Raw genomic sequence first — 144179 nt, 5'->3', positions numbered from 1 at the left:
GATATTTTATTATACAATAAAATAATAATAATTTCTCCTGAAGGAGACAGTTACGAACATTTTCTGGAATTTATCTCAGGCAAAGTTATTTTTCATCATCACATTCCAATTTTTTCTGAAGGTATATTGAAGCTATTGATTTGCCTTTGATTTTACAAGGAACATTTTTAGTCATTACAGTTAAATATGATAGCATGGAGTTATTTTAACAAAAAGGTATATAAACAACTGTTTACCATTGAAAATACAAATTTAGCAAAGACTAAATAAAAAAATAGGTTAAGATGTTTCAACAAGTGTTTGGAATTTATAAGGATAAAGTTACAATAAGTAATCAAATACATTTATTTGCATAAAACAATAATTGTTATTTAAAAACTCAACCGATTTCGTTCTTAAACGTTTTCAGATTATATTCTGACAGGTCTAATTAATCATTAAAAACCTTAAAAGAGTCTATATAAAAAAATACATTTTCTAAAGGTAAAAAACTGCTTTAAATAGAAACATATCTTGGGGCGTTCAAGAAATAACCGAATCCAACAACTCTCAGCTATCAATTTTTTTTTCAAGCAAAAGAATACCTTTTTCGTTAGTTTTTAACCGGAAATGAAGATTCTTAGACTTTTCCGGGGCGCTCATTTTTCTGATCAAATAATATTAGGTTGAATTGTTATAAATTTCTGTTTTATTACACACTATATTACATTTTAATTTAAAATAATTTTATTATGCAATATATTTGTTGCAGTATATACAGTTTTTAGTGAGAGTTTGTAAATAATATGTTTTAACTCTGTGTCCCATTAAATTAAAATGTTCTTTCCTTAACAATTATCACTAAGTCCAATTTCAAATAAGTTAATTATTATTTTCTAGGATGTAATATTTTTATATAGTTTTTATTAGAAAACTGTCATAAAATAATTTAAATCTGTCATATTATACACAATCAATACTTAAGCGTCAACTTTTTTTACAATTCTAAAGGGAGTTTACACTCTAAAGATACAGACAGGTTCAAAGAGTTGAACTGTTTTAGTCGACTGAACTTTGTCTTTGATGTTCAGTTTGTTCAAGTCAACAATTCCCTAACACTTTTATACTAACATTTTCTGGCTTTATTGGATTTGTTGGATTTGCATGGCTTAACTTATTTTTCTTTAGAGAGTATATAATTCAATGAATACAGGGTGCCAAAAAGTCTGGAAACGGCTTAATATCTTTTTAACTAAATCTGTTAGACAATTCAAACCTTTCACATCAACTTACATATATGAAAACTACTTTTTCCAAGCATTATCATTTTTTTACCTCTAGCAGGGGACGGCCTATGAGGAGTAGGTGTATAATCTTTAAAGTAAGCATAGGTTGATATGCACATCATTTTAAAGGGTTAGTCAAGTGGAGTTCATTGCCGGAAACCGCGTTTCAAAAGGTGCATCCGTTACAAAATGGCGGCTGCCCAAAGTTCTTGTGGAATATGCACAGGCCTTAGTATTGGTAAATACTCGTATTAAACATTAGCTTGAGAGCTGAAACTGTAATTTAAAGTCAACTAGCTCTTAGACTAATTCAATCTTCAAAACAAATTTAACCGGGTTTCAGATTTCCCGGCTAATGTTGACTATGAGTATTTTACCAATACTAAGGCCTGTGCAGGTATATTCCACAAGAACTTTGGACTGCCGCCATTTTAAAACGGATGAACCTTTTTTGAAGAGGTTTCCGGCAATGAACTCCACTTGACCAGACCTTTAAAATGACGTGCATATCAATCTATCCTTACATTAAAGATTATGTACCTACACCTTATGCGCCGTCCCCTGGTGAAGGTCAAAAATGATAATGCTTGCAAACAGTAGTTTTCATACATGTATGTTGATGTAAAAAGTTTGAATTTTCTAACAAATTTAGTTAAAAAAATATCAAGCCGTTTCCAGACTTTTTTGTCACCCTGTATAGTCATGCAAGAATCCTTTTCAATTACAAAATATAACTCACCATTGGTATGAAAAAATAAAATGGAATACAAATATACTCAATGAATTTATGTTATGATTTCTTTAAAACAATATAACATAAAGAGCATCAAAAGTGAGGATCAAATTGGAAAAATGTCACTCTGAAGTAGCTAATACTTATTATTAATTTATACATTGACTCTGGATACTGTAACTACTAGGAAAGAGTATAATACAGTATTCATATCCTTTCACAAACATTACATTAAGTTCAAAAATACCAAATTAGGCACACACATATAAAACACAAACAATGTGTTTATGTTCTGGTCTAACAAAACTATTAGACACACATATACTGTATTGAACATTTCAACATTGATATTTGCTGGCAAGTTATACACGTGTGTTTCCTTGTGCTTTTGAGCTTAATGTAAAGTGTCTTCTTGTGTAAAAAGCCTTCCCTTCGATTTTTTGTATCCCGTCCTGACGAAGTTAACAAATCCTAAAATTTTATAGGTTTAAGCTACGACTAATTAATAGACTATGCATACAGAAATCTTAGTAACCTGGATTATTATGTAGTAACTCAAAATACTTCACTTTTAAAATTAATATTACGATTGCCATTTTTTATATTTGTTGTTTAAGCTTAGGTAAAAAAAATAAGTTGCTTCACCAACAAAATAACACGAGTTTTGAAGTGTAAATTTGTTTATCTTAGATAACTAAGCTTGAAGTCAGTACTTAAACACTTTTCACTGAAGTCAAAGTGACAGCTAAATTCTTACAGAGGGTCAACGCATTTACTTTGGAGCTAAAATATCTGCAGAATTCATTAAGCTGTTATTGACATTGCTTTGCGTTTGACAGATTTTAATTCAAAATGAACGTCACTGGTCCTCGATCTGTTTTAATGTTTATAGATGATTTTGTTGTAACAAATAAATCAAATATACTAATCTTGCTACTACTTTTACAATTAAAAATAATATAAAGAAAAAAACTACTTTTTTGAGTGCTCTAATTGCCATGAATAAATTACACGCCAAGACCTTGATTTATAATGGCTATTTATTTAAATATAAAAATGCTATTTTTTCTAAAATTGCAACTCAATATTGTGAAGAAGGTTTTATGTTGCTTGGACTAAGGATTTTCAGTACATTTAACCATAAAAGGGAAACTTAATAAATTTTAACTTTGTACGCAATGGTCCTTGTAAGGTTATAAGATTAAAAAAACAATATAACCTATGTTATTACATAAAAATTGAAATGTGTACTACAAAATATACGTACCATATTACATCTTATTAATGATTATTACGTATATATAGATTAACTGCGGGAAATCTTAAATTTATTTTACTTATCACAAAAAAATGAATGTGCAAGTGGAAAACATAGTAATTATTTATGACATAGTTCAATGGATCAAATATGTACTGGTTCCACTAGAAGTGTGTTTGGTTCCATTACGTTCTCAATAAATCAAATTTTATGCAATTATTAGGAATTGAATTAATAACTGGGTCTGCGAATTCATGTTGTAAAAACATGTTAACAGCAATATTTGTCCAATTGACAATGGTGGTTTTCTGTAAATTTTCGTTTTTATGTATAATAAGCTGTTGAAGATTTGTTAAGTCAAGTCAAGCTCATGACAAACAAAATGTTAACAGGGATGGTGGTCAGTTGTTGCCAAGCAACATAACTTAGTTAACATGTATTTCCCTTCTCATAACCTACATATGGTGTACACCATTGTCAAGCTGGAGGAAAAGCTCGTATACGAGAATTCGTATTAGTGAGGTAGAGTCGAGTATTATATAAACATAAACAAAAGCACTATAGACGGTGGTCGGATTTAGATTAGTGGTGTAATTTACTTAACTTGTGTTTGAATGTGATAACCTACACATAGTGGGCATTTTTTTGTAGGAAATAACATTTATAGGAACGTATTCTATGGCAATTATACAATTAGCTTAGGCTAGCCTCCTTTATATATATTACTTTAAGAATATACTTTAGCTATTAATAAATTTAGCCACTGAAAAGTAAACCATGAGCTTATAGTTGAAAGAATTTACGAAGCATACTGCACTTTAGATAATAAATTATCTAATTTAGCTACATACACATGAGAAGTCAACGGCATTCATAAACAACTCTGGTCATATTTACATTCTCATTTGCGTAACTATTGCCGGTGGATTCTAATTATTTGTCGTTTGTTTGTTTTAATTTGCCTATGACAAACTGCTTTTACGCTTTAGGTTCAATTGGAACTGATTTACATGTAAATGGTGGAATTAAGCAAAAGATTTGTGTTACTAATATCCATCCCTACAAAATTAGTCCCATTGTTTCATAATTTTCAGCAATATTATTTAGTGACCCCTATTAACTTGTTCGGACTCGGAATTGGTTGATTCCGGAACTCGCTAACCCGTTCTAAAGCGTGGTTACTGAGCTCCCAATACGAAAATGGCTAACTCGGCCCCTTGGTGGAACTCCCTAACTAGAGACACCTCACGTGCTGCTCAATGAGAGATGACTACGAAATAATTGGCCAGTGTTGCCAATAGTTTCTCTGTTGGTGTCAATCACAATGTCATATTTCACGAACTAAACGCTGAAGGAACCACTAAGGCTTTAAATTTATCATCATGTGTTTTAAAGTCCATTTAACACACTCTTTAACAGGCAGTAGTAGACCATACACAGTGCACACAGAAGGGGGTGACATCTGGGAGAAAGTGTACTAACACGCTCTCAACCAGGTGGTGGTATTTGTCGGGAGAGCGATATGGTCCAGTGGTAGAGTGCGGGATATTGGTCCCCGAGGTGTCGGGTTCAAATCCCGCGAAATACTATTTTTTCTCCTAGGACGCTAGGCTCAAACCCGAGATTGTTTTCATATCTTCATGCTAGACCAATCTTCAGATTATGCTAGATAGGGCAGCACTATCACATAGATAAAATCAATTGGTAATTCAGCGGGATTTGAACCCGGGGCTTCAGGGACAGAAGTCATACTTCCTACCTCTAGACCAGCTCGCTCCACCACCTAGTTGATTTTATTTTAGTGATACTTCCGCGACCCTCTCTACACCTATCCTGAAGGATTTTTCTATACAATTTCGGGTGAGAACCTAGAAGAACGAAAAAGTGGTGGTAGACCATCTATACTAAGGAGTGTTACATCTGGAGGGAACGTGTTAAACAATGTTATGTTAAGTTTAGCCACCTTTAAAAAACTATATCCCTCCTTTTTTGTGCAATTAGATTTAATAAAATATCCAGGAAATGATATCTGCATTATACATTATTTTAAAACTATATAAATGAATATAATTCTGCTTGACAATCGTATACAATAAGACATGTAGAGAGCCATTTCAAACTTTAGGAGCTAGAAGCGCTGGAGTGAAAAGTTGGGATGGACCTGCTCACACTCCAGAGTTACTTAATTAGATCTACATATGACAAAGACTATTGTTCAATCCAAACCTGCATATTGTTATCCCTAATACCCTAGGGAAAAGATTTATTGTATTCTGTATTACGGAAAATACTTGCAAAATATAACCAACAAATATAATATCGTTAAATTTATTTACTAGTATAATCTTTATTTTACCAAAAAATATTCTGAAACTCATAAGAATGTTACAGTCAGGAATCTTGTCCAATATTTGATGCTTTGATTGAGGATAAGGGAAATAACTTAGCGCCGACGTTATAGGAGTTATTCAAGAAACATACTTTTAGAAAATTATATTGGTATTTGTACCCTACAGGTTATGTTATCTAAAGACTGAAAACACCGTTTAACACTTGGTGTAAAACGAGTAGGTAATAAAATGATTTGCAAATGGATATTTAAGTTTATTAATTAATGCTTTTTCGCTTAACAATAATATTCCGATAAATCTTTTTTTATTAAAACATACTATACACGTGGTTTAAAATATAAATAAAATAATTAACCAAATCCGAATAATACTTCATAATAATAAGGCAATAAAGACAATCCTAAAATATAAGTAACACACTTACCAGTTATCACAACAATAGATTTATTAAAATAATATATTTAATGGATGCCCATATATTTTTTATTTCACATATACCAATATTTTTTAGAATAAAATGGTTTCATATTAAACTACGAATACGATAATTAATGCATTATGTTTTTGTTGAAATTACACATAAAGTTAAGAATTTGTAGAGATTTGAATTTGAATAAATAAACATATAACGTAGCCTTAATACAACTACACCTCTATTATGGTGTGAACCCTACATCATATATCTCAAAGAATTATTGTTTTAAATTAATAATTTTTTTTTAATTTCGATGAAGTTTATTCAACAAAAGGAATGGAATATTTTAAAGTACATGCTTTAAAAGAGGTGATAACAATTACTGTTTAAAACGTCCTAGATGATGAGCAAGTTACAATTAATACTTCTTATTTAGATTTATCTTAATAAGACAGTATATATTCACCTGACTTCATACGAATGCACCAACTTGAATCATTCTGTTGTCTAACCTTCAATAGTGATATCCACGAGTTTTAAACTTTTACCCACAGAAGCGTTTTAAGGGAAGTTTTTATCACAAACCCACACACCAAAGTTGTTTCATTATGTTTGACAATTCGAGATACGTTGCAGGTGACAAACTTTGACGGGTAAAGTTAGTCATCTGGGGGGTATTTGCACAGTAAAATCCTCAGTTGTGCATATAATTGTTTTTATTATTTAAAAAAATAAGTTGGGGACTTGTTTTAACCTAGCATTTGTCCGTTCACATAGACTACGGATATGTACGTGGAACGTATCCAGCAAAGCAAGGGGTTAGTCGGTACAGTACAAGGGTGAACTGTACTAAACAAATGTAGTTGCAGGTACCAGGATTCAAACCCACGACATCACTGTCTTGGGCCGTGGGTTAACAACTGAGCCTTGGACTGACCGAATTATAGCTAATTACAAACCTAAAAATGTAAATTAAATAACATACATAAACATGTAACTTTATGGAATAAAGTATTAGTTTCTAAGGGGGGGGGGGCTATTTCTAAGATACGACCTTTTCTACACAAAAGCATTATAATGGCCTGCACTTTAGTTTACGTCCTACACTCATTTGAATGTAAACTATCGATGTATAGAATATTCGATATATCGATTATTACATTCGATTAGTTAGGTTGGTTTTAACCTAACTAACCAAACTTGATATATCGAATGAAATAATTGATACATCGATCGATATATTCATTCGAATGAGTGTAGGACGTACACTAGTGCAGCCCAATAATATTTACGGGACTAAAAAATTTAGTTATAACCTTAAAAACTCATATATCAATACAAAACTTCCTACATTTTCTAATTTTCAGCCATATGTATTACTATTTATTTTCTTTTACAGATGCCTGAGATTTTTCAATCAAATTATGAAAGTACTGAACAAAACTGCAGAATGACGTACTAACCATTCCATTTACGAGATGTTACGCTCATCAAAAACGATTAACACAATGCAAGCAAATTATCGCATGTGGTTTTCCTATTCAACATTTCCGTAGCTCAAACAGTGGTCTGACTGGACAATTCGTTGAACTGCTGTTCTAGGCGAGTAAACTTATTAGTATTTTGTGTTGGTATCCAGTCAATGTTTACGTTCCCTGGTGCTGGATTCTATGATGAAAATTATCATTAATAAAATATTTTTTCAGTAATGGGTTTATCGAATCCACCACGGGTAATCGCTGTCAACCAGTCGATAAAACTGGCGATTAAAGTCCTTTTTAACCCCACCCTTTTTTGGCTCTTTGCCCTTTTTATCCCCTTGCCCTTTTCGGTCCTTCACCCTTTTTTACCCTTCGCCCTTTTTAGCCCTTCATCCTTTGTTTAGCCCTTTACCCTATTTTTACACCTTTTTTGTTCTTAAGTTTTTAGGCCCTTACCCTTTTTTGACCCTTCGTCCTTTTTGGCCCCTCGCTATTTTTAGCCTTTAGCACTTTTTAGCCCTTTGTCTTTTGCCCTTTTTGGCCCTTCACCCTATTTGGTCCTTCAAACATTTTTCCGACCTACCCGTTATTTTTAAATAATTCTTTTTAATTCTTAATTTCTCAATTTTTAATTCTTTTTTGGACAATTTTAGTTTTTCCTTTTACTATATTTTATTTTATATTTTAATTTATCTTATGATTTATATAGCTTTTATATAGCTTATAACTATAATTGTTGAGCTTATTTTGTAGTCTTTTACATTTACTTTTAAAATATCTTTTGCATATTTAATGGTATTTTTTAAACATAATTACAAACCAAATGTTTGGTTTCTTTTGTGAAATAATTATTTTTGAGTTTCTCCACTCTTAAAAAAATATAGTATAATTCAGACAGAAAAAATCATGCAAGCTAAAATTTTCCTAAAACTAAATTTTAAATGTTTATCTATGGTTTAAACGGATTATTATGGGGTTTAAACGGATGATGTAGTAATAGGTATACAGTAATCATAATAGAGATTCTATGAGATGGGAAATGCTCTTAGCAGGTGTTACATAGGTTAAATGGATGTGCTTTTTCCCAACCTTACACATCCCTTAATACAGAAGAACCCTTTCAAACAATTTTGAACTTAACTGAGATAACAATGGCATGATAATTAGATGAAAATATCGTACAAAACAAATTTAATATATCATTTTAGTAGTAGATAACAAGCAATTTAGACCCCTAACAATAATAATCTACAATCATTATACCTAACATACTTTAAGTATTTCAATTGTAAATCCTATTGTAAATTAAGTAACGTCAAAAAGAATATTCTTATTCGAATATTACATTTAGATTTGTCACTTGATTTGTCAATGTCAAAAGTTACTTTCATTTATCAAGTCTGCAACCAGGTGCAGAGTTTCTGCTGAGAAAGATTTTGCTTCACAAATATTTTTGATTTTGTCAGTATTGGATTGTTAAATATTTTTCATCTTCTGTATTTGTAAGTGTCTCATATATCATTAGTATCGTTAGCTTATTGTTGTGTGTTTTATTTATTATTTAAATTAGACATTATGCAGTTGAGGATAAAATTCATGCACAGTTTTCCAACTAAATAAAAATTTTAACTGTAAAACATAAGGTACAAATAATATAGTTATCAAATAAACCAGGTTGTTTCTTATCATAATCTTTAACTTTACAAACATGTTTTACCTGATCATTTTGTATTTTTAAGTGAAAATACATGCAAAATTATGTAAGTTGTAGTTAGGAATTGCTGTTATAGATTTGTTTAAAGAGTTGTTTTTATTTTTTATTTATAATTTTCAACATACTCGTAAAAAAGTTATGTAAATTGTGTACATAAGAATATATGCTGGTTATTTTTATTGCATTAGTAATTATGTTGAATGCCTAGACACTAAATTTATTTGGGGCAATAATCTTAAATCAGTTGAATACCTTGGTAATATTTTTGTTGAGATGAGTGTAAGCCGCAAAGAAAATATGAGAAATAATATTCAAAAGAAAAAAGAAGACGGATGTATAATAGAGGTTCAGTGTAAAGAAGTATACTATCACATGGGTGAAGCTCGGGACAACTTTCCTAGAGTATTAGAGCCAACATAAAACTCTTTACTCTTTTACTTTTACGATACAAATGCATTTGAGTTTAGTATTAAGTTTTTTCTCGCACTTTTAACTTTTTGTATGAAAAATATAAAAAACTACCAAATGTTTAGTAAATATAACCTAATTAGTATGCCGTTAATGTAAAAGGAGTTAATTTAAAGGTTTATTTACTTAGTGTTTGAGTACATTTAAAACTAATGAAAATGTCTCATGTTATTATTTTAGAGCCGTGGTCACGATTAGAAAGCGAACTATGTATTATCAACCAACCGTATGGTAATAGTGAGTCGTTTTATATGATTGCTCAGTGATAAATCATTGCACCATAAATAACATGAACATTAGTTTATTGTTTGCTTCAAGAAGTAGACAGATAAAACCCCCAACCCCAGAAGATCATTCGTTTTTCACCTTTTACAAAAGAGATTTGGATTTCCACAGGAAGCTGTTAACATATTTCAACGAATTGCTTTAAGCCGGGTGTACATCGTAGTTTGTAACATATTTATTAAGAATTGGTCAACAGTTTGTATTTTAAGTAGTATAAATATCAATAAAAGTGTATCTACAGTAGTAAGATGTACATCAAACAATTAACTTAAACATATTTTTAATGCCTGTATACTTTTTTACAAGGAGGACAAATTTAGATGCATTATATTTGTATCACCCCCTCCCTTGCTAGACAAAAACAGACTAAATAATGAATAATACTTTATGGATGAATATCTGGCAAGAACTATGCAGCAAAAAACAACATAAAGGTAAAGTTTAGTCAGGAAATTAAACTTTATTCCTTTACAGTACTTTTACAATGGCAGATTCAATATAAAGTGAAAATAGCACATGTTTTATTCATGTCTCTGAGGATGATGATCAATATTATAAAACCCTCACATTGTGAGACTAAAGTTCTTTTGAGAGTCCGAAAAAATTACTTGTGACCCACAATATCCTCAGTTTTTTTTTTTTTTTTTTTTTTACCAAGAGACCACTAATATATTCTATTTTCTTTGTAAAGAGATATATCTGACAGTGGGTAGCTTTTAATATGTAATTAAAACACACCATACGCAATGAGGGCAAACGTGATAAGAAAATAATTAAACTTGTTTTTAAAAATAGTTAAGTAAACATCTCTTCGAATAAACTACTAATAAATATGGTACTTATAACTGGGGTGTGCTGATTAATTTATTAAGTATGTATATTTAATCTATTAAACTTGGAATTATATTTGATATATCCTTGTGTAATTCTATGAAATGAAAAAATATGTACATAATAAAAATTTATACAAAAACTATAACTATACTCAATAACAAAGTATTACATTAAGTTAAACTCATAACATATTTCATCTCTTTAACCTTGTGAAATGCACTGTTCAGAAACAAATGGTGAAAAGATTGATATATCGTTTGAATAACAAATTGACATAGTCTCGTGTTTCAAGACATTTCCTCAGAAGACGGTGAAGCTAACGACATTGGTTCAATCGTCTGTGATATATGATCGGAGTCTGGTTTGTTTAAACATTTATGTGTTCAAAAGAATCATCCGATGTATAGTTATTTTGTATCTAAATATTTGTTGAAGACTATATGGACCAAATTTAAACGCAATTTTAAATCATTATGTAAATAAACTAAATGAATAAAACAACTTGAATGTGTTATAGTTATAGTTTTATCACTAAAACTCTGTAATTTTATGATGACAATAATGTGTGTAAAACTTAAAACTATACTCAACAAACACAATTAATTTAGAAATTTTCAGATCTTATCACCTACAAAATTGATTTTATTAATATATCAAAACTTGAATTGTGAATAAATGTACACCGTGCCAAAGTATTCTGCTTATAGAAAAGTATATGATCTTATAACTATATGTACTAAAAATAAAGTATTTATATTCTTTTCTTGACCTTATGTTTTACAAGAGTTCTATCTAGTTTCACATACAAATGGCGACACTGAAAACACATATCGTAATTTCCTACAGAAAAATAAGAGATTTAATTATCAATTTACTATTTTTATACGTCTTAAATTTTCGAAAATTATTTAGTTACATTGAAGTGTTAATTTAAAAATATGTTTGTTATTTCACTTTTTCCATTGACCAGACATTTGCAAGGACATTTTATACGCTGACATCATCACAATGTATATTAGTAAATGCTCGTAGCATCTGATAATATAATTATTCACATGACATTGAAGTGCAGACAAGACAACAATGGTCTAATTTTCGGTTGACATGTCTACCATTAGTGTGCTGAGTTGTAAGCAATTACATACCACCATCTGACAATGATTGGAACTCTCATAAGTCTTTTGGTCTATTTATCAAGACCAACGTATGTGTTATTTAGTTCCTGATGATTCCAAAAACTGTTTTTACAGGATTTAAATAACTTAGAATTTTAAAAATGATATACTTTTCCGGGGAAAAGTAAAAACTGTACCGGCAGTAGGTGTACAGAAAGTTATAAAAATTTTCATCAAGTTGAACTAGTGCATTAGTTGAGTTTATGGTACAGCTGGCTATTTGGTATTCATGCCCTTTTATGGCTATGGAAATAATTTAAATGCATCGAGTCATTTCAAACTAAACAAAGCTCTTTTCGTGGTATATTTTTTTCTGAAACCTCAAATATATAATAATGTTTGAATGATAGGACTCAAGGACACTTTTATTTTTTAGAAGATGGGCTAGTTTACCTGTATCGTTAAAATTCCCGTCTGACCTATAGTTTTCTACATGCGAATACATGACTCAAAAAGAGATGGTTACATTTAAACTATAGCTCATACAATGCTGTACTGTGAGGCTACATGGTGAAATATGCATGCCTAACTTGCTTTGAAGCAGTAACTAGGTTGATGTCCAACCACTCAGTACACCACAACCAGACTTACAGGGAGTGAAGTAAGGAATTATTTCTTTTAGAATACCCTTAAAAAAGGTTATTAATAAAGTATGATTAAGTATGTAATAGATTTACCATACAAATTTTATTTATTACTATAGGACTATTGTCAAACAATAAACTATCTTGAAGACAAATAAGATTTACATAATTATAAAAAAAGGAGATCGAATTTAGTTCCTAAAAAACAATCATTTAACAAATAAATTGTCTATCTTTAAAATTAAGTGACCACCTTATCCAGTAGTTGTGAGCTGTAGAGAAAAACGTATTATTATTATCATGAACGTAAAGTTCAGAATTATCGGTCCGTTACTTAACTTGTCACTCCTGCTGCTACCTATAGCGTAACATAAATTAATATGGGTTAAAAAATATAAACTTAATTATTTGACAGCTTTTAAAGTTCAATAGTACTAGCACTAATAGCTCATAACAGCTGCAAATGTAAAACGCGATAATACAATTCACTATGATGCACTAGCTAAATCATAAGGATTATAACTGTTTGTCATTTCAAAAATACCAAGGTTAACTGTATTACTGGAATCTCCGTATTTTTACGCACGAATAACGAAACAATCAAATAAAAAGAAGTAATAAAGAACCCTCATTAATAGATCATACGTATCGAGCTCAACTCAATGGCACTCAAACAAATTAACAATCTATTAATTTGTCATTAGATTTTATAAACAAAGTCATATACTTTTTTTTTTAAGGGAGAGGAGGGAAAATGCTTTTACGCACACAGGTAGCCAGCCTGTAGTGTGAGACTCCTGAATCTATCGCAGACTACTCACTAAAAAACCCCCTCTACTCTGTTGGACACAGACCTGGAATTGTTTGTCACATTACTTCAAGTCAGGCCAACATGTTACCTAAGCCCTCAGGGCTCTCACCGTTTATGGCATTTGGATACTTTAAGACCTACACCGCATCCCGGTCAAGGTCGAGCTTCTTGGCGCGGAGAATACCCTGGATGTAATGTGACACACAGGTCCAATTGTCCTCACCCTCCGTCATCATCGGTATGACCGTGTCCACCGACAGCAGTCCTACTAACTGTTGAGCCTCCAGGCGGGGCCTTTCCCAACGCTGGCAGTGGAAAAATGTATGTTCCACGTCATCGGGAATGCCTGGGCAGTATATGCAATCGGGTGACACGGCTTTGCCCATCCTGAACAGGTACGACCGGAAAAAGCCGTGACCCGTCAGAAATTGGGTGAGGTAGAAGTCCACCTCTCCGCACCGCCGATTAACCCAAGGTTGGACTTGCTTTATCAGTCGCCTGGTCCAGCGTCCCCGAGTCTCCTGTTCCCAGCTCTCTTGCCACAGCTGGTAGGTGCGGGTGCGTTCCTCTGTTCGTGCCTGGTCCTCCCCACGGCGCTGATAAATTGCTTTTCTCTCCGCCGCCAAAAGTTTGACGGGGATGACTCCAGCAACCACCAGGACGGCGGGTTCGGACACTGTTCGGTAGGCGGATGCAACTCTTAGTGCTGCCTGACGCTGCACTCGGGCAAGCCGCATCCTATATACCTCCTTATTTAGAGCGTCTGCCCACACCTCAGCACCGTACAAGAGTACGGACTGGACAGAAGACATTAACAGCCTTCTACGGCTGGACCGAGGCCCTCCGACATTGGCCATCAACCGGCTAAGAGAGGAGACCACCCTAGCGGCCTTGTCCGCCGTACGGAAAATCTGATCCCGCCAGCTAAGCTTGCTGTCCACCATAATCCCAAGGTACTTGGCAGAACGAACGGTCTGGACTTCAACGGCCCCTACCCTCAACGGCACGATGGTGTCAATCCGTTTTTTTGTTAATATCACGATCTCAGTTTTGCTCAAAGCAAGCGAGAGACCGTGGTCTGTCATCCATGCGTTTATAGTACGCATAACTCGGTTCAGCTTTAGCTGAGCCAGCTCAACGCTACGTGCAGCTATCAAAACTGCAACGTCGTCCGCGTACCCAACCAAAACAGTTTCCTCAGGCATTTCAGACCTCAGGAGGCTGTCATACGCGACATTCCAGAGGTCCGGGCCGAGTATGGAACCTTGGGCAGCACCGGAAGTGACACTCATCGTCCGTGGGCCCTCTGTAGTGTCATACAAGAGGAGGCGGAACCGGAGATAATCCTCTATGATACGCATGAGGTATGCCGGGACGTGAAAGGTGTTCTCCAGAGCATCCAGCATATCGCACCACCTCGCCGAATTAAATGCGTTTCGCACATCGAGAGTGACGAGCAGCACAACCCTTGGTTAAAATCCCTTGGTTAAATGGTAGTGGTTAAAATCCTCAGCTCTCATCACGGCTTGCTTCACCTCTTCAACAGCGTCAACCGTAGATCGCCCCATCCTAAATCCATACTGCCGAGGGGACAGGTCCCCCGCAGCGACTACGGCTGAATTCAGTCGGGAACGTATCAACTTCTCGAGGACTTTTCCAGCCGTATCCAACATACACAGAGGTCTGTAAGAGGATGGCAGGTCTGGATCTCCCTTCCCCTTCCCAACAAGCACAAGCCTAGCTGTTTTCCAGCACGAAGGGAAAACTCCTTCGACTAGGCAGGCATTGTACATGCGTAAAAGGATCAAGGGGTTAATAGTCAAAACCTTTTTGAGAACTTCGCCGGGTACCCCATCGGGTCCAGGAGCCTTATTGTTCTTCAGGGATAGGACGGCCGCCTCCACCTCTCCAAGACTGAAAAGTGGTACGTCATCCACCCTTCCGAAATCCCGCAGTGGGCGCAACGTGTGAGCCGGGAAAAGGGACTCGACTATCCTCTCCATAGTGGCCCCATCCATGACGGAAGGTGGAGAGCGGGTGCCAAGTTTCTTGGTTACCAGTTTGTAACCCAAGCCCCACGGATTGGAATCGATATCGTCCCTTAATGTCTCCCAGCAACTACGTTTACTCCGGTTGATGGCTCGACGAAGAGACCTCCTAGCCACTCTGTAAGCATCCGACTTACGACGTCTGTCTACAGGTTCTCTGGCCCTGGTAGCAAGTCTTCTGGCTCTCAATGCTGACCGACGCAATTCCGCAATCTCGGCAGTCCACCAGTACACAGGTCGCTTATTGCACCGGGATCTTCCGCGAGGCATAGACTCATCGCAAGCGGAGACGATTAGTCCCATCATGGATGTAACTAACACCTCTGCATGAGCCACACTAGTTGCGGGGGGAACCACCGGTGTTCCTCGTAAGATGGCTTCATTGAATTTTGCCACGTCCAATTTTTTAATATTCCATCGAACGGGCACTTGACGAAACGCGGCTACTTGTCTCTGATGACCATCCAGGACATCAAAAATAATGTACTGGTGGTCACTGCCCGTGTAATCCTCCAGAACTCTCCAGGCTCTGATCCTTGGCAAAAGGGACTCAGATGCAAGGGTTATGTCTGGGATCGTTCCCCGCATCCCAGGGCGCCGGAAAGTTGGCGTGTTTCCCTCGTTGACGACAACGAGTCCGGCTCTGGCAGCAAAGTCCAGAATGTACTTGCCCCGGGAATTGGTGAGGGTCATTCCCCACTCGACAGCCCTAGCATTAAAATCCCCACCCACGACGACGTGTCCTGTGGTATTGCGCACGCTCTCTTCCAGGCGGTCTATCTTCTCACGAAATTCACGGATGGCCTCGTTGGGAGTGAGGTAGACACTAAAGTAAGTGACATCCCGGCACCGAACCCAAACGAAACCTCGGCCCTTCGCGTGACCCCGTACTTGTACTTTCGCTGCATTACGCGCCCAGAATGCAGCAGTACCAAGACTATCAGGGAACCAAAAAGATGGGTCCCTATCACGGTACTGGTACTGTTCGCTGACTAAGAGCGCGTCGACATCGTGTTCTAGGGCAAGCTGACATAGAAGTGCGTCAGCCGACCTGGATCGCTCAAGATTGCACTGAAGGATTCTTATCTTCTATAGTCATATACTATGACTTAAGTATTTAATTGATAAAGGAAATGTCAATATTTTTACCAAATATTATTATCCAACAAAAACAATTAAAATCGATCAAAGTAATCCCCCAATATGTGGGAATATGATTGGCTGGACTAACCAAAATCAATCATATCCATTCACAGCAAGCTGTATTCACGTAGATGATAATCCTTCTTACATGTAACTATCTACTATTGAATAGGTAAATATGTTTCACACTTGTGTAACACTAACAGTGTTTAACATGGTTGGAAGGTACATAAAACGATTGCCAGCTCGGAAAATGTTTTATTGACTGGCCTATAACTCTTTACAATAGAATGAAACATAAGTAGAAAATATTCTTATGGCAACAGCTATTAGAGTAAAACAGACACTAACCACTCACCCTTTTTATTACATAAATTACATGTAATGTAGAGGAAAATTTTGATACACGATGATCATGTAAACCAGGAAATTTACATGTTTTATGAAGTGTATTTTCATCATTAAACTCATATTCTTACAGCTGAGATTCAGAAAAATCTTCGTTTTCCATTCAGCAAAAACATAAGATTTTGCATTTACTAAAAATTACTTTTCCTGTTCCAAACAAACTTTTTCCCTGCCAAAGTGAACGAAGTTGTAGTTCAGCTCAACAGGAACTGTAGTCTGTGAATTCTTCTATTTAAGAAAACATCTGACGCTGACTTGTAATAAATTGTAAAACTTGAAAAACAAGAAGAAAACTTTAATCAAAATCACTATACAATGTAAAGTTATAAAGTAAAACCATTTTAAAACCGTTTTATAAAGTAAAACCAAGAAGCTTTGAGTGATTACTTGCATCCTCATCTCGATGTAAAATGGAATATTGTTATGGTTTTACCTTTCATCAAAGGTATCGTTTACTACTCGTCACAAAAGTACCATTGGGGTACGAGAGTTTTTTTTTTTTTGTGCTCGTCTTCAGCGTTAACTATCTTGCCCATTATGTCACTTTCGAGACTAATAATGAGATATACTATTCATGCATATGCTTCACAGGTAGCAAATACCCAAATACTAATTTTTGATACTAGTCTTCCCTTAGAGGAAGTAAACCATCATAAAATTAATTTTAGACCTATAATAATATTATTTACTCGCTTGATTTCCAAAGTGGCTATATTCAAATACAAAGTTTCATGAACAAATCATTTATATAAATATTTGTGAAATAATATTGTCCTTATATCTAACAGTTTTCTTAAGCTACATTTTGATGTTAATTCATTGAAATATTTAAACCATGTATATTTTTTGACAAGGTCAACGCACAGCTCAATCTATGTTTCTCCATTGCTTTGTTCCAGTCACAACATGTTGTATGTCAGTGTTCATTGTTGTCGCCTCAAGCTGTCTCGAGACTTCTATTACTGTATCGCTCATATACACTGTCCAAGTATTGTTGATGAAATCTCCAAGTAATAAACTCTTTTTCACTACTGTTATTTTTACAACTAAAATTCGGTCAATTATTGTATTTTTTGTAAATTGTATTTTGGTAAACTTTAGTGATGTTTAAGTAGATTTTTTCATTAAAAAGTTGTTTGGGTGAAGTTTAAGTAATAAAACAGTGTAGTTAAAATAATTAAAAACAGCAAAATATTAAACGAAATAAGAGTTACATTATAGATTATTTTTATTACCACAACTACAGAGCTACAAAAGAGTGTGATTTAATAAGAGTCCTAATCTAAACTTTTTAATTTCCATTGGTTTTGTCCTATGACGCGAAGCTATAGCCTGGGATAGCCTTGGCACATTAATACAGGATAGACCTAGAGGAGTCACTTAGCTAAAATCCATTGGCGATTCGGCAGGATTTGAACCCTGAACCTCATGTACATCTTTCACAGGAACTGGATGTAGTTGAACTCACGCTGGTCATCATCAGCTAAAAACGAATTATTTCAACATAGTTTAAGGGTTTAGCCCACTGAAATTTAAAATATATTAAATCATATATCGAAAAATAAAAAAAGTTTAGAAATTTTAAATAATTGCTGGAAGCATATGTTTTCTCAAAATAATAAAATATAAAGTTTCTCGAAATTCCTAAACATAACAAACAAAAATGCAACTTTCAATAAAACCACACAGGAGCTGAAAGCAATTTTAAACTTTGGCAGGTTGAGGTGTTGAAGTGTAAAGTTGGTATCAGCTAACTCGCACACTAAAGTTACTTAATTAGATCTACATGTGTCAAAGACTATTGTTAAGGTGTGTGGGTATTAATATTTATAATACCACGTGGAGGAATTATAATGAGAATGAGAAAATCTCAAGGAATATTAAAATATATATGAAGGTATGTATTAAGGAATATTAAGGTATATTGGTATTAATTAATTTTTTTTTCATCAGTGAAGCGTCATTATAACAAGCGTCATCCTAAAATTTATGAGAAATTTTACAGTAATTATGTATATATGTTTTATACATACACCCACACACACATATGTTATGTACATAGGTATTAATAAATTTTGTTTTAATTATTGAAGCACATTTACTACTCATTCTTATTGTATTAAGTAGTATCCCAAAGTTAGTTAGGAATTTTGCAGTAAATATTTTACAAAATATTCAAAGCTTCAAGGGAAATACCAGATAACTGACGTTCCTGAAGTTATCTTATACACTTTATTATTTAGAGTAGGGCGAAACTTTGGCATTTGTCAGTCTTGGTACAGACAATGAATTAGATAAACAAATCCTTAATACTTTTATTTATTATGATCGTTTCTTAGTTTTGCACTAATTAAACTGATTAATTCATTAATTAATGTGGTTCGTATTCCACTATCAACTGTGGGTCCCTAGTATAGTTGCCAATAGCTGTATGGGCTATTAATTAACAGCTGTGTCTAAGGAATAAGTCGGCCTCAGTCACTAACAAGACCACAAGATCGCGCCACTCACCATACACTGATATTTTACTTATATTTGGGTTAAAATACACACAAAGTGGCGTCCCCGTCTTAAATAATTGATATAAACTTACAGAACAAAAACCAACTGTTTGATTTTTTATATAGACACCAATTAACCAGAGATTAATTACAAAATTAGGATGGGATCATAATATAGGACTGGTAGTTGAAAATAGAAGGGCCACTTTACCTTATATATTCCTAAAAGTATATAAGTTGTGGAGTATTGATTGATTTTTATGAAAATACGTATAAATAACAACATTATTTTATTCAGTTAGTTATAATATTTTTAATTACATAATGTTTTGGATGTTTTCAACTGTTTACTATATTTAACACTATCCTATACATATTTATACCTGTTACAATATACAATTTAATATAAACTAAAATTTCACTAGGTACAATATCAATACTTCATTATTTAATTGGTAGATTGTCTAAAATTGTATATGTTAGGAGTGTTAAGCTTTTAACATTGGAATTGTCACTATAATTAGATACACTTTATTGTTTGAAGTGCCTCTAATTGGACAATTAGCCACTAATTGGCCACATTTAAAGTTGGCTGCTTCTCACTGCCACTACTGTTGTTTGATGTCACCTAAATAGTCTGTTGCTACTCATATAGAGCGACTGACTCCAGATTTATACATATTGTCTTAAAAGTGGTGAGTTGAAAAAAACATAAAATTACATGGTTTGTAAAACAAAATTACGTTTAAATGCTAGTGACATACAAGAAACAAAAACTAAGTGTTGTGTCATATGATTTCCATTCTTGTTTAAACACCTACGAATATGTAATAATAAAAATATATTATTCATATATCCAACTTGATTCAAACTTGTACACACTAGTATAACAATCATTTCATCGTAAACTAGTTTGGATTTCATTAGTGCAACACTTTCTTGGTCATAAAACTTTTCTCTTTTTAATTTTACTAGTTATTAACGGTTATGCAAAATTCCTACTATACTTACTTTATTCCCTAATTTTTAATGTATATTTTCTAATATTCCAAAATATTTAAAACACTATCTCAAATGTATGCTTTTAAATAACTTGATGTGTTGTAGTATTATGAAATTAGTTGTAAAGAAAGGCAATGAGAATAGTTGTTATTCAAATACTCCTTTTAAAATTGTCACTTGATTTGTCAATGTTAATGGTTTGTCTAATTTATCAGGTTTGTTACTTAGTACTGGATTTTTTCACAGAAAAAATGTTTCAGGAATACTTTTGTAATATTTTGAATGAAAGCAGTTATTGTAGTGAATTTTGTAATGTTGTTTAAAATGTATGTAAATAATATATTTGAAAACTATTTCTTTACTGTTTTAATCTTCATTTGACTTTGAAACACAAAACTAACTTCATGAGTTTATGAACAAAGAAACCAGGTTAAATCAGTTTCCTTTTACTTTTAGGATTGGTTTGTTACTTACGGTATCCTAAGGATTTGTTTTTGTTTGACCTGACCATTTAACATCAAAGTCCCTTTCATAACAAATAAAAAATTAGTAGTAATCTGATTGTAATACAAATATTTTTTTGTGTTTTAAAATGTGTATTGCTTCTATTTCAGTAATGAAATATAAATGTACACTTATTCATTACTAATACATATTTAATGTATCGAAAAGTAATGTTGTTTATTTATTCAACTAATAATTATAAGGGTGTTAATAGGGTTTACATCTGTATAATATACTACTATAACTTGAAAAGCTTCACGGAGTGTAGTTAGGACAACAGTATAAAAGATTATTTTAAAAATATAGAGGAAAGTATGTAATGGAGGTTTACTGTAAAAAAGTATAATATCACATGGGTGAAGCTCGGGAGCCTACGAAAAACACTTTACTTATATTCAATTACATACATACTGTGAGGGTTTCTTTCATCCCCTTATCTTTTTTTTTTTTTTTTGCGGCCTCTTTTAACCTTGCATTTGCCCGTCCACATAGACTACAGATCTGTGCGTGGAACGTATCCAGCAAAGCAAGGAGTGAGCCGGTACAGTACAAAGGTGAACTGTACTGATAAAAGTTAGTGGCAGTGACCAGGATCCAAACCCACGACACTGCTGCCTTGAGCCCGAAGTCCGCGACGCTACCGACTGAGCCACCGACTCGCCACCCCGAATCTTTACTTGAAAAGAGAATTACGTTAAGTATAATACAAGTAACTTGCTTACATTTATCAATCAATAATCTAAGTGCATCTAATTTTATATTTTAATGAGCAAAACGGTATTGTTTGGTTTATTTTATTACTACTAGTGTACATGTTGCTCGAATTCGAGCAATTGTAAAGTATTACAGGATTTTCAAACCAATAACAATCATACTTAGCTATCAACATTTCAACATAATTTAATGTTATTTAAAATTGGAAAAAAATGACCATTTTTAGGGAATATCTTTGTATAAATTAAGCCAGGTAAATGGAAATTCGCTTAGTCTGAAGGTTTGCTGCGGATACACAATTTTAATAACAGCAAAGATTGAAGAATCTGAATTATTACTTATATCCATGAATTTATCTAACAATTATTTCCTGTAAAATATTATTACAGCAGTTCAAAAATATTGAAACAAACTCGATCAACAAATGATGTAACTGAATGAATTCCATACTAATTACATTAACATATAGTTTGACAGTTCCATTTAATCAATGTTAAATGTTTACATTCGGGCATAGACAAAAATGATTCGGGCGAGTGACATATTTTATTAATGTTTATGATCCCTACCGTTCCTGTTCTAATAATCATGCAGTATTTAATATGTTTGAACCAGCTGTGTGGAATTGTGAAATTAAAATTAATTTGACAGTTAGTTCTGCTTGTTTACATTTTTAAATTTTGGGGGTTTGTTCTTTGTTACCATGGATACCATCAATAAATATTTCACTCTTAATTTCTGACAACAGCTGGAGTTCCATAACAAATTTTGTTTCCCATGTTAATCTTATGGATAAATACGAAACTTTAAAGGGCCCCAGGGCCTCACTCTCTAATTATTTCCTTAAAAAGAAAATTACCTGCACAACTTCACGCTACGTTCTTTCCAATGACACCAAAAACATGTCAATTGGTTCAGTAGTTTCGGAGGAGTAATTGTCACAAAAAACCTGCTTGCGTATTAAATAAGTATAGATTTATCACACAAAAAATATTTTAATGAAACACATTTTGACGAAACAACTTTTGCTGTTTAAAGAGTTTCTCACCTGTAGGGTTTTTTTATTTTTCATCCTTCTCCGTATTAATGTATATGGTTTCGTATTTGTATTGTTGATATAATTTAAATGGATATATTAGTAGTATTTATAATATGCTAATTATGATGTATTTTCCAGGGCGATACAGTACAACTAAATAAAGAAACACATAGGTAGAATTCAGTGAGGAAATCAAACTTTATTCTTGTATGACAGATTCAATATGAAGTGCAAATGAAGCATCTTTTATTCATGTCCCTGAGGATGACATTCAATATTATTAAACTCTTTACTTTCTGAAGTGAAATATTTTTGGGAGTCATCTCAAATGAATATTTACCTCTACTCTGAACACATGTTTGGTTTTAAGAAGAAAAAGTATTCCAATTTTGTTTGATTTTTTCCCTGATAAAGCAATTTTTGAATCTGAAATTGGAACACACCATATACAACAGGATTAACAAATTTTCTTGTAAACATTTTTTTTCTACAGTACAATACTACAAAACTAAATAAGTACTATTGAGTAAATGAAGCATGAATTAATGTGATTCGTTGATTTAACTTATTTTTATGTATACGAAACTAATTTAATTTGGTACAAAATAGTCTACTCTTTAAATACTACTTGATATAATAAAATAATAATAGATTGATAGCATGGATGTTTATTCTCAAACAGGTCATTTCAAAATAGTCCAATTTCTATTATGTGAAGACAACAAGTTTATTTGCGATATAAGTATACGTAGCAGCAAGAAGTATTGTAAAAAGATGAATATTGAAGAATAACAAGTCGACGCAGTCACCGGTCACAAGATATATGTTTTCAGAATAACGACATTGGTTCAATCTCTTGTGATGCATGATCGTGTGTCTTGCAGATTTAAGCAGTTATCCTTCTACACGGAAATTTATGTTTGTAAAGTCACATTTTTTTATATAAACTACTAGCTGGCCCGACAGACGTCGTCCTGTCCTATTGTGGTTTTATGTCACATTCTCGTTCATTTTCAAGATGAGTTCGTTCGCATGGCTCAATCACGTCCTGGTTGAAGTTCGTTCGCTACGCTCACTCACCTTTAGGTTGGAGCTCGTTCGCTGCGCTCACTTGCCTTCAGGTTAGCTCGTTCGCTACGCTAACTCGCCTCCAGATTGAAGTTCGTTCGCTACGCTCACTCACCTTTTGGTTGCAAATTAGCTGTTCTCATAAATTAAAAATAAATATAGTGCTGCACCCTGTTGGTAAACCTATTAACTTTAATGCTATTGAACATCACAGAATCAAATTGTTTAGTTGCACCAGCTGTTAAGATTCTTTAATTCCATTTAAATATGAGTACTCTTACTCATAAGGTTAACATGGGAAAATCCAGAGCCACTGGGGCGGAGCCCTATTGACGGATCTGCACCAAACTTCACACAAACCATCCTTGAATAATGCTTAATAATGCCTGAAAGTTTCATTACAATCTGTCGAGCGGTTTTGGAGTCCATAAAGGACAAACATACAAATATACAAACATACAAACATACATTGGATTTTATATATATAGAAGATTATTGTTGTCGACAAAAAAATTACTTAAACTGTAGGTGATAATTTAGATTATAGTCATAAAACAGCATAGTGTAAGCATAATATTTATTTTCATATGTTATGTCTAATAACACTTATTTACGTTTATATAGTTGACTCACGGGATGGTAAATATAAATACAAGATTTAATTAATTTCCATACATTTCCATACTCCAAAGCCACTTGTAATTTGTTAATTGGGTCTGATTATGACTGGAGTGTCCAATCGAAATTGATCACCACTACTTTTTTATATGTATTTTATTTACCGTGCATTAGTGTAAATATTACACGTTTTATTGGACCTAATTTTATTTAATTACTGTAAACGTAATAATATGTATATTGCTAATCAAGGGGCTTCAATATTGATTACATAGTTTGTAAATGATGATTTATAGCTATCCAACATGGGTTTTGCAACTAATTTTCTTGAAACTGGAGCATTCTTGAATATAAATAAAATTGTAATTGAGGAACTACATATGGCTTCTGCGACTGTAGATATTTTAGGAGAAAAAACTAAAATGGCATATCAATCTCAAAAACAATAAACAATTGGAATTAATCATCACTTTAACCTTTAGTCTCATGATGATATCGGGTTATCTGGTAAGTAACTCATTGCATAATTTATATCGCATTTCCGTGAGCTCTAATCGAAAGGTCATATTTTATTAATTAATTTATAGTGTAGATCTTTAATTAGACTACACCTCTTGAAAAAGTCTTCTTTGCTTAAGGTCAATCTAATGATTGTTACCTAAAACGTACGTTTACTGACAGGTTATTAATAAAAAAAATAATAGTAGTTGTACATTCAAATTTAATTAGTTTAAAAAAGTTGGTACCTACACAATATTATTTAAACAAAAAATATTACCAAACAAGTTATAGAATTTTGAAAATACACTTAATTGATAAAGGTAAATTAAACATGTGATATATCATGCAAAAATATCTGTAGGAAACAAATTAATTTAATAACAGATATTTTAATGCTCATCAATAATTCCCGTTGTTTTTTAAGACTTTCCTGTATAGATTTACCAACTTAAATTCCTATTATCCATAATAAGACTTATTTTATAATGAACAATAATAATAATCAGTAACATCTAATGTATATTCATATGACATTGCAGTGTAAACATGACAACGTTGGCCTAATTTTCGGTTGACATGTCCACCATTAATGGGCTGAGTTGTTTGTAGGCAACAACATACCATCATCTGACAATGATTAGAGTGCATACTCCTTCTTATCGTACTATTAAGTACATATTGCATACAGCTGTTTATTAAAGACTAGCTGTAACCCGCAGGCTTCGCCCCGTTTAACTTCTTAATTTTCAAGATGATCTCGTTTGCATGGCTCAATCACGTCCTGGTTGAAGTTCGTTCGCTACGCTCACTCACCTTTAGGTTGGAGCTCGTTCGCTGCGCTCACTTGCCTTCAGGTTAGCTCGTTCGCTACGCTCACTTGCCTTCAGGTTGAAGTTCGTTCGCTACGCTCACTCACCTTTTAGTTGCAAATTAGCTATTGTCATAAATTAAAAAAAAGAATAGTGCTGCACCCTGTTGGTAATCCTTGTAACTTTAATGCTATTGAACATCATAGAACAGAACCAACTTGTATAATTGAAACAGCTGTTAAGATTCATTAATCCCATTTAAATATGAGTACTCAAAAGGTTAATATGGGAAACTCCAGAGCCACTGGGGTGGAGCCCGAGAGTCCGATCAAAATAAAAACAGCTTAGTTTTCCTATTTAATGCCTCAAGAATCGGTGTACCAAATTTCAGCCTCCTAGGTAGATGGGAAGTGGGAGAATTAGTGATGAGTGAGTGAGTGAGTGAGTGAGTGAGTGAGTGTGTCAGTGAGGGCTTTGCCTTTTATATATTTAGATTGTGAAAAGGTATTACAGAATACACTCAAATGCAATGAATATTTCAGAAAGAATAAAGTTGTAATATTTCAAAAAAACTGTCATACACTATATTTCTCTGATAGATTTTTGAACAAACACTATTTTGAATAAATCTTCGCTAAACAGTACAATTTTCTAAAACTCCGTGATATGTAGGTTCAGAATATTTAGCTATATGTTGAAATAAATACAGAATAAGGTGTCAGGGCCGGAAGAAAATATTTGCGTTTGCATATTCTGCCTATTACAAAATAGTCATATAGTAGTAAGAAAAACTCATAAAACGAACCCAAAACTGTAAAGTAATTTTTGTATAACAAACTTATTCATCAAATCACAAGGTATTTTTTAGCTTACTGCAATGCATGTTTGAAACTTTTATAAAATATAGTTGAATATGTAAGAATCATTGAATTTAGAATTAGTAGGAATAATTAAAGATAGATAAAAATTTATTATATTAAAGATGTTCACCTCCTATGCGTGGATTCACTATCAATTAATTTCAAAAATATTCTCACACAAATGGGACTGTAAATGAACACCATATTTAGGAAAGGTCAATCAATTTGGTATGTATACTCTTACCGTAGCCAAAACCAATTTAAAGCAATTGAAGTAATCTCCTGTTTTGTGTGTCTATGTGTGGATTAGGTTGGCCGACCAAAATAAATCATATCTAGTCACCGTAGACGACGATAATTTTTGTACTATTTTAGTTGTGGGTTAGTAGAGATATTTCGAATTTGCACTTGAATACATAAAACTATTTAACTACTTTGTAAGGTATCTCTAAAATTGTTGTTTTAGCGAATTTCATATATAGGGAATAAGCTATTACCGTAGGTCTCATGGTAAGACCTGGACCCGGGACCGATTTAGTTTTTCGTTTTGAGGTCCCCAGAGGCCAAAAACACCATCCGTTCAAATTCATATATATATATATATATATATATATATATATATATATGTGTGTGTGTTTGTGTGTGTGTGTGTGTGTCCATTAGCGCGATAACTCGAGCAAAAATGATCAGATTTTGATGAAATTTGGTATTAAAGTGTAAACCTAAATTTTGTCGAACGAGTTCGCGAACCAGCATGATCGGACTATGGGAACAGGGGTTTATGGGGGGTTTTATGGGGTAAAAATGGGTTTTTCTAACTTTTCACCCTGAAAACATAAAATTTAGCAATTTCTTTCTAAACCATTTTGTAGAGCTCAAAAGAACAAACAATTTAGTATATTGAAGCATTGTTGCATGCCTAGCGGTTACGGAAAAATCGCAAAATAATGTAAATTTAAAATTACCATGTTATTCTTATGGAGAATAAATACAGTGTTGTAGCTTGCTTGTGTATGTACATGATGAATGAAAATTTGAAATTTTGTTTACTTCATACTGAGCTATTAATATTTCAATAAAACCCCCCTATTTTCTTCCCTGTAGCAGCAAACCTAAGTACTCATTAATTGAGCGAAGCTCTTTGAGATCGGACCTTGTGTAAACTATGCAATCAATTAACTCAATAACGGCTGAACATATTGAATCCAAACTTACCAGGGGTATTTCGACAAATATTTTTGATGTTTCGAAACAAACCAATTTCAATTTGATGATACCTGTACAATTAAAGACTGACATAAAATTTGCAATGTTTAACATGAGTCTTATGAGTTGCCATGAAGCTTTCGGGGATTACTTTTCCAATGTATTCAAGCCAAATGTAGGTGTGGTCAATAATGAAGAAGAAATAATAGAATTCTTGGACTCTCCACTTCAACTTGACTTTCCTCTGGAAAAATTCAGACCTACAGAAATTAAGGCAACCATTGACAAATCGCTAAATCCGAAAAAATCTCCTGGTTACGATTCTATCACTGGGAAAATGTTAAAAGAACTGCCAAGGAAAGGAATTATTTTTATTGCATTTCTCTTTAATTCTATATTGAGACTAGACCACATACCAACTCAATTTAAGAAAGCCCAATTAATTGTTATACCAAAACCAGGAAACCCTCCTCATGAAATCACTTCCTACAGACCTATAAGTCTCTTGCCTATAGTGTCCAAGTTGTTTGATAAATTGTTCCTCAAAAGACTACAAGCTCTTTTTGAAGAAGACGACGTCATTCCAGGACACCAATTCGGGTTTATACGGAGACATGGCACCGTGGAACAGGTCCATAGGGTTGTTCAATGTTCATACAATTCGAAACTGTTTGGAAAACAAACAATTTTGTTCTGCTGCTTTCCTTGATGTCAGTCAGGCATTTGACAAAGTATGGCACTCTGGCTTACTATTCAAAATTAAGAAGTTACTACCCCATTCAGTTTTTCCTATTTTAAAATCATATCTTACCAACAGAACTTTCCAAATTAAACACCAAAATTACTTAACTGACCTTTACCCTATAAAATCAGGAATCCCCCAAGGAAGCGTGCTTGGACCATACTTGTATATTCTCTATACATCGGACCTACCAGAAAGTGTAAACACTATGGTTGCTACATTTGCGGATGACACGGCGATTTTATCTGTCCACAACAATCCAGCTCAAGCTACAGCAAATTTACAGCTAAACTTGGTTCAAAATTAATGAAAATAAATCAGCACACATTACTTTTACCTTAAATCAGGCTACATGTCCTCCAGTATCCATGAACAATATTCACCTCCCTCAAGTAACGGAAATAAAATACTTGGGCATGCACTTAGATGCAAAGCTTAATTGGAAGGCACATATCTGGACTAAAAGACAACATCTAAATTTAAAAACAACTAAACTTAATTGGCTTCTTGGATCTAAATCAAAACTCAGTACACAAAATAAATTGTTACTGTACAAAACAGTTTTAAAACCAATTTGGACTTATGGTATTCAGCTTTGGGGATCAGCAAGTACCTCAAACATTGAAATTATCCAACGTTACCAATCAAAATTATTACGTAAAATTGTCAACGCTGCATGGTTTGTTACCAACAGAACACTTCACAATGATCTTCAAATTCGAACAATAAAAGAAGAAATTACAAAATCTAGCAAAAAATACATTATAAAATTGGAAAATCATTCAAATCATCTTGCACTTAACTTATTGGACAATCACAACACCATTTACAGACTGAAGCGACATACGATATTGGACCTACCATTCAGATTCGGCTAAGTGTTATCAAAATTCTCTTTGTTTGCTAGTGTTGACGGTGGTCAATCACTAGCTCATGTTCTTCAAGTTATTTTTTTATTACTATTTATATCATTTGCTTATTTTTCAACTTGAACAGATTGTAAATTAAATAAAGTTAAAAAAAATGGTTACGAGATAACAACGTAGATGTAAACAAAGAATCGTAGCGTATGCGACTCGACATTCTGTACCCTCTGGCACCTCAGCTTGCACATGCACATATGGCCTATTTACAAAAGACAGTACAAAAGAAAAGGAGTCCGATGAATACCATGAAGCGTTGATTAACAATACGCCGATTCGCATAATTTCTGGCGGCCTTACTGAGCAGATTATTTCTTTTAAATGTTGTTATTGCTATTAGTTTTGTGGAAAATATTAGTCCGGAGTGTAGTATGTGTTTATGACGATTAGATTAAGGTATCTGTTAACCTAAAATGCTATGGGAAGGGAGGGAAACAGGTCCGCGACGTAGGAAATGGTGAAGGAAGTAGTAAAGGTGAGTAGTCCGGAGTGTGGGAACTAATAATGACGATTAGATTAAGGTATCTGTTTTCCTAAAAAGCTATGGGAAGGGAGGGAAACAGGTCCGCGTCGTTGAAAGTCGTGAAGGAAGCAGTAAAGGTGAGCGGTCCGGAGTGTGGGAGCTGTTTATGACGATTATATTAAGGTATCTACAATCTTAAAATGCTATGGGAAGGGAGGGAAACAGGTCCGCGACGTAGGAAGTGATGAAGGAAGTAGTAGAGATGAGTAGTCCGCAGTGTGGGAACTGTTTATGACGATTAGATTAAGCTATCTACAATTATAAAATGCTATGGGAAGGGAGGGAAATATGGTCCGCGACGAAGGAAGTGGTGAAGGAAGTAGTAAAGGTACGTAGTCCGGAGTGTGGGAACTGTTTATGGCGATTAGATTAAGGGATATACAATTCTAAAATTCTATGGGAAGGGAGGGAAACAGGTCCACGGCGTAGGAAGTGGTGAAGGAAGTAGTAAAGGCGAGTACTCCGGATTGTGGAAACTGTTAACAACGATTAGATTAAGGTATTTACAATCTTAAAATGCTATGGGAAGGGAGGAAAACAGGTCCGAAACGTAGGAAGTGGTAAAGGAAGTAGTCAAGGCGAGCAGTCCGGAGTGTGGGAACTGTTTATAAGGATTAGATAAGGTATCTGAAATCTTAAAATGCAATGGGAAGGGAGGGAAACAGGTCCGCGACGTAGGAAGAGGTGAAGGAAGTAGTAAAGGCGTGCACTGTGGAGTCCGGGAACTGGAAACCAATTGTAACAGTTCGATTTCTGTATCTGAAATTGAAATAATGAAATGCTATGAGATGGGATGGAAAGATGGCCAAGACATAGGAAATGGTTAAAGAATTAGTAAATGCTAGCAGTGCGGAGTGTGGGAAATGTTGTTGGCAATTAGATTAATGTATTTAAAATACTAATATGCAATGGAAAGAGATGACAACATGTCCACGACGTAGGAAGTAGTAAAGGTTAGCATCGCAGAGTGTGGGAACCGTTTGTGGCAGTTAGATTAATGTATCTGTAATACTTAAATCACAGACAATGGAATAAACCATTAAATATAATATAAAATATCATAATATAATATCATAATATTAAATATAAATATATATAATATAAAATAAATATCAATATAAAACCATTAAAGTATTATATTGTCTGAGCTTAAATGCTATGAGAAGGGAAGGAAATAATGACGTAGGAAATGGTGAAGGAAGTAGTAAAGGCTGGCATTGCAGAGTAGTCCGGAGTGTGGGAACTGTTAAAGACTGGGACGGGTGGCGTCGTCCTGTAATCCAGCTACTTGGAGGTCACGGATTGTGGATATTTATAGGCATGCACTGTGGATGGGATACTCCCTGGTGTGGATTAACGTCCGCACTAGTGAGTACTACTACTATCCGCAGTACTATCCTGATGATTAGACCAATTCGTATATACCAAGGAAAAAATGTTGTTCGGATTCCACTATAAACTGTAGGTCCCTTAATTGCCATTAGCTGTTTGGGCTATTAATTAACAGCTGTGTCTAAGGAATGTCGGCCTTAGTCACTAACAAGACTACAAGATCGCGCTACTCATCCTACACTCATCCCCATTCATACTTGGCTTAAAATACCTACATAGTATGGTCGCCATTTCATAAGAAAGTATAAAAAAAGTAAAAAAAGAGTGGGGGAATGATTTTCCCCGAGCAAAGCTCGGTCTCCAGGTACTTAGTTTATAAACAGTAAAAGAGAGTATTCAATTTGAAAACTATAGAAACTGTATTTCCGAAGCAGGAATTCAATGTTTTCAACTATTATTAACGGTAGCCTATCCTAAATAAATACAGTGATTTGCTGGGCTTGCTCACTAAAGTCCAGTTGCGACTACAATAAATAAACTATGGTTGCTTTCAGAGAGGTGAAAGCCAGTTGAGCGGAACAAACGTGATTTGATATTTGTATAAGTAACTAAATGTAAAAAAGTCAATATATATACTAATGCTTGTTTTATTGATACAAATTATAATAATTCAAATTTGTTTTAACTACATCTTATTATTCAGATACCTCTTCCAGAAGTGCATTATGGTAGTTTTGACCAGAAAAATATTACAGTAGTTGGAATCTGATATTTACATCCAAAAAGGACATTCAAGTATAAAAAAGAGAAAGGAAATTTAACATTCAAATTCAACTGTAGTCTTCAACAAAAACATTGGACTTCATTTTTCACCCTTACAATCGGTTAAAGTATTTAAGTGTAAAAAAAACAGTAACTATTTAAAAAATAAGTATTAAAGTATAACATCAGGAGGGGAAATTTGACATTTAAATTCAACTGTGCAACATAAACATTGGTCTTCATTTCAACCATTGCAATCGGTTAAATTCAGCTTTCTTTGCTGGAAATAGTTTATGATTGTTAATACCAAGTATTCTTGATGGAGGATATGATTGTAATGGAACTGGAATGTAGGTCTTCTACCATTATTGGGGCGATTTAGAGACGGCATTTTAATACTGGCCTTAATAAAACCATTGGACAGCCCTAGACAATTATCCATAACGTGGTTAAAAGTATACTTCTATAAGCCCAGGTAATTATTTATTTACTTATTATTACGGCTGTAACTGGACGTATGTATAGTCCGTGGCCTGGCAATCAAATAACAGTTTTTATATAGGATATGCTACTGTTATCAACATTTGAAATTACTGAATTGTTACCAAATTACTGTTTCACAAAATGCAGATTCCATTTTTAGCCGAGCCATTAAAATGAGGATTTGCCAAACAATTATTAATTGGCTATTACAGAATAGTATTTAATGATATACAACTTTTCACATTAATTTCATAAATTATATGTTAGTTTTGCTTTGATCAAAGGTCCAAATCAAAATGTTCTTTTCTTTTGGTCTGTATGTAGTAATTTGCTAGTATTTTATATAAAGTCAATGCTAGAATACTGTAGATGGTTTGTTAAGACCATAATATGCAAGCATTTTTGAAATCGTTTCCCCGTTTAACCAACTATTCCAAAAAATAAAAATAAAATAATATGGTGCAACACAAATAAATAAACCGATCACCTACAGTACCTATAACCTACACTTTACCTTCCCAGTCTAAACTTACTTCAAAACACTTAATGTAGTCACGAAAACTCATAAACCCCGACCTACCTTCCCCACATGCCTAAATAATATCAGTGTTCAATCTGCGTTTTATTAATAAGTGTAATAACTTACTGTATCGTCGATGTAATTCAACAAAATATAACCTGTGAGGTATTATCGGAAAATATCGATTTCGATGCGGTTTGATATATCGCTTATTAAATCCTTATTTCTAACATTGACTGTTTCTAATCAGTTGGCAACACAAATAGGTGCCCAAGAGTAAGTAGTCACTGTGATATGCTCCGCGCATTGAGAAAGTAGTTCCGTCTATTTTCACAATTTGTAGTGAATTCCGCGCCTTAAAAAATATTTTAACGGTATTTTCTTGTTTATTAAGATCATAGGACTGATTTAAAAACGTTTAAAAGAAAAGTCTAGAAAGTTCAGAAATACCTTATGATCCTCTTGTTTACATTTTTTTTGTAAACAAAAAACTGTCATATGGCTACTTTAGTCCCATAAGCCTAATGTTAAAAATTGGAAATTTTAAGTTCGTTTTAAATTGCATTAGCATTATCTAATTGAAATTTGTTTGTTTAAAAACCATCTCACTATTAGTCTAAGTAATTTTTTTAAGTTTGGCTGAAATGCGTTCAGCCGTTATTGAGTGATGTTTCTCTATTTGTTGCATTGAAGTTGATCCCAAAGAGCTTCGCTCGCTCCGCTCAATAATTACCTAGGATTTTATAGAAGTCCACTTTAACTAAGGCGTGTAAATAATTGGTTAGGCTTGTACAGTTACGATTACGATGCGTAGGCCTAATGCCTAGACTGCTAGGCCTATACAGAAGTTCAGTTATAGCTATTTATTATAATTAAATATTTAACTAAACTTGTTAACTTGTGTTGTCCAATTTATAACTTATAAGTGTGGAAATAATTTTCTCTGTGCAGATATACAGACACAGTTACATTTACACATGCCAATGCTGTAAATTGTGTTCAGTAATTTATGTCTGTTTGTTTAAATGTATATATTTTTTTATTTGAAAGTCTGACGCCATCAATCCCTTTTGGGTAAGAAATGAAGATAATAAGGTAATTAGGTAATAATTACAAAAAGTAGAGCCTAGACTGCTTGGCCTGTACGGGAGTCCAGTTATAAAATAAGCGTGATATAATATTCCTATTTTTTCCGTAATACTATAAGATGAATTATTACAGCTAACAGAACAGCATGTTGGCATTTTTATGTCAGGTTGAAAATTGAGTACAACCATTGACTATATAACCAATGTTGTGGTTATATAGTCAATGGTACAACCCAATAAATAGGCTTTACATCAACACAGTGCAGGTTCTCAAATTAAATTATTGCCATAGCCTAATATAAAAACGTCTTTTATATTTGATTTTAATAATTTTGTTGTACAGTAGTTTACTATGCATATACAGTATTTTAGTTAATCATGCTGTAATTTAGCATGAGGAATAAATATATTCTTGTTTAATTCATCAATTCTCTATCCAGTGCCGTCTTTAAAATCATATCTATTTATTGAGTACAGTAGGCCTATTTTGGCAATGGTTCGGAGCAAGCGTAAACGTAACCAATCCAATGCCACTAGCGACGCGGCAACCACCATCTTTTTCAGGGTATCATCAGCTCGTGAAATTAGCCACGCCTTATTTCCTGTGGTGACCATTGACTATGGTATTGCTATATATAGTAACCTTCTTCTGTCATTCTGTTCGCTGAGCAAAGTTTACTAATTGGCTAAATGTTTCAGTTGGAGAAAATGAGAAGGAAGCCTATAGGCCTATTACATAAATGTGAGCTAAACAAACATTAGGATATTGACAAAATAATACTTATCTTTATGCTATTACAAACACACAGTTTTACTATCTTACTAATATTATAAATCTGAAAGTTTGTGAGTTTGTGTGTGTGTTTGTGTGTGTGTGTGTGTTGCTCAATCACGCATAAACTACTGGACGGATTGGGCTGAAATTTGGCATGATGATAGCTCACATTCCCGATTAACATTAAAGCATATTATTATCCCAAAAATCCTTTTGGGCTCCGCCCCAGTGGCTCTGTAGTTCCCCATGTTAACCTTATGGTTTTTCATATTTAAAAGGAATTAATGAATCTTAACAGCTGTTTCAATTAAACAAGTTGGTTCTGTTCTATGATGTTCAATAGCATAAAAGTTACAAGGATTACCAACAGGGTGCAGCACTATTATTATGTTTTTAATTTATGACAACAGCTAATTTCCAACCAAAAGGTGAGTGAGCGTAGCGAATGAACTTCAACCTGTAGGCGAGTTAGCGTAGCGAACGAGCTAACCTGAAGGCAAGTGAGCGTAGCGAACGAACTTCAACCAGGACGTGAATGAGCCATGCGAATACTTATGAAGTTAAACGGGGCAAAGCCCGCGGGTACAGCTAGTTACTCATATATACAAGTAAAAATCAATGACCTAATAGAAACAGCTAACTGGATTCATATTTCCTTCAACTCTTCTAACCAACCACGAGAATTGAATTGGATTGTTGCTATGGTGACGTCATCATGTATTCAATTTGAATCATGAAAGCAAATTAAAGTTATTTGTTTATATCAAAGCTTGCTTACTCCGCTCAATTGGCGGACATGAGGCCGCATGCCTAGTATTAATGATGTTTAAATAGGAAATAAATCTGACAATTTTGTTAAAGTCCATAAATCTCTAAAAACGACTACTCAGGTCCAAAACATGGCATATTTTCAATCTATATATACAATTGCTGTTGTCCAACAAATTCAAAGCAAGGTAGTTGGGATGGTACTCTAATTACTTTAAGTATTTTGCACTTAACCTTGAAATTTCTTCTTTGACCGTTGGAGTTCGACTGTCTCTATGGAGCACTTCGTTGTTAACGAACCATGGTGCCTGGAGAATGTGCCTTAGAACCTTGAATTGGAATCTTTGTATGACGTTCAGATTTGATTCACTGGATGTCCCCCACAGTTGGATACCATACGTCCATACTGGTTTTAAATCTATATTTTTGTTTCCGATCAGATCTATTACAAATTGACAACAACAACTAACTGATCTTGTTTAGGCTAAAATAGTCTATATGGATTAAGAAATGAAACTGTTCTAAGCTAACCTTACATAACCAACCAAACTTGCTGTACCATTTAAAACGGCAAACAAACGGCAAACCCAAGCAGAAGTTTGGGTTTGATAATAGAAAAAGCAAGTTAAACACGGAATTTTTAAATGTTACAGCAAGTTTGGTTAGTTATGTTAGGTTATTTTTTTAGAACAGTTTCATATAGGCTACTGAACAATATTTATCGTAGTTGTCAGCTGATATGTTTCAATTTGTTAATATCGATATATCGAGAAAAAAATCATCGATAATAATGAATGTTCCCTTTAACAGGAAAGTACCATAGTTTTATATAAAAGTAATTTATTATCTGTTGTTAATTTAGAAATTTGATTTAATAGCCCAGAAAGATTTTTAAATTTTAAATTTAACGAAATTCTCTAGCTCCAGATGTGGCTTTTCCAAGTGAATCTTCTATCAAGGGTCAAGCCCAAGTATTTAACCTCATTGCACTGTGGGATTTGAACGTTGTTTAGGGTAACTGGAGGACACGTGTCTAATCATGTTTTAAAGGTCGTATGGAAAAATTTACACTAATTTAATTTGATCCCCCATTTTTTCAGCCAATCGGAGATATCATCGAGTCCAGTCTGCAACATTTCTGAAGCTATAACAGGGTTTTCATGAGAGGCTATAATAGCAGTATCATCAGCGAAGGTTGCAATTTCGACATTAGGATTTTCAGGGTGGCCCGCCGTGAACAATGTGTAGATAATAGGGCCCAATACAGTTCCTTGGGGAACTCCTGCTTGAATTCCGTGAAGTGGGGTAACAATATCACCAAATTTTACTCTAAAGTGTCGGTTGGAAAGGTAAGACATCATGAGATTGAAAAATGTGTGGGGAAGATGAAGTTTTAGTTTGTAGAGTAAACCAGTATGCCAAACTTTGTCAAACGCTTGACTCCCGTCAATGAATACAGCAGAACAAAACTTCTTGGTCTCGATATCCTCTTTGATAATATCCATCACCCGATGAACCTGCTCAATGGCAGAATGTTGCAAAATATTGATTAAAAGTAACTCAACTTTTCAACATGGTTTGTATGTCGAAATTCCCCAAAAATCCTTATTAACATAATCAAAAAGTGACAACTTTTTTTATGTAGTTGTTCAAATTTCATAATAAATAGCCAGGATGAGACAGTTAGCCCTATTTATAAAAACATTACTAATTGAAAATATTTAAAAAATGTCTATTGTAGATCCATAACGCAAGGAGTTTAATATGAGAACTTCAATCCATATATCTACTGTATATATAATATGCAAACCAACTGATGTTCTTAATATAAGACGGGTTTAAATTACTGCGATAAGATCCCCGTGCGTAGAACCGGCACACAGCTAGTTATCAATAAAAGTAGCCTATTTAACTTATTTTCACCATCTCTTATGTCTCTTGTTTACAATCTGACTGTTGTTAAACAATTAACTAACGTAACCAGCTCTTAATCTAATCCACTTGAAAAACCGTTATAAAGAAAGTTACCTAATCATTAAAACTGGACCTTTGAAAGCATTCTTCAGACATAAAACAAAGCTAAATGGCGAAAGCAAACATGTGTCTTTTTAATTACCATTCATCACTTCGCCAGATCATTAAGCTTTCAAATAACACCTCATTCGTAAAAATCAGTATACACCATCACGGCCTGTATATCAAGTGCAGCCTTGCCTCACCATCAAAATTTTTATTTAGTTTTTCTCAAAACTAATAAATTTTAACTAATATTCATTTTTACCTTTTTAATAATACTGTGCGGGAAACTTAAAAGATGTCAAATAAGGTAAATTATAATGCAGCTCAAGAAATAATTGTTAAATGCTGCTCAAAAAATAATTGTTGAATGCTGCAATAAGCAATTAATCAGGAATATAATTATTTTTAATGGCTATTGTAATAACCTAAGAACTCGTGTTACAAAATAAAACAGATTTAATCACGAACTTAATATAAGCCAGTAAACATTTCAATATGCTTGGGATTGCATTTGAGATTGAATTTCACTGATCAATTTTTGTTTTCTCGCTTCATGTCTGGCCACCATCGTATCTGTGAGTTTGTGCGTCACCCGAATCACTGGGAGGGACAGTATCCTCTTGATCTCTTGATATAAAGTGTAAAAATGATTGTCAACATGCAACGTCAATAACTCATACCTGACTGACTTGTAATGGTGCACAAAAACACAAACAAACATCGCCATAGCAACAACACTGCTGCGACTCAACATGTAACATAACACGTACAATCCGTTCACTTCGGTACTGCAGGGGAAGTATGGATAGTTGTATATTATGTAGAACATGTTTGAGGTGGAATACACATTGATGATGTTAGTCGAGATGTACTTCACAGGGAATGTTAGCAGTTGAAACAACATGAATGTTACAAATATCCAGTATATGTGCATAAAGGAACGAAGACCAGTTAAGAAGAATCTGAACACTGTTCGTCCGAATCTCCAAAATGAGTAGAAACGAAGCAAAATCAAAATATACAAGGTGCAAAGTAACGCTCTTGTAGTAAAATAATAATGCGTGATCTTGTAGAAGTCGAAGGAGTTGAGTTCGTCAGCGTGCAGTTGATACTCGGTGACGTAATGAAGAGCGGTAAGTTGATGAAGCAACAAATAGACAAGCACAGCCAAACCGTTGACTGTCATCAGCATCTCGTGCACGCGATGCCAGTTCTTAAACAGAGCCAACACTCCGACAAAGTTTGTCAGCACGACGATTCTGACGCAGAGCATAAACACCATGAAGATGAACACTGTGAGCCACCAGTCCAGTTGCAGATTAGGGTCAACCGAGTGGACCACTGTTTTAGGCAGGATCTGCCCTGTGACTGTGTGTTCTGCAATCAATGTAACCTCCGAGAACAGACGTGTGTTGGTGTTGTACACCTTGATCTGAGCAAGGACCGCTCTGGTGTAATGTCCCAGCCATCCCTTCCGCAACAATTTGTTCAAAGACGCGCTAAATTCTTCTCTAGACGCCTTAAGATCCCGTTTGTACCCTCCACTCGTGTAAGTCAATCCTGTTTCACCGTTGAAACTGAAGTTTGGATCGTCTATAGGCCTGGTGTAGGACCAGTTACCCACTAGTTCGATCCCAAGCCATTCGTCTGTTTCATTTAGATCTCCACGTCTCAGCCAGTACGGGATATAATCATTTGTGTCTTCAGATCCTCTACCGAATGGAGCTGCACAGTCCTTTGACGAATTCAAGTACGTTTTGCAATAATCCGGTTTCACTCTAAACTGTCTCAGTCGAAACTTCTCAATCATCCTACTGACACTGTCATGCAACCAGTCTTGTCTAAAGTACTTCAGTTCAGATTCTCGACTAAGAGGTATGTAGTTGTACCAAGAGTACCTAAAAAGAGAAGGCTCGCAGTGTTCCTGCAAGTAGGAGTAGTAGTCCGATGTGTTGTGAACTTTGTCAAAATCACCTATCAAAGTGCGCAGATGTGCATTGGTTTGGTAAACAATGGACATATTTGACGTTAGTATCGCACCGAGCACTATGAGGAACAACAACTGTACTAATAGTTGGTACAACCTTTGAAGCCTACCAGTCCTTAGCATCTTCTGTCTGTGTTCTTCATGGAAGACTTCATTCGGTGATCGATAAGTGGGTTGAGATCGTAGGTGTATGAGATTAGACAAGTATTTAACATTTCCAAATAAATTTGTCTGTTTGCCTTCTGAAGGGTCAAAGGTGTAAACGTCCTTGTAAATTATGCGTTTGAAGAAGACTGCTAACAGAGCTGAAATACATACAATTTTTAAAGGTAACAAAATAAACACATGGAATATTATTGAAAGAGCCACAACTGTTAACCACTTTTCAGTCTTTACAGGGGGAAGGTTTTGTGATAAAAGAATACTCATTGTTAAGCAACCCAGTGTGATTAAGGAAACTGTAATCCAAGATGTGTATAACCAAATCTTATCAATAACAACGTTAGGATCATCTCTTTCCAGCCGGACAGGAACTAATGGCTTCGGCATCAACATCAAATTAACAGATTCACACAATGTCCTCTTCTTCAGAACCCCATTCTCTAGTTGATGTCTCCGGCCGTAGTGAATATAAGTCTTGTCTTCAGTCAGCGACAAAGTCGAGGGCGAACACAAATAATCCTCATGTATACTTATTCTAGTGACTCTTTTCGTATGTGCTTTACCTTCCCCGTGTGTTTCTATGTAAAATATTATCTTGTATATCTTTCTAAACAAATGCATCAAAACAAATGCTACAATAGCTGCAATGATACAGGTATAAGTGCCCATTTCCACCATCAACCATGTCAAAGAATAAGAGAAGTCGTCTATTTCCAAAGCCTCGTCGTACATGTTGATAAGTGTTATGCTAGCAGCCATTGATACAACTGTGTAAGACACGATGATAGCTAGTCTGTCTACCCGAGTAACTGGGTCTCTTGCATGTCTTGTGACTGTGGCGAGCCAAACATGGGAGAGATGAAACTCCAACTTTAAGTAGTCCAGGAATACTCTCGGTGGACTCTTTATCGCAGAACATGTTGATGGTAATAAACTCGCCTGAGGGAACCTCTTTGAACTTAAAGTGATCCAGTCATTTACTAGGAAATAGTAGCAGTTCTTGTGGTGTAAATCATAAATAATTATAGAATCACAAAACCAGTGAGGTCTGGCTCCTTCATTGTCATGCCAGATGTCCAAACAAGATATTTCTCCAAGAGATTCAGCTTCGTAGATCAAAAACCAGTCCTCTCCTCTTGTACCCATGACCTCGTGTGTTTTACTTGTCAAAACGTGTCTTCGACTATCATTTGATGTCCCATTGATTTGGACACCCACAGCTGCGTCCGTGCCAGCTCCGAACCGTGCTCCAGTCATAACGCAGACTAGATATCCATGACGCTCACCTGGTAAGTTATCCGGTAATATTGATACTAGTCCTGCGGTTCTTTCATAACGGTCGGCCTTCCAGCAGATTAGTGCAAACAGAAGTAGTGAGAGCATGAGAATTAACAGAGTTTGATGTAAAGTTGTATTAACTCCTCTTAAGGTAAGGAACAGTGATACGTCACTCACAACATCCAGAGATAGTGAAACCTCTTTTACTAGTCCACCAATCAAAGACAGTCTGCTACACCTACATGCAAGATTGTCTGTTAGGTTATCATGCGTTGCTAAACATCCTCTAGTTTCCCACACGTCATTAAAGGTGTAACAATTCTTTGAATAAATTTTTACACCAAAGCTTATTGTACGAGTTTCATTTATGTGTATCTCGTCGCTGGGTTGAATCGCCATGTAATAAAGATGCTGGACATGCGATGGTTCAGTAACAATATGGAGCTTTGGACTAGCAGCCGAAATATTCTTTCCCTCCGTCATAAGCATTTCGTAAGTCGGTCTGATGCCTTTCCTTATAAGGACTACTATATCCACGTTGTCGTCCAATTTGAATTCAGCCTCTACAATCGCTGAAGGCATTGGATCAAATCTGTAAACAGGCAAGTTCTCGTCCAATACATATTCCCCTAATGACGGATTCAGCCTTGTGAGTGAAACGTTTTGGAAAGGTATATTTGAAATCAAATTAGACACATTAAATTTTATCATTATTTCATCTCGTAGAAAAAATGGTTCACGACAAGTGTGATAGTTCTGGATCCTATAACAAACCGACACATCGATTGTGTATTCCGTGTTTGTTTTTATCACCCAAGTTGGATTCTGTTGAAAAGTTGTTATAATCAAAGTCAGTGTGTTTTCTATTTCTAGTCTTGATTCTAACTGAATTAATTTTCTCAGTAGTTCTGGGTAGTCTGCTTTAACCCACAAATCAATTTCCCCCACACTTGTTTTTATCACTTCATGCAACTGTGAAGGAAGTTGTCTGTACATTAGAGATGATTTTATGAAAGACAAGGTTTTCTGAACGTGTTGACAGATATTCTTTATTTTCATGTATACATTTAGTATATTTTCATGAATGTGTAGGTCAAACTCGAGTGGTGTTGTTTCGCTTCCATCGTAGAATTCTTTAACTTCCAATTCAATAAAAATACAATCCAAAACATGTCTTATGAGTTTGTAATGGACCTGAAATGTGCACAAGCGACCCTCTAATATTGCGCCAAACAAAGTCTCTGATAAAGTGTGTAGGGTTTTAGCCGCGTACCAAGCACTGTCGAGGTTCAGAAATCCTCGACCTGTTATCAGTATATCGTGCAAAGTATTAATACCAATCTTTGCATCATCAAACCTGGTAATTGCCTGTAAACTCATGAAATGGAGTAGACTGTTGTACATGTCACTTTTCCTCACATGGTCCTCACTTGCTGCATATAATAGATCCGATATGATAGAGGCTGTTTCGAGGGAATCGCTAACACTTTGTCCACTAGAGTATTTGATTAGGTCGTCTAACATAGTTTTGACATCCGCAGTTTTGTAACGCCTATTTGAAATGTCGACATCGAGAATAAACATGGAATCCATTCCGTAGTCATCAAATGATATTATTTCTAGCCTTCCTCTTGTAAGAACTAATTCTTCAATGTCACTAGTCTCTTGCGACTTAAACATTCTAGTCCTGGAGCCTGGACTAGAATCATATTCATATGTGTCATAAAATTCATATAGTTTAGCCGAAGAGGATGATGAGCAAGATAGTCTGAACTTCGTTAGTCCTGTTTCACCTCTCTTCGGTTCAATCTCGCACTTAAGAGAAGTGTCAGTCGCCGTCGTAGTTATTGGATACATAGCGAACTGAGAAGTGTTGTCGGGACGAACTTTGAATTGGTACGTTGAGTTTTCCTTTAGTTTTCCACTATCTATTATAAGTATGAACGATGGTGAGTCGCTTGGCTGCCTTAGAGATTCCGCAGAACTTTCCACTACTTTGTTTTCAACGAACTTATAATCTGTCCATTCAAATTTCATTCTTAATAAAAGTCTCCATGGACCATCAACTCGCAAGTAAACTATATCATTAGGGTTGGTTTTGCTTCCACAGTTGTATATGCAGCTAATGATGATGTTCTTTAAAACTGTTCCGTTCTTTCCTAGTTCTCCAACAAATATAATTTGATTCGCGAAGGCTGGATTGACCTTTGTACTGTCCCTAAACGTCATCATCAATGTAAAGTTGTATACTCTATCATTTTGCAGAACCATAGGGTCGATTTTGTAAGCTGTGTTGGACTTAAAGTCCGTCGTGTAAGGTTGGCAGACAGCTTCATCAGTCCAGTTGCATGTGAATGTAAATTGACATTTAGATTCGCCCGGAGCTGAGTTAAAATCTTTGGACTCGGAGGCGTCCAGCTCCAAACCGTATTCTCTATAGACGAACCTGGATATACCCCCTGAGATCACAGCCACCAGGGGGGAATATTCGACATTCAACAAACAAATGTTGAAGTTGGTCTCCCTCCTCTGTCCATTGTTGATGATACTAATCGCTGACAGATTAACAAGGTAAAGTCCTCCCCATCGAAAAGGTCCTACGTTCCACGATAGTGATCCTATGTAAGAATCTGCAACCTTTCGCTCTAAGGAGGTGTCACCTTCTAATTCATAAGCTTCCCATTTGAAAAAAAGGTTCTGATTCAACTGTTTCTCTGGATATTTTGTTCTAATGTGGTCTTTCACGTAGTAAATATTAGCTTTCAATCTAATGTCGTCCCGGGGCTTATACTTTTTAGTAGTTTTCAAATTATAACCACAATCTGTGAATCTAATGATGGGTATGTCCTCGTAGTTGTTTGGATAGTTTAAATGGTAGTTACGGACGTGCTCTGTCACTTTGTTACCACTGGAGTACGTGTCCAGTTGGATCTGTCGAGTGAAAGACATAATCTTTTCACCTGGTGGCGTGGTCCAATCAAACGGGATCGTGAAACTAGCCTCGTACAACTGATGTTCTCTGATTTTTTCCTCATATACGTTATGAAATGTATGTGATAGGTTTTCACATTTAGTGATAATAGCACACACTTCCGGCATAAAGTGTACTTCATTTGCCAAATAAGATTTACACAAGTCTGTTGAAGTCTGTTTGTACTTGTTCACCTTGTTTTGTATCGACGCTACGTATCCTCCGATAGGGTCGTGCACTATCAACGTAGGGTTTTCGGAAGTCTTCATCATGATTACTAGGAGTTTGGCCGGTCGGTTGAAATACGCATGTATCTGGGGAATGAACTGATACCCGGTCGGGTAGGTTGCTCCTTTGTATTGACATCTGCGCCCGTACCGACTTGTTGGCAGTTCCCAGTTGTTCAAACAGTAACAAACACAGTCCCCGTAACCATCTAATTCCACGAAGGCAAAATAATAAGGACGTTCGCCTACCCAAGGCGATACACATTGTTTCCCGCAGTGATGATTCTTTAACGTGCAAGGTAAGTTAGGTTCAAAGACATCCTGGTCAATAATCTTACAAATCCCTCTATCACAGTAGGCACATCTTATGTCATGCAACCATCCGTTGCACATCAAGTCATTCCCGCAAGTGCCATTTATTTCACTAATGAAACTAGTTACAAACCGGAGAGAAAACAGAAATAGAAAGACATTCGTCAACTTTAAAACCATAACAAATTAAAATTTAAAAAATACTTAAAGAACTTAATAAAGAGAATAATATTGTTGACCACTTTGTAAGTAAAGAAGTGCGTATGTTTTGTTTTCCAAAACTGACAGTATTTTTTTACAAATATTGAACATATGTTTTTAGTAATAAACTGAATAAATCCCCTCTTCTTGCCATAGAAGAGCAATGAATATTTTTGTTTGAGCTAGGAGTTGTGAAGAGTCTATAGTCATGATCATAAAGTTCTTTTAACATTGGTTTATGAGGTGACGGACCTAAATAATGGCTTAATGAGTTCAAAAACTCTAATATATACAACAGAGCGTTCTACGTCCCTTGGTATCAAAAGTGGTATAAACCGTTTCCCGTCGGTAATACATTTGACACAACAGAACCATTCATTGAAATCTGTAATAAAGAAAAGATAAGAGGTGATGTTTGATGATGAAATTTTTAAATACATTATAATGGTTGGCAGGGGTGTCTAATGGTATGTAAAATCTAAAGAATCCATGCAGTTCTTACTTTTAAGCTGTTCTTGTTTAAAATTCTTTAAAGTGAATAATAATATTTCATATCCTGGGTTATTTATCGTAGAAAGCACAGACTAAGTATGTTGGTCGTCATGGATGAGGTAAAAACAAATCAATTGGATTTGAAAAGTAAATATTCGTTTGTTTTGATTAATTATTTTCTTACCTAATCGTGTGAAGTAAACATGTCCAGTCTAAGTTACTTACAGAATGATATAAAAGATCATTTTTACTGAAAACTACAAAAAAGGGTTTTGTATTAAAGTTTTCTGGTTTAGTGGGTAGAAAAGCTTTAAAATGTCACCTAGTTTATTGAAATTTGCGAAGAACGAAGGACGTTATGGCATACAGATAAAAAAGTACTGAAGAAATTACAATAAAGTAACCACTATAACCCGTCCCATGCAACAGGGTCAATATTCAAAAGATACTATTTTGGTACATTGAAAATGCGACATCCAACATCTATATAAATAAAATTACAGTTTTGTCTGTACATTGCTTAGAATCTTGCGGTTTTTGGATATTTTTACGTTTCATAGCCTAAGAAAGCCTAAACGAGTCTTATCTCAATTTCTGTCTGTATGACTGTTTGTCTGTTTGTTTGTCCATTCTGTGACTCCGTCTGTAACGCCAAAATGTCATTTTACGCTGCCTACTCCTAGAAAACTAGAGTACCGGTCAAGGTTTTAATCATTTTTCTGTATTTACTGGATTGGTGAGAGTGTCTTTGGCTATAAAAACATGGCCTTGCTTCTTCGAAACAAAATAACGAACCACCAAAAACCCTATTTTGTTCGATTTTTGTCAAATTGTATCCCAATGTTTACTATTACATAACATTTTATGAAATGACGATCAGCTGTTTGGATTAGTTCTCACTTCTAGCTGTCACCGATATGTTTACATTAAAAGATGTTTACAACCATTTTCGATCAAGTTTTGTCAGCACATCCAAACCAAGTGAGACTAAAAACGTTGTGCCTTACTTAACCGGTTTAATTAATCGCAAGTGCAACGATTGTTGTTGAGTTTTGATAACCGGGGAAAATACCGTGATTCAGTGTTGTATTAGTGCAAGGAAACTTACATTTCTTTTTAATCATCGTCACCAATACCGTAGCTTACAAAGGTTTCCACTCATTGACGGTGCTTCAAGGACAGTTGTGTAAAGTGCAAAGTAAAAAATCACAACTGCAGTGGGTGATCGTGGATGTTGCTACGATCTTGGAAGATCTTTCTGATTTCGCTGTGATCGTACCGTAACAGAGGTTTAACTTAACAGATGTAGCTAAACTCGCTTATCCAATGTGTCACTTATGGTTTCTACTTGCTTACATTTCGACAACGATATCGGTACTTTTCCTACTTAGGAAATTAAACTACAAACGTACAAAACCCCAGATTTGTGCGTTTTTTTGTCACATTTCCTCCGAATGTTTGGTAGATATATGTACCGATTATCGTTTGATTACGTAATCTTTTAAGTAAGAAACCTTTGTTTGGATAAAGGTGGTTTCTTCAAACTGTCATTAATATGTTACCTAGCATTAAAAGCTGCTTACAAATAATGCTATTAATAGGTAATAACTTGGATTTTCGAAAACTAAAAAAATTTAAACCAAAGGAGATTTTATCGTTAATAACATCTTCAATCGTTAACAACTTCGCTACCGGTACTGCACCACATCAAGTGAAAGTTTTTTTTTTAGCAAACAATAGTAAGTTTTTAAAGCTTTACGTTGTATACGTTATATGTTACATGTTTTGTGGCCTGTGTAGCTATTTATTTATTTATTTATATATTTGCCAACTGATTAACACCTATAATACAGTTTGATTAGAAGGACAGTTTGAATTAGTCGTAAGTACTACAGTTCTTTTCTCAAATATAAACGTTGGTTTTTGGTACCGGTACTGCTACTTTCCCTTAGAACCGGTGGTAGCAGTAAGAATAATTTTTACATACAAACACATCGCTATTATCACTATTTATTTATAAAAACTGTACCTTATTGCTTATTAAATTTAATTGATGTCTTACTGTATAATTTCTAGCGTTTTCTGTCTGGCCTCCAAAATGTTGTGTGGACTCAATTCTGTATTTGTGTGTGTGTATGTCTATTGGTAAGGACTAGTTTCAACATAAAAACATTAATGTCCTTATTTTTCGTGCAAAAGACAAGAGCACCATTGTTATAAAAATTTCAACCCGAAGAAAGTGTGCAGTAGTGAGGTTGAGGTAGTGTTTTAACTACTTTTAACCAGTGTGAAAAGTAACTTTCCATTAGAGGCCTACCTTAGGGCTATGCCTCATAGATCTATACTGTAAAGCAAGTCCTTTCATCGTTAGATATAAAATATGGACTAACACGATCGGGTGACATTTAATTGCGAAGCATTTGTTTTGGCTTTGAAACTGTCAGATATTGTATTTGAGAAGGTTTAAATGTATTCATAAACAGTTATAGTTTTGCCATCATATCTGAGAAAATGCACACTAAATATGCAAACCAACTCCTGTTCTGAATATAAGGTTTTAACTTACTACAAGATTGCCGTACGTAGAACGGGCAAACAGATAGTCTATAATATTAAAACGAAACAGTGTTTTTATTTCACGATTCTGAATCAAGCACTCGACGGATTTTCATGATTTTTGTGTCGAAAGAAAGATAATTTTGAGAACTAGGGAATGTCGAAGCCCTAATTTTAGTTTACGGTCCCGGTTTTTTTAGAAATTAATTTTTAGTTTTTAAAAAGTCTAGCAGCCGACGCTAAGATTCTAAACTAGCTTTTGGCATAGAAAAATTTGCTTAACATAACAGCTGTAAACATTCAGCGTTTGTAGCACAAATTCAACATTTGGAACAAATTAAAAGACATACTAAGGGTTGACTTATTTATAATATGTGTAGTGCTAATCATTGATACGTTCAATCCTTCGGTAAGAGGATGACGGATTATTGAAATATTCATAGTAAAATACTAGGATATTCAAATTCTTTTTTTAAGTAATCTTTGTAATCTTTGGTTTGTTTTAGTGCAATATAATTAGTTTTAACTAACAGCTGGTTAATTATAAAAATTCCCTATAGTACTATGAGGTTATTTACTCTGATTTTGTCATTGATTATAGGAAATAAGTAAAATTAGTAGACCACGGAGATAAGTAACACCATCGATGTGTACAAGTCGAGTATGTGTACATACCTTTAATTTAAGACGTCTCCAACTTTTCTGGTAAAAATTTGGTCTTACAGAATTATATATATACTAGCTGCCCGACAGACGTCGTCCTGTCCTAATGCGGTTTTATCTCAAACTAGTTGCTCTGCCCGTGCTTCGCTGCGGGGTGAGAATGCAGAAAAGAATAGTTCGGTTTTACTTTAAGATACTATAATATACTATGAGAAACAGTTACAACACACTTACCAGGAAACATATAGGGAAAAACTCAATCCTGCTTATAGATTATTTAAATTAAGATCTCTTAATGTATTACAGTACTATCATTTTATATAGTGTATAGAATTTAAAATATATGCAAAAGTATAATCATAAATAAAACATACTCCCGTATAATTCATTGACCACATGGCACCAAGAAAAAATTCTCCTTGTAAACAAATTAAATTAAATAGCAGAACAGCATTTCTGACAACAGCTGTAGTTTCATAACAATGTTTGTTTCCCATGTTAATCTTATGGAGAAATACGAAAATTTAAAGGGCCCCAATGCCTCACTTTCTAATTATTTCCCTAAAAAGAAAGTTTCCTGCACAACTTCACGCTACGCTCTTTCCAATGACACCAAAAATATGTCAATCGGTTCAGTAGTTTCGGAGGAGTAATTGTCACAAAAAACCTGCTTGCGTATTAAATAAGTACTAGCGTCCCTGTTGCTCGAAATCGAGCAATTTCTAAGTATTACAGGCGTTATTTTAAAACGAATGGCAGTCATAATTTTTGATGACTTAAAAAGATTCGACTCAAAGATTATGGAATACTCAAGATGCACATAACAGATCGATATAATCAACATTTCTTATAAATATCTTATCATTTTTCAAAAGCTGATCTGTTTTTTCGTGTTTTCTACGAATAGCCTTACTCAAAGCCGCATCAGGTTGTCCATAATAACGATTATAAAAAAAAAACACATTATTTCTATTTCTTCTCATTGGTGGTGTTCTATGACTTTCCTATTTTTATAATTTGCAAATCGGCTCTTTCAATGATTACTAAAAAAATGCAGCACAGTGCTAATTCAGTTTTCTTTTTAGTATATCAGTTTATCCAGGCTCTCTAGTTTTTTCCCATTGTAATATTTACGCCAACCCAAATTCAAATAGTAGCCTAACTAATTTCATTTCAACCAAGTAAGTAAATTGTTTGTAGCAAACTTATTGACTGTTTACAATTAACACATGTTCTTCTTCTCACTTTTAATTTATGACAACAGCTAGAGTTTCATAGCACTATTTGTTTCCCATGTTAATCTTAAGGAGAAATACGGAAATTTAAAGGGCTCCAGGGCCTTACCCTCTAATTATTTCCCTAAAAAGAAAGTTTCCTGCACAACTTCACGTTACGCTCTTTCCAATAACACCAAGAACATGTAAATCGGTTGAGTAGTTTTGGAGGAGTGATTGTCACAAAAAACCTGCTTGCGTATTAAATAAGTAATAGATAGAGAGATGCTCGTTCATTTTCAAGATGAGCTCGTTCGCATGGCTCAATCACGTCCTGGTTAAAGTTCGTTCGCTACGCTCACTCACCTTAAGGTTGAAGCTCGTTCGCTGCGCTCACTTGCCTTCAGGTTAGCTCGTTCACTACGCTCACTCACCCTTTGGTTGCAAATTAGCTGCTGTCATACATTTCAAAAAATAATAGTGCTGCAACCCTGTTGGTTAACCTATTAAATTTTTTATGCTACTGAACATCACAGAATCAAATTATTTAGTTGAACCAGCGGCACGATAAGATTCTTAAGATCCTTAAGATCTTAAGATTCTTTAATTACATTTAAATATTAATACTCATAAGGTTAACATGGGAAACTCCAGAGCCACTGGGGTGGAGCTCTTTTGACAGATCTGCACCAAACTTCACACAAACCATCCTTGAATAATGCTTAATAATCCCTGAAAGTTTCATTAAAATCTGTCGAGCGGTTTCGGAGTCCATAAAGGACAAACAAACATACATTCAATTTTTATATACATGGTGTTTTTTTGTTTTTTTTTTAACTTGAATCTTTATTTATGTAAAAACCGCAATAGATAGAAATATGCAGTTTGCGGGAATCATCTACTGACGTAGGGGGCCCAATTGTTTTGAATTCTACGTTACATACAACTTTTTCTTTTTTCATGCTCTTTTATTTGATATGTCACAAGGGGTACCTTGCTTTAAAAAAAAGTTAAGTTGTTGGTAGGGGGGGAAGGGGGGAATGTGAATGTAACGTTGAATAAAAAAAAAAATGTGCCCGCTACGTCAATAGATGATTCCCGCCAACTGCATATTTCTATCTATTGCGGGTTTTACATGAATAAAGATGCAAGTAAAAAAAAAAACAACCTGTATAGATATAGATTCGTACATATTACGACGTAAAAAATCGAGAAAGCCTAGACAATTTGATATATTTTACCAAATAAGAAAAATGAATCGACATAGTACTGTATTTCTTGAGAAATCATTGAAAGAACCGATTTGTTAACCATGGAAACATAGCAAAGTCAAAGAACGCTACCAAGTAGAAGAAATAGAGATAAAAAATAACTACCATCGTTATCAACCTTAATTATGTACACCTACAGCTACAATATGAAGATTACCACAAACAATGAACAAGGATGTTGCCAAAGTGCTACTATTTTGTAAGAAACATGGCCTAACTTTATGATGGCGTATGGCCCGTCCTACGTACGGGAATCGAGTAGTCCATTAAAACTGTATATAGTGAGTCTATTACTAATTCAAGCATAGTTTAAGCAGTTCAAAATTTATTGTAAAGAAAAAGCTGCCAAGTTCAGTTAAAACATGTGATCATTGTTATTTCCCAACCTGTCCCTAAAAAGTCTGGTAGTAGAATAATTTGCATAGCTTTCCTTTTGTAAGCTTCGATTCGTATACAGCGATGGTTATATAATCAAATTACTTATTTCCTATAATCAATGACAAATCACAGAGTAAAGAAACTAACCTCATAGTTCTATAGAATATTTTTATATTCAACCAGCTGTTAGTTATAACAAATTATATTGCACTAAAACAAACGTAAGGTTTTAAAGACTGCTCAAAAAATAAATTGGAACATCTAGGATTTTACTATGTATATTTCCTGTCCTCTTAGCGAAAAAAATAGCGTATCAATGATTATAGCATTACACATAGTATAAATAAGTCGACCCTATGTCATTTCATTTTCATCCAATTGCTGAATTTGTGTCGAATACACTGAATGTTTACAGCTGTGATAAGCGAATTGTATGATACCAAAAGCTAGAGTAGAATGTTAGCGTCAGCTGCTAGACTTTTTAAAATTTTAAACTCAATGTCTAAAAATATGAAACCCTAAACTAAAATTATGGCTTTGACATTCCCTAGTTCTCAAAATTATCTTTCTTTCAACACAAAAATCATGAAAATCCGTCGAGTGGTTGATTCAGAATCGTGAAATAAAAAAACCCTGTCACGTTTTAATATAAGTACCTGGGGACCTAGCTTTGCTCGGGAGAAATCGATAGTTTACTCTGAATGCAGTCTTAGTATTGCAGATACATTAATCAATTCCCACACTACGGACAGCTCGCCTTGACTACTTCCATCACCACTTCCTACGTAGCGGGCCTGTTTCCCTTCCTTCCCATAGCATTTTAGGATTGCAGATACCTTAACCTAATTGTCATAAACAGTTCACAAACTCTGGATTACACTCAGATTTACTATTTCCTTCAACACTTCCTACGTCGCGGACCTGTTTCCCTCCCTACCCATAGCATTTCAGGATTGTAGATACCTTAATCTAATCATCATAAACAGTTCCCACACTCCAGACTGCTCACCTTTACTACTTCCTTCACCACTTCCATGTCTCGGACCTGTTACTTTCCACAATAATGCTTACCGTTACTACAATATATCGAGTAATCTTCAGTATAATCTTTGCTCAATAGTAACAACTGATGTTTCTCCTTTTGTACTGTTTGTAATTTCCTAGTACACTGTGGGTAGATCAAAACGGCACACGGAAGATTTATCAGGTGCCGTTTGACGTCACTAACTGCTGACGTCACTTTGAGGGAACACCATTACCGCAACGATACGGTCTTGACCCATCGGCTCTGGTGGTGTAGTGGATAGCGTGTCGGGCTGATAATTCGAGTGAACTGGGAACAAATCCCGCTCGTAGAACTAAGTTTTTGTCAACATTGTTTTTCATATCAGCAAGTTTGGTTAGGTTAGTTAGGTTAGGTTAGGTTATGACAGTTTAAAATAATTATTAAAAATTGAATTTTTGGCATTTATAATTTTATTTCATGAACAAAACTATTTTTAGATTAGTAAACCTTCATTAGATTTTTTTATCATCAGTTTGGTTAGTTTGGTTAGGTTATGACAGTTTAATTTAAAAACAGAAAAATTATAGAATTGTCTGTTTCTTCAGACGCAGCAGTTAGTGACGTCTACAGTTAGTGACGTCAAACGGCAAGTGAGAAATCTTCCGTGTGCCCCACCGGTGGGTAGTGGTAGAACCTTTTTATGAACACATGTTACAACTTAAAAGTCTTTTGTTTACTCTCTCCTTGTTATTCAATTCAACCAACATGGTTACTTAGCAACCATGAGACTAATGTTAAAAAAATGTTACTTTCAGTTTCATTTTTCTACGTAATTAGATTTTTGTTGGCAGTTCTAACACTAAACTAAACACAGTAAACTCGTTTTTAGGCCAAAAATAAACTATTCACAAGATTTGAAGAAAAACGTCGGAGCCGTTTTCGAGATCTTTCTGCAATCAAGCAACCATACATACATACAAGCAAACATTGCTCATATTAAAATATAGGATAGGATTTTGTTGGCAGTTCTAAATGCACTAAACTCGTTTTTAGGCCAAAAAAACTATTCACAAGATTTGAAGAAAAATCGTCGGAGCCGTTTTCGAGATCTTTCTGCAAGCAAGCAAGCAAGCAACCATACATACATACAAGCAAACATTCCTCATCTATATAAATAAAATTACAGTTTTGTCTGTACATTGCTAAGAATCATGCAGTTTTTGGTTATTTTTACGTTTCATAGCCTAAGAAAGCCGAAACGAGTCTTATCTCAATTTCTGTCTGTATGTCTGTTTGTCTGTTTGTCTGTTTGTCCATTCTGTGACTTCGTCTGTAACGCCAAAATGTCATTTTACGCGGCCTACTCCTTGAAAACTAGAGTACAGATCAAGATTCCAATAATTTTTCTGTATTCACTGGATTGGCGAGAGTGTCTTTGGCTATTAAAATATGGCCAAACTACTTTTGAAAAAATATAACAAACCATCAAAAACCCAATTTTGTTCGATTTTTGTCAAATTTTCTCCCAATGTTTACTATTACATTTTATGAAATAACGATCAGCTGTTTGGATTAGTTCTCATTTCTAGCTGTCACTGATATGTTTACATTAAATACTGTTTACAAATACCGCAACCATTTCCGATCAAGTTTTGTTAGCACATCCAAACCAAGTTAGATTAAAACCGTTGTGCCTTACTTAACCGGTTCAATTAATCGCAAGTGCAACGATTGTTCTTGAGTTTTTATAACCGGGGAAAATACTGAGAATCAGTGTTGTGAATCAGTGCTGGGAAACTTACCTTTTTTTATCATCGTCACCAATAGTTTACAAAAAAGGTTTCCACTCATTGACGGCGTTTCAAAGACAGTTGTGTAAAGTGCAAAGTAAAAAATCAACTGCAGTGGGTGATCGTGGGTGTTGCTGTGATCTTGGAAGATCTTTCTAATGTCACTGTGATCGTAACATATGTTTAACTTACAAATGTAGCTAAAATCGCAACTCGCTTTTTCCAATGTGTCACTTTCGGTTTCTACTTACTTCCATTTCGACAACGACATCGGTACTTTTTCTACTTAGGAAGTAAAACTACAAACGTCCAAAACCCCAGATTTGTGAGTTATTTGTCACATTTCCTCCGAATGTTTGCTAGATATGTGTACCGATTATAGTTTAGAGATTACGTAATCTTTTAAAAAAGAAACCTTTGTTTGGATAAAGGTGGTTTCTTCAAACTGTCATTAATATGTTAACATTAAAAGTTGCTTACAAATAAATGGGAAATAACTATAATTTTCGAAAACATAAACAATTTAAAACCAAGGGAGATTAATAGCTTCGGTACTGCACCACATCAAGTGAACGTTTTTTTGAGCAAACCATAGTGAGTTTTTAAAGCTTTACGTTGTTAACGTTACATGTTTTGTGGCCTGTATGTTTATTTATTTATATATTTTCCAACGGATTAACACCTACAGTTTGATAATACAGTTTGATTAGAAGGACAGTTTTAATTGGTCGTAATCGTAAGTAATATAGTTCTTTTCTTAAATGTAAACGTTGGTTTTTGGTACTGCTACTCTTCCTTAGAACTGGTGGTAGCAGCAAGAATCATGTTTACGTACAAACACATCACTATTTACAACTATAGTTATCGTTAGTGCTGTACCTTATTTCTTATTAGGCTAAATTTAATTGATGTCTTACTGTATAATTTTATTGCGTTTTCTGTCTGGACTCCAAAATGTTATTTTATGCTATGAAAATGATAATACATTAGTGAACGATTTATTTAGCAAACCATGATGAATTTTTAAAGCTTGGCATTGTTAACGTATAAATGTTTTGTGGGCTGTGTATTTATTTAATTATTTATATATTTGCCAACGGATTTACACCAATTTTACAGTTTGATTAGGCCTAAAAACGATTATTATAAAATTTGATGACACTATCAAAACTTTAAAATAATTGTAATTTGCTTTGGTTAAAGCGTAGTAAATCCCCTAATTCATTTCTGTATTTGTGTGTGTAAGCCTGTTGGTAACGCATTAATGTCCTTATTTCTCAGTGTTTCGTGAAAAAAGAGCACCTTTGTTAATGCAAATTTCAACCCGAATAAAGTGTGCAGTAGTGAGGTTGAGGTAGTATTTTTACTACTTTTAACCAGTGTGAAAAGTAACTTTCAATTACAGGCCTCCGTAAGGGCTATGCCTCATCTATCTATATATATAAAAGGCAAAGCCCTCACTGACTGACTGACTGACTGACTCACTCACTCACTCATCACTAATTCTCCCACTTCCCATTTACCTAGGAGGCTGAAATTTGGGACACTGATTCTTTAGGCATTAAATAGGAAAACTAAGTTGTTTTTATTTTGATCGGACTCTCGGGCTCCGCCCCAGTGGCTCTAGAGTTTCCCATGTTAATCTTATGAGTACTCATATTTAAATGGAATTAATGAATCATAACAGCTGTTTCAATTAAACAAGTTGGTTCTGTTCTATGATGTGCAATAGCATTAAAGTTACAAGGATTACCAACAGGGTGCAGCACTATTATTTTTTTTTAACTTATGACAACAGCTAATTGAAACCAAAAGGTGTGAGCGTAGCGAACGAACTTCAACCTGGAGGCGAGTTAGCTTAGCAAATGAGCTTACTTGAAGGCAAGTGAGCGCAGCGAACGAGCTCCAACCTAAAGGTGAGTGAGCGTAGCGAACGAACTTCAACCAGGACGTGATTGAGCCATGCGAACGAGCTCACTTATGAAGTAAAATGGGGCAAAGCCCGCGGGTACAGCTAGTATATATATATATATAGAAGGCAAAGCCCTCACTGACTGACTGACTGACTGACTGACTGACTCACTTACTCACTCATCACTGATTCTCCCACTTCCCACTTACCTAGGAGGCTGAAATTTGGACACCGATTCTTTAGGCATTAAATAGGAAAACTAAGTGGTTTTTATTCTGATCGGACTCTCGGGCTCCGCCCCAGTGGCTCTGGTGTTTACCATGTTAACCTAATGAGTACTCATATTTAAATGGAATTAATGAATCATAACAGCTGTTTCAATTAAACAAGTTGGTTCTGTTCTATGATGTTCAATAGCATTAAAGTTACAAGGATTACCAACAGGGTGCAGCACTATTATTTCTTTTACATTTATGACAACAGCTAATTTGCAACCAAAAGGTGAGTGAGCGTAGCGAACGAACTTCAACCTGGAGGCGAGTTAGCATAGCGAACGAGCTAACCTGAAGGCAAGTGAGCGCAGCGAACGAGCTCTAACCTAAAAGTGAGTGAGCGTAGCGAACGAACTTCAACCAGGACGTGTGAGCGCAGCGAACGAGCTCCAACCTAAAGGTGAGTGAGCGTAGCGAACGAACTTCAACCAGGACGTGATTGAGCCATGCGAACGAGCTCACGTATGAAGTTAAACGGGGCAAAGCCCGCGGGTACAGCTAGTATTAGAATATAGGATAGATTGGCAAAGGAAACCCCTCTAAGTCTGAATTAAACTGGTACGGCAAGGACATAATTATTAAATATGTTTTAATAAAAGTCAAGTGATTTTAAAAGAGTGTGACTGCATCCAAGAATCCTTAAAACTTTCACGAAAGATTCACATTATTCACATTATTATTCACATTTAAGGGAAACATAACTATCTGAACGACATTAGGCCTTTCAATTCTGCATTTTTCCTCATCGATATAATAGTAATTAGCCAAATGAATGTCTTTGATGTAAATAGAATTGCGACAGAGGTTATGCAGAAAATCATGTAGTTCTTAGTCACGTAAACAAAATGTTATCGCTATAAAAAGTGACTGAAATTTGTAAACGTACTGGCGACAATGGGTGGTACCATGCAGACTACATTATCATTGACGAAGATCAACATGGACACCCTAATACGGCTATAAGTGGGAAACATTTAAAAAACCAGATCAACTTTTGAAAAATGATAAAATATTTATAAGAAATGTTGATTATATGGAACTGTTAGGTACGTATCTATGGGTTGAGTCTTTTAAACTCATCGGAAATTATGATGACTTCTATTTGTTTTTAAATAACTAATTATTTACTTCTTTGCAATTGCTCTATTTCAAGCAACGTAAGTAAAAATAAGATTAGCTATTTTCAACAAGCAATGAAATACATTTTTTAAAGCATGCATGAAACGCAAGTAAAAAAGCTTAAGATAACAATAGGATGCAGAATATAAACTTCTGCTTTTTGCAGTATCCAAAATAAATTGCACATTTTAAGGTATGATCAAATTTTTAAAGCAATTTCAATAAGCCTGCTTATAATGACATATAAATCATGAAACATATGACATTATTTACAATGTGTAATTGTTCAGTTTGTATTGGTGTTGTGTTCTGTTCTGTCTATTAAAAGTTAAATTTAATTTCCAAACAAATATTAAGGTTTCTTATTTATTATAGTTATATAGCTGTTCTTAAAGGACCTCAAACTAACATGTTATGGGCCCAGGGCAGGCTATGGTAATTGTACTAAATTGAGATTAAGGTAGATTTGTGTTGGTCAGAAATGGGAACACCAGTATTGTTTGTGCTGAGACCTTTTGATGGTAAGAACTTTAGTAATTGGCTATTTAGGCTGGAGTTGATACTGGAACAGCATAAGGTTTTGAATGCCGTAACTAATAACATTCCAGAAGAAGAAAACTCTAGGCTGGCATTAATGGAACAGGACGTAAAAGCCAGAGGTTTAATTGTACAACACATCACAGATGAAATCATGTCGACTGTGAAGAATCAAAGAACGGCAAAGGGAATGATGGAAGTTCTCAAAAAGACGTATGGAATGACGGGGCTAGGGGAACAGGTACGAATCAAGCAGGAACTGAGTAACCTGAAGTATCGTGGTGAGTTACCTCTTTTGTCATTCTTTACAAAATTTGAGATGTTGGTGAATGACCTGAAATCTGCAGGTGGTAGTATGGATAGCAAAGAGATCATTACAACTCTTTTGTCGTCCATGCCTGCACAGTAACAATCGGTCACTCGTACTGTTGATATTCTCTTTCATCAGAATCCTGAATCTATAACATTTGATTTTTTGAAAAATCAACTACTGTCTGAAGAAACTCGTATTAAGGGCGAGTGTAAAACTGAAATTCTTGATTCTTCTGCCTTTGCTGGTCACAGAAAATCAAACTTCTCTAACACGAAGTAAAATTTCCGGAATAAAGACAGTAAACGTCGTTACTTTAAAGATCAAAATCAAACATTTAAATTCCGTTGTTATGAATGTAATGAGAAGGTCATCGTAAAGCAGACTGACCTAAACTGAAACATAAAGTAAAGTCTCATGTAGCAAAAGATGACACTTAATTTTTATCTGAAGGTAAGGAAGCTCTCATTGGTACTAATGATAGGCTATTGTAGATTTTGTGGTAGATTCTGGTTCTACACATCATCTGGTTGATTCTATCACTGGAGCATTTCTTGAAAATGTAAAAGATGTTGATTTTAATATTCAAGTGGCCAAGCATGGTCAACAACTAAAGGCTATTAGATGTGGTGATTTTAAGGTTACTACTACCAAGCGGGAAAAGTGTCACAATCGAAAATGTCATTGAATGTCCGAACCTTACAAGAAATTTACTATCTGTGCGTAGAATTGAGCAAAAGGGACATTCTGTAATATTTTCAGAAAATATGGTTTCTATTGAAAAACCTCTTGGGAATGTACTTCTGAAAGGTCAGATATATGGTAACTTATACATGGTTAAACTAGGTTTACCCTTCAACTCTGAAGCTAATGTTGTTAAAGGTAGTGACAATCAACTTTTATTACATAGACAGATGGGGCATTCATCAACATTTCCATGTAAACAACCTTGTGAGACTTGTTTTAAGGGTAAGCAAACAAGAAACAGTTTTTCTTCTTTACCAATTGAAAGGAAACCAAAGAGAATTCTTGAGGTCGTTTCTAGTGACGTTTGTGGTCCGTTTGAAACTAAGACATATGATGATATGAAGTACTTTGTCCCATTTCTAGACCATTATTCACATTTTACTTATGTTTATTTTATGAGAACCAAGAATGAAGTATTAGAACATTTAAAATCATTTGAAGCCTCTGTTTCTGCACGTTTTGGAAGTAAAATTGGCCACCTTCGGTATGATAACGGTGGGGAATATGCATCTAAAGAATTTCAAAAATTTTTTCGTGAAAAGGGTATAACCTTAGAGTATACTGTACCACGGAATCCCCAACAGAATGGAAGTAGTGACAATAGAAGAATATGACGTCACTTGGGGCGTTTTTCCCCATAAGAATAACATGGGGATCATTTTTTAGCCACCAAATCCAAAAATCCTGATCTTCGCCTGTACACCCCAATATAAATGTTCAATACCATTGTATAACTTCATTACTATTTCAAATCCACATCCATTCACAAGTATATTCTCAAAATCATCAACTTGACAGTGCGAGGTTTGTATGTAAACCATCGATATATAACTACTGCGTAAACTTGGGCATGCTGCTGGCCTTGAGTGCGACCGGTCTTCTCACTTTCAACAGCGACACTAACAACACATCAAGGCTACTTCGGGTACCTCCGCCAAGGTTCGGTGAACCCCACACGAGCAAGCGACGAAGCGTCCATACCACTGCAATTAATTATGCAGACAGACCAATCTCAGGTGTTCTATTCAATGTCGAGAGGGGGGAAAGAGAGAGAGAGAGAACGCGGTGTGGGAGAGAGTGGCGACACATGTCTATACAGGTCCCTGGCGCCAGACACATTGACCTGATTGATGTGATGACAGGTGACAGGTGTCAAATTAAATTTGTACTTTCATATTTTAATTTTCTCCAGAAATTGTTAAAATAAATTTTACAAATACACTGCAATTGTTAAAAATTATTTTATGAATTCACTCGCTGGGAATTATATAAAAAGGCGGGGAAAACCGGTTCCTTCAGTCAGTCTCCTTCCGTCGCAGCGCAGCCATCTTGGTCTCTCTCCTCTGGTAAGTTTTTTTGCACATGCGGGGCTGGGCTAGTGGAAGGCGTCGGCGCCAAGGACCTGTCTAGACATCCTACGCCGCCACACCCCTGTCTTGGTAGCGAATAGAATGTCTGGGAGTGAGCTGTCTGCATAATTAGTTCCAGTGGTATGGACGCTTCCTCGCTTGGTCGTGTGGAAATGACTTAGTTAGGTGACTGCCTGTTTTGTGTATTTATTATTTGTCACTTAGAGTATTTCTCAATACAATTGTGATAGTGAAACTTAAACATTAAAGTCCCAATTTTTGAACTTAGAAAAAATGTATAAAGTTTTTTCTTTAACACTTAGATTATTATTCTCCAATTACACTTTGTCGTTTTTTATGTGACTTTTACTATACAAAAATTTACTAAGTCCCGATTTTTAAAACTTAGCTAAAATTTCACTCACTGAGATAACATAGATAGTCCTTCCTATAGCACACACATTGTATAAATGTAGACTCAACATTCTGAATTGCTATAAAGTATTTTTTATTTACAAATTTATCTTTTAAGATTTAGTTTTGATTTTGAAAATTGCAATTGTTAAATCTTATTGTATAAAATTGTTTTGAATATTTAAATTTAGAATTCTGATTTAAATTATTATTCCTCATTAATTGAAATTTTAAAAATGTAATTTCTACTAAAGAGTTTTTTTCAATATAATTGTGACAGTCAAACTTAAACATTAAAGACCCAATTTTTGAACTTTGAAAAAATTTACAAAGTTTTTTCTTTAACACTTAGATTATTATTCTCCAATTACACTTAGTCGTTTTTCATGTGATTTCTACTATACAAAAATTTACAAAGTCCTGATTTTTTAACACTTAGCCAAATTTCACTCACAGAGTTAACATAGATAGTTTTCTCTATAGCACACATTGTATAAATGTAGACTCAACATTCTGAATTGCTAAAAAGTATTTTTTATTTAACAAATTTAATTTTTGATCTAGTTTTGATTTTGAAAATTGCAATTATAAAATCTTATTGTATAAAATTGTTTTGAATATTAACATTTAAAATTCAGATTTAAATTATTATTTCTCACTAATTGAAATTGTTAAAATTTAATTTCAACTATATAGAAGATGCCAACCTAGTTTTTTGTTACATATATAAAATGAAGGCTACATGTCAACACTGCTCTGTGTCATTCTCCACCAAAAGTAACCTGATTCGCCACTACAATTTGATACATCAAATCAAGGTAAAACTGTGTAAAGTTTGTAATTTAATCTGTGATAGTAACATAGCTCTAAAATCTCATATATTAATAACTCATAAGACTTGTAGTTTCTGTAAAAGAAATGTTGTTGGTCATTTTAAAAGACATGTACATTCTTGCAACAAATGTCCATATACAATGATTAAATTTGTTGGTGAATCAATTAAAACTAAACTTAAAAATACTCTTCACTCTTGTCCTCTGCCGATAAAATGGACTTTAGTAAGGAGAATCAAATTTATAAAATATTCTGTGGATCAAAATGGAAAATTAGTTAATGAGAAAGAATGTATTGCAGATTTTAGAAGCATTACCACCTTAACTATTGAGAAGAGAGATTTAAAGCCTCAAATTGACAATGCTCTTTTAAAGATTGATGCATCTATACACAAATATCAAGCCCAAGGCAGTGGATGGATTTATGACCATACTAAATATTGGCAGTTACATGTTTACAAGTATAAGCCCTTAACTCCAAAATCATACATTCCCACACCAGAGAGTATTAAATTGACAAAAGCAGTTTTAAATATAAGAAATTTTGACAATAAATGCTTCCTTTGGTCAATTTTAGCAGCTTTATATCCAAGGAATGCTAAAAATGAAAATGCTAAAAGAGTCTCTAACTATACACCCTATGAAACACAGTTAAATATGACAAATATAAAATATCCCGTAAAAATATCTGATATAGATAAATTCGAAAGACAGAATAATATAAGTGTCAATGTATTTGGAGTTGAAGACCTTAAATGTGTATATCCATTAAGAACAACCAAACTAAATAGAAATACTCACATAGATTTATTATTATTACAAGAAGGTCGTAAATCACATTACTGTTTAATTCGTGATTTTAATATGTTAATGCTCCACTCTACAAAAAATAACAATAAGAAGCATTTTTGCAAATTTTGTTTACAACATTTTTATACTAATGATAAATTGGAGCGTCATGCAACATATTGTAAAAACTTTGATTCTCAACGAGTGGAAATGTCTAAACAAGATACATTACAATTTAAAAATTTTAAATATCAACTTAAAGCCCCATTTGTGATTTATGCAGATTTTGAATGTTTTATAAACTCAAACAACCATACTCCATCTGGATTTGCATTCGTAGTAGTGAAAGAGTCTAAGATTATTTCTGAAGAGTTATATAGTGGCGAAAATGTTATGGATGTGTTTTTCAAAAGGTTGTTTGAGACTTATGACTTCATTAAAAGTCAAATGGTGATATATATTCCCCTTGTAATGACTCCAGAGCAAGAGGCATCTTTTCAAAACTCAACACACTGTCACATTTGTGAAAAGCCCTTATATTTTGATAGGGTGAGAGATCATTGTCATTCAAATGGCCAATACCGTGGAGCTGCCCATAATGATTGTAATTTAAACTATAAATTAACAAAGAAAATACCAGTATTCTTCCATAACTTGAAAAATTATGATGGCCATTTAATAATGCAACACTTGGGAAATTTTAATCGTAAATTAAATTGCATAGCTAAAGATATGGAAAAATATATATCATTCTCTATTGATGATTTAGTATTTTTAGATTCATACAACTTTCTGTCCCTTCCATTATACAAATTAGCTTCCAATTTAAATACATTTAGATTCATAGACGATCCACTACTACAACGTAAAGGCGTATTTCCCTATGAATATATGACGGGACCAGATAAGTTTGCAGAGTATCTCCCTCCTATAGAAGCATTTTACAGTACTCTAACTAAAGAACATATCTCTCCCATTGAATATGAACATGCTAAAAATGTCTGGACCCATTTTAATATAAATAATTTACAAGAATATCATGATTTATATCTTAAAACAGATGTATTGCTACTGGCTGATGTGTTTGAGACATTTAGAGACCTGTGTTTAAAAGATTACAAACTTGACCCCGTACATATGTATTCACTTCCTGGATTAACATGGGAGGCCTGTCTTAGAATGACTGGTATAAAATTACAATTATTTCAAGATATTGACATGCATTTGTTCATAGAAAGTGCGATTAGAGGAGGAGTCAGTATGATTTCTACACGTTACGCTAAAGCCAATAATAGATATATGGGCGAACACTATGATCCCAATCAAGAGAGTGTGTATTTAATATATTTAGATTGTAACTCGCTATACTCCACAGCAATGTGTGAGCCACTACCTGTGGATGGATTTCGTTGGACTAATGAGATAGACTACAAAATATACAAAAATAATCAAAATGATGAGTTTGGATACATTTTAGAAGTTGATTTAAAATATGATAAAAGCTTACATGATTTACATAATGACTATCCATTAGCACCAGAGAAAATGAATGGCAAATTAATACCTAATTTACATGACAAAACTAAATATATTTTACATTACAAAGCAATACAAAAATATGAGGAATTGGGTTTGATTGTTACAAAATACCACAGAATTTTAAAATTTAGACAATCAAAATGGCTTGCACCCTATATTAATTTTAATATTGAAAAAAGAAAATGGGCTAAAAATGATTTCGAAAAAGACTTTTACAAATTGTTAAATAATAGTCTCTTTGGTCGGACAATTATGAATCAACGAAAGTTTCGTGATATATATCTCAAGGATGAGTCACTATTAACAAAATATGTCACTAATCCAAGGTTTGATTGTAGCAAAAAGTTTGATAACAATTTACATGCTATACATTTAAATAAATTAGTTGTAAAGTTTAATAAACCAATATATTTGGGAATGACCATTTTGGATATTAGTAAAGTAATAATGTATGATTTCCACTATAACTATATGTCAAAATTTAAGAATAAAAGATTTCTAATGACAGATACAGATTCTTTAATGTATGCTATAGTTACAGAGGACTTTTACAAGGAAATAGAATGTGACTTGCACTATTTTGATACCTCTGGATATAGTAAAGACCATTTCTTATACTCTGATAAAAATAAAAAAGTCACTGGGAAGTTTAAAGACGAATTGGATGGTCATATTATGTATGAATATTGTGGTTTAAGACCAAAGTTATACTCTTACATTCCTCTAAAATGGTTATATGAAGAAGACAAGCAAGCTTTAGAGGTCAAAAAAGCTAAAGGAGCTGATGGTGCTACAGTTAAACATCTCCTTAGACATCAACATTATTTGAACTGTCTTGCAACTGGTCAAGACTACTATGAGAATGTGACAAGAATTAAATCTACAAATCATCATCTTCAAACCTTGACCATGAACAAGAAAGTACTATCCTTTGACGATGACAAGAGGTTTATTCTAGAAGATGGCATCAACACCCTTGCTCTTGGTCATTATAAAATTGATCAAACATAAATCTATATTTGCCATTATTCTTTGACCTTTCTTTGTCTATTACAAAAAAGCCATATTTAGTTTTATCCCAACATTGGTGGCAGAGATTTCTAAATTGGTTAAATGAAAAGTCATTACCAACATGATTGTTATATACATGTTTTAAATTTAAATCATCTTGTTTGAATAATATTAGGAAATTTACATTATCACGTAAATGTTTGTGTACTTTGCTGTAAGATTGACACAAGTAAAAACAGTTAATATTTTTATGTCGACCCATTGAGAAAAATTGTGTAATATTTTGACTATTTATGTCATCAAATACAACAACTGACTGTGATTTTACATCATTTGGTGTGATTTCACAGTCAGTAAACGTGTGTAATTTCACTTCATCACACAAACTAAATATTTCAATTATTTTTTTATATTTTTCTTGTTCTAAAGATTTAGATATTAAATATAAGTTTGTAAATTTTAATCCTTCCTTTCTTACAATTAAATTGTAAATTACAACCGTCTTCCCACTTCCACTTGGACCACAAATAACACATCGAATATTGGTAGGAAATAGACCCAACTTCTTTGGTATATACTCCTTAGTATGTGATATTTTAAATTTATGTTTTTGTTGAATAAAAGACATTTTTTATATAATAAAAATGGTAAAAAATGATAATAAGAAAACATGTAAAAAGGGCAAAGGTTTATTCCTAAAGCCTTACAGGGGTCGAGGGTTATTGAATACTCTTATAAATAACCTTCCATTTCCACTTCACATACCATCATATCAATACTGTGGACCTGGGACGAATGTACGTGAGAATTTAGCTAAAAATGTACCTCCAAAAAATAAACTAGACTCTTATTGTAAAGAGCATGACATATTCTACATGAATAATCCTGATACTGCTGCTCGGAACAAAGCAGACATGAGATTAGCAGACTTAGCTTGGACTAGAGTAACGGCCAAGGACGCAAGTCTTGCTGAAAAAGCCGCTGCTTATGCAGTGACAAATTTGATGAAGGCTAAAGCAAAAATGGGAATGGTACTAAAATTTAATAAAAAAGATGGACAACTACCAGCTGTTAGAGGCCGCAAAAGACGTGCCTCACTTCAGGGGAGTGTACCTAAAAAGCGAGCTAAAAAATCTAACACCAAGAGTAAAAGAGTGCGGAATAGTTAATTTAGATAGTTCATCTGGCACACATTGGACAGCATATCGTAAAAATAAAGATATTGTAATTTATTTTGACCCATTTGGAATCCAACCTCCAAAAGAAGTAATTAAATATTTTGAGGGACATAAAATATTCTATACAACTGATCAAATACAAGATTTAAATAGTTCTATTTGTGGAATTTTATGTTTATCATTCATAAAAAATTTTTGTTTATAAAAATGGATTCATTTACTATAACATTTTCGGGTACAGAGTCAGAGCTAAAGTCAGTGTTCTTTCCTCCCATAGAATTAAATGATGATTATGTAATTGGATTAGTAGATTTTCAAAGTTATAATTCTATATTTAATGTTAAAAAACCTCTAAATACTTTAACATATTACAAAGTAGAGAAAATGACATTACCAAAAGGAGAGATCTCTGTCGATGATTTAAACCAGTTATTAAATGGTAAACTTAAAGTTATAGTAGATAAAAATGGAGAAGCATTAATTAATACTAAATCCAAACTTTTATTCAAAGGGCTTATTCCAAAATTAAATCAACTTAAAGGCAACAAATTAACCATTGGAGAAGGTGATGATGTTTTCTATTATGATCACAATGCTCCAGTTACAATAGAAATTTCTGAAGGAACATATGAGGTGGTTGAGCTTGCAAAGGAAATTCAAAAGCAAATCCCAGACTTTTTCCTTACAGCTAATAATAAAACTATGAAAGCTACACTACTTTCTAGCCACGTGTTTGATTTTACAAAACCATGTTTAGGGTCTGTTTTATTGGGATTTAAAGGTGTTTCTACTCCTGGTGTTCAGTTTGAATCTACAAATAAAATAAACATTAATAATGTAAATGTGATTAGAGTAAAATGTAATATTGCAAACGGGTCCTATTTAAATGGCAACAAATCACACACCATACATAGCTTTTATCCAGAAGCTCCTCCTGGCTACAAAATTATTGAAGTTCCAAGAAATATTATATATTTTCCTGTAAATAAGAGAAGTTTAGATGTTGTCAGTATTACATTTGCCGATCAGCACGACAAGGCAATTGACTTTAACGGAGAAGAAACTACAATTACTTGTCATATAAAAAAGATATGAGAATTTATAAGAGTGGGCAGCTATCTATAAGTGTACAAAATGCTAGGTTCCTAAAGTCAATAGGACTAAAGTTAAAAATTTATATTAATAAAAATGGAAGATTTTCTAGATGTTACAGGGAAATCCCAATTCGACGATAGTGTGGTTAAAATTACAAATCACTCCTATGTTCCCCACAACACTTTGGCAATAAATAATTCTGATGAAATTCGAATATGTATTAATAATCAAGATTTGCTAACTCTCCCATGTAGGAGTTATCTGTATATTAAGGGAGAAATTGAAAATCATGATAAAGGTCATTTTATAAATAATGCATTTGCGTTCTTATTTGATGAAATTAGATACGAAGTTGCAGGTAAAGAAATAGACATTGTAAGAAACCCAGGAATTTCTAGTCTTATGAAAATATTGAGCTCTTACAATAAAACTACTAAATTGTCAAATGTGGCATTTGATTCTGACACAAATTTAAAAGATTTCCATAAAGGTGGTAAGTTTAGTACATGTTTGCCATTAGAGCTGTTAATGGGTGTATTTGAGGATTTTAATAAGGTATTAGTAAATGTCAAACAAGAATTGGTGTTGAAAAGATCCAAAAATGATTTGAATTGTATATTAACAACTGCTAGTGCTCCAGCCAGTGGCACTGCTGATATGATTCCCAAAATTACACTTAACTCAATTCAATGGGTGATGCCACATGTGACACCATCAGATGGGGAGAAGTTACAATTACAAAAGATGTTATTGCAAAATAAAAATTTGCAAATTGCATTTAGAAGTTTAGAGTTGCATGAACTTCCATCATATCCCAATACTACAAGACATACATGGTCAGTAAAGACATCTTCAAGTTTGGAGAAGCCTAGGTATATTATATTTGGTTTTCAAACAGCAAGGGATAATAGTGCACGAAAAAGAACTGATGAATTTGATCACTGTAAGTTAAAAAATCTCAAAGTATTTCTAAACTCTGAATATTATCCTTATAGTGATTTAAATCTCGATTTTGAAAATGGAGATGTCTCTAAAGCTTATGAGATGTTTATGAGGTTTAGAGAGACTTACTACAATACTATCCCAGATCCTATGATTAGTAGGGCTGAGTTTATGAAGAAATATCCACTAATTGTAATAGATTGTTCTAGACAGAACGAAACAGTGAAGGAAGGAATTGTTGATATTAAATTAGAGATTGAAACTGCAGAAAATGTACCAGCAAATACATCTGCATATTGTTTGATAATACATGATAAAGTGTTTGAGTACAATCCTTTGTCAAATGAGATAAATAAAATTTAAATAAAAGATGAAAAACATTCAACAAGAATTGGTTGACTCTGCAAATCAAATACGAGAGAAATATAGAGCTTTAAAACGTGGCAAATTTCTAGAGGCTGAAGAGAGGTTCCAAACATTCCAACCTTTAATAGAGCCATTACAAGAATTAAAAAAAATCGCCAAAACAGAGAGGCCTCGAATGGAGATACTCCCAATGACTCCATCTAGAATATCAATGATACCAAGATTACAACAATCCACCCCACAGAAATTAGATTTTGGTCTTTTAGCATCAGACTATTTAGGAAATTACCTCAGTAAAAGTAGTATGACAGACACTATATATGGTATTAGACGAGAAGCAAATAAATTTTTTATTGGAAATAAGGAAGTTGATATTGCCAATGATGATGTTACAGTTGCAAATAAAACTTACAAGGGGACAAAAGGCTTGTGGCAGTTGTTAACTTTAAAAGAACCTGAGGATTATACTCCGGCTGATTTGCAAAATTATAAAGAAATTTTGGAAGCTACAAATGGGCATTTAAAGAGTTACAAAGATGGAGCACCAATTTCAAGTAATAGACATACTAAATATCTTAATATAATTAAACCTCTATTTAAATCTGTTGGTGAAGGTTTGAGACAAGTGACTGGTAATAAAATAGACTATATTTATTGGGATGATCCTAATGAGCTTGTAGATAGGTTAAGACTTCTTTGGCTAAGTCGCCAAGCCGGTAACTCAGGAGTGGATAATGAAATAGATTCCATTATTGAGGAATTGAGAGAAAGTGGTATTATTTATTAAATAAAAATATGTTTATAGATAAATTTTATCGTTTATATAATCCATATAATAAGCCTGCAGAACCCAGGGCTAGTCATGAACCTACTTTAAATTTACAAGACGATAGTTGGAATGGTTTAAACCGTAAAATTGGTAATGTTAAAGATGGGGAGATTGTAGATGATGTATCAACTTTGGGACAGACATTAACTAGAAAAGGTGATGTCTTTTTACAAGGTAAAACTAAATATGAGTTTTTAGAATCTAAGAATACAAATTGGAATGCTAAAAAACAGAAAATTACTAATGTGAAAAAAGGTGAAAGTTTAGATGATGTGCCCACTTTACAACAGACTTTAATACGTAAAGACGGTGGTACATTTGTACAAGACAATAATAATTATGAATTTTTAGAATCAGAGAATGGTGTTTGGAATGCTAAGAAACGGAAAATTACTAATGTGGAAAAGGGTGAAAGTTTAAATGATGTGCCCACTTTACAACAGACTTTAATACGAAAAGAAGATGGTAAATTTGTACAAGACGATAATAATTATGAATTTTTAGAATCTGAGAATGGTGTTTGGAATGCTAAGAAACAGAAACTTAGCAATTTGATGGAAGGTACAGATAGTAAAGATGCTGTGAATGTTTCACAAGTTCCAAAAATGGAAGCAGGCTATTGGGATTTTAATAATAAAAGGTTAGTACGTGTAAAACCCGCCGTTGATGACACTGACTGTGTTACAAAAGAACAGACTATAACTTTTGATAAAAAAGAAAAATGTTGGGATGCCAAAAAACAATTTATAAGGAATCTGCCAAAGGGGGAATATTTAGATGATATTTGTTTAATGTCACAAGCTATGTATTATGATGGATCAAAATTTGTATATGCAGGAAGAAAATTTAATTTGATGGAATACAATCCTGATTTATTAGTTGCCGACCCTACATCTTTGAGTGGATTTAAGTATATAGATAATAGACCTTATATACCAGAAAACTATGTATTTAAAAGAATGGAAGATAATCTATTGATTGGGGCTAATGGTAATATATTTACAGTACAAGGAAAGAGTGATGTTATAAAAAATGAATGAAATTGCATACGAACTTCATAAGCCTGCAAGAAAGAATTTCATTAGAAGATCTTTTAAAGTATTAGGTATAAACGAAACCTTACAAATAGATTTAATTGATATGCAAAACTATGCTAGAGAAAATTCTGGCAATAAATATATTTTAACTTTAATAGATACATTTTCTAAAAAAGCTTATGCTGCTCCGCTAAAGAATAAGACAGGGTTGGTGGTTACAGAAGCCATTAAAACCATTCTACCAAAGGGGGTTAAAAACATTCAATCTGACAATGGAAAAGAATTTTTTAATCAATATTTTAGCAAACTAATGAAAAACTTAAATATTAATCACTATCACACATTTTCTACAACTAAGGCTGCAATTGTGGAGAGGTTTCAGAGAACTTTAAAGAATTGGTTATATAGGGAATTTAGTGCTCAGGGGAGTTATAAATGGTTGGATTTACTTCCAAAGTTAATTCGAAAATATAATAATAAGGTGCATAGATCTATAGGAATGAAGCCTAACCAAGTGAATATTAAGAATAGTAAATATGTGCATGAGAGGTTGACTTCTAAAGTAGTGCAAGTTAAGAAGCCAAGATATAAGGTGGGTGATAGCGTGAGAATTTCCAAGTATAAACATGTTTTTAGTAAAGGTTATACCCCAAATTGGACAGGTGAGCTATTTACAATAGCAGAAGTTAAGAATACAAAGCCTGTGACTTATATCTTGAAAGATGAAAATGGCAATATAATCAGGGGAGGCTTCTATACAGAGGAGTTGTTAAAGACCAAATATAAAGACATGTATTTAATAGAAAAGGTAATTAGAAGGAAGGGTGATTTATTGTATGTCAAATGGCTTGGGTTCCCAAGTAGTCAGAATTCATGGATTTCCACTAAGGATGTCCAAGGGAGCGCGCCGTGAGCTGGGAGCACGTGCAAACCTCGCACTGTCAAGTTGATGATTTTGAGAATATACTTGTGAATGCATGTGGATTTGAAATAGTAATGAAGTTATACAATGGTATTGAACATTTATATTGAGGTGTACAGGCGAAGATCAGGATTTTTGGATTTGGTGGCTAAAAAATGATCCCCATGTTATTCTTATGGGGAAAAACGCCCCAAGTGACGTCATATTCTTCTATTGTCACTACTAATGGATGCAGTGAACGGCTTAATAGGACTATTTGTGAGTGTTTGCGTTGCATTTTAATTGACTCGAAAATGCCACAACACTTCTGGGGTGATGCTTTGCGATCAGCTGTGTATTTAATAAATCGAAGACCTACTGCAACTCTAGACGAAACTGTTACACCTGCTGAAATATGGTATGGATATAAACCTGATCTGGCAAAAATCAAACTCTTTGGTTGTGTAGCGTATTGTCATGTCGGTAAGGAACTTCGGAAGAAGCTGGGTGACCGCAGTTCAAAAATGATCATGGTTGGTTATGCAAACAATGGTTATCGTTTATGGGACCCTGTGAAAGAAAAAGTCATCATAGCTAAACATGTCAAGTTCTTTGAAAATGAGCTGTACTATGATGTGAAAGACATACAAGACATTCTACAGTTTGAATCTTCAATCTACATTCCGGCAAAAGGCCTTTGCTGCACTCGAGATCATCCCACATTGCTCTCGTGTGCAGCAAAGTGCTACTTTACCCACTAGTTACACAAATAACTATTTCAGTATTGGTTCTTTTCCTTGGTAGCAGCAAGAATCATTTTTACGTACCAACACATCACAATTTACAAATTAGTTATCTTCGGTGTTGCACCTCATTTATTACAGTCGTATTCATTTTAACTGATGTACCAAATAAAACATATTTTCCTGAAGATGTGCAGAATCCCTTTATAATTTAAAAAATGCACAAAAATAGGAAACAAATGGACTTGAAATAAAAAAATATAACAATGTTGGTGACGAAATAACAACAAAATATAAACATAAAATCAACAATAAATGGAAGTCATTCCAATCGCATGTATTATTTACAGCGAGGGGTGACAATACATACTTTTGTTCGAGTTTTCGACCATGGGGCGAGGTCTCGTAAAAATCGAATAACATTTCCAATGTATAAAATAAATACAAATAACTTTAACTAAAACATCATTGACGGATTAGTAACAATTTATTCTTTATGTGTTGTTAACCCGAAATGTTGGTTGTATGGCAACACCACACAGTCCATTGGTCATATTTACAACCTCATTCGCATTACCGGTCGCTTCTAATTGTATTTGTCGTTCGATTGTTTGGTTTGCCTATTAACGGCTCTTAATGGTTCATGTATAACCACAACACAACATACTAATGTACATGTAAATTAAATTATGCAGCAAAAATTGTGATATAAGTATTTCCGTAATTTGAATAATATTTTCACCATATCTTATAATTGTCGACAATATCATTTATTTGCATTTCAGGATATTGAATACTTTATAAGTTGTTTGATAGTTAATACTACTTTCTCTAGGGCACCTATTTGTGTTGCCAGCTGAACCTAAAAACGTGTTGTATAGTGTTTGAAAGACTAATTATTTATATGCTTTATAGTGACTGTAGGAAAAATATAATGTGTAACACGAGTGCAAAAGGCCTTCGCTGCACTCGAGATCATTCCACACTCGCCTGCGGCTCGTGCGTAATTTAATAATATTTATTGAAATATCACAATGGTTTGCCTAACATTAAAAAAGTTTGTAAAAAAATTCGAATCGTCAGCAGACAACTGTAAGTCACGTGTAATTACTTTTATTTATAGAAATGAATTTGCTCTAAAATTCAGGCACACCAACCACCAACCCTAACAATTGGCGAGTATTATTAATTATGCCTCGTATGAGTAGTATTTCATAAATTTCAAACCACACTTTTAATCAATCGTGATCTTTGTGTCTGAGTATAAATTTTATAAAAAATAATGTTTAATTCTATAATAATGAAGTTGTAGGTAATGCTACAAAATGAAAGTTCTATGAAAAATTTCAAATGTTTTCAATCATTATACCAAACTTACTCTGGGGTAGTGAATATATACATAAGTTCATGCATATGCTAACATTTTTCACACCAAAATGTTTCTGCCAAATTATACAAATAGAGATAAACATTTGTAAGAGGTACACCTCTGAATTACTGCACAGTTTACTGCACTGGCCTGAAATGGTTTTTTTCACTACTAGTGCTGAAAGTGACACATTTCAGGTCAAGATTGTTTGGTTTACGTACACGACTATCAAGGCCCGAAATGGATCTTAACGTGACGAGTAGTGAACTACACTTATCATCATGATGCAAAAAATGCAAAAAACCAAACAACGCTTTTTGGTTTAAAACAATAAAACAATATTCCGTAGGCTAGTAATTCTGTTAAAAATTGCCATAGGTTTGCAATTAATTTATTTCAAAGTAACCTGCAAAAAAATGTTCTCGTAATACAATAATGCATCAATTTACAGAAGTCAAATACCTCGCCGACATGCTTGTGTGTGTGTTTATGTGTAAACCTGAGTTTGTGTGCGCGCACGAGATGCGCATGCGCGTACCGACGCCGCCAAACTCACCAGTTGCGTCGCGTCTACGTTATCGAAGACATCGCGACCGTCGTACTACACGTTTCTGCAAACTACGTGTTTTTGCCATGATGTAATGTAAGTAAAATAGATTTAAATTCAAATTAATTAGGATAAAATTTGCTTTAGAACATAAATTCTTGAATCGAATGCAACATTTTATTTTTTGTATATATTTATTGTATAAATGTGAAGCAAGAAGCCTTGTGTAGGGAACCGCCTTTTATTTGAACTTTCAACAACTGCAATATTTAACACGTTTCATGTTGGAACAAAATGTATCTTAAGATTTTTTCTTAAATTATTTTTTGGTTGTTGAATATGGCAAACTTATTAATTCCTCGTAGTATAGGAAATAAATTTTGTTCATAGATCGAAAAAAGTAATCGTTTATATTACTACATTATATTCCATCGGTCAAAACATTGTGTTTTCTTTAATGCACAAATTAAGGTAGGCCTAGATATCATGAATATAAAATATTTATTTATTTTATAAATTTAAAATAATACTTCAAATGTGTTCAAAGTCCAACATGTAGTAGATGTTTCCGCATTTTAACTGTATTTGTTTAAGGGGGATAAAAAGAAAACTCGATTTTCTTTGCATTACAATTCAGTATCCTAAGTTATTTATATTTTTATTGATAATTGCAATAAATATTACAGAACGAACTGAATTAATAACGCCAAATATTGAGACGGTTAATAAATATATTAATGTATAATTTATTATGTAGCCTACCTTTTTATTCTAGTTTCTCTGCAACATTATAACAATAATGTTTACACAAATATAATCTATTATAATATACTATAGTTTACCTTTGCAGTAAGGTATCGTATTACAATAACTATTTCTAGTTTATTTTATTAATACATAGACTGGGATCTTTATTTTTGTGTCCATTATTTTTTTGTGTCCATTATTTACCAGAGCCAGGGTTAAATTATTTTTCCGTAAACATATTTACATATCTTGACTCTTCTATCACATTAAACTAAATTATTTTATCTTAATTTTTTATTCTTTAAATTAAAACTAATAATGTAAAACAACTGCTCCATTTCCAAGTCAAATGCATAATACAAAAGCCAGTCACATGGGTGTAATTACGTAGTCTCATTCATAATGGAGCTGTATAATTAGTTAAACGTTTACACTTCCTGAATGTCAACCTGACAACTGAAAAGGCCTAAATAATGTGGTACACGAGTAATCATATTGTCTAGTATGACCTTGAATCATTCGAATGATAACTTGAATTTTGTTTACAAGGTATTGTTTATTTATTATTATACAGATTATTTTGTAAAGTTTATTCACAGATTCTATTTATAATTTAACGCCAGTTTTGGGTTCAGGTTTTAGCATCAGACCTACAGTGATAGCTTATAAGGAATTCTCTAAAATCTTTTTGGGACTTATTGGACACACTCTATGTAAAGGTTTTATGTTTAAAGTAATGTAAATATGTGCAACCAAAGTATTGTATTGCTATCAAATGGACTATTTAAAAACCCTATTCTAAATATATATCAACTCATGTATACATATCATCATTATCAATATATATTTAATATTATTATGACAACACTGACCTTAATAGAATCTGAAGAGTGATTTTGTATTAAGTTAAAAGATTTTAAAGTAATATTTAGTAATCTGGCTTAATTTAAATTTTTGATAGCTGTATTTAGTAGTGAAATTATGAGTAAAGCTTTTTTAGTGTCAGGTATATGTTTATGGGAGGTTCAATAACCATACGCGTTATTACCATAACACTGCTATCTTTCAATATTGGACCCCTTGAGTGGTATGTGCCAGCAAGTGGCGAACCTGATAAAATATACCGCTTCAAAATTTAAATAAAACGTCAAATATTGATGTTAAAAATCGCGATCCTTCAAAGTTAACAACGCCATAGTTCTTTATTATGTTTTAGAAAATTTGACATTGCGTAATTACCACAGACTTTTGTGATATAACCCATCAGAATCATTTTATCATTTTGGCCCAAAAGCCCATAAAACACAATAATAAAGCCCATGGATAGGGTACGGATTTTTTCATACTTAAAAGCCTTTAAAAAATATTTTAAATCTGAGGTTTTGAAAATAAATAATTTAGTATTTGCAATTACTTACCCCTACAGATCCCTAAATATGTAGCCCCACATACAATGTATTGGGGATGAAATCTGTTCTTGATTCTATAAAACGATTTATCTTAAGTCTATCTCTTGTACTATTTTTTTAGCTATTTACTTGCCAACAATGCTAACTAACTTACTAATTACCTGCCTAGGAAAGTGTTAATTATTTGAAATTTACCTCGATATGTAACAAGGAGTTTTAATTCTCAGTTGAAAGGGTAGAAGGGCAGTAAGGGCCTAAACGGTTGGTCTGAGGACTCTTCACGTGTAAGGGTGGTTTTTGCCTCCCCCACCCCCTACAAAGGACCACGAGAATTGTCACATGACCCTACGTAAAAACTGGGTCAGCATTTTGCAGTGATGCGTTGTACATTCATTACCTGTTTGATTACTTATTAAAGTTTAAATTGTTTAAATTTTGCTAATAGTCTTAGTGTCTTGAAACTATACGTATACATAAGCCAAAATATTATCTTATAATGCCAAGTAATCGTATGTATAAAGTCATAATATTAATATATTTTATGTTTTAAAATTTTTAGATAGTGTTCCACTTTTTTTGTTATATTTTTAGAATTTTTTTTTACTAATACACATCCGTTATAAACTTATTTGACGAAATTTCCCCCTTTTTTACCAGGGATTTATTGTCCCAGCCTAATGCCAATTTTGTTTTAAGTACAAATAAAATAGCATTTGTTATAATATATTGCCTGTAGACATAGTAAGTATATGTAAAAATCTGTCAAAATTAATTTATCGTCAAAACAAAGTGGTCGATGTATTCCAAAAATATTTCCCCACAACATTTATGTGGTTATAAAGTCCCACGTCCTAAATATAAACTTGGCGTGCAGTTAAACGTGAGATTTAATGTGATACGCGTGCTTAAAGACTGATAACAAATATAGGTGGGCATAAATCCGGCCTGTGACCAATACTATAGGATATTAACTAAAAATATACTCGGACCGTTTTAGTTAAATTTCCAATGTTTGTGAATAAAAGTTTTGCTTTTTTTCAGAATTAATACGACGTGATCTGAAAAATAATACAGTTTAAGCTATGTTTTATATTTTATGTTTAGATTTAGTTATTTTTACTCGTGTTTTTGTTATATATAGGCATTTTACATGTAAAAAATACATTGAATTTTTGTTGAATTTTTTCGTGGTTAATGTTAGCCAAAAAATGTTATTTAGCCGCTTTTTTAAAGCCAGAGTATGTAATTTTCTTCGAAATATCTTCTACAATATTACTAAATCAATACAATGTTTTGTATTATAATGAAAGAGTTAATTTAATTCTCCTCTTTTTGATTATTAAGTTTAACTTACATTCAAATATGAATACTAATAATTGATTAATCATATTAACTCACAATTTCAACCATTATTTTTTAATCCATACATTGTTTGTAAAGTCTATTACTGTTTAGTTTGAATACCTTGATAATAAATTAAATATTTTATAATGATGTTTTTATTTAGATGTTGTCATAACATTAAGAAAATTTAAGAAATTAGTCATGAATAGAAATATAACTAATAAGTATAAACATTTAATTTAATTAAAGATTTTAACTACTGATTTAAAATATTGAAACTTTATTCTATTAAAAAGCATAGTTGTATGGTTATACATAAAAAATAAAATCCCTTCATTTAGAGTGGTGTATTTAATATTTAACCGAAATTTGTTTTGTTAGAAGACCCTACACATGTTATCACGTAAATTAATGTATAATAACGTTGGTAAAAAAGTGTGGGAATTAACACCGTGCTTAAAATTAAAAAATAATGATAACCGATATTTTCTCCGTCAATTTCTAACGAATTTTACAGTATCAGTGACATTTCATAATGGCAACAGTCGATGTATTACTTTTTGGTGGGATTCCATTAATAAACACTTTGGTCCCTTTACTTTAAACCCCATATTATTTACATTCGAATTCCATGGCTATTATAATGCATTTTAATTTATAAACAAATACAGTTTTGTAAATGGTGTTTTATTTACATACTGTTTGTTAATTTATTGTGGCTATCTATGGCAGTGGCATTTATTTACTTTTTTTGTAAGGACATGGTCAAAACTTAAACAATTTTTGTTAAAGCAAAAATTTTTTGTTTTGTAAGAAAAACGGTTTAAACTCAGGCCTTATTACTATTAAACTTCAGTTTTTTTGTTAGATAGCATCATTATTATCATTATGATATTGAGATGAGGAGGCCATCTGCGTATTTTTCCCCCAAATATGAGTGAAGGATGAGTGTAGAATGGTGTGAGATGATCTGTGTAGTGTGTAGCTATCTATTAATTGATAACGCAATGAAAAACTTCACTGGGTATGATAACAATCTCGCTAAGAATCGAACAATGAAACAACCAAAAAATAAATCCATGGTTGTATTTATTCCAAAAATTTACTTAAATTATTTCATCTGTAATTTCCTAATTTTAAACCTTACAAACAATAAACGCTTACACTTTTTTGTCAAAAGCAAACAAATTATTTTCTAGAAGAAGATTCATAACAAACATATTTAAAACAGTCAAATTCTGAGTTTTTTTTATTTGAAATAAACGTTACTCATAGGCGAGTAAAGTCATAGGTTGTCCCGGCCTACGACAACGCTAGAGGAAACGACGCGACACTTGCGTTTGTCGCACCCGTCTATCTTTAGCCACTGGCGGCCAGCTGGCGACAAGCCAAACCGTGACAAATATCACTACGATCTTCCACACTTCATTCACTCAACGCACAATGGACGTTTAGCATTTGCTACAAACTATTATCCCTTGATGCGAGTGTTGCCATTTAGTTTACGCTTCGTTGTGAGTTGTACTGTCAGTGAAAATGATAAATTTTCTTTAAACAAATATTTTGATATTGATAATATTGAGTTTTAAACTGTTATACAAGCAATATGTGATTATTTTTTTATTGCAAAGAGATATTTTATCAAGAGTTCGTTAGAGGTGTTTTGAGAGAATGCGTATCAAAAGAATTACTCTCCAGATGTCTATGTCTGGAATTCTCTTTCAGTGAGAAATTGAAATGTAGTAATTTATTTTTACTCACCACACAATGAATATTAAGGTTTTCTACAATCTACTCTGATTTGCCAAAAATTATGCTTCTTAGTCCATGATATAAAGATGAGCCACGATATTGTAAAGCGACGGAATATTATTTATTTTTAGCCAAATACTGAGAACAATTCCAATCCGTTCTTTAAGCAATGTTCAAAACTTCCTTTTCCATTAAAAATATTTCCAGCCAATTTATTTTGATTCCCCACTTACTTGGCTTGGTACTTAAAATGGCTGTTCAGTTTGAATATTATAAAAATGGCTATACTTGAATCACAATTGTTAACTGGTAAACAATGTTGTTTTTCGTATATCTCATCCCATAACTAGAACATTTAAATTCCTCAACATTACCGTGGTAATCTTCATATTTTTTCAAACTTCTCGTCCGCGGCCCAAACGAGCTGTGTGGCAAGAGCCTAAATTGTTTTACGTATTTTTCATGTCGGTAAACAAACATTAAAAGTTTAACATTTTAGAATTAAAAAATAATATATCCTAAATATAATGTAGACAATACCATTCTCAAACCTAAAATCCATAAATTCATTAAGCAAATATAATACACTTTATGTAAAAAAAAAAACTAAATTAAAACCGGTTCTTATTAAGTCGCAAATCTTTACACTAACTTAATTTTTGTTCTGAAGTTAAACTGTTTAGTTGAGTTGGTTAGTCACATGTACAACACCAGTAAACATGTGGCACCAGCTGGTTTCTAATGAAGCAGACAATAATTAAAGTAGAGAGCTGGTGAACGTGCTGAAGAGCAGGGCTTCGGGCAGACAAGCTTATCTCTTTAATTATTAAATGCCTTAGCAAACATTCTCAGATTCTTATAGAGGGCCCTACAACGTGAGCTTGTAATTAACAAGAGATTCACATTACTAACGTCATTTTCTCAAACATCATTCTTATAACGTACATGGATGTAAACACATCAACAAACTACCATTTACAAGGGCCACAGAAAAAACAGCCAGACCTAAAACATTATAACATGTTTTTAAGCATTTTAATTAATTATCATCCTGTAAATTTAGTTTTAAAGTATCACTTTACTAAAATAGTTAAAATTTTCTTTCAGCTAAATTATCAATTAAAACTTTACTTCTACAGTTTATGCTATTGGCATATTTTAAATATAACTATAGTTTTTTTTTGTCAATGTTTAAACAATTGAATAACCAATGGTCCATAGACTTTTATGAAATGTTACACTGTATTAAGAAGTCAAATTACTTTCAATAATTAGTTGGCATTGTTCAAAATTAATTACTATAGGAAACAACAGTTCATAGCCAATATTATTTGCTAAAATATCAAATTTGTTTAACACTTCAAAAAGAATAACTACAATATGCCTACTCCATAATCGATTAAATAGTGTATACATTTATAGAAAAAAATGTCGTTATGTTGTTTCACAGTTGAGAAGTTCCGTGTGAGTACCAAAACTTGGTCATCGATAGTAACTGCTGTGGTATAGCCAAAGGCAATAACGATAAGTATTAAGTTTGGTCAGGGCAGAAGGGTGGTATAATGTATGTACTGGGGGCTCAGTGGTAAATATACGGCCTAGTGCATAGCATTTGGTCCTCATGAAATATGAGAGGATAAATAAAACAATGGTAACATTTATTTTGTAAACTGTGAAACATTTTTAAGTTTTAATTGAAACATACTGATTTAAAGGGTTGTATAGCTTTTATGATTTTGTGAAATTTGTTAAATATACCATGTGTTACATATTGAAATCGGCAACATTGAAATATTTAATATGTCAAAGTTAAAAGATTTTAAAGTTCGATAAACGGGGTCCCAATGGTAAAAAATACAAGCATAGTGCAAAGTCAATGACTTTTATAAATTCACTAACATTCACATGTCACAAAAATCACAATTAACCCATAAACCCAAAAATATAATCCTGTATACATCTCCATTGTAATAAATTCATGTATATGAATACATAAAAAATGTTTGAAAATGTCAATTTTTAATCGTTTATAAACCCCTTAACCGTTCTTTTTATCAAGATCATGAAGAAGATGATTCTTAATTAAAACTTATTATTTTTTACAGTAAATATTTGTTTATACACCACTCAGTTTTTTAAAATCCATACTTTTAAAATATTTCATAAAAAAAAAACATTTTGAACTTGTACTTTTGGTATTTGTTTTCCATTTGCTACGTTTAAAAAATAAATAGTAGTTGTAACATTTTCTATATTTTAATTATTTATTTGTTACTCACAACGCCTTGCATTTAAACTATTTGCGTTTCATATTAGTTTTCCAAAAGTATTTTCTTAAAGAATGGCATTATTTTAACGGAGCATTTTATTTAGACATTAGTTTCTTAGACACGGATATCCAAAGTGGTAAGTTACTAAATAGTTCATAAAATGATAGAATTAAGTTTACACATTATTGCAGAATGTGTCATTTGAACGATACTAAAACACCAATTCAAACAATGAATTTTAAAAGTGTTGTTGAAATAGCTGAAACGGCCCATGAATAGTATCGATTGCCGACCTACGCGAGTTTTACGTTATTTTTACGAGTTCCAGTTCTCGTGTATCTTAAACTGCAAATTTACGAGTTTGTTTTTATAACTCTTTTATCGCTTCACCTGTAAAAATTAAGTCAGTTAAGTTACGATTTCTGTCTGAGAAATATTGATATTGTTAATATTAAAAAAATATATGATACCGAATATTAATTGGATGAAGGAAATTAAAACGCTGATAATTATAAATATTAAATAAAGAAATAATAAATTTTATAAATAACAAATGAACATTATATAAATTTAGATAAAGTTAAATTTATAAATATAAATTATATTAAAAATAAATTAATATTAATTAATAACTAACGATTAACTAACTACTTAACTACGATTTCGTTATGTCTGAGGAATATTGATATTAATAATATTTAAAGAATTGTGTGATAACGAATATTAATTTGACGAAGGAAATTAAAACGCTAATAATTATAAATATTAAATAAATAAATAATAAATCTTATACCTAAATAAAAAACTAATATTCTATTAAAAATATTATAAGTCATTATACATTTAGTTATAACGTAATAAATTTAAATTTATCCATATAAATTATATAAAAATAAATATTAATTACTTAACTATAATATAACATTTAATATCAAAGATTTAAAGTAATTAAATTACAATGGATAAAATATTGATAAAATAAACATTGTGTACTTTAATAAAAAACTACTTCATTTATTACAGCAGACGACGATATCGTTTTTAGCCCAAGGAAATAGTTTTTTGAAGATATATAAAAAATATTATTAATTGTTATGACAACACCTGTCTTTCCTCAACCACTGGGGCTAGGCCAACACAACTAAACAGCTGGCACATTGCCACTTTTACCAACACTTCATTGAGTAAAAGTAATAGAGAACGTTCTATTATTAAATAAATGTTTCACTCGCAACAGGTCAATAGAAATAACATAAAAAGCCCAATTTTCATTACTTATCATCGTGTGGAGCTCAAAAAAATTATTAATTTCGTATTGTAAAGGGTCATTGTTGTATAAAAGGTTACATAGAAATAAAAAAAAAAAAGTTCAATATAAATTCCTATATTATTCTTTTGGTAAAATCATGAGTTTTTTAGTTTAATTGTTCATCAATTTATTGTAATTAAATTTTGTAAATTTATTTATTTCATACTACACAATTAGCCGTAACTTTACAAAACACTTTTTTCTTCCCTATTTAGCAAACATAAGCACTCGTAAAATCTATTATTTAAATAGAGACAAAATCTGAAAAAAAATAGAATATATTGTTATTTTGAAAAAAATTATCAGACCAAATACTCGCCTTAGGATTTGTTATAATAACCAAAATGCTACAAACTTAACTAAGTTCTCATAATCAAGACTGCAATTATACACCAGGGAGCAATAACTTGGAGAGTTTGTTTGGCCAATATATTGTTGCTTGGGGCTCATTATCATTAGTACTTCTACAAAACTTTGCAATTATTTGGCACTATATTAAACTTAATTGTCAACATAGTCACAGATTATTATTCTACATCACCATAAAATATTGCATGGAAATTTAAAATTCTGACGATTCTAAGATTGTGATTTGTAACTTGTTTGCGATACCATGACTTTTTATTTAGTCGCAAGATTAAGTGTTCATAACTAGGTGTAAATATTTTTTTATTGTTTATACAACCTTATTACAGACGACCTAATACAGGATTATTAAGTTACTTATGCAATTTTTTTAGCAAATAAAAAAGAGGCCTTATTTATAAGATAAAAAAATGTTTTCAATCAAAGATCTACCCTTTTATAGACCAATAAATTGACGTATATAATTATACTGCATTTACTTTGAATACTTTTTACTTTGATACTTTTCAATGAAATGGCTACCATACAAAGTAGATATTTTAAGCCAAGTATGAATGGAGATGAGTGTAGGTTGAATGGTGCGATCTTGTAGTCTTGTTAGTGACTAAGGCCGACATATTCCTTAGACGCAGGTGTTAATTAAAAACCCATACACCTAATTTATAGTATTACAATTACTTGTTGGTTTAATTTTATCTGAAAAATGTAATCTTTATTAAGTTACCCTGGTTATACTCAGACCTGGAAATATATCTACTAAAATAGTCAGCTTCTCATACTTAATCAAATTATTACTGTTCATTACAAAATAAATAGGGAAAAAATAAATAAAATAAAAATTATAACAAAATGTATTTACAATAAAAGAAAACACGACTATCTTTACAGGTATAATGTTTATGTATTAAAGGCACAAAGCAGTCGTAATATTGTGAATACTTTGATTAGATCGAGTCTAAAACATTGAGTTTATATGGTGTAAGTGAATCTACCAAGGCTTGCTAATGTTTATAAACCAAACAGACGATGTTTGGTTAACATATCTTCATCACAGAATTAGCTCACATATTAGCATGTTCCGTGGCTTGCGTTGTATCTAGTGCAAAAATAATTCAAACCCCTCCATAAATATAATATTTTAAGCGAAAATTGTTATGACAAAATTTATTTTGTATTGTTACATTTGGCTTAATGCTATAACCCTACTTACGTAAAAGATTGGTGGTTTTAAATGCATTTTAAGGAAAGTATTGTTGTAGGATTTCTAAGATAGGAATCCTACTATAGGGATCCTACCAAGATTTCTAACAAGCATTTTCAAACTTTTAAACACGTGAAAATAGAAAATAAAGTGTTGGAAAAGTGTTAGTAACTGAGTTTCGTGTTTAATCGTTCTAAGTCTCGTTCCGATTTAAACTTAATCTCTTTAGGATAACATCGCCGGTTCTTGATCCTTTTTCCAATTTTCTCCTCGACGAGAAAGATTTTGTTAAAGTAAACAACTTTCGTAAATCAAATTTACATTTACATAGTTTGGAATATGCAGAGTTGATGTTAAACATATACTTATTTTAATTTGTTCACTGAAAAAATATTTTATTTATAAATTTAACAGTAGGAAATAACATTGAACATGGAAGAATAATAGCAATCCGTATTTTAAATTAATTTTTACAACAGTCCGTCCTTTCCCTTGTTATTGTGCCATGTAACAAATAAGCCTGTGCGATTCTTATTACTCCATGTAAATATTTTCTTTCATTATGTCTCTTAAGGTTATATAACTATTTCAGAAGCTGCAAACATTTTCCAGAACAAAACATAAATCAACTGGAATGAAAAACAATGCTTGAACTTTGTACTATTTTTAAGCGACTATACGCTGTTTCCAATTCAAACGAAAACCAAAGTGCAAAAAGTGATTAGTTCAGGTAAAGAATTAAACAAAACGTTATCTGCATTTAACTTTGTTAGTGATTATACAGGGTGTTAAAAAAGTGACGGGACGGCTCAATAATTTTGTTACCAACATAAATACGGTAGAACAGTTTTGTATCTAGATATTTATCATAAAAACCTACCTCTTTAAGCAGTTGTAGATTTTCTTCTCCTCCAGGGGTACGGTCCACGGAGTAAGATGAAAATCTTTTAAGTAAGCATGGGTTGGTATGCACATCAAATTTAAGGCCTTTACCAGTAAAATACAATGCTGCAAATTTGAACTAGAATGGGCAACCGAGTAAAAAATGGCAACCGTTCAAAGATATGTTAAATCCGCCATTTTGAATCTACTCGAATTCTAAAAATCTACTTTTTGAAGGAACTAACAGTTTTCTGTAATATCATGAGGACATCCCGCAAGGAGTTATAAGTAAACCGCTGTCATTTTTTACTCGGTTTTTCGGTTGAGTTTAAATTTGCAGCATTGTATTCTGCTAATAAAGGCCTTTAATTTTACGTACATATCAACCTATGCTCATATTTTAGATTTCCTTCTGACTCCTTGCGGAACATCCCCTTGATATGACAGAAAACTGATAGTTCCTTGAAAAGTAGATTTTTAGGTGTCGTGTTGATGTACGAATTCTTATTAATTTATATGTTATCGTTCAGAACATATTTAACCCTTTATTTACTTTATAAGGACTTTATTTACACCCTGTATAGAACCTTTACCCCCCCTATATGTGCTAACCATGTGCTAACCCTATATTATTCAACCCTGTATTTCAATACCACTGTACCAGTGTTTGTTGTCATGACAACCAGCTGAGTCTCTGAGATAACATAACATGTGTTACGTGGATTGTTATTGAAATCATGGACACAACATGACGTTCCGAATATACTGTGACATCCACTCAAGTGATTCCAGTATCCGTAGATTGTTTTCCTCAATTCTTCAAATGTCTTATCATTGTATGGAAATGTATTTTATTATTTGCTAGTGTTAGATGGTTAAACCTTTATAGTAATTTATTAACATTACTACACGGGCAGAAATCGTGATCTGTGAAAGCAATACCAACAACAAATGCAGCAATGCATTACAAATTTACTTCTTTACTTACGGTCCTCAGTATCAAAAATAAATTACATTTTTACTTTAGTACCTGTAATAACCAACGTCAATTCACTTTCAGTTATATATTTCCTTCGTAAGTTCATAATAACGCACCTGGGAACAATAACTAAATGTCTGACCAATATATCGTTGCTGGAAGCTCATTATCATTAGTGAATCCAGCATAAAATAACCTTCACCGTAACCTCAAGGCATGTGGCATGCTGGGCTAATGGTTAGAGCGTGGGACTTCGGTCCCTGAGGTCCCGGGTTTAAATCCCACCAAATCATGAATGGGTTTTATCTAAGTGATGTGCCGCAACCCCTAGGTCTAGCCTGAAGTAATGTGCAAAAGAATTCCGGGGCGTGTCTAGCATCTTAGGGGAAAAAGAAAAAAAAATCCAGAGGCATATTAAAGCTTTCAGTTCAAGAAAACTGTTTCTTTGACATACTGTTAAGGAGTCATGTATGAAAGAAAAGCTGTAAATGTTTATAATAATACAATTTGTTTTTTAATTAACTATACAAGCAACCGTTGACATAATGTAATATTCTTCGCTTGTAATATATTGTTGATTATAAATCGTTTGTTCCAATCAAAAAATTGCAATAAGATATTTTGAATGTTATAAGACACAATTATGCAGTGTTCAAAGCAATGTATGTAATTTATTTTGTTCAATAAACGGGTGTTGGTGTAACATATTTAAATATGAGTTGTATCACTGTATCTATAACAAATAATATCAGCTTTACACGTAAATTATACAAAACAAGCAGGATCTTAAGAGCCGTCAATATCTTTAAGAAATATATCCCATCAAACATTATACATTGTATTTCTCTAAGTAAAATCTTGCTACAACTAAAGTCCAATCCATCTGAGACTAAGCTGTTTCGCAATCCTATTAACTGAATTCTCCACTGCAACTAAAACATTTCATGTCAAGTTGAGATTATATCTATATTCTAGTAAGTATATTCAATAACATAGATCAAATTTTTCAAATTGAATCCTCTTGTTTTTTAACAGTATATTTTGTGTTTGTTAGAAGGTTAAACTCTGTAAATCGTCATGAAATTCATTGGAATTAAGTCAGTATATGTGGGGAGGGACCTAGTCTAGTGGTAAAGTGCAGGACTTTGGAGGCCAAGGTCCCGGCTTCAATGACAAATGGATTTTATCTATTTGATAATGAGGTAACCCTCTAGGACTACCATGAAGTAATATGTAAAACAGTTCCGAGCTAGAACCTAGCATCCTAGGATATGAAGGTGGGACATTTTACAAAAGATGGGACGTTAATTCATGTTCCTTATTGACTATTTTTTCAGACCCTGGATCATAATTGTGCATTTCCAAATTGAAACCCTGTGAAAAGGGATATAGAAAAGAGTGCATTAACAAGTTAGAAATTCCAATCATTCAGTAACCCCTGCCACCCTTGAAAAGGTCTAGTGCTCTAAAGTAAACTTTGCCACCAACGTAGGATAGCAAGTAAGTTAGTGCCTTATTCTACAGAAATGAAATATAATTTCCATTAACATCCAGTAGTGGTTAAAAAAATGCATCGATGAAAATATACTTTATTTTAAATGGTTTTCCAGAGATTCAAAGTGATTTCTAGTCAACAAGACGTATTTGTTGCGTGAAAACTCGTCCAATAACAAAGACATATTGTTTGGAACATATCACAGGGAACAGTCGCACCACTGATGGTTCTGAGTGATTACAGTGGATTTGTCTTTGTTGTTTTAATTAATGTTGCCGAATCGTTTTGCTTTTCAATCGAAAACGGAGCTGTGTCCGAAACATGACGTTTTAACACTCTTCCTACCTTCACATAATTCTGTACATCAAGCTATGTTTGGTTGAAGTAGCCTTTAGAAAATATGATATACGTTAAGTTCGTAGTTTAAGTTCTTGTGTAATCTGGAAACTTTTGATCAAATCTTTGACCTAAGAATGTCCGAGCTCGTTGAAATTGAAAGATGGTTTTGCCGTTGTTGGGAAATAAGATGAGTGTAGCAAATATTAGCCAAAAAAGTAAATATTAAGCACTGTGTACACGTTTATACCCGCACTTTCATTTAAAAGGCACTCTTGGTACAGACTTTATAGAATTTATCAAACCAATAATGTCCATTCTTAAAATTTGAAGGATGAGGGAAGTCCCCCCCCCCCCCTATTTTTGAGCCCCCTTTTTACAGCTGATTGACGTTTTGGCAAACCTCACCTGTTGTGCTATTGTTTTCAAGATAGAATTACATGGAAGATATAGAATTCTTCCACTGAAACCACCTAAAACTTCTGAACGGAGCATAGTACTTCTGTTGATGTAATCAGAGAAATTATATGATCAGCTGATCGGCTAATCAACAATGAATTAATTTATGAAATTGAAATAATCAATATATATACTTATAATTTTATATTATTTACAAAGATATTTTATACAATACATCAGAAATCTAATGTTATTGGAACAACGTAAAATGTTATGCGTAGGATTACTTTGTCATAATTCATGATCCTGCACAGAATGGCTTCCGTTATTCAAATTATCAGGCTCTGTAAAGGCCTTAAAGCATTAAGGCTTCAGGGCTTGGTAACATTTTACAGTGGTCGATCTTAACACATAACAATAATTATAATTAATTATATTATAGGAGTGTAGCCGCAAACCTGAGCCCGTACAGCCGTGCGCACGGTGTTATCACAGTATTTGTTTCCTAAATGTTTAGTACGTGTCGTGTTTGTGTGATAAATGTAAAACATGTTTGGACTATTTATTTAATATATCGACGCTGTTGCTATAATGCAACATAGAAGCAAATTCAACCTAGTGACAGTGGAGCTGAGGATGACCTGATGGTTGAAACGCGTACTCCACAGTAATTTATGGATTGATGACGTAAGTTATTTAATTATTAGAATTATAGTTTTTACAACAAATTTAACATTAAAAACTAATTTAATTTTAACCACTATATTTGATTTAACCATAACGAATTTAAGAAAGGTCGCACCTAGAAATTATGAAAATAGGATTTTATAATTTGTCAAAACAGTTATAGACAGAATAATACTGTTTCGTACTACACCCACTTAGGTATGCTTTTCCAACCAATGCCGACCAGAAAGGGTTAAGCATTTGTACCAGGTAGGATATAAAATATATGTTGTAAATAACAACACCAACATTATATAAAGTAAATTTATACATCCAAGTGACATATTATTATGCCTACTTCATTATTAAATATAGCGTGTGGTGGTGGTAGTCTTGTGATATGGTTTTAAACTATTCTGGTTGTCAGAATTACCTTGGATTACTGGAAAAGTGTGATGGGGGCCCAGAGAATTGGACCTTTTACCCAGACCAGGAAGACAGCCCAAGCCAGCTTTGATTACACTTATTTAACTAACACACTTAAATACCCTAATTTTGGTTGACACCTTCCAAACTAATATATAAATATATATAAGAAAAACCTGATTGAAGCAAGAATTGGTTGATTGTAACTGGTAGATGAACTAAGCAACCCCTCTAACCGGCAATTTAATCTCTTGGAACATGTGGCTTCGAAACATGAAAAGGATTGTTTGATTCCGTTAGGCGGAATCAAACTTGATAGTTATTTACTACATTTTCCAGCGTACCTGCGAAGCCAGTGGCTTCCCCCCCCTGAGATTTACTTCTAGCCTAACATATTTTAATATTTTACTTAAAACTAATAAGTTAACTTAGCTTGATTTTTGTTCATTCTGTACGAAGTTTGAAGACTCGAAGTTCGTCAAATCACGGCAGCGGGCAGACAGGGGCGAGAGAAGAGACGAGCCGGCTGAGCTTAGAAAAAATTGGTCCAAGAAAAAGAGCGGTTGAACGGCATGCTAGCGCCTTACGCCATGAAGCTGTGGCGCTTGCGTCACAACCACCCCCCCTCATGCAAAAGATTTTTTTTTTTTTTTTTGAGGTAGGTGAATGGAGTGGGAGGTGTGACAAGTTGTGTGAAAGGTGAGTTTTTTGGTCGAAACGCCTCCCTTCATCTTCGTTTCTGGGTCCTTAGATATCTTGACACGGTTTGGATTCCAAGGAAGCCGAGAAACAATGAGGGAAGCTTAAAACCGCCCAACCAGACTGGCTCGGCTTGGTTCATCCATCGCAAAACATTGGGGTGTGAAGCTAATTTTGGTTGACCAACCCGACAGGGATGGGAGTCCACCCCCCCTGCGAAAAAGGTAGGCATTGGGTGAAAGACAGTCATACTATCCTGTAAACTTGACGGTTTCTTCTTTTGTTGGAAAAAAAGGGGACATCTGCACGCACAAAGAGTTTTTTTTTTTTTTTTTTTTTTTTTTTTTATTTTTTTTTTTTTATGCTTTGTGGATCAAGGTTAGTGGAGCAACACGGGCGAGTTCGGTGTGTCTGGCGGGAAGAGTGAGAAGTGGCCCTAGCAGTCTTGGCGATGAGCCGAGGATGATGTGCAGATCGTCTGATGAAGTATGGCGAGATGACACTTGGTTTAGGTACTGATGAAGTGTGTTGAGATTTGGCAGAGCCACAATTGCAGAGACCAAGACGTTTTTCCAACTCGCTGATCTCAGGGGTCCGCACAGGAGCTGACCAATAGTGAGTTGTGCTGTCAGAGACCAATTGTAGACCATGGTGTTCATTCAGGTTCCGACCGCTAGGGAGTTGAGTAGCCACAGACGACTCGTTTGTTTCTCGGGTAGTGTTGTAGCCCACTATCATGATGATGAAGTTCGTGCTGAAGTGCTTTGATGATGCATATAAGTTTTTATTTTCATTATAAGCTTTCTTCTTATTATTTGTTGTCTTATTCTTGTTTTTTTTTTTTTTTTTTTTTTTCTTTGATTGTGCAGATGTTAAGACTCAGCTTTTACTGAATTGGGGCGTATTACCGTAGTATTGTGCTTTGATTGGTGTAAAGAGAAAAGGTTGAAAGGGAGACTGTCGTTCAAGTGAAGGTGTGAAGGGTCAGTGGGCAAGGCGGTGGTCCGATCACTGACAGGGTTGGTCTGAATCTGTTTGGGAAACCGAGAGTTTAAGACTCACAGTGGCGTGGTGAACCAAGGTCAGACTGGTGAGGGTCGCGAGAGCTTTTGTGGTTTTGTAAGTGTGTTTAGGTTTGGAAGGTGAGAAGGATACAAAACATTTTTTTTTTTTTTTTTTTTTTATCAACGCATGCAATTTTAGAACGAGAAAAAAAAGATTGCCGTCGCTTGCCACGATGGAAAACCGCGGAATCTATTGAGAACCGTGCTGCGCTGACTGTCTGGCCGCGACACGGTGCGTTCACCCTCCAGCGCGCGCACCATTTGAACCCTAGGGGCCAGAGCAAGAAGATCTGCCAAGGAGCGTGCCGCGGGGAAAGCTGCCAAAGCTGCTCGCGTTGGTCCATTTAGACCATTTAAAACTGTGTCCAGGACGTCCTGCTGGGAAAAATGGGGAATCAAAAATGCTGACGTCCCAGAAATACTCTCGACGAACTCTGGGAGGGACTCAGACGGCCTCTGTATTCTGTAAACCATGCTAGAAATTATTGCGTGCCTGACCTGACCCGGGAGAAAAAAAATCTCTAACATTTTCAATGACCTGTCCCAGCTTCGCGCGATCAGAAATGCCCTTCAACCAAAATACTCTCATTTGATCCGCCGTGCGAGGGAGAATAGCCATCAATAGATCCTCATCCGCGCACAATCCTAGCTTGTCTATTTTGATGGCCGCTACAAGAAATTCTACAAGCTTTCTTGGCTCCGCCCCGGTGGCGACTGGCAAATCTCTGACGAGGTCGTCGACAACTTTCAACCTATTTCTGCTTGCCTGGGGGGGGGAGTGGGTGCCTGACATGGCGGTCGCGATCTGCTGGCCCACGGCCATGGCGGTGGCTTGAACCAAATGGGTCCAATCTGTAGGTGCCTGGTTGGGTTCTTCCTTCGCGCTCGTGTTATTGAAGGGCGCGACTCCTGGAAGGAATGGCAAATGCGGATGCTGCTGAGACGTAGTGTGGATGGTATTTGTGTCTAAAGAGGCTTGTGCGGTTTGTGCAGGGACAAGGGGCTCGGCGGTATCATCCATGAGATCCTGGCTGGTCCTAGTGTGTGTGCCAGAGGGTTCGAGGACCTTGGTGAGGTCCGGTCGGAGGTTGTCGGGCATAGGCTCGGACCCACCATTCAATTGGAGCTTGCACAAGAAATCGGATAGCAAAGTTCTATTTTGGGTCAACGTCGACGCCGGAGTAATCCCTAGTATGTGACATTGATTCACCGCGTCTTGCGCATTTAGTGAATATACCCAAGAAGTGCCAGGCGGCATATCGCTGGGCGCGTACACTGCAGAAGGCATGATGGTTGCTAAAGACTAGCCTTTAGCAAAAAGAAATTTTTGAAACCTACGCACTAGGCTTATCCTCACAAGACCCTGTAGCCTGTGTATAAAAAATTTTAACAAGGGGGAAAAGCCAGGCCATCCACCTAACGCTGAAAAAATCCCTAATTTTTTTTTTTTTTTTATTTATTTATTTATTTATTTATTTTTTTTTCCAAGAGAAAATGAAAAAATAAACTAAGCTGACATGGGTGAAAGAGAGTTCTCTATTTGGTTTTAAACTATTCTGGTTGTCAGAATTACCTTGGATTACTGGAAAAGTGTGATGGGGGCCCAGAGAATTGGACCTTTTACCCAGACCAGGAAGACAGCCCAAGCCAGCCTTGATTACACTTATTTAACTAACACACTTAAATACCCTAATTTTGGTTGACACCTTCCAAACTAATATATAAATATATATAAGAAAAACCTGATTGAAGCAAGAATTGGTTGATTGTAACTGGTAGATGAACTAAGCAACCCCTCTAACCGGCAATTTAATCTCTTGGAACATGTGGCTTCGAAACATGAAAAGGATTGTTTGATTCCGTTAGGCGGAATCAAACTTGATAGTTATTTACTACATTTTCCAGCGTACCTGCGAAGCCAGTGGCTTCCCCCCCCTGAGATTTACTTCTAGCCTAACATATTTTAATATTTTACTTAAAACTAATAAGTTAACTTAGCTTGATTTTTGTTCATTCTGTACGAAGTTTGAAGACTCGAAGTTCGTCAAATCACGGCAGCGGGCAGACAGGGGCGAGAGAAGAGACGAGCCGGCTGAGCTTAGAAAAAATTGGTCCAAGAAAAAGAGCGGTTGAACGGCATGCTAGCGCCTTACGCCATGAAGCTGTGGCGCTTGCGTCACAAGCGTACATTGAACTTAATATTTTAAAATAGCCAAATTGAAATAACTTAAATTTCGGCATATTTCTTTTTTTATTAGATAATATGTAAAATATTTGTTTTGAGTAAAGCATGTTATTTAGGGGCGGGGTAGGGGCTTACCACCAAGTGTACTTTAAACTCCTTGCTGTTTTTAACATGGTCACAAATTAGATTAATAAGAGGTAGATCATTTTACCAGAGCCTTTGATAGCAAAGACTATCAAGGGCAAGAGGAGTTTAAAATTCTCTTGAATCCTCTATAACCCTAAAATAGTAGCTTTGGTAAGTATATCCATTGCTTTTGAGGAGAGTACCTGTTTGGTTTTTTTATGTTACTTGCTAGTTTAACAAAATAAAATTCGACGTCCCAACCATAAAACAAGAGAAAATTTAATCAATGGCAATAAGAGTGTTTAAAACTAAATGATCTTCGTAAATATGCCGGTTTTATACTAAGTATTATATACCAAACAATTAAAAACTGTAGAATTAAATCAAAACAAATTTTACGTCAATGTAGATTATCTCTTTAATTTCAACAAGACTAACATTTTAACTCATCATTTACTTTAATAATGCAATAGATTAATTGTTTTAAACGAGAGTATACTTAGTGTTACAATTCCGAAACTAATAAGCTTACATGTTGTACATAAATTTTACCAACGCTTGACAATGTTAATATGCCAAACAGCTGTTGTTTGGCTAACATATATTCATCACAGAATTAGCTCACATATTAGAATGTTCCATGGCTTGTATTGTTTCTAATCTAGGGCACAATTAAGTCAAGAGGTTAGTTTGCATAAATGCAACATTTTTCACATAAGTGTAAGTTTCGCGATTACTATAACGACCAAATTCATCCATGGCGTACAGCATAAATCATTTCACCAGAAAATATTATGTGAGATTTTTCACAACTTTCTACAAGAAATAAATAGTAAAACCTTTAACAACTCAATGGAACGTTAGGAAAATGTGACTGTATAGAATCTAAAAATCATGCAGGCTTTTTTGTTATTCATGGACAATATGTGATACGAGTTAACGAGGTTAACTCAGGAAACAAGTAAACAATTATTAACAAGTACTAACAATTATTAAAAACAAGTATTAGAGCTGACTTATATTTAATATTTTAAACGTGATTGTGTATGACCATTTCATTAAAGGGTCGTGCTCTGCATGTTAATCGAAAAGTAATATTTTCGTAGGAAGTTTCTTATTAGGACCTTCATTCTTGTGATTATTAGGTGTGCGACTTAAGGTTTCCTCAAAACCTCGTGTTTCTTATTAACCTTATACATAGAAAAATCTAACAACCACTGCACTAAATATGCTGTTGTATGATATTATTCAACCCCTTGTTCCACGACCTCTGTACCAGTGTTTGTTGTCATGACGACGGTCTGAGTCTCTGAGATAACATAACACAGATGTCGATTGTTATTGAACTACTACTGTTCTATTCAGGCCAGGCTCTATGTTATTGAGTAGTATTAGTTGTTGACTTCCGGAAGGTTAAGTGTCAAACTATACTTTTTATTTGCAATTGGTGTATGGGACTTATAACCCAGCGTATTTAGATCATTTATAGGGATAGTAGTTTATCCCTACTTTATTTATTTATATACTGCTCCAGGTTTTTATCCTCGAATTTTTCTTTACTTCAAGCTAGGTCTAGAGGGGGTCGCAGCCTTATTACGTAGATGAAATACATTTGTAATTGGCGGGATTTGAACCTGGGACCTCGGAAACTGACGTCCTGCACTGTACTGCTAGACCATCTCGCCCCTCCGTTTATTCATACAACCCCGAGTTTTATTTTAAAAAACTCTGTTTTTTATCAAGAAGAAATTTTCATAATTAGATTCAATGCTAAGAGTTATAGCTTGGCGTGTTTCCCATTTAAAGGTGTGTTCAACAACAAAGGCAAATCGTTTTCAAACATAACATGAAACGGAAGCCACTGAGTGATTTCGGCGTATTTGTCTTTGTTTTAATTACTGTTGCTGTTTTGTTTGTTGAATTGAGAGCAGAGCGGTGTACGAAATATCGTGTTGAAACACTTATTCCAGCTTCTTATAAATATCTAGAATGCAAAGGTTAAAGTGTAAAAAAAGCAGTGGATTTATCAATCAATGATTAATGCTTTAAGGATACTTGAATTACTATTCCCCAAAAAATTATTTAATTTGTTAAAATTTTACAAGTATTGTTTATAACAGAGTTATATATATTATTTTGAAATAACGAATTAATCTGTATGTAGATATGAATTAGAATATCACGGGCTCAAACTTATTTTAAAATGCAAAGTTTTATCTGAGCAGTGGACGATTTTTTCATAAATCAGGATCATACATTGTATGGGTTCAGTTGCTCAAATTCCCAGATTTTGTAAAGGCTTTATCAGGGCTTAGTTAGGATTTCCCAACGTTCGCAGTCTATATACTTAACGAAATAGTTACATTTTACAAGAATTAACTTAATTTACAAATTTGAGCCTTCGTTAATAAAACTAAACTTTACTACTGACTAAAATTATAGCTGTTTGTATGAATCTGATGTAGAATAGCTTTTAAAGAAAATCGTATGATAAAATATTTACGAAATGCATTTTCAGATTGAAAAATTAAGATGAATTTTTCGGAGTAGTAAAATTAATATATTCGTAAAAGACCTACCTTAGCTTGGATTTTGTAAAAAATGCATTCTTATTATGGTTGTGCCTTTTGTTTTTTCATTGTAGATTTTTTTATGTTGAAACTTGGTAACAGAGTATCGTTGACTTCATTACGACTTGGGCAAACCATGTATTAAAATCTTTGAACTTACTATGTGAAAAATAACTCAATTATAATCGAATTTATCGATAGAATTTTCGAAAGTCAAAATGACATTCCATTATTGATGTAGCAAGACCCCTGACACTAAGTAAATTGACTTTGAGAGCGAAATTCAATTATGTTGGAGGAACTAACTGAGGCAAAATGAATCTGAGCTTAGGAAATTCGGAAAATTTGCACCTGCTCATATTTTCATTTTTTCAAACTTAAATTTAATTTGTTGATTTGTTGATGAATAGTTGATGTTATTAGATAAAACTTTAACATATTTTAATTCATTGACAGTAATTTTAGAAACTATTTTAAGACGTGTTTCTTCAAATACATTAAACAATATTTCTTTATTCTTCAAATGTATATTTGAAATACAAAAATTGTTATAAGCTGCATTACTTTTCACATAGATTTAGATTTATGAGTAATGATAAATATATGTTTGTTTGCTAAGCTCCGTATGGCAGGACTGTTTTGTTAGCGATTCCTGTTTATCTTAACGGTAAATTTACCTCCCTTTGCTTGAAATTCAATCAACTTTATCAGATCCAATTCTTATCCTAAACGGTAGAAAGCATACATGACATGATGCATGAAATCTAAGCCAGTTTTAGCATAGAATGCTCTATAGAAAATAATAGTAATATATGTAAGTTTACAGTACAAATTTTTTATTTGTACTATTTTTGAAATAATTTAAATTCGTATAAGGGTTAAATTAGTTAAAATATTAGGTGCTAGAAAAATTTAAGATCTTTATAAAAAAACGAGTTGAAAAATGCAGTCCTTGTATACGCAATACCTTAAGTAAGTAGTTAAGTAAATAAATAATTAATAAATGGTTTCTTAGATTAATACAAAATATAATAATATAATAATTCAATTTTGTTTGCATTTATATTGACCATTATCAGGACTCACAATATTTACTATAATTTCTCTTACGAAGCATTGACTTACTTATAACCGTAATTTTTTTAATTGATAATTATTAAATTGTATTTATTGATTTGTGAGAACTGAGGCAATCGTTGATGAACAAATCTAAGAATTTTATTTTATAAATTACATTTGAGATTATTAGTAGCGTTCAGATTTAACCTTCACAAATATTCTTACTCCATTCTACTACACTCACCCTTTATTCATATTCAGACAAAAACTACTCACCAAACTCTGCATAGTTATCTTGAATTGAATTGCGAATTTATATTTTGTTTTACATCATTTTTAATTCGCTGACAATGAAAGAAGTGTATCAAAATATTTTTACCATATGAATATTTTTACACTTACACTTCCGTAATGCATTTACATTAAAGGATTTATTACTGTAATGTATTCTTCATCAATATTTTTTTATGTAGAGATATATTTTTGGAACTAGGTGGGTAGAAGTACTAGGTACTAGGGTAGATGTACTAGAAGTAGGTGGAAGTAGGTAGAATACTAGCTTCAAAATAATTTTCTACCAAAGATGAAGGATTTTACTTTGATGGTAAAATTTGATTACGCGAAAGAATGACACAGCGTAAACTAATTTAGGTTGCGGATCAAGATCCAATTTTGGTTTCCCTTGAATAATATAACATTTTAATAAACATCTTGAAAGGTAATTAATTTTATATTTATACATATACAATCGAATCATAAAGGTTAACGACGTATCTTCAACATCACAATGTATTTGTGCTTTTGTTATACTGTACATCCAAACATGGTGTTTATTGTAAATAAGTAGTCCTCATAAAATATTATTTTATTTACTTATTAGTCATCAAAAAATATAAGCGTAAAGAATAAAAACTAATACATTTCAGTTTTAAAATATTATTTTACAAACGTAGCTGTTTAGATTGCCCTTCATGAACATCCATTAAGAAGTTGTCCAAGCCCTCAACAAGAACGTTTCCGGCCATCTTTCTTTTTATGTGCATGTGAAAAGCTCTTCGAGACTCAATTCTACAAAACTTTTCACGAACGGAAATTGGTTATTTCTTAGTCAATATGTATGTTTTGATCGCCAGAAATTCTGTATGAAACATTTTGAATTTACGTTCTGGGATTTACAGTAATTTCCCTTTGAAAGTATTTTGAATGTTTTCTACAGTATCTGCTTGAATAATATTATTTACTTTGCATCTTAAGCTTATAGTATTTTTCCCTTTAGGTTGCAAGAAACTATGCCAGTAAGGTCGTGTATTATTTATTCAACTGGTATTAATAAACACCGACCTTATAACTATGTGTTAGTAAAATTAAGTGGTTCAAGTGTACATTATCGAATTTTGATGTCGCTAGTTTTATTTTTCAAAATGAAATATCTGAAAAAATAATATCAAGAATGTTCATTATGTATATCCCTAGATTCAGTGAGACTTAGTTATCGGATTTCCTTAAATCGCCATTTTCCTTAAATTGGTATTGCTACAGAATTAAAAAGTATATTTTCATTTGTACATGGTAACGTTTAATTAATAAGCATGAAGTGTGCCACTATTCTGATAGATTTTCGCAATTTTCAAAACCGTAGAAATAGTTTCTATTAAAAAATATTTAAGAAAATTAGATTTGTCTTTTGTACCACTATTGTTTTTGCATTTTTAAAGTTTTGCCTCTTTTAATACAACAAATTAATAATTTTGGTTTGGATTTACTTTATCAACACATTTTAATTCACTTGATACTCAATTTGACTGCGGTGATTCATTTATAGTTATTAAATAAATTCAGTTCAACGTATATTTTCATGTTAACAATCCTTGACAAGTCTGTCAAGTAAAATGCGTTGTCGAATCTTGGTCAAATCCCAAAAATGTCAACATTAAAGGTCATTTGATGCTTTTGTGTAACACCCCATACAATTTGTTTAAGGCATTACATGACATAATATTACAAAGTAGAATTAATAATTTCTGTTTATTTTGGGAACACCAATGAACCCTTAACTATTACATTTACCATTAATAATCAACTAATATAATGTATAAATATAAAAAAGTTACTTTAGAGCACAAGGTGATGAATTGCGATAAAAAAAGTATTTTAACTGCAAAGCATACACTATGAACGTCAAATTTTTAGTATTTTTGATCCATTGCATTCTTAACGCATTTATTCTTGTTTAAACGCCGAAAAAAAAAACTGTATCTAATTTAATAGTGGAACTGCAACATTCATTCATCGAAATTATTATTTAATTAATCATTGATAAAGTACGGACTTTTTTGATTTTACTGTGTTAATTATACAATACAAGTTAATAGGTAATTGCGTTATTATTTTAAATTATCCCTTTTTTATCCAGAACCAAGTTTAAGAGTGTGTATGAAAATACAATTTGGGTTTCTTTTAAACCATTACACTTTCTAAATTAAAAAGAAAATCTATTTTACGCCACACTACATTATTTTGACGAACTTCCCACGCAAGCATTTAGTCCAGAAAACAGCTGTTTGCCGCCAGCTTATTCAAATGGGGTTTCATTGCGTAATACTGTTCTGCAATGAGTTTTACCGGACACCAATCAGCTGATTATACTGTATTTAGATGGCAATGATTGGTTATAAACAAAAACATAACCTCTCTTAGAGGTTATGGCTGGTGATGTTTAGTCCTTTAGTTGGTGGAAATATATACGGATTTGTACTAATTAAGTAGTATGGCGTAAACTATCGTACGTAACTCGTCCAAAATGTGTGTACCGGACTCGTATGGTAATCCCGGTAAACACTTATTTTCAGGACTAGTAACGTAATATACTATTACATTAGAATAGACACTAGAGATTTTGAGCTTTTTTGTAAATATTATATCTTCTATTTTACGAAGAAATATTGTTTCAGGGTTTTGGATCCACGGCAAGAAGTTGATACATAGACTTCAGTCCATACAGGTAGATAGAAAATTGCTTTTTTAATAATTAATTATTTAGAAGTTCTAATCGGTCTCACATTAATATTTTTTCCTTGGATTCAGTTGCATAACTGGACCTCCTCCTTTTAACGTGACATTTTAAAACGCTTGTTGCCAACATTTTAGGGATCAAATCCAATTTAAGAAAGCCTACAGAATCTAAATGCTTTGTAAGAATCTCTGTTGAACTTTTTTAAAAACTTAATTTGCTCGCTGGTTGATGAAGTCTTAGATATTCATGAGACACAAGATCAACCCAATCTTGTTGAGCGTGTCTTTTGATAGATTATCTCTTGAAACTATGAGTCTTTCATAATCAAGCTCAATGTAGGATATATTTAAATTTTATATTGAGATTCATTTTTATTTAGTTTTTTATTGACAACAAATATTAAATCCTGATGGACAATTCATTGTTTTTTATTTTTAAGAGTTGTTAGCCTCCGGATTACGTTTGAATATTTATAATGGTTTAAATACCTGCATTCAGTAATCCAATGAGCTGCTTGTGGCAACCATAGTTTCGGTTCACAGGGAACCATCTTCAGGCCGTACAAGGCGTCGTTATTCACTTCCATATGTGAAGGTCGTCATTTAATAAATCGTGACTATGTCGTGTTCTATGTACTTATTTATTAAATGACGACCTTCACATATGGAAGTGAATAACGACGCCTTGTACGGCCTGAAGATGGTTCCCTGTGAACCGAAACTATAGTTGCCACAAGCAGCTCATTGGATTACTGAATGCAGGTATTTAAACCATTATAAATATTGTTTTTTACTCTTCTGTGTAATAGTAAGGTGTTAAGTTTTCAAAGTTGATCCACTTTTTTGTAGTGATTTTTCAATTCATGACTTCACTATAAATATAGAAATTGTTTACCTTAATTATTAAGCTTGCAAAATCAGTTCATAGCCTATTAACTTAATAAATAAATGCTGAATAATATATAAACTAACATTCAAATGAATACTTAATAATTAAATTATCTAAACTTTCAATTATATAAACTTTCTTATCTTAAATAATGTTAAAATATGTTTTATATTTTATTTTAAATGGTGCCATTAAAAAAATTGATTCATGGAAGAAAACGATTTCTAGAATAAAATTGCTAATTGCTACAATTAAACCATTTACACTACAGTAGTTAACAACAAAACCTCATGTTAATCAATAAACCTAGCTTATTGTGCTGTTCTTCGTATCGAAAATTGTAACTACTGATAGTATTTGACCTAACTGATTATTTTCCATTTTAGGAACAAATACAATAGCTATGTCCTTGAAAAAATATGATTATTTTTCTTGTATGTACCGAAATAATTACTTGTTTGCCAAAAAATAAAGTAATGAAAAAGCGGTTTTATTTAAAGTAAAATAAACAGTCAAAGCTCAAACGAGATTTTTAAACAACAACCGATTGAATTCCAACCTAAAAGTTTATTTCACATAGTTACTGTCCATGTCCTAAAATGTCGCTTTGCTGGAAAACTATTAGCTTAAACTCGATGACGTATGCAAGGGGACGTGATTGCCGTGATTGTTGGCAGCCCTGTTAAATATTCAACAGGTGATGTTGTTAGCGTAAACACTGCTGCCAACTTAGAACCAATAAATACACTGACCCGTTTAACGGCTTTCAAAACCAAACTTATTCTCAACGAGGTGTTTATTGCAATACAAAGTTACAAGTTATAAAAATTATTTGACACAAAATTATTTATTGTAAATGTACATAAAAATATGTCAAACTTTTGGTTGTATTTTGAACTATTTAAAGTTATGTTTAAAAACTGATTAATATTAAATTTGTAAAATTAAATTTCAAACAATTTTTTGTAAAATTAATTCATTATTCTTATATTTAGGGTAGGGTAAGCACAAACACTTACATTCAACATTTAATTCCTTTTAATGAGGTAGAGAATAATATACTTAAATCATAGGAAGCCAGAAAGCAAGCTTATTATTGTATCTTGATATTTCATTTACTGTCTTTTATCCATTGCTAATTTGTAAAGTCAACAATTATTGTAAACACATATAAAAGAAAACAAACGTATAATAACTTCCAAAGGTTATTTGCTCCTATGTCTTTTCTAGTTTAAAATCTATCTTAATACACATATTTCACATATTCAAATACAGTAAGGTATAGATGATTAAAAATGTATATATATGGTGTATAATCCCCTGAAAAGCATTTGTTAACTTTAATAAAATATAATCTAAAGAATTTCCTTTAATGAATATTTGTTTCAACGCAGAGCCTGAAATAGAATTATTGAATATGTAATTTGTTTAAGTAACAGACATTTGGACAACGTCTTGAAAACCTAAAAATATATATTCTATACCATATAAATTTCAACATCGATGAAGTTTTTAAAATATTCTTTTTACTTTAAAAGTAAGGATAAATATGTTTTATCACACTTATTGATAACTACAACACTGAATGTTATACAATACTGTATCCAAACCACTAAATCATTAATATGTAGTTGCAATTTGGTCAAACATGATGATGCATATGGAATCTGACATGAGTTTGGTTTTCTGGCTCTCGTCCAAAGGTAAAGAGCTATTTATTTAAAGAAAGCAACAGTGATAAATATCCTGAACACTGTTAATGACATCATTAGTCTGGTCACACTTTAAAACGTCTACGTCAATTTTGCTCCGTGCCTAATCCTCTAACAACATTTTAATTCTGAATATTCTACATTTTTGGAAATAGTCTTTATCTTATTGACAGATGAAAACAACCATTGTAGATGTAGATGAATCTCAAAATTTTATTTATTGGTGAAGATTTTTTTATGATTAAAATTTGTTCTGACAAGTTTTTTTTCAGAATTAGGGTATTTCAATGTAGTAGTACAATATTAAGGGAATACGCCACTATCTCTAGGCCATATTTTAGATTTTTTGTAAATTTTCCAAAATTTGCATTTTTATATAGGCCATTTAATAGTGAACATTTACCTAAAATTGTTTGCCAATCTGACAACTCCTTCTAGTATAAAATAAATAAAATATATACATATAAATAAAACGCCGCAACCAGCAATTTGACAAAAGTTTTTTTGTTCCTGATATTTACATTTTTAACTTTGTATCATAATTATGTATTATGAAGGTATAAAGTAGGGTACATTTATTTAAATCATAACAAGTACTTTGGTATTTTTATAATATAAAATAATAAATTAGTGTTGTTATGGGGATTTAGTTCTGCCAACCACCTGTTACATCACCTGCGATTATCTCACTACCGTGTTTTTAGGTTATTATTGTAAAAAACTTAGAATAACTCCGTTAGTACTACAGTATACTTATAGTATTCAAATTTTCACAAGACCCTCTTGTGTGTGTAGTAAACCCTATAGCATTACATTTACTATTACTAAAAATATATATGTTTACGCGAAATTTTAATTTTTTTAGCTTTTTTATATTTTGAATAAAAAGTGTCCTAAAATTTTTGTTTTTTTAGTTACCATAACGATTATTCACAGAATGGCTCATTATTTCATCCTGAATCAGGAAATAAATAGAATATGTCATTCAGTTCAGTAGTTGAAAAGTTATTCTCAATACCGAATTCCTAAAAATTTGGTTGAAAAAAACTAAAAACGCATATAAATTTTGTAAATAAATCATAAATTCAATATTTTTGGACCTAAATCTTCTAATGAAGTAAAGTATAAACAAAATATACTAATTAGGTTGACAAAAATAAAAAAATAAAAATAAAGTTGGAGATAGTGGCGTATCCCCAATAACATTAATATTATCGTAGGTTGTTTTGGAGCTTACATTGATACAAACAACACTAATGTAACAACTCATGTCCTCAATACCATTATCACCTTATCCTATGACTATAAGACCTTCAATACAGTCAATATTTATGTTTTCATAAACATTTAAACTATCAAGGTAATGAGAATGAATGCACGTCTGATTTTATCTTTGCTTTAAGAGCTACCTTGATAATTAAAGAATACGTAAGATATATTAAAAATTAATTAACATGTTCTGATGTTTTTCTACTGTTACAAAAAAATCAATCAATATGAAATTTCTTTCTTTACTATTGGGAGGATTAACAAGTAGTATGGATTTTGCAATATATTTTAAATAAAGTTAATAAATCCAAAACACTCTTATAATACGGAACACCCACAGAGCCTAATAATTCAATCTGAATATGAAGCCCCACTATATCATATCCTGAATAATGACAATATGCAACATCGCTCATATCATGAACCAATCAGCTGATATTTCAAGTTAATTGAAACTATATGAGGTCGTTATAATGAAGCAAACGGTCTCAATTAGGGTTTAATCCTCCTGTAATGTCTATATCAGTCAATGCATAATGTACAGGTTTTTTTTATGGAAACCTACATTTTTAATGCTGAAAGACATTGTTTAAGGTAAGATCAATGGTTTTTTGCTCTGCAAATGAGTTGTTGCTGTCCAAAATGTGTTATTGTAAATGTAAGGAATGTAAGACTTGAAATAATTTAAAGCTCAAAAAGTGTGTCTAGACAATTGGCTTTGTAAAGAGGAAGGTATCAAATCAAGTTTTAGGAGTGGTTCCGGCATTTAAAATTCAGTCAAAAAGGAAACCGGATATGTACAAAAAAATAAAACCTAAATTACATGCTTACATAAACACCAATGTTGATATCATTCACCAAAGATTTCTAAAAAAACACAATAAATCACTTAGGAAAAAATTTTACAATGCATATTTGCTGATAATTTCCTTTAAAAACATGAGCTTTACATTTTTACTCCAACCAAAACAACATGTTTAGACTGTACATGTTTAAAAAATGTAAGAAAACTTTTTACTGAACTGAAATGTTGTTGTGAAATGTTGTATCATGCAAAGTATTACGCTCACATTCACTAACAAAACAGTTCTGCTACAGTCTTTAAAACAACAAAGACAAATCCTCCTTAATCACTCAACGCCATCAATTGCGCCTCTATTCCCTGTGATATGTTTCCAAACAATATGTCTTTGTTGATTGTACAGCCGGTCTACACGAATATTTGGTTGAACGAAAATGGTTATACGCTTCAAGAATAATGTGTTTTACTATGTTTTAACTAACAGCCTAATTATTTATAGAATTTATTCAACTAAAGCCAAAGGGAGGGCCAAAAGGGGGGGGGGGAGTTTGAAGGGTTCTTAGGGAACGTTTTCATGGTCTAGTTTGTAAAAATTTTAGCTTTTATACAAAGTGTAATGAATACGCTCAAATGTAAATTTGATTGAATAATAGGTTATAGATATCACTAACAAAACTATTTGTCTCAAGTTCGGTTAATTTTTCTTTAAATAATTAGCTAACACAAATTTAAAAATTTCATTTTAAATTACGCCATATTATTTCTTTTATACACCCCCTTAAATTTGTTGAACTTTTGTTTGAATATGATAAACAACCAAAAACGCCGACTAAAAATTTAATTGTGTGAAACATTTTGCATGAATTTTTCTCTTACAATACAATTAAATACCACAGACAGATGAATGTGAATTTAAATTCACTATTAATGTGAATTATTCCTTAATTACAAAAGCAATCGTCTCTAATCTTTTAATTATTTTGCAATTTGGTAGTAACTGAACTGGAACACAAGTAATGTAATTTTGGTGAAGACTAAATTATTTTGTGAACGAGGTTAATTATTGTATGTAAGTTTTATAATATTAGTATATATTATAGATCTACAAAACTTAGCAAATATGCCCAGCAATATTATTTTACAAGCGTACATTGTTTTTGTTTTGAATATAAACTTTTCAGTATTTAAAATAGCTTTAGTTTTTGCATGTTTCCTAGGAGTTGTGTAAGCTTAGTAAAACCCAGAAACGTTTTGTTTTACACAATGAGAGCACATGCAATGTTTTTCTTTTTCGCTGGAAATGATGGCGCCCTCATGTAATATGGAACATTTAAACTCAGTTCATTGTTTACATATTCAAAGAGTCAGAGAAAATTCAGTAAATGTATGTTGGTATAAACTAAAATAAACCCTGATTATAATAATACGAACTTTGAAAACTAATTAAATGTTTACAAAATATACTTTTAAAAATTGTATTATTATGTAATTTAGCCAAAACAGTTGTGTAAGTAGATGAATATTACAATGATCACAACTTTTGGTATTACCATTGAATATATAACACTATAGGCTATAATCAATGGCAATTCCAGTGGATGACCGTTTCGATCAATAACTAAGTTCGGATTAAAAACACTGTAAGAGTTTTGGAAACAATTTTATCTGATTGATCAAGTGCTTGGAAACACCACTAGATCATGTCAATCACTAAAACCAGAATTTGACCTTGGATTAAATGTTACTGCAATGTATTGGATGACCAAATGGCCATTATCCACTAACACACAGATCACACACACATACAGGATCTATGTATTCAGGGTCCTTAATTTTTTTCGTTATCTTATACAGGGTACAACTTGTACGTTGGAATCTTTTACATGCTATTTGGAAAAACGGACGAGGGATTGTATGATAATAAATAAACCAAAAGAAAATGTATGTGTAAAACTGGTAAAACAGGTAAGAATCAAAGCCTGTCGTCATGATAACGATTTTGAGTTGCCAGAAAACATTAATAGATCTGCGACCGATTCCACTCATAAAACACTAAAACTTATAGCAGTTCCTAATTTATGAGGAACATTGTGCATTCCGAAGCTAATATTTCTCCATTTTAATTGCGTCCTCCTCCTATTTCATATTATAGAACGAAGATTTTATAAATGCGTGAACAAATTATTCCAAAAACAGATAAAATCGCTACAGATCGTATCTTAAAATTATTGCACACTCACTTAAACAAATTTAACAAATCAAACAATTAAATTCACTTCATATCAAAATCTATACATATTGGAATGTGGAATAAGGAACTAGTTAGCCTACAATATTAATAAAATAGTAAATTTATACTTAAAACGTGTACATGCTGAAAGGTCGATCAAAATATGTTTTACTTTTTGTAATAAAGATATTCAAGCACTTGTGTTATGTGAAGTGCATATATTTTACTGCTGATGTAAGGAGAAGGAAATATTTATAAGATTGGAAAAGCGTCAAATATATCGCTACTGATATCGATATATCGCCAGTTGAGCCTCATTTATATTGGTAGCGTACTGCCGTCCCTCGGATATGGGTAAGCCTAACCACTCCACTAAAACTCCATAACATGTTTAAAATAGTATTTTGTTTTTTGTTTGCTTAGATACTGTAACTTACAGAAATACATGATATCGTTATAACTATGTAATACCATGTAATACTATGTGTATTTATTATCATGCTTAAATTGAGTTTATTCTAAATAAATATTATGTTAGTGTTACTGTCTTGCTTTTAAATTCTGCTGTTATTAGATATTTTACCGGTATTTATAAATTGATACTTTCAAAATCTATTTAATGCAGCCATACGCGTCATACATTCTTTGTTTTTACTAGATCTTTAGATCTTAAAAAAACATCCATGGCTGGGAGCTACAATTCTTTTACATACCCCCGTCCCAGCAATCCTGCATACCAAATCAATTGCCAGTAGCCAAATCAAATATTTATCAATATATTTCCTGAAAAGTGTCAGACTTAATGCCTAATTAAATAACAATATGATTCACGAGTACGTAGGTTTCCTGCTGATAAAAGTAGGAAGACTTTTTCTAGTATAAAGAGCTTTTTAGTTTAAAATACCTACATCAGTTGATATGTTTTACAATTGTAAGACTTAACACATCATTAAAACTAACTTAACACACTACAGTCTACTACTACAATGAAATCATAACACTTAGTTATGAATGGAGTATATTGTTCAGATGTTAGCTCACTCAACACATGTCAAAACAGAGTACGCTCCAACATCTGTTTGTGTGGTTAAGTTAGTGTTACTTATACTTGCAGCCATGCTTAAAACATTTCAATTAAAAACCCACCTCCATGCAGCAACAAACTAAGTAATGTAATTGAAATAGGAAATACATCTGGCATTTTTATGGGAATATTTAAGTGGAAAACCAGCGAGCTAAATGTAAAATCTTTTAGTCTACATGTTTGCTGTGGTGAGGGTATTTTTAAAATTCAAACGTTTAAAACTGTAAACAGCCTACGTTAAACCTGATATGCTGTGTTAAAAATACAAATACGTTTCTCAATTCTTGATTCTGCCAGTATTTAATACTAAGCATACTGAAAATATGCATCTAGATATCGTTAGATTATTAAAAGACCTGACACTGCATAACTATAGCAGTAAATGAAACTAAAATAGTTCTCAGTGTACATAAACACCCAGAATAGATAAGGACGAGAAGTCCTACATAAATTATTAACTATCCGAACGAATAAGGTCCATATTTTAACATTTAATTATGTTTAAATAAAAATGTATTGTATTTCGTTCCAAATAAACAATTCGAAAGCATTTACAAAAATATTACATGCTGCAATTACTTTAAATATAAATAGACTAAATATAGACTAATTGTCACATGGAAGAACCCACGCGTGGGAGGGAGATGCATATATGTTTTTATTATGAACTAATGTTTTATAAGGAATGTTTTTTATAGTTATGTTATAACTATATGACCAAGTTTCATAGGAGCACCTCGTGTTTGTCCCTTGATTGCAGGATATGTCGATTAATACACGAATATTCAGCAGTTGATGTTGTTAGTGTTACCACCGTTTCCGACTTGGTCGGTTGAATATGAATGCTCCATGTATAAAACAATTTTTGTATTTATTTATTTTTGTTAAACAATGTTGAATATTATGTTTAATTGATTGTAGATTTATATGCATGGGTTCCAATGTTGATTTGCAATCAAAAACAAAAATACATCAAATATAATAAACAGTAAGTAACTGTTTTAGATTTTGAATCTACAAAACTCATAAATGTGAGGTATTTGCTGCAAATGTCCAAAAATGAAAAGATAATCAGCAAGTAAATATGCTGCTTAACTGTTGGGATTACACTAAAATCTATTTTAGTCCATTATAGTTTTCTGGGCATCAGAAATAATACATTGTTGCACAAAGTGAGCGGTTAATATAATTTGTTTTCCATTATCCAAAATAAATTATATTTTACGAAAGCTCCAGCTTTATAGCGAAATGAATATTTTAATAATTGACAAACACTATTTCTCAAGTCAACTATCATATAATATAAACCATTTTAATCTTAATCTTTATTGTTATTATTTGTACTAATTGTATCGATTGTTAATAATTAACACATGCATGACAAATAAAAAGAAGAACAACAAGAAAGAAAACAAAATTGAAAACAAACAGCGTCAGTAAAAATGTTTAAATGTCCTGTTAATGTAAGATGTGTATATGTCATTAGTGATATCAATGTCAGGTCAAGAACTAGAACTTTTGCCAACTACTGGGACACTTTATCTATTCAAAAGTCTAGTTTATTGATGGTTTAAGTTTGCGTTTGTCTAACTTGGTAAGTTCATCAAAGTGGCTGAAATTACACAACTAAATAGTCATTGACTATACACCTCTACATGTAGAGGTGTATAGTCAATGGTACAGTGCATGTTTGGTGTTTAAAACTTCTTTACTATTACCAAAAGCAAACTGCTCGGATAGACTAATAATTTAGCAAATGAAGCAAATTTAATCAGCTGACTCATAAAAATTTTAACTTCTTATTGTAATAGCACATTTAAAATTAATAATTCCCATGCAACTTTTTTTTTTTTTTATTTAAAGCTATTGATAGTTTTTGACTCTTGCTGTTTTATAAATGTAAAGTATTTTTAAGATTACATGTTTAAAGATGAATTTTTTATATTATTTTATTATTTCATGGATAAAAAACCAGTGTAAATCTTGAATTGATATCAGTGACATGATTAATTTTTCCCATAAAATTTCTTAAAACCGGTTCTCAGATTGTAAAAAATAACAATATACTACATAAAACAGACATATGTTGAAATACAATTCAAATTTATCTTAAGCCCACATACGAAGAAAAAATATTTAAAATACAAAACAAACGGATCAGGTGGACTTTCAGCTTGGTCGGGCTTGAACGCTTTGGACAAAATAAATCCACGATTTCAGCGTAAACCCATGTTACCGCCGCTGAAATTGAGTTTGTCCACAAAAACTGATTTCCTAACAAACCGACATAAATAGAGGAAATTAAAACAAAACCATGACATTTACTGTTGTAAATTTGCCGTAGGCTACATACAATTAAATATTGAACTAAAGATATTTATTATCACTTAGAATACGCTTTGAAACGACTCCAAGACCGAAAATATTGAAAAAAAAAAGTCCAAAAAATAACGCCTTTCTGTTGGAAAAATTAGATAAAAATATAAGGCTAAGCTAGTGAGAATACACCTCATAATTAATTTCACCTTATTGCTTAACTAAATAGCATAATATTTAACTTGTTCTTAATTTCTTAACATATCACTCTTTTCTACCTGAACACACATAGCAAGTTTCATAAAGATCGGTGGAAACAACTAAGAAAAAAAAAAACTTGTATGTAAAAAGTCCAAAACTGTGGATATCTGGTTAACAAATCATTTTGAAAAACAATTAGTTTTTTTTTTACCCATAGATTTATTTTTTTGAGTTTGTTTACTTACGTGATACCCTGTCTATTATTTAATCACTTAAATTGTAAATGCAACAGCGATCATTCTTTAATATAGTTTGTGGATTAGGAGTTTGTCTATATGATGTAAGTTTGATCAAATATGGCAAATAATAAATATTTTGGTTACTTTTATTCCCAAAACACTCTAACATTGAGTCTATTGATAAAATCCTGCAGTTCTAGGTAGATATTTTCCGTTACAAATATAAAAATCGGACCCAATATTTACTTGGCAAACGTCCCGTAACGATGACTCAAATCTTGGCAAGGAAACACATTTGTTGCACCCCATTGATAATATGAATAACCCCAATTTATAACATCTATTAGTCTCTAATATTTACTACCAAGTGTTAAAATGATAATGTTTGTAATAAAAACACGGTGTATTAATTTGCCTTTCTGAAAGCAGCTCTAAAATTTACTGTGAGGTATTTATGTTTTCCGAGACAAATACATGTTAATGTTGACGCACCATTAACATTTACGAGTATCATATTTCTTCTATCTTATGAACATAAATTATTAAAAAAGATAAAATTAAAGAATGTCTCACAACTTGCTTTGCCTGGACGACTTTTCAAAAGTTTTTGTACGGTAAAAAATATCGATTTGTTTATTTGAAGACGACAAAAATTTTCTGATTTCTGTACAAAGTTAGTAGCAAATAATAATTTATGCATATTAATTTAGCAAAATCGAATAAACTTTTGGATGGTATATGAATATCCACAGTTATATTAGTGATTTTAAAATAAAACCTGTAAGATCGTGGTTTTATCTTACTATGCCATTATTTAACCTATGATGAACTTATATTTTTCCTAAGACCACTATTCCTCAGGATTATTAATTCAGGAAACGGAAAAGTCGCTTTTCCCCCTTTTTCTCCCAAAATGTTTCCTTAATTTTTAAATATCTTCAGCTGTTACGGATTTATTCAACTAACTATTTGTTGTTTGAAGAAAAATAAGAAACAGGAAGTCTTTGTCAATAAAGTACAAAAGTCAAGTAAAAAAAATGAAAAAATGTATTGCTGCCCGTTAATATACAGGTATTTTAGCTTAACATTGAAATATGTTACATCATGTATATAATTGTATCCTACATTATTTTGTATTTTTAATACAAATTTTTAAATGAATATATCTTTATTTGACCTGGCCTATGAAAATATGATTGTTAATCCGTCTCAAAAATTACTTTGACTACGAAATGTGTTTTCAGGTAAAAAATGTAGAGCTTCCATCCTGGACTCCTACGCTTTTACCCCGCGAAAAATTAACAATTTCCCCCTTTTACCTATGTATAAATTATTGCTAATAATTTCAATAAATTGAAAAGATATCCAGCTGCTTACAAAAAATTGAATAATTGTATTAACACCACACCTTAGGTTATTTATTTGGCATCCATTTCGGTTTATATTTTCCCGACAAAACAACTCAAATGATTCTACTTTAAATGAAAACCTACGCAAGAGCGTTCCCGCAACTAAAACACTAAATTTAACTTTAGGATAAAACTAAGCCCAACAATTGAAAAATACGGTCAACACGGTGGCTTGAATGGTCCATTACGGCTAAACAAAGAATCACAACATCCCAGTAAAAGCTTCGTACTATTTGATGCTTTTAAAGTGCTTAGTTTGTATAATCGCTTGTGACATTCAATTAAAACTCTGTGGTATGAATTGGTTTTGGGCTTTATTTTATTGTGTTATAGAGTATTAATAGATTTTTAATTTATGAAATAATCATACCAAATATTCGCTTTTAAGCTATTTGAGGGACTTATTGAGTAAAATACATTTTAATAAATACAAATTCTTTCATAACCCTTTATAGGCGTATTCTTTCTCAAACTATGGTTCATTTTTAATTCCTCTGGAAACTACGTTGCCACCGTTTTTAGAATACTTAAAGTTTTAAAATTACATTACAAAATAAAAATAAACGTATAAAAAAATAATAATGCAGGTTTAAACATTTAACTTTAGTTATTTGTACATTGATATTTGAAAGTTAAGGTTTTAGAAGTTGTTATTAATTTTAATTTAGAATAACTTTGAACTTAAAGTTAAAACTATTTATTTATGTACTTTTTACAGGGGCCTAACGCTGCTTTGTTGGAAAAGACCATGACTCGGCTTAAGTAGGAAAACTAAAGGTATGTACTAACATTTTATTTGTTAAATGCATCTATTGTAATATAAATAAATAATAAACTATTATATAAGTTATAAGTATTTGTAATGACGTTTTAGAGTACCGGTAGTCGGTTTTTTTTCACGGACAGAAAGTTGAAGATATTTTTATATAAGGAGATTTACACACCATCTGTTGGCACAAAGCGTTTACCATAAGAATCTTAGTTATTTACGACACATAATTAGGTAGTTTGTTTCAAGATTAATTGTTAAGAAAATTGATTAACATTCATCACGAAATAGGAGATATAACTTAAATTTTATACTTAAGAACTATGTGCCGAATTCATAGGGTTTTACCTATTTTCCATGTAATTACCTAGCACTTAAACCTTTAAACTAATAGCTGTAAATTATAACAGTTCGAAATAGTTGATCAGTGTGATAAAATATAAAGAATTTATGATTACAATGATTGCAGGTTTACGTTTAAAACCTACATAAAATATGAGCAGTTTGCATATTAATAACTTCATTCAATAATAGAGTAACATTAACTATTTGGCTTTCTTATTATACAATTAGTAGTATACAAAATTATCTCATTGAATTATACTAAAAAAACCTTGTTTCAATGGATTTTCCGTATAGTGAAAAAGGTAGGTCTGAAAAATGTAACCGTGTGTAATATTTCCGATTCATATCCCTCTGGAATTTATGAATGAAAATATACGAGACCCTCGTTGCCACCTTCGTCTGTCAATAGTTCCGATTGCATTTATTTTTCCATTTCTCTTTAAACAATGTGACCGTTTTTAAACACCTTATTTATTTTTGCCGTAAAAATTTACACAAAAAACTTGTTATTTCCATTATTGAGGCAGTAGGGAAGAATTGGTATTTAAATAATTAAGAAAATGACTAAAAGTAACAAAATCATGGAAAACACGATGATGTTGATACTATATTAGTTATATATTTCATGTGTATGTAATACAATGTATATACAAAAATACTCATTAATATGTACTGTAGTGTAAATAACAAAAATAACTAATTTTATGCATTTGATTTAATGATTGTATCAGTTTTTTTATATTTCCTATTGAAATTTGAGGTGATCAGTCAACAGGTCTTTGTGTCAAGATATTTTCTAACATACGTTTTATGTTTCAAATTTGTTTAGCATTGAACAACCCTAAAAACTCAACTTTGGTTAACATTAAAACAAGTTAAAACAAAACATGCTTTAAAGTCCTGAATTAAATGTTTGGAACCGATCATCTTAATCACCTTTTTTTATAAACTATCTTGAAATAGTTAAAATACGTAAACCTAATAAATTCCAATTCCCCGTGATTTAGTGTTATGTGTATGATTAAAATGGGAAGTTTTATAAAAAAGTAACACAAATTAATGTAAAACATACAGTGTGATGTTTGTAGATTATTAGTTAAATGTTCTTAAGTTACTAATTTATCTTACCTTTTAAGTGTTTTTGTAATCGATATTGCTGTATATTAGTCATGTATTAATTGTTCAATCTATTTAAAATTATTGTATTCCTCTGGAATGGTGGTGATGCAGAATGCTAAAAACCTAGTTGAAACTCGATTAAAATAATCGACAGATTTTCAGCAGATGTCAATTAACAAACGGATTATTGTTTTATCTGACTTTATCACAACATATCATCGTCCAGCTTTTAAACCGATATATCGCATTTACCGAAATATTCTATATTTGCGATGTAAATGTAAAATTGTTATTGAGGTGCACTAATATTTTTCATTTACCTTAAATGTATTCAGTTAAATATGTCATTGGTTATTTATGAATTATCGTCGTTCTATTGGTTTGTTAAGAGTAATCAATCAATATTCTTAATTTATTATGTAACTATATTACAAAATATATTTAAACAATATTATTTATAAAATACTCCCTTTACATTTCCTAAAAAAAAATTATGAATAAATAATTCTTTTGTAGTCCAGGCATAAGGATAAATAATTTATCACGTAAATGTAAGTTTCCTAGCATTATGGCCACGTATAAAAGTTTTAACCAATAAATATCCTTTTATACTGTATACAATATACTTTATCCTAAAGCTCATAAAGTATCGATTTGGCCAAGTTTTGTATATTAAGGTTTACCGTTGTAATATATTATTACTATACTATTACAACGAAAAAGGACCAAACTGATGAGACCAAAACATGACATTTGATCAGAAATGTGATATCAAATGTCGTGCCAATATCACTTTTCACGTAGTGTTGTGAGTTGTGACTGTAACTTGTGATATGAATCATTTCCAGTTGTTCATCACGAAACAATAGCATTAGGCGTAAAACAGAATTGTTCATTTTTGTAATGTATAATTTTACAGAAAGCTTTAACAATGTTTGTAAAATCTAAAGATACAATTTTTTTATTTACGAATGTACAAAAAATAGTTGTTACAAATTTGTAGATCATCAAAAATGAGAAGTTGCTTTCGCTGTCCTTTTTACATACCACACACCGTCATCCCGTTAGAGCCCATAAATGATAAGGCGTTTTCTGCCGTCCACCATTTTAAATTTTTGAAGTTTAAAGTTTGAAAATATTACTAACTTTCACGGTCTTCACGTGTTTAATTTAATTCTCCTTCTTGTTTCTAAATTCCATAGGGATTTAGATCACCATACTAAAGTGAGTAAATTTCAATATTATTCTCCAAAATAAACATATGTGGAGAATATAATTTCTTTGAGGAGGGGGGAGGTTGACATTTTTAAATACGATCTTTTACTTTGTTTCCGCGGGTTTTGCCCAAGACCAAGAACAGTGTCAAATGACAAGTATCTAGTACAAATCGGCAGTATTTTCCCACATTTTTCTCCTCTTCCTATCTTTATTATTATAGGTAATAACCCAAGCAAATGGTGCAAAGACCTTCTTTATAACTGTACTGTACGTCGTACGTATATCATTCTTATTTATGACCAACTTTTGGCTGGAATCCATAATGTTTTTATTTATTTACGAAACACCTGAAAAAATGTCTTTTTTGTTATTATTTACCATTCTACTAAAAATTTGCTGAATTTCGCTTATCCATGAATAATTTCCCCTCTTTCTATCTTCAGGGGACAAATTATTTTACTTGTTTTATTATATTTTATTTGTTTTTTTGGTTAATTCTTTTGTTTTATTTTTTTACTTTATTTTATTGTTTACTTTTTACTTTAGTTTATTTTTTTTGTTTTTTACTTGATATTATTATTTATTATTTATTTTACTCTTTTATTGTAGGTTATTTACGTAGATTGGCAATTTTAAGTACACAAAAATGTTTTTTTTTTATTAAAATAAAATAAATTATTCAACAAAGAAACTTAAACTATTCAAATCTTCAAAAACCTACAATTTTCCTACATCTGTAATGTCATGTACATGTGCTATGTCTGTAATTAGGTTAATGAAGAGAGTTTAATTATTAAAGATACATGGACAATTTAAAAAAACCACGGTTTCACGCGGGTTCAGCGGAATGATTGAGTTGGCCAAGCTCACTTCAGTCTGCCCAGGAGGAGTTACTTTACCAATACAAATGAGACCAGCGCGGCGATATATTGATATCTGAAGTGATAACTTGGGGTTCTCCCTATCTCATGAATATTTGCTCTCCTACTCCAGATATTTTTTTGTAAATTCCATATTTGATATTCTCTAGTTTTCTTCTAAAACTTACATTGAAAATCAAAAATTTACAAAACGGATTTTTTCATAAACAAACTAAAAGTTTAGTGTATATTATTTAAACGATTGTTTTGCCTTTTTTTCATTTGATCTGACTTTAGAAAAAGCTTTAGGAATAGGTTAGTTAAGGGAAATTACCAATGGATTTTACATTCCATTATAAAAACTAATGACTAAAATACACAGCTTGGTTCCCAAATAGCATTAATTCACATGATAACTTGTGCGTTCAATACGTTTGCTATTTCCATATTAAGTTGGATAAGATTTTAACATTTAAAGGAACGTACAAATTTACAAAACTTTGTTATCAGTTTGATTTGTGGCTCTTCTGAATCACCATCAACCTTTAAAATATCTTCACTGCTAAATTCACTTAAAATTAAACAGGTTTTGTGTTGTTAGATTTGAAGTGTTTTCATTGTCTTAAACTTTTGTTGATTTACATATAAAAAGTTTATTTCAGAAAAATGTTACTGATAGCCATTTAGTGGAAACATCTGTACTTTATTTTTTTCACTTACAGTTTAAGATATGCCTAAGGAGCGTAAGTCTAAGGTTCCATCATTGAACCTATTAACCTACACATATTACTGACTATCCTCTAAGGATATACGTTAATTCGTAAAAAAATTCTCGAACGAAAAATCACCATCAAAGATGGCTCTCAGGTTCCAGTTTGCCATGTAACCTTTGCGCTCCCCCAGCAAGGTAGGCTGTAGTGTAATTTTAGTGTGGTCACAAACCTAGTTACTGTCTCAAAGCGAGTTAGGCATGAATATTTGACCATGTAACCTCGCAACACAGCAAGACATAATACACATTGTACATACTGTACTCAGGGGTAATGGGGTTTGGTGCAACCGACACATTTACAGGCTAAATTGATTATCGTGCAAACAACATTTGGTAGATTGCATGTATTCAGACTATTTTCTGTGCGGACAGGTTGGTTGGAAAAGTGGTGTTTATCTTACTCGATCAGATGTGTTTACTTTTTTTACATTTTACATTTTGTATATTGAGTTATTGTGGTGATTCGAAGTTGTTAATCAAATCAACGCCGAATATCCCCCTAAGTTGCTGATGAGTTATAACCGTTTATAACAAGTTATTTTAAATTATGTCTACTCGTTGCCCGTTTTAGCTCTAAATTGTTTACCGTGAATGATTCCTTCGTCCAAAGGTTAGCGTGTGAAGTCAATGGATTCACGCTCTTAAAATATGTCTTGCGGACGATTGTTTTAATGGTTTTCAATAAATAAAATAACATTATGTTAAGTAATCGATATATTGCTCATTTTTAACCAAGCATGGGTCATGGGAAATGAATCAGTTAATGCTTGGAGTAACTTTGTTACTGATGGTGACTGGCCATTATCAGGCCAAATGCCAAAACGAAAAGAGCAGTCATTATCTTCGTCCAAAGATTCTATCAAAGATTTGAAAATTACTTAGTGTTGAATTGACTTCATATTAATCAGATGTATAGGGAATATGACTATCGCCAAAGCCTGTACGCTACGGCGTTGGTGTGTGGCAACGTCGCACCGGCCTATTGGCATACTTATCTCTGTAATAACAAACGTTTCAGTGGGCCGGGATTGCGACGTTGCCACTTTTGTCTCGCCGTGGCCTTGTGGGGATTTTGCTATCGCTTATTCTGTTTACATCTACTATGTTTTCTTCCAAATTCCCAGATACACCATGGAGCTAGAAGACCTGTATCGGAGGTACTGTGTAAGGCTGAAGCACGCCCTGTTCGTATCCAGCTTAGCAGTGGCTACCATCAGTTGTGCTGCAGCCTCTATAGTCCTCACATTCTTCTATTTCTCATTCGTAAGTACTCTGTACGTAAAAGTAATTAGTTAAGAACAAAAATGAATGATATTTAAACCGAATACAGTAGACTGTAGGTGTATAGTAAGCTTAAGCACCGATTTACTGGGGAGCGAGCTCGTCTAGAAGTACATCGCAGGGCTTCGGTGCCTGAGGTCCTGGGTTCAAATCCTGCCAATCACCAATGGATTATAATGTGATAATGCCGCAACTCTCTAGGAACAGCCTGAAGTAATGTTAGAAGAGTTCCGGGGTTGAACTAGTGTCCTAGGATGTGAGGGTGGTACAGAAAAAAAGCACTAGGTTTTAAAATAAATATTTTATTCATTGTTTGTCAAAACGTATTCAGGTGCTAAGGACTTATGGTTATTCAAGTTTATGTAGTCTATTCATTGAATTAGGAAAATGTATTTATGATGAGGCACATATAAACTTAAATTGTGAACTAAAGTACTGGAAGTAAAACATACTAACAAAGTTTATAACTTATATTTTTTACACCAGTCTTTTTATTTCACCACCTTAAAGTTTTTTTCCCTCCGATAAGCATTGAAAATTAGCTTTTAACACAGTTGAAACCATTTCTGTTAGCAGTGTGCCCCTTTTTAAGTATTTATAGTCATTTTGGTGAACGTATCCTATTCATTGTAAAATTGTAACATGAATAATTGTATTCACAAACCTAACAAAACTAACAATCCCACACTGACTGTACATAACTCCAACTGTTGTTTCATAGCTACAGTTTTAAACCACATGTACTTAGCATCATGAATCGATCGCTACCATCAAGGCCTTCTAAATTATTCAGATAAATGATTGCTACCTAGGGATTGCCGATTGCCGTATCGACGCACTCCTCTTCCCTTTATGTGACCTTTGAACATAAACTTTGACTAAAGGACTTGGTGCAATCAGACTACGTTGTTTTGGATGCCAAACATCAAAGATCAGAGTAAGCCTTTGTCAAACAACAAAGCTCACACAAAGTCCACACAAAGCTAACTTCAACAAAGTTGGTCTTTGTGCAAGAAATGTTTTACGCCTGTGTCCAGAAATCAGATAATATTAGGAATGGGGATACTTTGTCGAGTGAGGAAATTGATCAGGTTTAAAGTAAACAAGAAAAATCAAAGGCAAATCATATAGTATACTAGAAGATTTCGTCATGATAGTATGAGAAGGAACAAAATATAGTTTTCTTACAGGAAGGAGAAAATAATGTATAATGTATGCCATTTTGCTTACCTCTTCGCGTTGTCTCTAGGAAAATTAAATAATAGCATAACAGTCAATATAAATAACATATTTTATGCACAAATCAAGAAAATTATATGAAAATACTTACTATAAGTATACTTAATGGTAATCTGACAAAAAATAGTTTTACTATTCATAAATATATTTACTAAAACAAAAATTTATGAAAAGGTTAACGTAGCAGAGTATGTCTTTTTTTATACTACCACTAAAATGCTACGTTATATCATAAAAACCTTTGACCAAAAGAAACTGGGGATCCAAAGACTTAAGGCCCGGGCTAGTCCCAGGTAGACGGATGGTCAGGATACATATTCCACCATACAGACTATAATGCATTTTTTCTAGGACATGGGTCATCTTTTACTACCACTCTCAATATGCGGGGGCCTCACAGTCATCACCCTGGTCATCTCAGTGGCCGCCCAACTGACCACCGCCATGCTGGTCCTGGGAGTGGCGGCTATAGCCTCCCTGGGCGGCGGCGTGGTCGCCCTGGGCGGCCCCTGTGTCCCTCTGCTGCTGTTTGCCCTTGTAGTCGTCACCCACACGGTCCTACCAGTGTCCAGGGCCGTGTCTGTTGGGTTGGCAGCCTTGGTGACTGCTGGACATGTGGGGGTGTCTGCTGTGAGGAGTCATCGTACACTGGATGACTTCAGACTGTACACACAGGTAAAAAATAATTTTTTGTGGCTTCAAATATACTTAAAACAACCCTCTTATTGGCTTAAAATAAAAAAATGTTAGAATAAACTGTATGTTTCTGTTCTCTAGACTATTTGACAACATTGTTTTTTCATAACTCCGTCGATTTTACAATACTCCAAACGAGGAGTAGCTTAAATTGTTTCATTGCAAAGTCGACATTTTTAAAGCTCGTAACTCTTCGGAAACCCTTATAAAGCCAACCCCGTGCCACGCTGGACTAATTCATCATTACAACAGCACTGCCTAAATGTTTGTGGATTTTTATAGTTTTTATGTTCGTGTTGTATTTGTTTGAATTGTATTTTTAACGAGTTACAAGCTTAAAAAGTATTGTCTTCACAACAAAACATGTAAGCTACTGAGATATCTCCATCGTTGAACTATTTGACAGAGGTATATTATTGTCTCAAATTGACCTTACTTTGCCTACAAATTGCCTTTTTTACCTTAAAAAATCACGTCAGGAGCTAAAAAGAAGTATTAATGATTTGGTCAATGGTATACTTGACCATAAAATAATATCCTGTATGCGTGCAAACTTAAAAAGGTGAATGAAAAGGTTTTAGATTAAATTTAGTTTAATACATCAACTTTTAAAACCTTCAAAGCAAAATATGTAAACACTAAGTTACAAAAATGTGTTTAAAAATTTTATATAACGTATACTTTCACGAGGATATCTACCACCTAAAATTAGCCAAGTAAAAATGATTAGTGCGATTTCTTTTTGTGCACAAAGTGTATCAATTCAGAGGAAATATTTATAAACATTTAACAAACTAAAATCAAACTAACCGGGTCTACATTAGCCGAATGATTAGCGTCCAAACTATTAAGTTTTATCAAGACAAAGTATCAAATAACAGTACGTTGACGGACTTGAAAGGTTTGTTGGAACGTGTTCAGGGTTGGAAAATCCTTGTGTGCTTCCTACCTCTCATATCACGTATCACTTTCATATTTTTATCAAAACAACTTACTTCCACGACGAAAGTTCACTAGGTTTTTTATTGAAATATTATAATTTTACAATAAAACGCGTATTTATCAACAACATTTTTGGAAATAAAGATGTAAACACCATTATCAACTTGCATGGTTGTATTTTATCTTCTCATACTAACATAACAAATTAAACTCGTGCGTATGAAAATGTCACATTGAAATTGATTAATATTTTCAATTTATTTTATTTTTGGTACAGATTTTTAAACCAAATATTAAGATAGAAAGTTTTTTTCTCACAATTTTCAATTTGTTCTTGATTTTACTTACAGGAGCAGCTATTTTAAGCCGAATGAACGTAACTGAAATACTAGTGTGCAAAGAGTGATGTTTTTTGCCTTTGTTACTGGTTACGAACGTCTGTTCTTTGGTTAACTGTTATTTTAAAATCCCAATCATCATCAGGTGGGTCCAGTCTTAGGCATTGAAAATCTAATCAAACTTTAATCGTACACTACTATTATTTATCAAAAAATATTAAATTTTCAAACATTGTTTCCAGCTGTTGGCAGAACTTGTATTCCTAGTCTCCGGAAGCGTCGCTGGGTTTTACTATCGCCTGATGACAGAAGCAGCCCATGAAAGGACCTTCGTAGGGACCAGGACTTGTATAGAGTCCAGGGTCAAACTAGAGTGCGAGAAGGAACAACAAGAACAGCTGCTGCTCAGCGTCATCCCTGCCTACATAGCTGCAGAGGTACAGTATAGAAGTGTTGATTGTATAAATTACAAAATTATGGATCTCAAACAATCAGTTAGTTATAGAAATCATCAAACTTTGGGCCTTCGCCAATCAGTTATATAAATCAGCAAATTGTGGGCCCCCACCAATCAGTTATAGAAATCACCAAATAATGGGAACTCCACTAATAGAAATCACTAAATTATGGGTGTCCACCAATCAGTTATAGAAATCACCAAACAATGGGACATCCACTAATCAGTTATAGAAATCATTAAATTATGGGCCACCACCAATCAGTTATAGAAATCACCAAATAATGGGACCACCACTAATCTGTTATAGATATCACTTAATTATGGGCGTCCACCAATCAGTTATAGAATCACCAAATAATTTATCTCCACCAATCAGTTATAGAAATAATCACCAAATTATGGGCGTCCACCAATCAGTTATAGAATCACCAAATAATTGGTCTCCACCAATCAGTTATATAAATCAGCAAATTATGGGCCTCCACCAATCAGTTATAGAAATAATCACCAAATTATGGGCCTCGGCCAATCAGTTATAGGAATCACCAAATTATGGGCCTCCGCCAATTAGTTATAGAAATCACCAAGCTATGGGTCCCCCATTATTAAATTTGCTTCAATTTATTAAAAGTTAAGAAATAGATTGTATAATAAAGACGATGTTATGGTTAATAGTTACAAAATACATAATTTTAAAGTGCACGGAATAACAACTAGGATCCCTGCAGAGATGAAGACTTGGGGAGGATCAGTAGAGCTTTGGTCATTTTGTCAACATGTTTACAAACTACAGACTTCATGACGTAAGGAGTTGTGAAAAATATTATTCCACGCTGAAGGAGGATGCTGCAATGGCTTGTAATACAATACATTTTCTATAAATTATCTAACTTCCAAGTAGACCTAATATTCATGGTTTCCGTTGTTCCTCGAAAGTTTTGTTTTACTTGTATAGAAAAAACATCACCAAAGCCCAAGTGCCCTCAAAAAAACTTTTAGAAACAAAAATCGAGGAATGCAATAAACTATACTGTCTCGTACTTTGGTATTTTCCAAGAAATAATTAAAATAAGGGGAACGCAATATCGAATAAACATAAATAATTCACTAACGCCGAAACTGAAATATAATGCTTAACCTTATACGCATCAGTTCATGTTTTAAGACATTTTCTTTTTAGGTGAAGCGCAGCATAATGCTCAAGATGGCGGACGCTTGTCAAGACATATCCAACAAACAGACAAGGTTCCACGAAATGTATGTCCAACGTCACAACAATGTAAGGTAGGTATTTAGTTTTATTGGCAAGTTTAGAATATAAAATCTAACAACTTCGATAAAAGTATTAAACATGGGAATTTAAATCCCAGGTTTTAAGCCGTTCTCCCAAATACGTAAAAATAGCATGGGAAAACACTAGATTACAATTAGCCTATATTCGATGTATTAAAAAACGATTACACATTCGTCCTTTTTTGTCAGAAAGGATCCCTTTTTTCATCATTCATTGTCATTTTTCAAATCCGCTCATATTTGGTATTACATTGAGTTTCGCGAAAAATTTTATCAATCATTGTTTACAAAAATAGTTCTTAACTTCGATAAGTATTTGAGAACAAAAGGTTCTAAAAGTGAACGTTTTTTTTTTATATATATTGCATTTAATTTTAGTCTTAATCATGTGTTTTCCTGTGGCATTTTAACGTATTTGCGATAGAATGGCCGAAACCCTGACATTTCAACCATCTTACATTCTTGTTTTATTAAGTTTGTGTTTTTAATTTTTTATATTTTATTGTTTGACATTTTATGTGATCTTCCACTTCCTAAAGCTTGTAGTTCTTTTAACTGAAATAGTGACGAAGGTGGATATTTAAAGCCAAGTATCACGAATTGAACAGAACCTGTATGGATCATAAAGTTAAACTAATGACTTTCCTGGCCCGGATATTATACTTACCATTAAGTTATGATTTAGAGAGTTCCATTTTATTTTAACAGTGACATATTTTTGTTTATGTTTATGGTCCATACCAAGGCTAGTATAAATGGAGATGAGTAAAGGATGAGTGGTGCGATCTTGTACTCTTGTTAGTGACTAAGGCCGACATGTTCCTTAGACACAGCTGTTAATTAACCATACAACCAATGGCAACTAAGGTACCTACAGTTTATAGTGGAATCCGAACCACATATTTTCCTTAAACACTAAGGTTACAAAAAATATTAAATTCCAATTTGCAATATAATCTCAATGAAACTGGGAAAGATTTATTATAATCACGCCAGCCTATCTGTCAGAAGCAAATTCGTTTAAAGTGTAAAGACAGTTTCGCCAAGTACTAATCTGGCAAACTTGGAAGGCGTTTAAACTCGTTTTAAAGTTAGTACTTTTTATGGAATTCCGCCTCTGTTATTAAAGTCTACAATAATGAATTGCCACAGTAATGTTGAATATGCGAGCGACAAAACTTTAGGATCAAAAACTTTCAAAACGCAATGCTGTTTCATTAAACCTGTTCTCACTCAGTTAGTCTCTTCTCTTTTCAAACTTTAATATTATCTCATTTATTTTATTATTTTACAAATTCATTCTATGGTATTAGGGTTGCCGCCATTTCTAACAGTGCATGATTTTTAAAAGTGTAATTTGTCTTATAGTCTATATTCTTTTGTTATTCTTCTCAAAATGATTACGAAAAATATCCAAAACTGATTTAGTTATTGGAATAAATTAGTTTTAAATTTTATTTTATTGAACTAACAGGTTTGAAACTAAAACTGTTTTAATAACAACTACGCTGGAATGTTTAGGAGTTGCAGTAGTCGAAGCATTAAAACACTCTTTGCATAAAAAAATGTTGATCATTGTATAAGATTGTATACATTTCCACTATAAATAATTCTACCCTATTGAACAGGACTCTTTTTACTGTGTAAGTTAATAAGTTGGTTGGATTGCGTTGAAAGTTCCATTTAAATTAAATATGTTCAATTGTGTAAGCACGTTTTGAATACCAACTCAATAACAATTTCCCATGAGCTTCAAGTGACAAAAGACTTCAAGTGACATATCTAATACTAAGTATTAATTTTCAGCATACTTTACGCTGACATTGTAAACTTCACACCTTTATCGGAACAGCTCAGTGCTTCAGACTTGGTCAAGACGCTGAACGAGTTGTTTGGTCGATTCGATCAATTAGCTCAGGTAATCAGTTCAAAATGTTATTCAAATAGTATCAATTGGAATCATGTTAAGCAAAAATTCTACGACAAATGCGATAACTCAATTCAGGTGCAAGAGTTGAAATAGTTCATTGGTCAAAGTCTTCTCATAAATTTATATCATTCACATTCACCTGTTGATTCTGATAACTATTGGAGTGTCCAATCGACATCGATCACCACTTACAATTTTGGATATGAATTTACCGTCTTGAGAGTCAACAGTTAGTGTAAAAATGTTTCAAATTGTTATTAGACTAAAACAAGTTTACTCTTTAAATCGAAATTATATTCTCATTTAGAAATATTTTGTGGGAAAACATTGTTGATTTTTCTATTAAATAGCTCTATTTGTGAGAAACTTCAAGTGTGTTTGCGACATAGTCTTAATTTTTTATTCAATTTGATTTTGTCTAGTCAAGAAAATCTGTTTTGTAGCTGACAAGAGGTTTTACCACCTTATTAAACAAAACTGTTATTTGATACGTTTTGTATAAACTAAACAATCACATTTACAAAAACTTAATCTATATTTCGTTTTCACCCATATTATATGTCCTCTCTCAAGTATAAGTAAGTTTTCAATGTTGTTAATTTACTGACTATTCACAATGCTGTATGTTTTCCCAGGATAACCAATGCATGCGTATAAAGATCCTGGGCGACTGCTACTACTGTGTGTCAGGATTGCCTGTGTCAAGACCCAACCACGCGTACAACTGTGTCAACATGGGGCTACAGATGATAGACGCCATCAGGTACAGTAGCGTTTGAATCTGTCATCTATCTATATACTTAATACAGTAAGGCTATTTCTTGTGTGATTTAAGCAACTAAGATTGAACTTTGAAACTGAAAACTATCGTTTTTCGAGTATGTTTATAAAACTTGTTGTGAAATTTGACATACATACAAACCATGTTTAAAACGTTTAATCAATATTAAAACATTTTTACAGAGGCTAACTTAAAAATTAAAATATTACATTTTATCTCTGTTCAGATTTGTTAGAGAGGCCACTGGTTTCAACGTTGACATGAGGATAGGTATCCACACGGGCAATGTGTTGTGCGGAGTACTGGGGCTGCGAAAGTGGCAATTCGACGTCTGGAGTGATGACGTCACTCTAGCCAATCACATGGAGTCTGGTGGCAAACCTGGGTAAGCTGAAAATTATTATTGTTACAATTAAAAATTGAGACACAGCTTCGTGCATTCCAAACCAAAATTGAGTGAACATTTGATGTGGAATGGAGTAAGATGACTTATGTTTGGCATTGACTAAGGCCAAAGTTTCTTAGCCTGTACTAATGATTTAAAATGATCCAAGACAGCTGGGTTCAGTTTAAAACAACTAAAAATATTTTGACCTCTCAAGGTCAAACTGTCAATCTTTTATTGCTGGGAAAGTACCATAAGTAGTGGATTCCGTCAAAATTATAAATACCGTTTTTCTGGAAGTGGTGGGCGAAGACCCCAAGGAACCTCATCTATAGTCTGTATGATGGAACCTGTCTCCTGAACCCTTAAACCATTTTTTTTCTAAACCAGAGGCATTTCACGAGAAAGATCACGAGATAAATAAACGTTTGGTTGATGTGCTTTAAAATTGTGTTTTTTTATTTATTTTTTATTATTTGGTTTATTTTATTTTTATCAATTTACCATTGGTCAGTTCCAAATAGATGTAGGGACATGAGACAGGTTATATCATACAGACCATGCAACCAGACCATGCATGGTTATGCAACCTAGGATTGCGTCATTGGCACATAACTAAAACCCATTAGTGACTGTTGGGATTTGAACTGAGCACCTTGGGGACCGCGCTATACCAGTAGACTAGCTCTCAGTACTAGCTACACTACCCATGATTACCCCTATGAACCTATCAACGAATCATTTCGGTGTAAACAAAGCCTAATAAACCTCTACAAAACGTAAAAACTTATAATAGGGAAATCCCTATCATCTTTTGGTTTTTAGCACTCAAAGATTACATAAAAGGGTACATACAACCACACTATTTTTTCTGAGTAGTTGTGACATTTCAACGAACTATTAGAAGTACGTAGGTTAATAATAATATTTAATAATAATAATAATAATAATAATAATAATAATAATAATATTGTTAATAATATTTAACAATTATACTAAAGATATTATACTTCAAAATATCTGTTTCTTATTCTCACTTAGACCTCATTTATTACCCTTGGGTCTAAGTAATGTTTAAGAATAAAAGTATAACAATTTACGCCTATTTAAATGTGTTATTGGTAGTTTAAATTGCTAATGTAGTTTGCTAGTTTTACCCATGAGTCAATATTTTGAATGCGCTTAAATTGTCAGAAACAGTAACACTTCTGAGAGTTTGGTGCACTTAAGCAAACAACCTCCTTTCCTAAACTTTGCCACTCAGTCTCTTAGCAAAGTATTGCGTTAGTTGTTCCAATTAAATTATTGCAACAAAACTTGGTCCATTATCATCACGTTTTCATAAAGGTTATTCTACGAGAATAAACGTATTTCAATTGCAAAATGATCCCAAAAACTAGGCTATTTGTTTATTTAAAACTGTTTGTTTATGATCGAGAACGTTTTCTATGATAGTAATCTTTTTTTGAAAAGTCCTTGATCTCTTTAGAAATGGTAATCGCATAGTATCGATTAGTTCCAGTACTTATTTCTCCTATTTTACAACATGAATTTAAGTAATAATCAATTTCAACCTGATTCGTTATAACAATCGCTGTATTTTGTATATTCTGTCGGTTGTATATTTAGGTAAAACTGAGGGTGGTATGGACACTACTTTATAAAAGTTAGATAATAGCATGTACAGTAATAGTAAAGACTATTATCTGTTTAGGCGTAATCTTACTTAATTAACTACTAGAGATAGAGCATCAGTTCAAAAGTACTTAGTTGAAAATAATGGGTTTATCTTTCACTTCTGAAGATTTGTATGGTAATATGAAAGTTTATAACCTGCTAAAGATGACGAAGCCTTTATTCGAAGATCTAATTAGGTGCATGCGAGTAAGCTTTTGGAGTTATAAAGGTAAAGAGGCTTTCTAACGTTAATGAGGTGTCAAGTTCGCTACTTCCGATGAGTCAGACTTTACCCCTTATCTCAATAAAGTTAATATTGAACTAAGCCTGTCATTCAAACATTTCATTGGTATAATATTTAGTAATTGTCTTGGTAAAAATAATACCAAAGATTAAACACACTCCATTATGCATACCTTATGGATTTTTCATGTTTATTGATCATCTGAAGACAATTTTGATGTAAGTTCCACCCAGTTCTTGTAGAGAGTATGTTTTCGTTTCCTAATTTCTGTGTTATTTCACTTATTTCAAAATACTTTTAGCAAATACAAAATTTACTATAAATAACATCTCGACCTCTGGTTTTATAACCAAACAGTAAAGCACAAATTAGAAATTTTACTCAAAAAAAATTATAAATATTTTGCCGACTCTAAAAATCGACGTCACCAACATAAAACAAATAGACTTTCTTTAAAAGAATGGCTCAAGACTAAATCTTTTTTTTACATTTGTAAGGACTGCTGGAATTAGGTATAAATAAACCTTCCCACTCCTACTAGCTCTTTTGTATCTATTAGTTTTCATTGACAATGTGTCCTGTTATTATGATGTACTGACATGTAACTCAATAAATACATAAATAAAATAAAACTAAGTCAAGTTTCAGGTTGTACAATGAGATAGAAGGTCGTCTACCATTCAAAGTCAATTATAATACCTTCTAGAAAAAGGATACAATAGTTGAATCGGTAAATAAAATGGTTCCGAAATAGTTAATAATACTTAATCATTATGATTGAATTACGTATTGCATATACTTATCCTCCAAATTGTTTTAACAAAATAAACGGTTTATTTCATATGCTTATTGTATGTTTAACATAAAATTAAGCCGTAATCCTAAAAACTGTAAAAAAATATACACATTTGAACAAATAAACTACGATAATTTGTCAAGACATAAGTCGAAGGCATAAATTGCACATTTTATGCGATGTCATGGCGGTTTTATAAATAGCCATCCTATTTCTACAATCTGGTGCACACATTCATTCAAGGTGCGGAGAGAAAGAATTGTTTATTTATTGACTTAGTTTCACGTGGAATTAGTTAGTGGAAATAGTGGAATAAGCGTACCGAAATAGTAGAATAAGGTATAGGGGCCTAACCCAATTTCAGGCATAACACTTTTTCATTATTAGGCTAATATTTAAGACTAAAACCTGTTTATTAATGAACATGACGTGGAGTAGTGCCATTGGCCTTGTGTAAGATTAATCTTCCAATATATGTCATTGGTGGAGCGAGCTGGTCAAGTGGCTAGAGCGCGGGACTTCGGTGCCTGAGGTCCCGGGTTCAAATCCCGACAAATCACCAATGGATTTTATCTAAGTGATAATGCCGCAACCCTCAGGTCCAGCCTGAAATAATGTGAAAGCTTTAATGTTGCCGATCACAATTATAGTAACCATGATTATTTGCTATATAAACATTTTATTGTCAGAACTGGTATTTTAACCGATTGCTATCATTTTAGTCTAGTGAATTTTCCATTATCTTTCTTACAACATAATTCCAAATACTGCCAGAAATTTGTATAAGTTTTTATCCTTGCACAATCTTAGTTATAGCCCACTAAACAAAAATGGAAACACGAGTCTATCAATTTGACTCATTACCATCCGGTGTACCAACCATTATTATTGTTGCTGGTTCATCAATTGTTATTTATTTGCAAAACCCATCCGGTCAAAGCTTATTTCAATAAACCTGACAATTTTCAAGACGACATTCCATCGTCCATGTGATGATAAAACTATGGGGTTTTATTTATACATGAATGCATTATTATATGCACTACTGATATTTTTGTTGAATCAACTGTCATGTTCCAGGAGGGTGCATATCACTAGAGCTACTCTGGACCAGCTGAGCGACAGATTTAAAGTGGAGCCAGGTCACGGAGAAGAAAGAGAAGGATACCTGGCTGACCACAAGATCGAAACATACCTGATCATACCTCCATCTGTAGGTTATACAAATTATACCTGATCATTTATATTTTTATATCACCCTCATTGAACTTCAAAAATGTTAAATCTTATACCACAGTTCTATGTCACTGTATTTCTTTAGAATACGGTTAACCTGAGCTGAGTATAGCTGGACACATTTCTAAACAAAAAGTTCGATTCGTGTTATTTCACTGTCTTATTATTTCCGTTGTGTGTTATTATTTCTATGCTACTCTAACATTTCAAACTCCACCTAAATCGTTCAAAAGTTCGTATAGTAAAATTGATCGACTATACATTAGAGAATGTTCAGAAGAACACTATCATTGGGATACACGTATACAGTGGTACTAATACCCTCAATCCAGTATTTCAAAACTTAATTTTTTACTATTTTTGTATCACTTCTACGTGTTCACTAATACTTAATCAATGTAATTTTTTTTTAGAAAGACAACAAAAGCGACGAGAAGAAGGAGTGCAGCACGAACGGACTAGCGGTCAACTCGGATGCTACTCCTGGTCAGATCAACAGAGGAAGAGGCTCCAGCAAGATGACCAAGTATGTGGAATGTTGGGGCGCAGACAAACCCTTCGCCAACATCACAGAGAGCACCCTGGCAAAGAATATTGGTCTTACGGTCAGTGGTTATGTATTTAGTAGCTTAACTCGTAATTCCCAATTGGTTTAAATGTTAGCTTACATATGTACTGATTGTATAAACTTAATTCTAACATTTTCCTTTCAAACATCTTGCCAAAGGGCAGTCAAAATCCTAAAGTTCCGTCTCACAAATGAAAGCTTATGGAAAGAGATCTAGGTGAATTTCGATATACTATCAGACTCACAGATTGACTTTTTTAAACATCTTAAAATTATTTTGTTCAGAGGACTTTCCGATACGAAAAGACAGACAAAAAACCCCATTTCGATAGTTTTATTTTTTTATGATAAGGGGTGTTTCTGGTAAAACGAAATGGGACATGAAGTTCAAGCTTTGTGTATTTCCCAGTTTGGATTATTATTACATTTTGTGCGATGTCTATTTTGAACTTTAAAATTTTATTTTGCCATCCACTTCCATATGATTTAGCATAGAGAATCTCCATTCAAAAATAATAGTACGTAAACAGCTGACTATTTCTTTGTTTGATTTATCTCGAGATGTTTCAAGAACAAACGTTAAATTTACTGACGATAATAATGCTTTCCGAAATGATATTTCAATAATTTTCCATACAATACAGTACAAACTCCTTGATAAACAAAGTTAAAGTGGTTTTGATTTGAGTGTTCAATAATTAAAGGTTTCAATTTGCAGAATCAGTAACTTTTGTAATTTTACTCTGAGATACATATTGTGAACTAAAATGTCAAACGTATCCTGTCTCAACAATTGTCACTTTAATTGGTAATAAATTTAATTGAATAAACAATTTGTGTTATAGAAAACTGTGTATGAGTCCTATAAAGGTTTGATACCTTTCAAAATTCCCTACCTCTCCAAAGGACGCTCAACCCTCTATTGGAATCAAAATATAACCAATAAATATAATTTAACTTGATCTGGATAGCTTTATTTCATTGCAACCAAAAGCATCATTATGTATTATTTCTGAAAATCTTTGTTGAAAGTGTAACTGGTATTCAAATGTGTGTTTTGCCTGCATTAACAGAGTCAATAAACTACTACCGTAACAATTTAACAAACAAAATATACACTGTTACAATCCACTGTTTCAACTAAGGTGTTTTGCGTTTATTCTACAGTTGGTGTAGAGAAACGAGTAAGTAAATTGTTTAAAAAACAATTGAGGAATTGTTTAAATAATACAATTAACAGTTAGTTGATTTCGTAAAAGAGTTGTAGTGTTCAAGCTCATATTTAAATTAATCTCTTCTTATTTGTATGTGTATTGTTTCTCAATTACTTTTCTATTATAAGCTCAAATTGTGCTATCAATAAGTTGGTAACGTGTTATTTTCCTATTCCACCTTCACAGTGTAAACTATTATTAGGTTATGTTGATGCTATACTTTATTCATGTTTTTTTTCAGAGTATTGCAATGATTGAATCGAATCTTCTACCTAGCAAAAGTACCTGTTTGGAATGCAGGTAAGGAATTAACTTGATTTCAAACTGTAAAATACACAGTGTTTACGTTGGCTGCAATCATTAATTATATATATATATATATATAATTAGAAATCTTATTCAAGTATTTATGGTTAACACATAATTGGCCTGTCAGTTGAATAATAGTTCGAATTTGGTGATACCGAGTTTTGAATTAATATCATACGGAAGCAAATTGTAGAAACAACTTTAACGATTGCATTTAATGTTTTAAAGTACACAGTCAAAGTATTGTAGTCCTTCAGTGCTAATAAAATTGTATTTCCTAATTATTTATTGGTTACTGATAATTCTTTTTATGGTTTGAAACGAATGTGAACGATAAAAGAGTTTTTAAGAGCACTTTTAAGGTGTAGTTAGGAGTTACAAGGTTTGACCCTTGATGGGAAGTGTATAATTGTTACTAAATATTTAACCATAGACACGTATAATCTTTATGTCATTGTCGTGTTAAAGCTGAGGTTTACTGGTGGAGAGCGAAGTGTGGAGAAAAGGTTTTTCGCTCACTCAGTGGCGCTCCGCTTCCGCACCTAGGAAAACCTAACTTAAAGGTGCAATTGTTGTTACAGAAAGTGGTTCAACTCGGAGGAGCTCAACCCTGTTATGCTCTGGTTTCACAAAAGAGACCAAGAAACATCATACAGGTCACAGCCAGACCTGCAGTTCAAGTTCTACATAGCCTGCGCCACTGTGCTGTTCCTCAGCATGGCTGCGGTGCAAGCCCTCATGGTGCCGAGGTCAGTTCAGCATGTGAATTTGTATAGAAAAAATGAATTTATCTACACGTTTGATTTTTCTTCTTCAAAATAACTCAAAGTATATTCAAAGTAATATCCAGCGTTCTCCAAGTAATATATATTCTATATACTTAATGTACTACGTGTTTTCTTGTTTACATCCTTTTTCGCCCGTCCAACTGAACATATTTTTATGATTTAGTCATTAGCTTATGATCCAATGGAGTGATGAATGGTAATTAAAGAAGCTATTTCATTTAGGGTTTCACCCCCTTAGCTTTTGATTAATTTCTACAGTTCACTTTCAAAGCTTCTGTGACACTGGCGAACTTTCTTTATAACCATTTTAAAATATTAATTTTATTAAATGACATCTAATCCTTCAGTTGAATGATTAAGCATATTCGGACAGTAAACAATAGACGAAATCATACAAAATTGATATTAAAGCATTTTGGAGATATATTAACCTGATTTAAGTAAGTAAATAATTCTATATGGTTTTCATTTACAATCACTTTACAATTTTTTAGTTTTATTTACCTGACTGTCTAAACATATTGTTTGAAAGACGAAAGAGTATTATTCGTTTTGCCCCGGAAACATATTTTGGATTTTATTCAAATGCACAATTCGCCCACGAATCCCCTTGATACCTTAAAAACTTTCAGAATAATGTAAAATTCGCTTGTCACTTTCCTAATTTAAGGGGTTTGCATTTATCGTGATTATTTCTCCTTCTAATACGAATATGCTTTATAAGATAATCGAGGGTTTACACTGCACTTTTGTGTTATTTAGCTTTAGTTCATATATTGTTTTCTTAGGTGTAAAAGTGAAATAGCAGGTAATGTACTTATACTCTGCAAGATACGAAAATAATATAACTTTTAAAAGTCGTAAAATGCATCATAAACAGATGCAAATGAGTTCAGTCCCCTTTTTTTGTTTATTCGAAAGTATAAGATTTTCCAACATTAATTTTATTTTTACTAAATAAATTATTCTGTATACATAATCATTAAATTCAGTCAAATATTATGAAATGTATTTTATTTTTTGTTACTAAATAAATTATTACTCTGTCTAAATATAGAATAGTAAAAAATCGGTCCAATTAATTTATAAATCATTGTTTAAACAGGCCTAAATAATTATATAGCTGGTACAACAATTTTGGTTATTTTTTTTTCTTAAATTTTATTTTGCAGCTCGTTGGAGCGATGGTATATTTTGAGTAGGTACCCATCTGAAGGACCTTGAGGCTCATAATATTCTTTTAGGTGGACTTTTTTATCAATTTAAATTCATGAACCATGTCCTAGGGGTCCTTCAGCAAAACAAACAAGTTTTCGGGGAATTGGTCATTTGCACACCTTTCTTTTCACCGTAGTATTATTTTGGTTATGTTTTTGAGGAAGGATTAAATTAGAATTCAATTAAATCGTCAATCTTGCTTTCCAGAGGTCTGGTCCTGTATGGCGCCTACGGTCCGACGCTGGTGGCACTCCTGGTGTTCGTATACGTGAGCTGGGCCGAGGGCTGCGCCCCCCAGGGCTCTGCCACCCCTGAGGATGCTGACGAGGGCCAGGCTGGTCGTGTGGTCAGCGACAGTCGGTGGCTCAGGATCGCCATGTTTGTCATCACTGTCATGCTAGTGGCTGTCTGTGCTGTTATCACACTGGTGGGTCGGTCGTGGAGGGTTTCGTAGCAACCTAACTTAGAGAGAATTAGATTCTTAACTACCTACCCTGACCAAAATATCTAACCTAACTACCTATCCGAACCCATCTACTTAACCTAACTACGTACCCTAACCTAACTACCTAATCTAACTACCTAACCTTTTCAAGGATTAAACTCATTACGATTTATTATAGACTCGTCAAGAAGGTAGGATACTTTAAATATCTAAAAGATTATGTCAGCATTATCAATGCTAAAACATGTTGTACATTAAAACATTGGTGTGAGACTGCGTGACCTTTTGAAGCTGTGTGCGAAATGATTTTCTATAACACACCCTACAAGCTACCCCCCTACACCCCACTTGTGGAGTTTTGAGCTACAATATTATGCTATTGTATTTTAGATTACTGTATTTTTTATGAATGATTGTACTGTTGGAAATGTCTTTGTGAAGTGAACCTTTCAAAATCGTACCATTGGATATCGCTTTATTTAGAAATTATTCTGTTTACCTTCTATCGTATTTTATAAACCTTATAATCTTACTTTTTTGTTAGCAATTAAAAACATGTGCGACACCCATATTGCTTACCTTGTTAATCATTGGAAGTTAAAACTAGCCACTTAAAGTGCATTTTTTTCATTTTATCATGTCTTAGCAAATATAAACTTGCCAATACCAAAATAGGTGAAAGCGTTAAGTGTATTATGAAAATAATCATGTTTTGTTAAACATGAGTATTGTTGCAGATAGATTTTGAGCCCGACGAGCCTCAAGAAGTTCCCCGACTAGAGATCAACTCCACAATAGACAACGACACATATTTTGTGACGTCATTCCCTTACAAGGCTGGAGACGTCCTCAGGGTACCGAGGCAGAAAAAACCTTACACTATGGAGGAGATTGATTCTGCTCCGGTATGCCTTAAATTTGTATTTTTAATTTAACAGCTTTTGTGAAAAGTAAAAAGCTACCAACTAAGTTGTAGCTCCATTAGTTGGTGGTCTACCAACTAATGGAAAAATTCCACGTCAAGTGATAAATCAATCAGCTGTTGGCATTAATTTTTTATTAAAACCCAATGCACTAGTCTCTAGTGAGATGGGCCTAAACTTCATCTATTTTCTTGGCTTCAAATGTTTACATTGGATTAAAAGTCTACCCTGTGTAGTGTATATAAATGTAGTATCAACTTGTCTACTTACGGTTGTGTCAAATTGGGATGTCAAAGTTATCAAAAGTGATTAATAAGGTGTTTGGGCGTTACAGTTTGGGAGACAGTGGAAGAGAATGGTTTTATTTGCCATTCTTCATGTTTTGTCAGTTTTTTTATGTACAAATTTGAATCTATTTTTTTATTATTTGATTTGAAAACCCCTTGTACTTTGAATCACATAAATTTGTTTTTGAAAATCGTTTTTACGTGTAAATTTTGAAGATTCCTTTAAATATTTGACTTTTACATTAAAACTCTTCCAGATTAAAAATGTAATCATCTGGAAAACTAATTTTGTTCAGTATTACCCATGAAGAAAAGTTATAAAGGCAAATGCAATAAATATACTGTATGTATACAAACTGTCTAAAAGAGGATGGTGACATTACATGACTCCTTGAGGAAAAAATAATCAAAAAAAGTTATATGAACATAAGTGCTATATCTTTTTGTTCAGTGGCTGTCTATCAGTATATGTTTTCATAAAAAAATAATTTCTTTCTTGCTATACCTACAGTTTTATCCAAATTTATTAATACATAAAATAATAATTTGTTTTATTAACACGTACAAAGTGAACTTATATAAATTTTTATAAAAGTTTTTATTTATTTTAAACCAAGGAGTAGGTACAAAATTATGTACTTACTTTTCTAACACCCTGTATAAATCGTTATCTCAACATTGATCCTAGGTGGACAACTATAGACATACGAAACCGTTTATAACTCCGACTGATTTGTTGTTTTTTTTCAACTTTTACCAATGCAAAATCTTATTTTACTATCCATCTTCCATTTTCTTTTATCCTACTCAAATATTTTTGCTGTTCGGCATAAAGATTATTTATACTCTTCCTTCTCAAGCAACAGTCTTTTTCGTTGTGTATGGCACATGTACAATTGTAAATATAGTTATTTTCCCATGCTCCTTAGATACACAATGCCAAGGTGAGGCAAAAGTGGCGACGCAGTCCCGGCCTACCGAAACGGCGGCACTAAAATGGAGCTTCAGTGCAATGTTTGTGTTCACAATGTGTTATCTATGCTATAACCATGTCAATAGGCCGGCGGTGCGACGTTGCCACACACCTACGCCGCGGGCACGAGCTTCAGTGCAATGTTTGTGTTCACAATGTGTTATTTATGCTATAACCATGTCAATAGGCCGGCGGTGCGACGTTGCCACGCTCCTACGCCGCGGGCACGGCCTTGTTTTAGAGGATGCTATGTATTTTTGACTTGTATGTCCCAGGCCTACTTGTACAGCTCTGCAATCACACTGGCCACAATCTGTGTGTTTCTGAGGATCGGCTTCATACTCAAGCTGTGTCTGATGTTGGCGTCCTCCGTGTTTCATCTCACCTTGTATACATCAGACTCCCTGTTCGACCTGTACGACTTCTTTCACACGGACAGGTAATTTCTTTGGGCAAAACATAAAGTTTTTTATTAATTTGAGTTATTAGGTTTACATTTTTGATCATGGTAGGTCTACTTAATTGAAAATTCACTTACACCTTTGCATCAAAAGCTACTTTTAAAATGTTCATCAAATGCAAGTATATGTAAAAATATCCTAAGCTGGAACATGATATATTATCATTCATTTTACTAAATGTTTACTGTACTTTCAGCCTAGCTGGTCTTCCTATCCAGTTCAAGCTGTGGTCTCCTCTTCTGATACTCATGGTCCTTCTGCACATCCTGGACAGACAGATAGAGTTTACATCAAGAACAGACTTTCTGTGGAAGGCAAAACTAAAGGTTGAGCAGGAAGAGGTGAGTATCCACCAATTACAGTGATAAAATGCGTCTAGTAGCTCAATCAACATATATATACACTAATACTGTTAGCTCAAAAGATGGTAAATACATAAAAGATGGTTGAGAAGATGGGTTGGGTGACAAGTCAAACAATGCTGATCAAAGTGTTCATAGTTTAAACAACTAAGATTTTTACTAGGTGCAGTTTTAACTAGATGCCATTATAGAACAAAAATTTTTTTTTGATCAGAAATGAATTCCTATTTAGCTTTTTCTAAATTGCATTTTCATTAGTACTATACGCTTCATTTCATGACATAATATGTCGTACATTAAGTACAATTCTTGCATCAAATTATTCTTTTCAGGTAGAGACTATGCGGGGCATTAACAAGATTTTACTGGAGAATATACTTCCAGCTCACGTCGCTGAACACTTCTTGGCCACAAGAGCAACTCAGGTACAAACAGATTACGAAATAAAAGTATATTACGTTTAACTTAAGGTTAAGTAAGGTAAGAAGAACTTCTTATTCTTTAGTTTCTTTAGTTAGTTGTTCTTTAGTTAGCCACGTGACTCAAACTATGGATGTTTGTAAATTAAGAATACGTTATCTCAAAATTAGTTTTCAAAACCACTTGAAAATGTTAGAGCATTAAGAATAATTGTTTTGTCACCTTTCGCTATGCATCAATAACATTATGGATATGATTTATTTCAATAACATAATGAATGTTACGTTAAAATATTTTATTTATTTCATGTTTGTACAGTAACATAGTCTCCATTAATACCAGGCCAAGGCGTTGCTGTGTGGCAACGTCGCACCGGCTGGCCTCATGCAGAGACTCTCCATGAATTAGTACAGCTGTTTCAGTAGGCCGGTATTGCGGCGTTGCCACATTTATCTCGTGGAAGCCATGACAATGCTTTTTCCTTTGTTGTGATATACTATATAAATGTTTTATTGGTCTAGGAGTTGTATCACGAACGGTACAGCTGCATAGCAGTCATGTTCGCATCGATTCCAAACTACAAGGAGTTTTACGACGAGAATGACGTCAACAAACAAGGACTGGAGTGCCTCAGACTACTCAACGAGATCATTTGTGACTTTGACAAGGTACTACTGTTAGGTATACTGGGCATAAGGATCATCAATATGACTTTGACAAGGTACTACTGTTAGGTATACTGGGCATAAGGATCATCAATTTGTATCAATGGTGCAAGCACTCATTTTTATCAAAAGGCATTTTCTACTAAACCCCGAATTCGTTTGAAGGCCTAACACTTCTTAAAGCATAATACAAAGAAATAAAATTTGTATTTCATGTTCTGTTCTTAAAATTCTAACTAACAGTAACTTATTCTTCTTACGTCCTTTTTACATTAGACATATCAATTTAAAATGCATTTCAAGAACAACTCATGAAAACTGGAAGTAGAAACAATCTTAAATAACAAAGTAGAAAAAAGGCTTGCCAAGTTAGTGTAGACATAAGTGAATTATTTGGGGTTTCTTTGAATCTGAATGAATTTTATTTAACTCTAGACTTTTCATTCACATTCTGAAACTAAATTGTTGTTTTTAGCTGCTGCTCAAACCGAAGTTCAGCAGTATAGAGAAGATCAAAACCATTGGAAGCACTTACATGCTGGCATCAGGACTGAGGCCAGGAAAGGAGAAAGAAGGAGGGGTGAGTCAAACGAGGAGAAAATTTATAATGGGAGGAAGGAATTTAAGGTTTTTTTAGAGTGAAGTATACTCGTAGTGTACAACTGATAGTAAAAGTATATTTAAGGTGTTTGAAAATAGTAATGAGTAAGAGGCTATGTAGATTCAAGTTGAATAAATATATTAATAGAGTAGTAAATAAAATGTGAAACTAGTGGTCATATTTGTTATCTTAAATAACACTACTTGATAATTCGTAATTTTTAATTATTATTAGCCTTCAAAATGGCATTTGAGCGTTCATCATAGTAGTTCATGAAAACACCCATCAGACCAGATGTCTATATAAAAAATTATTATCATGAGACAGTATTTAAAATATTATTTATAAATATATTTTGATTGTTATCATTATTATTTTAACTGCTAGGCCTATTCATTAAAAATCAAATTTTCTTAGTAACTATACAGTTTAATAACTGTTGCAATGCACTAATTGAAATCGTTTTTACATGCTCCCATAGGACACTAAGAAGGTAAATTTCTTTATTTTAGTGTTGTATTTTAATACAAGTAAATAACAGCTTCGTTTTAGCTGCGCATCAAAACTAGTTCAGGTTTATAATATTAGTTACAATTATCATCAGATTCTTCAGAAATTACATCATAGATTGTGATGATTTTGAATGGTAGCAAAAATGTGTGCTCAAGCAGCAAATGATAAGTGAATTCATCAATAGTTAACAAAATATGTGAAGTATAACCTATTTAAAAGAAGGCATTTTTGATGCAATCAGTAGTCATGTTTACGGGGGGTTCAACCAAATTGACCAACGTTAGATCAAGGTTTTACCATATCCACACATATATCCACTCTTAAATGGATAGTCCTACCTAGTTAACTTCCTTAAAGTTCTTTTGTTGAATTGGGATAAAATTTAATCAAGAATGCAACTGTTTTACATTTGCACCCTAGACTACTTTAAAGTAGGCAACCAATCCAATAGTATGTTATTAATTAATCAAAAAAGGTACGTTATTTGTACAGGACGAGACTCGAAGGATGGAGCACAATGTGGTAGTCCTGGTTGAGTTCGCCGTCGCTCTCATGACAATTCTAGACCAGATCAATAGAGAGTCCTTCCAGAGGTTCAAGCTTAGAATGGGTAACAACTTTTGTTCAGCTTTTCAAGCTCATGTTATATTGTCCTTGGCTTTGAGGCTATTGGTAGCAATTCTTACAGTAAAACATAAATGATCTGCCAAATAAATGTTTGTTGGGGTTGGGTTTGATTGGTACTCAACTGAAATAGTGGTGCTCAGTTATAGCTCTATTACTTAGTTTGGTTATCCAGTCAAGCCGATGAGAATTTGAACTCTGAAAATAAGCCTATCCCTCTCTTGCCTGAGTGTTTTTTTCCTGGAATGATTCATACATCTAAAGGATAGAATGCTGGGGAATAATACGAAGAGAGTTAAAACAAAGTTTCATATTTGTTGTACGCCTAGTTGGGTATCATTATTGACTTTTGGAAGCTGAAGTTCCATCAATAGTCAAAGGTACTACCTTCTCATGAAAGACTACAATTTTTAGATAAGATTCACCCTTCAATACAGTTTTACAGTAAGGTAGATCGCAGATGGATGCAAGTTAACAGATTTCTTCTGTCTAGGTTTGAACCACGGGCCTGTGATAGCTGGGGTGGTGGGCGCGCAGAAGCCCCAGTACGACATATGGGGCAACACAGTGAATGTGGCCTCAAGAATGGATAGCTGTGGGCTTATGGGTAAATTACAAGTGAGTATGACGTCACAATCGGTTACTAAGACGTATGAGACACGTGGTATTAATTATTGTAAACAAGATTTAGTAGCTAATAGTTCTAAAAGTGGACACATTGTATTTAATCCAAGTTTTAACATTATGGAGAACCATAATGATGAGGTAGTAAATCTTATGACTTTTAAAATATGTCATCATATTACCCAAAGTGTTCAAATGCACAAGTGTTTTCACTAAATCCAAAAATGGTCTATAGTTTTCTAGGACGTTCTAAAACTTCTGAATGTTCGTTCAATTTGCATGCGTTACGAAAAAAGTCCATTTGAGGAATAATATTCCTGCAAAAATATATTATGCTGAAAATCACTGTTAAACAAATTTATAACGAAAGCTCAAAAGTAAAAAGTAATTTAATTATTTTAATGCTCAAAGTAGTAATATTTATATTAACATTTTTACTGTTACAATGTAGTTACATTGTAAAAAATACATTAATTGTATTTTATTATATATCTGTTTTTGTTGTTTGTGTTCTTGAGCAAGATGATTCTGTCTATGCATTTCTAATTTTTAAGGTAGCAACATAAAAGGATATCTAATATTATTCAAGTTGTTCTGCTTATGTTCCTTATCTTTCGAATGATCTCTGTGAAATCACTGGATATCATTCTTAGTCCAAAACCAATCTAGAAATTTCTTCTTAGATGTAATATTCAACGTATGTTCACCAAAATTAACAATTTTTATAAATGAATAAATACATTGTTTACTTAATAAATTCATTTACTTCCATTGATAATTTAGAAATTGTATATTTTATATTTGCAGGTAACTGAGGATACAGCCAAGATCTTGATGGGTGCCGGTTATCAATGTGAATGCAGAGGACCTACCTACGTCAAGGGCAAGGGGACTTTGGTCACTTACTTTGTCAAAACCCAGTTTGATGAAAAGTGAGGTGTTCAGTGATAATTTTTAAGATTTAATCTTAAAACCTAAGTGATGAAGCACAGTCTTAATGTACGTCTTAGCAATTCCATTTTCCCGTCATCTTCAGAGTATCTTTTATCAGTGCGCTCATTTATCATGTAACACATATAGATTTATTCATTTCCCTTTATGGTATAATTTAATAATTAATTTGATGATTTCTTGTTGTTTTATGATTGACAAGAAGTTTTAACAAAAAGTTGTATGGCTGGTAAAAAATGCAGCTACAAAATTTGTATAAAAGGAGCAAGCCAAAAAATTAGTATAAAAGTTTAAAAGTTTAGTATTGTAAGTTAACATAATTGCTACGAATTATCATAAATGTAATTTAGGGTACAAAATGGACTGAGGAAAAGAACGGGAGCACTATTGAACATAGTATAGTTATGAAATGTATTTATTTGTAACAGATTGTAAAATTTCATACCATAATTTGCCAGTACCTATGATTATTATTATGAAATGTATCTTTGTTTTAGATACGATTAGCGTTTTCAGCAGAAATATTTTTGAAGTGCAATATGTTTTGATTTGTTTTATTTTTTATATTTTATTTACTTCAAATCAAATCTTAGTTTTAAATATTGTACTTGGTATTGTTAGAGTTACTACGGCTTTGGCAAGCCTTTATGGCCAACAGAGGTTTTATTGATAAACCTTAATTATCAATCTCTAATATTAAAAATAAATGTAAATATACTAATCCCCACTTAAAAATGTAGTATAGGATAAGTAAAGATGTAATACGACTAGCATAGAAACCTTATTATTTTTATACTTCTAGTTGACTACCATAGATATAACCTAGTACTTGTATTTAAGGTTTTTTTAAGAAACTGTAAGTATTTTTAGTGTTCCACCAGTTGTCTTATCAACATAAAACAATATGTATTGTTTGTCCCAAAACAATGTGAGTGACCTTTAAAATAAATCTATTTTGTTTTAGTTTGATTTATTATTCCCATACTCTTTCCATGCTGAACCATCAAATGTCATGTATATTATTATCATTGGTTTTTCAATAGTCATAGCCTCCTGATGAAAAAAAAAATCAATAAAGAAAGAAACAGTTCAAAGAATTAAATAAAAAAATTATATCAGACTACATAGACTAAATGTATATTTTTACTAGACAATTACACTTTCAGAAATGTAAATGACAGTTCGTTTAATACACCACTGAAGAAAAGAGTTCTATAGATTATTGTCAGCAACCAAGGAAGCTATTACTGGAGAATCTGTTGAAGCAATATCAATGAAAACAATTAACAGTCCTTCGTTTTCTTTCCTGTTATACAATGAAATAGTGC

The 144179-nt window shown here is 33.0% G+C and overlaps 1 protein-coding gene across 2 annotated transcripts; it reads left to right on the top strand.

The window, feature by feature from the left end:
* Nucleotides 1-74095: 74095 nt before the first annotated feature.
* On the top strand, nucleotides 74096-143780 carry LOC129003094 (adenylate cyclase type 2-like). Of its 2 annotated transcripts, XM_054431325.1 has the most exons (25): nucleotides 74096-74173; nucleotides 100313-100362; nucleotides 113243-113301; nucleotides 118732-118870; nucleotides 120479-120802; nucleotides 122346-122540; nucleotides 123744-123847; nucleotides 125663-125774; nucleotides 126422-126549; nucleotides 126794-126952; nucleotides 130750-130882; nucleotides 131319-131510; nucleotides 132929-132987; nucleotides 133578-133745; nucleotides 135210-135429; nucleotides 136185-136352; nucleotides 137906-138069; nucleotides 138288-138432; nucleotides 138786-138878; nucleotides 139395-139541; nucleotides 140014-140118; nucleotides 140621-140632; nucleotides 141145-141262; nucleotides 141770-141894; nucleotides 142708-143780. In XM_054431325.1, exons 4-25 carry the CDS (start codon nucleotides 118739-118741, stop codon nucleotides 142834-142836), a joined length of 3132 nt encoding a protein of 1043 aa, XP_054287300.1. In that variant the 5' UTR covers nucleotides 74096-74173; nucleotides 100313-100362; nucleotides 113243-113301; nucleotides 118732-118738; the 3' UTR covers nucleotides 142837-143780. The 2 variants fall into 2 exon arrangements, with proteins under 2 accessions (XP_054287300.1, XP_054287301.1); XM_054431326.1 differs by lacking the exon at nucleotides 140621-140632.
* Nucleotides 143781-144179: the final 399 nt, after the last annotated feature.

This window comes from Macrosteles quadrilineatus, unplaced genomic scaffold (assembly GCF_028750875.1).
Source record: "Macrosteles quadrilineatus isolate MER2022 unplaced genomic scaffold, UCM_ALF_1.0 Scaffold_9__3_contigs__length_116548681, whole genome shotgun sequence".
NCBI classification, from domain to species: Eukaryota; Metazoa; Arthropoda; class Insecta; order Hemiptera; family Cicadellidae; genus Macrosteles; species Macrosteles quadrilineatus.
The sequence above is the reverse complement of the archived record's forward strand: the minus strand, read 5'-3'. Positions and strand labels throughout refer to the sequence as shown.

Bases quoted from the DNA above. Each gene is read 5' to 3' on its own strand.
- LOC129003094 (XM_054431325.1), top strand. From the start codon at position 118,739: ATGGAGCTAGAAGACCTGTATCGGAGGTACTGTGTAAGGCTGAAGCAC. The intron at 120,803-122,345 runs GTAAAAAATAAT...CATTGTTTCCAG, and splicing joins ACTTCAGACTGTACACACAG to CTGTTGGCAGAACTTGTATT. The intron at 135,430-136,184 runs GTGGGTCGGTCG...GTATTGTTGCAG, and splicing joins TCTGTGCTGTTATCACACTG to ATAGATTTTGAGCCCGACGA.